The sequence below is a fragment of the Mytilus galloprovincialis genome, chromosome 11 (assembly GCF_965363235.1).
Source record: "Mytilus galloprovincialis chromosome 11, xbMytGall1.hap1.1, whole genome shotgun sequence".
Taxonomy (NCBI): Eukaryota; Metazoa; Mollusca; class Bivalvia; order Mytilida; family Mytilidae; genus Mytilus; species Mytilus galloprovincialis.
In genome coordinates this window covers 78,811,305-78,927,299 of record NC_134848.1, presented here as the reverse complement: position 1 = coordinate 78,927,299, position 115,995 = coordinate 78,811,305, and the positions used below count along the sequence as shown (strand labels likewise).

The 115,995-nt window shown below is 32.2% G+C and overlaps 5 protein-coding genes across 9 annotated transcripts in view; 1 reads left to right on the top strand and 4 right to left on the bottom strand.

Moving 5' to 3' along the window:
* Positions 1-11,579: 11,579 nt before the first annotated feature.
* On the bottom strand, positions 11,580-31,755 carry LOC143052856 (uncharacterized). Of its 3 annotated transcripts, none has more exons than XM_076225993.1 (15): positions 31,668-31,755; positions 30,911-31,093; positions 26,400-26,624; positions 24,564-24,791; positions 23,248-23,355; positions 22,227-22,340; positions 19,846-19,959; positions 19,277-19,390; positions 18,501-18,634; positions 17,234-17,375; positions 15,703-15,836; positions 14,503-14,635; positions 13,419-13,537; positions 12,393-12,549; positions 11,580-11,770 (listed from the first exon to the last, which is right to left on the bottom strand). In XM_076225993.1, the coding sequence occupies exons 1-15, from the start codon at positions 31,723-31,725 to the stop codon at positions 11,751-11,753; spliced, it is 1,983 nt and encodes a 660-aa protein (XP_076082108.1). In that variant the 5' UTR covers positions 31,726-31,755; the 3' UTR covers positions 11,580-11,750. The 3 variants fall into 3 exon arrangements, with proteins under 3 accessions (XP_076082108.1, XP_076082109.1, XP_076082110.1); XM_076225994.1 differs by having other exon boundaries at positions 12,393-12,486; XM_076225995.1 differs by lacking the exons at positions 30,911-31,093; positions 31,668-31,755 and adding an exon at positions 27,696-27,830.
* A 2,672-nt stretch (positions 31,756-34,427) lies between these two features.
* LOC143052858 (uncharacterized) lies at positions 34,428-42,151 on the top strand. 3 transcript variants are annotated; one of them, XM_076225998.1, is made up of 8 exons: positions 34,428-34,542; positions 34,844-35,940; positions 37,849-37,962; positions 39,147-39,283; positions 39,670-39,802; positions 40,073-40,191; positions 40,845-41,007; positions 41,578-42,151. In XM_076225998.1, the coding sequence occupies exons 2-8, from the start codon at positions 34,869-34,871 to the stop codon at positions 41,604-41,606; spliced, it is 1,767 nt and encodes a 588-aa protein (XP_076082113.1). In that variant the 5' UTR covers positions 34,428-34,542; positions 34,844-34,868; the 3' UTR covers positions 41,607-42,151. The 3 variants fall into 3 exon arrangements, with proteins under 3 accessions (XP_076082113.1, XP_076082111.1, XP_076082112.1); XM_076225996.1 differs by having other exon boundaries at positions 40,067-40,191; XM_076225997.1 differs by lacking the exon at positions 34,428-34,542 and adding an exon at positions 34,711-34,727 and having other exon boundaries at positions 40,067-40,191.
* Positions 42,152-43,202: 1,051 nt separating this feature from the next.
* LOC143052865 (contactin-5-like) lies at positions 43,203-57,276 on the bottom strand. The gene is made up of 7 exons (XM_076226005.1): positions 57,149-57,276; positions 56,833-56,974; positions 49,168-49,304; positions 46,666-46,798; positions 44,886-45,004; positions 43,792-43,948; positions 43,203-43,269 (listed from the first exon to the last, which is right to left on the bottom strand). The coding sequence occupies exons 1-7, from the start codon at positions 57,251-57,253 to the stop codon at positions 43,250-43,252; spliced, it is 813 nt and encodes a 270-aa protein (XP_076082120.1). The 5' UTR covers positions 57,254-57,276; the 3' UTR covers positions 43,203-43,249.
* Positions 57,277-67,448: 10,172 nt separating this feature from the next.
* LOC143052860 (uncharacterized) lies at positions 67,449-96,806 on the bottom strand. Its single transcript, XM_076226000.1, has 17 exons — positions 96,712-96,806; positions 96,341-96,394; positions 95,523-95,687; positions 85,538-85,648; positions 83,291-83,404; positions 81,530-81,643; positions 79,736-79,849; positions 75,908-76,021; positions 74,831-74,941; positions 74,208-74,321; positions 72,882-73,015; positions 71,203-71,347; positions 70,657-70,790; positions 69,802-69,934; positions 69,237-69,355; positions 68,221-68,383; positions 67,449-67,531 (listed from the first exon to the last, which is right to left on the bottom strand). The coding sequence occupies exons 1-16, from the start codon at positions 96,728-96,730 to the stop codon at positions 68,348-68,350; spliced, it is 1,731 nt and encodes a 576-aa protein (XP_076082115.1). The 5' UTR covers positions 96,731-96,806; the 3' UTR covers positions 67,449-67,531; positions 68,221-68,347.
* Positions 96,807-106,422: 9,616 nt separating this feature from the next.
* Positions 106,423-115,995, bottom strand: part of LOC143050922 (uncharacterized) — a 16,891-nt gene continuing 7,318 nt past the window's right edge. The window contains exon 3 of the mRNA XM_076224023.1: positions 106,423-106,442. Within this exon, the coding sequence (XP_076080138.1) occupies positions 106,423-106,442 (20 nt within the window). The remainder of the gene's footprint in view (positions 106,443-115,995) is intronic.

Sequence of the window (115,995 nt, the reverse complement as noted above, 5' to 3'; positions counted from 1 at the left end):
TCTCTAGGAAAAGAATAGGTCGATTAAAAATATAAAATCACAACAATACTGAACTCCGAGGAAAATTCAATCGGAAAGTTCATGATCAAATGGCAAAATCAAATGACAAAACACATCAAACGAATGGACAACAAATGTCATATTCCGGAATTGATACAGGCATTTTTAAATGTAGAAAACAGTGGATTGAACCTGTTTTTATATTGCTAAATCTCTCTCTTGTATGACAGTCGCATCAGATTCCAAGAAAGAAAGAAAGAAATTTATTCGAGTGGAAATTGGTTTGATGGTAAAATTGATATATAACATGAGATGCACATTTGATTCGATATTTTTGAAAAAGGGCGTCCGAGCCTCCAAGACTAGGCAAGGTAAGGAGATGAATATTAACCATATATAGATAAACGAGAGAGCGTGTTCATGCTTCCACTTTTCTGCTTCTAAAATTAACAAATTTTATACAATTAACATGATTAAGCTTATTTCTAATTATGACAATTGTTCGAGAATTACAATTTAATTCATTGTGTATCTTCATTAACTGTAATTTTTGTGTAACAAAAGATTAAAAGAAAATTAACTTTATAATATAATACAAAGCTATTTAGATTTTTTTTCAAGAAGATATAAATGAACAAAATATGTTGGGTAAACAACAGTGAATCAATAACTAACAAAAACCCAAAAAAATCCGAGCACACATATATAAAGAGAGCAATCAATCGTCTCAAATTTTAGAAATCATCAAACATTTGCAATCAAGACCTGACTCTGCATAAAAAAATAAATGTTTGCAGTTTTCATTCATTTTTATAATTATATAATAGTTTTTTGAAAAACTGGTCATTATCGTGATATATGGACTGCCCACATGACAGTGATATTGACTAAAATAGTGATAATGACTGAGCTTGATGCGAGGTCATTATCGCTGTCGCATTTAATACCACTGTCCTATTGGCAGTCCCTGTATCACGACAATGACCAGTTGTTCAAGAACTATTATGTTTATTTCATTGAGAAACCATGTTTTGGTAAATTCTCATAAATTCAAAATGCCTAAAGCAAACTCGAGTAGTTATATACCATGTATATGGCAAGAGTGAATACCAGTCGTAGTAATACTGCCATTCTTTTAGTGCTATTTTTCAGTATATAAATACTTAATCAAGTTCTCTATAATTTTACAATTAACGAAAACATATAGTAAACAATTCAACAACTTAAATATAATATTGAAAACAGGAAAATGTTTTATAAAAGGGACATCTCATTTATGGGCAGTCCCTGTATCACGACAATGACCAGTTGTTCAAGAACTATTATGTTTATTTCATTGAGAAACCATGTTTTGGTAAATTCTCATAAATTCAAAATGCCTAAAGCAAACTCGAGTAGTTATATACGATTTGTATGGCAAGAGTGAATACCAGTCGTAGTAATACTGCCATTCTTTTAGTTCTATTTTTCAGTATATAAATACTTAATCAAGTTCTCTATAATTTTACAATTAACGAAAACATATAGTAAACAATTCAACAACTTAAATTTAATATTGAAAACAGGAAAATGTTTTTTAAAAGGGACATCTCCCTAAACAGAGAGGCCATGCCCCTCCGGTCATTAACAGAGAAACCACGCCCCACCGGTCATTAGCATGTCAAAAGTTCGTTAACGACCGGTTTTCTGGTCCGTTTTGTTCTGTTAAAAACAGCGATATTATTTTCCATTATATTGCTTTTTCTGACTTTTGCAAAATAACAAAATAAAGCAGTATATATACTTGTTATAACCAAATTATGATAAGAAAATAAGCTGTTGTGGTTAAAAAAAAAAAGTTCATAAGTTCATTCCAGATTTTTGGTGCGGTAAATGATCATTTATTCATAGCTTTCTGTGTTGTGGTTTGCAGATTCTTGTTTCTTTTGTGTGCGTTTTCTTTTTTGTTTGTCATGGCGTTCTCAGTTTATATTCGCCTAATGCGTTTAAATGTTCTTCTGACGCAGCAAATAACATTAAAGAAGAGAAAAATACATGCCTTCAACAGTTGTATGTATAATAGAGCAAAGAAGTATACCTAAAATTTATAATAATAGTAATTACATATTTGAATCAAAAGCTAAAAATAGCTAAAAATAGATATCATATCATAGACTTCCAACTGGTGGACTCAATTATAAATATTGAATTACATGATGCATTGTTTGATTGTTTTTGTATTGGACATAAGAGATAATAATAATCGACCGAGCATTAAAATTCAATCAAACATACTCATCTTTCATTTAAAATATAATGTAATTCGTTTGTATAGCCTTATGAATATCATACAACATATATTTTGAGGAATCAAAATGTACAGTAATGTTGACATGTCTCATTCCAGAAGTTATTATGATTTTTTTTTAAAATTAACTGGTCATATAATGTTTACCTCGAAATTGTCCTTTCGTAAAAAAATTAATTTGCAAGCTAGCCACTATATCAGAGGTGTATATAACCAATACCAATTATTTAAGATTTGATATGTATGTGGGGGGAAACATATTGTATTTATATGTACGAACAAAATGTTATTGGAATAACGTTACGCTCAAATTTGCAATAAAGATAATATGAAAATTCGTACATTTTAAAATAAATAATGCATTGCAAATGTTGAAGATTCAAGCCAGGATTGTGAAAATTGTGTTCTATTAGTTCTGTTTAATGATATTGTATAGCATTCAATTTTGACAGTTTCTTTTACTTTTCTCTCTTTTTTAATTTATATTGGAGTTCGGTCTTTGTGATTATAATTGTTGCTTATATACTGGTTCTGAAACAGAAAACATGTATTCGTTAAGGTAACACGATACCGAATGTCATATCTCCCGATTTCCAAACTTTTTGACACACGTGTTCTTTAAATCAAGTTACATAGGAATAGGTAATAAAAAAAGGGGTCAGCTTTTTTTGTTGCTGTAATTTTCATTGGAAAACGACAATTTTAGCATATAGGTATATTGGGAAATTGCCTTTCGGCTTACCTTTCTAGATTTTCGAATGGATGGCTATGCTCTTATATATGGAGAAAAAGCAAAACAAAACTAACATATTAGCCAGGATTGCATACTGAATACATACACTATAGAAACTCATATGTCACCATTCTTGTTTATGAGATAAATGGCTACAAAATTGATCGATACGCCTAGAATTTGACCGAAAACGTGTGATGTTATAGTATACCGAATATAACGTTAATCATACTCATAGATAGCGAATGAATGAATGAATGAATGAATGAATGAATGAATGAATGAATGAATGAATGAATGAATGAATGAATAAATGAATGAATGAATGATTCTTTATTTCCTCCATGTATATGTAGATTTTGCATACAAAAAGAAATGAGTAACTATTGACACAAGAAACAAAATATCATACATTTTGAGATAAATACCCAATGAAAAAAAACCATGTTTGAATAAACATACAACACACATATTCTAGTATACACAATAAAAAAAAAGCAATGTTTTTCAATCAAATATAAAAAAGAAAATGTGGTATGATTGCCAATGAGACAACTATCCACAAAAGACAAAAATGACACAGACATTAACAACTATACACAAATAATGTGGCGGGGTTAAACATGTTAGCGGGATCCCAACCCTCCCACTAACCTGTGACAGTGGTATAACAGTACAGCATAAGAACAAACTATAAAAATCAGTTGAAAAAGGCTTAACTCATCAGATGGACAAAATACAAGTCTATTCAAAATTCAAAAATTTAACCTGTTTTCAAATAATACATGTGTGAATTTTTTAAACATAGGGTAAACATGTTTTGCTATGTAATACATCTATGTAGAACAATCTATAGGATCGAGATCGTATACTGTATCATTAACAGCTCCTAATAGTACATCAAGAAGGTCATCGTCGTCTAAATTGAAATAGTCCATGGACTTTTGATTGGGAAGTTCATCTACCATTTTATAAAACATAACATTTCTTTCTGTTAATAGAACATGGCACTCCATAACTAAATGTTTAACGATATCAAAAGAGTTTGTTACATAGAGTACATGTAGCTTTCTTAATGGCTACCGATCATGAGGCCACAAGTTTTAACAGTTGGAGTTTTGCATCGGGATATGAAACTGTCAACCGAATTAATCTATGTTCACAGAGAGTAGGATGAATTTTGGAATACCGTTTGAGTTTATCTCTTTTTTCTGAATTACTTTTCCATCTGTTCTCTTCATACGTTTCAAGGAAAGACAATAGATCGTATTTAACTAGAGTTGTTATAAGATAATGGGTTATAGAGTGTTCGGCATTTTCATTCAGAATAAATTGGCTGATGCACAAGTTGAAATTGTTTTTATGAGTTGTGCAAGATTTACTCCTACATAATCGCCCAACGAATAAGTGCTTGAATTTGTCGATTAAAGCTTCCAATGACCATAAACCAAGAGGTTACTTGTAGTTGAGTTTGTTGGTGAATAATTGACCATGCACTGTATATTTTGCGCAGCATATCGTTTTGTTCGTTTTAAAAGTTCTATTTCATAATTTGAGAGTTGTCCCCATACTTTGCAAGAGTACAATGCTGTAGGAAGAACAAAACGCTTCAATATTAACGTGTTTGTAATCGACGTAAGGTCTTTCGGGTTTACTCCAGCACTATACAATGACTGCAGATTTTTCTTTAATTTCTTTGCCGCATTTTTTGTCCTTTCAAAGTTCCAATCAATGTACCAGCATAAATTGTATCAGTTTTACACGATATATTTGTATTATTATTAAAAGCCAAAACACAACTTTTTGTTCCGTTATATTCAAGTCTCCATTTACAAGCATAAGTTTGTACACAGTACAGAAAACTTGTAGACCTTTTGGCGAAGCACTTTTATTTTCATTTCCACTGTCGGGTTTCGTAAATTTCCTAGTAATGTAATATAAAATTCCTCTGATATAATTTTATTTCGTCCTGCACATGGACATTTCACTCACATGAATTAACATTCATCTCGCCAAACGAGCATATACTTGAACTTTACTTTAACTGGTTGGTTCCACGTTAATCTTATGATTATAGTTCATTAAGAAATCACCGGAATTTTGTACACGTGAAATGCACGTAAATTTTTAAAATAGAATTATTAGAATAATATCTTTATTCTAAAATGTAATAAAAACTCACGTGAAAAGAACGTGATATTCATTCGAATTACTGATTTTTGAACTCCATCATATTAGGCAATGATAGTGTCATCGCTGCATCCATGCAGAAAAAGAGTACGTCAAAATTTGATTCAATTCACTGGTTTTCTTATTGCTCGGTTTCATGGTTGTTTAACGTTCAGGTCCCCGATACAATACTCTTTTAACAGATGTTTATAGTTATCAGGATTATAATTCAATACGCCAGACGCGCGTTTCGTCTACATAAGACTCCGAGATCAAAATAGTTGTAAAGCTAAGAAGTACAAAGTTGAAGAGCATTGAGGACCCAAAAGTCACATTTGATGCACCAGTCAAAAAAATGTTAATCATTCTATTAGTTGTGAAAATCATGTGAGAAAAGATTTTAATTTTGTTATTATCCCTCCCCCTTTAGAAGCAATATACTAACTTCACCTGCATATGTGATATATTTCTTAACTAATTTGGTTTTCAAGAGCATGCGGCTCTGAGGCAGACTTTGTAAAACGTCACAAGCGTCTGAGCAGAAAGTTGATGAACCAGGGCTATATCTAAGAACGTCTCAATCTTTTTCTAAAACAGTTCATCGGAAGGTACCAAGACCTTGTTTGTCCTGTGTAGATCTGGTTTATATGATTACTAAGCTGGTACCTTCAGAGACTGTTTACACTTGGAACACAGGAAAAGTTATTCGGCAAAACAACCAAGTTAAACGACTTTTTTTCTTTCCATTCGAGCAAACTATTTAATGTATGACTTTCAACGTCTGCTTGTATTGTGCTTATTCGGCTAATTCTATCCGTTTTCTCATTTAGATAAATTTACTTTTCCAGTTTTCCCGAGTGGTGTTTTTGACGACTATTTTAAAACGAATTAATAGTTGTACAATTCCCATTTTTGCACACTTCATCCTTAGTTTCTATAAATTAGATTTTTACTTTCAAAACAAAAATTCATGGGGATACGGCGTACATCATGCAACAATAAAACCAAGAATACAAATTAAAAAAAGTGATAAAATTCAGTCTGTTTTGCATAAGAAACTATATAGATGAATCGTGCAAATGCTTAAATATCAAAGAACAAAAAATGATTACATATTTGGATTAATATGTACGTTTCTGCATGGCCAATAATAGCCATAGATTCCCCGACAATACATATCGTGCCCCCGACGTTATCTTCCGGAAACATCATCATTAACTCACTGTATGTGATAGATATTTTTGATATTTTATTCAAATGTTTTTTTTTTTAATTGAAATTATTAAACATAATTTAATATATATGCTTTCTTTTTTTCTCCAGCTGGAAAATATGGGATAAAAATAGATGACAATATGGTATCTTTCATATCAGATTTCTTATCAGCCCAAGAGCCGACAAGTGAGCAGAAGAACTGCGGAAAAACGATAAAGCAATCTATGTCAACTAATTATATAACCGTTACGTATTGCATATAAACTATCGGCACTCTGCATCTAGGGAAAGCTACCATTAAAAATGTCCCATTATTACCTAAATTAAAAGTATTGTTATTATTTAATCACTTTGTGATTGCAGAATTTGCTGCATTGGCCGCCTTGTATATGTGAAAGTTATTCGATAACGTCAAAAACGATAACTCAAGGTGTTACGTCATTCGATATCGTGTTGCTTTGAATTACGTTTAACACTGTTTAAAAGAAATGTTTGAAATTGTACTTACCTACGACAAACATTAGATTTTAACACGAAAAAGTACAGTATATCATGAATCACAAGACGTACATCTAGTTCAAAAATAGGACAAGATAAGGTTAAACTGTATATTCGGACCACGTAGTTATTATCAAAGTTGAAGGTCCAACATGCTATATTGATCCAGTTTGTATAAGACTATGCTTTCAGGAAAAATGACGATTTTTAAACGAATATAATTGTAAATTGTTTTCATTAATAGAAACTTTTGAATTCGTCGAAGTATTTTATGTATGAATGACCAAAATGTCAAAACAAAGTTAGTCATTTTCACTTCTCAAAGTTAGAATGTTTACAAAGAAGGATTGGTTCAAGCATATATCTTGCCTCAAACAACACTATCCATTAATTAACGTAAGTATAAGTCAAACGAATTAATTTACAACCACTGTTAACATTGGCAAACTGAAGATACTCAAATAATCTTGATATCAAAAGTGATCAAAACAGTATCAACAGAAATTAAACACAAGTTACGCTATCGACAATTGATTTACAGTTGGTTACTGAACGTTCAGTGGCAAATATTACATGCATAACTAACATATACAGAGCGTAATAGTATATCTAAAAGAGATATAAGATTTAACGTCTATACATAAGACTACGTACATTCCGCACTTCTAAACGGACTCTTCATTTTGGCAATTAACTTATTATACATTAACTAATGTGAAGATCAGAACTGTCACAAGCAATTATGTCCTGCACATTGGTTATATTATAGAAATGTCTAAGTCTTTGAAGAACAGTTAAAAATGAATCGAATTAAAGAGACCGTTTGTATTTGACTAAGGTGACATTTGAGAATTGTACAAGTGTTGTTCGGTTTATATTTTGTATAGTTTTAAAGTTTGTTATAGTTATAGTTATAAGAATAGACTGATATGATAAGTTAAACACCATATGATATCTGTTAACCGAAATATATATAGATGCTTATATTTCCTTTTTTAAAAAGTGAGGTTTTATACACTTTTAGCCTGATAGATAACGTATCTTTTTTGTACCAGTATCGTTACTATCAAGCGCCTTCGTAAGAATAAATCTTGACTAATATCTAGACATTTCATTTATATTTAACATCGACTCAACCAATGAAGTGCACAATTTATTCCACCCATGTTTCGTCAATAGGTAAATATTGCAACTCCATACACAATTTCACGGATCGGTAATTACAAATAGTACATATCAAAGTAACTTAAGCAGTAAAATAAACATTAAAATTTACTAATAAATTCAAAGTCACTGGCTCATACAGGGTCTCAAAATAGTCGTCAAATAGATATGTAATGATGTTAAGGCAACTTCATACAAAATATCCTTGACCAGTCACAAGTAGTTTATATCAAACTGACTTAAGCATTAACTAACATTAAAGATTCAAGTTATTGTCGTAGTGGTTGTTGTTTATGTTTGATGTAGTGGTTGTTGTTTATGTTTAATATTGAACTATTGGCATTCCCTCATTATTTTTTTTAAATCATTCCATGTTTTTAATCTTTTTTCTGCAGGTCACACCATAGAACCATTGATCAGTCACCGTATAAAGCTTTATTCGGAAGTGACCCTAAATTTTGCTTGTCATAGTCAGCACTTTCAAAAAAATTACTTGACATTCTAGAAACTGAAGAAGATTTAATTGCATTAACAACAGCTACTAGTGATGATAATGTCAGAACAAACATTGAGACAGAAACTGATTTTGACACAAACACTGAAACGGAAACCGATCTGGTCACAAACACTGAAACGGAAACTGATCTGGAGACAAACACTGAAATGGAAACCGATCTGGACACAAACACTGAAACTGAAACCAATTTGGACACAAATACTGAAACCGAAATTAATCTGGACAAAAACACTGAAATTAATGTTTTAACTAGTACGAGCACTGAAACTGATGTTGACACAGACACAAATTTCAAAATAATACGTGCGAGAAAACGAGCCCTGTCAGGCAAACAAATACAGGCCGATGGGATGTTGTCTTCTTCCAAAAAAATATTGAAAGACTTAGAAATTGGAGACAATGTCATAATACCAGTACAAAGAGTAGACCGTGGTCTGATGGACTGTAAAAATATCAAAGGTGTCGTGCTTGATATTGCAGAAAATGGATATAAAACAGGTACAAAAGTTGGAATCATGATCGGTTTCATGAGTCGAAATCAAATTGAAAAGATTCAGAGAAAGGAATTGACAATATTGGACATACCAGAGAACACAAAGGTCAACATCAGAAAAGCAGTACAATTGCTTTCTTTAAGTGGTGGCCAAGGTCATGTTCACTGCAGCTGTTGGGGTGGTTGTAAAACAGGCAAATGTAAATGCAAACAATTGTGTAATTCAAGATGCCATGCTTCCTTGTCTTGTGCAAACAAATAGGTTTTTTAATCCATTAGGCTTGACTGATATTTCCAATGTATGATATTATGTTTGCAATTTTTTGCCATGATGTATGTTTGAAAATAAATGGATGAAGGGTACCAATTTATTTTTGCTTGTAACTATTATGTCACTTTGCACCAGAAGTCTGTATTTACGTGGCATCTAGCTGTTTAGCTAAATGTGCACAAGGTGTCACGTTAGCTTATGTTATTACTTTGCGTCCTTCGTTCATCTGTTAAGTTCTAACATTTCAAAAATAATACTGATAAACACTTGAAGATAATAACAGAAAAACAAACACAATATAAATTTTAAAAAATACGAAAGATAGTGAGTTGTACAAGTTATTATCTTTTTCTCCACAAAATATGTACAGGTTATTACTTGTACAATTATATTTATACAAGTAATAACCTGTATGATGGCATCATACAAGTAATTACTTGTACAAAGTTTTTGTACAAGTAATAACCTGTACAAAATAATAAAATGTACACGACATATATACCTTCAGTACTATGTAGTCAGGGTTTCTTATGGGTCAATTATCTTTTTCCGCACCTCTTCCGCCAAAATTAATTATTCGCCACTTTCTTTTATGCCAACTAACAACTAACATAAACATAGTTTTCTTTAAAATCTTCCTTCTGTCTAACAATTTAAACTAATCAGTTTGCCCCATTGTTGTCTTTGATAACTCAACAAATCTGTTTTAATCTACTTTGAAATGAACATTTAACATTGACTTTTTGAAAACAAATACTAAGAAAGTGAAATATAGATTATGAAACAATATTTGTTTGATACTGGGAACAATAGATTCATCTTCAAGAAGTTTATTTGAGATATATTTTGCCGTCTAGATCAAGGATAAAGACAGCGACTTTTCTTGCAATAGAATTTATTTCTTCGTAGCGATAGTTTTCTTTTCCGGACAATCGTGAAAAGAAAGTTCGAGACGTAAAACTACATGTATACTAGAAACACGGGCATCGGTATTGTATTGGTACCCACTTCAAATAATTTATTTCTATCAAGGTTAAATGAATAAAATTATTAAGATTGTTCTTGCTGTAAAACAGTTTTCGTCATATATAACAACAGTTTTCCTTTACGAACCACATTTAAAATGAAAACAAGTAGATGAAAATTATGCTTCAACCACGTGCGTTACAAAGTTGTGAGTAAATCCTCTACTAGGTGACTCCTCTAGGTGACCTGTGACGCCATTTAACATAATCATTTCGTAAAACAACACAATGAACACCTTAATTAATAGTTCATTGTTGATGCACTCAGCTCATAATTGATTTTTTGTTGTTACGAGTCCATGCTGATTGTCTGTTCAGGTAAAGTACGACAAACATGAAAAAAGTAAACAAGATGAATGAAATCGTGTTTAATATTTCTTTCGGCAAAATCTTTTTCCAAAATGAATTTTAATCGCAATTTTTGTTTCGTGATGTGCGGAAAATGGCGACCGCCAGCGGAACCCTATGTATTGTTTGACCTTTTTGATAACAAAAGTGATTTCTAGCATTTTTTGATTTTAGCGTCACTGATGAGCCTTATGTAGACGAAACGCGCGTCTGGCGTACTGAATTATAATCCTGGTACCTTTGATAACTATAACTACTGTTGCAAGTGAGACATTTAGTTTTATCTTTTAAAACGGTTCTACCTAGTTGTATTTTAATTGACAGTCAATTTGGTAGAATCTTTGTTATATTTTCAGAATTATGTAAAAATTACTTTGAATTCATAACTTAATATGTGTACTTATGGTATGGTGTATTAAATTGAAAAATATAGAGGGCTCAATATAGTATTAACCTAGATGCAAACGTTGCTTTTTTATCAATTGCCATTTTCAGATGAAAACGTTTATAACCATCAACATCAATTGATTTTTGCTAGTACAGATAGTTTCAAACGTAACATGCACGAGGATTGTGGACACGACAGTAATAAAGCAAATGTAATTTTTGTCATTCATCGATATACCATATCCATTCTTCTAAAAAGTTAACACATATACATATCCAAGAAGAAATTCAACTTTGAAGAACATTTTACCGAACGGGTTGTAAGATCATCGTGATATTATAACAACAAGTTTGTATGAAATATTTCAGTTGTCAATTTTTCACATGATATGTAAAAGAATTTTACTACGACTTCCTACTGTTGGATATGTAAAAAGTGAATCATTATGTAACTTTTTATTAAAATACATAATCAATATTAAGTTTTTTATTAAAAATAATAAAGCACATGCATGCGCATAATAATGGATATCTAAACATATGAGCATGTTTTGTGAAGAAGACCAGATCTAAAAAAAAACAAACCACATGTACGATGATAGAATATCTTTGGTATACCATTAGTTGTCAAATAACCGTTATTTCAACCAATGACATCAGTTGCTGAAAAAAAATATATTTTAAAAATTATCCTTTAAATTTGTGTGTTTATTAAATTGTAAATGCTCAAAACTACAAGACAATAGTGAACATTTCATGCAAATTCAACTTGATATTCCCACTTTTAAAGTTCGTGTTTTATGAACAAACAAATAAAAATTACAATAATGAATGATATGAAGTCAAAATGAAAGTAGACTTATATAGTAAGCGTAATGTCTGACCACAATTTACAAAACAGTTGTTTCTTGATTTTGAAAATTAAGAAATATGTCTTATGTAAAGTACTTTATACTTAATTTTCAGTTGCAATTGATAACATGTATTTCTCTGCATATGTATTTGTTTTTTAAAATATGAAGTTTCCTGTCTCGAGTAATCTCTTTTAATGAAGGTAGTCGCAAGAAGATGTGATGCAGGATTTGTGAACACTTCCCACACACCAGCGATCACGCCCACCCTTTTGTTGGGTTTGCACAGTCATTTTTTGTATATTGATTTTGGATACTGTTACTGTTTGATTATTTATCGTTTTTTGCCATTGCATTTCCAACTTATGAGTTTAACTATTGCTTCGGGATATCTTGCATTCTTTTACATTATGATGAAATTAAATAAAACATACATTGCTCAACAATAACATGTGCTGATGCTGATTCTGTACCAAACTCATTAGTAGCTGTACACGACAGTAAACCAGATTCTTGTATGTTGATCAACTGTAAAATTGTACCATTGTCAAACTTAACATGGCGTGGTAAATTCGATGATTGATGAAAAAACTGCAAAAATACATTTTTATATTTTTTAAACTGAATCTATAGTAAAATATAATTATATCATATATAGTGCAAAAGTAGAATATTAACCTTGTACTGATTTGTAATTAGTAGATAAAGTAATAACACAAATTAAGAAAATAAATAACAGTAGATCTTTTAGAACATGTTTTGAGAACGTAAAAAATAAAGGTTATCGTACATTTATTCCAGCTTAAATATAGATAACAAAATAAAGGTAAATTCTGTAAAAAAAATCTCTATTTTAGATTTACCTTCCCTTCAAATAACAATTAAAAAAAACAATAAAAAATGAAGTAAAAATAATTTCCCCTTCTGAAAATTGGTTCTTTTGAATGCGGATTGACATTATTTATCTGCATACCTGCATAAAATTTTCGAATGAAAATGTTGACCTTATGTTCTCTATTATGTACAATCCAAGATTGCGAGATAGCCGTAGTGTAGTGGTTAGTGCACTGGGCTACTAACACAAAGGTTCCTGGTTCGATTCCCGTCTGGGATGAAAATTTCAGGAACTAAATTTTCGGCTCTCCCTTGACACTATTTGCGAGTATGGTCTCGAGGAAATGATGATAGTCCGTCGGAAGGGGACGATAAATGGCTGACTCATGTTAAGAGAGAGCCATATCTCTTGCACGTTAAAGACACCCTTGTAGATTTCGAAAAAGAGCAGGCTAATGCCGCTACAAGGCAGCACTCGCACCCGCAAATTGGAAAGGGATTAATATAAGTTGCAAAACTTGTTTCCGAATCCACTATAAATAAATATGTTTAAACTAAACTAAACAAGATTTCGAAAGACACCCATACTATCGTAACATACTACATGCGTACTGAACAATTCTTACCGAATTGAACTTCCATGTTATAATCGGAAGAGGGTGTCCGGTAGATAGACAGGTATAATTGTGAGATTCACCAGATTGACTAATAGATGGCAAAGGTGGAGATACTATAGTAGGTGCATCTAATAAAAAAAGGAGAAAACTTTTATCAGTTTATCAAAAACTGTTAACAATCGTATTTGAAACAACGGAAAGATTATAAGAAATACAAGAAATACAATGATATTCATGGAGTCAATAGAAACTGTATAATTATAATATAACGCTTTGATGGTTAACTTAAAATCATGATGAGTTAGCATTCAGCAAGGTATTTTTGATATTTTGTGTATAATAACTTCAAAAATTGGATAAAGAATTTAGGGATGCTTTAACCAAAACAAAATGCGTATCACGAGCGGGCCGATTTGTGTGTTTGCGTATTTTTTTCTGATTCAAACAATCAAGTGTTCAACGTTAAGCATATCCACCTGTTTTTTTCTCAATATCTATAACATTCATCGTTGTTTACTTTTACTAGAACACATTATAATAGTAACAGACACTATATACTTTAAGGATACCAGTATTGACTGCTTTCCAGAACAATATGAAATATAATTTTTTGACAGACATCAGTCATTTGTGAAAATAAATAGTCCATTAATTTCGATAAACTTATAACAAATAAAAACAAGAAGTAGTATTATCCTTGCTTTTTTCAAGTATATTGATTAGATATAATTTGAATAGATGAAATTATCACACTGCTTACTTATGTGACTTAAATTGTTGAAATTTGAGAATAGAAATTTAAAGGAATGACTCAATTAAAAACAATGCAATTATGCATGTGACAAATTTTAACTAGAATTGTTATTCGAGCAATACCGGGTGTCAATTACAGTCCACCAAATTATTACCATAACGCACGCACCCATTTTGAAGCGTTTGAACATTGAATGCACTGATATGTATACAAAACATTTCACAGTCAAAAGTTATATCTGCGCATGCAATACGTCATATACGTGTTGCATCATGCTTTAATTTCGAAGATATTAATAATTCATATTAGACTTTACTTCCTTTACACAGACATTCTTACCATAGGTGAATTTAAGTATTATGTTGGCTTGACTTGTCCCTGCATCGTTTGTTGCAATACAAGTGTAAAGTCCGATAGTGGCATTTGTAACTGTCGACATAATTAAGGTGTTCCCAGTAGCATTGTATTCTTCCTGCAATATGTAGCATGTATTAATTCGAAACCAATAATGTATAATAATAAGGTATAGTGTTCTATTATAAAAAAAAACAAAAAAAAAAACAAGAATGTGTCCAATATACACGGATGCCTCACTCGCACTAACATTTTCCATGTTCAATGGGCCGTGTTATTGGGTAACAAATCTAATTTGGCAATTAAATTAGAAAGATCATACCATAAGGAACATGCGTACTAAGTGTCAAGTTGATTGGACTTTAACTTAATTAAAACTACCTTGACCAAAAACTTCAGCCTGAAGCGGGACAGACGGACGGACGAACAGATATATTTTCGCCCTCAATTTATTTTCTTTTGGTTAAGATTTTTGGCTAATACAAATGATGGGATTGCTGTAAGATCAAACGGACAAACAAGACACAAATTAATGATTGCATGTGTATTTACGATTAGAAAAACGAATATGAGTCGAGATCTTGTTAATGATTTGGTGACATACATCATTTTGAACTGATCTTTGATTTTTATGTGTTTTTCATTACCATGCCTTGTCGATGAGGTTATACATACGTGCAAAGAGAGGCTGTACACTTCCTTCATTTATTGAATGTTGGTACAGCAATTGTAAATATGCTTGCTCAATACAAAAATAAGGTGTAATAATGACCTGTAAATCCCATCACCAACGTTATTTGGTATATATAATTGTGTCTTTAACTTAGTCTACATAACTTCAAAGACTACATATGCTACTGCTATTTTCCAATGTCTACTGTGATAGTATAAGATGTGTGATGAAAATAGTAGAATATATTGGTTTTCAGTTATTACTGTTAAACATGTTTAATTTAGTTATTAATATGAAAGAGGGAAAAGAGCACGGTACCCGAACTACATGAACTACTGAATCAGTAAACGATAAATGATACACAAATTTCAATAAATGTATTATGGTACCCTTCCCTTAGGTCACTTCCAATATACAAACTTTCAAATTCTGTCGTGCGATATTCGACTCTCATGTCTTGCATTTTGTTTCTGTCAGATATTCTTCACAACATTAAATCATATTTTACATACATGATTGTATAGCCATTTAACAGCAGGTGTAGGGTATCCGGTAACGTTACAAACTAATTTAGCCTCTGTATAATAAAACACTGTCACCTCAGAAGGAGCTGTTATAACTGGGGCTACATGTAATGTATGTTTTGCTGAAACAAAACAAAAATAGATGAGTAAAGAGACAGTAGGGTGATTCTAACATCTTATGCCGAGGATGGAAATCAGTAGACAAGAGTTTGAAAATAAGCCTAATCACGAATTACTTAGGTCAATAGTTTACTTAAATAAAATTTGCTGGTACATTATGATGGAAATACTTTTTATTAGAATAAAATCGATGTCGAAATAGAAAGAATAATGTTGTTTCAGGGAATTAAACAGTAAATACATATTTATAAGTACTTTTTTTTTGTCTCATAGCTTAACATTTATTTGTTGCAAAATATGCAGTCACATGATTACGGGAAATATAAAGTTTTGTTCGGTTTTGTTCCTAAGAATTTAAACTTTACGATCATTGACCATAACCTTTTGTAAAGAACTGTTATTGCGTTGATCAGTTGGCCTGATGAATCCATGCTTCTCATATTGATTGTTTCTGGCAAACAATATAATTACATTCCTTGAGTAGTAAGTAGTCTCAACATCACACATGAGCTGCCATCTTTTTTGCATATACGTTTGGAGACACATACTCTACTATCGTTTTCGGAAGTCATGTTTTATTTTTAGATTAGTACCACGTGTTCAGATATATTAAATGCATAAATGATGAAATTTTACAAAATGTTCTTACATCTGAAAGTAGTAGATATTTAGCTATTCGTGATCATATGTACTTTTAACCATTTCCTTATTTTTAGCTTCAACCAAGTTGTTAATTTCTTATGTGTTCAATAAACATGTGTTTCACCCCCGAGAACGGCCATTTTAGATCACGCAAAAAGATGATGCAAGGATTCCAAAAATGAAAAGAGTTTGACTACACTTAACTGGTCTTAACTGTGTATGTTTTTACCAAGCACAATATAAATATTGCTGCATTATAAAGGACAGACAGAAGTTTAAAAACCATGATAAGTATCTCACAAATAATATTGATTGATAAGATATTGAACAAATATATCATGATCATGCTTTTGGAAAACTTTAAAAAAAAATTAATTAGTATTACAAGGATTTTGTGTTCTAAATCATACCAAAATTCTTCAAGAATTTTTCATCATTTACCATGCAACTTGAAATGACATTTTTAAGATGTAGCTTTTCCAAAATGTTTGTTTTATAAATATATTCAATACAAATATAAACTTGAAAAATAGTGAATTGAGTTAAAAATTGCTATCAAAATAAAATACACTGCTGAATCAAATATCATGTATGTGTTGCTTTAAAACAAATTCAAAATGAAAACAATAATTACTCAAGATAATTAACGGGGCAGGATATGCGAATATTTGTTTGATCAGGGATATCCTTATACAAAGAAATTATGATAATAAAATCATTCGTATATTATAAAGTTTCGTAAGGCATAATAACACACCAATAACATGTATATGAACAGCTTTTATATCAGTGCCGACTCGGTTTGTTGCTATGCACATATAATATCCACCATCGGCTACCGTCACATTTTGTATTATTAGATAATGAGCTATCTGTTTTGTATTACCCTGTAAATTTGCCTGGAATAAATTATAAAAATCTTAAAACATGAACTAATACTAGAAAGACGTACAGAAAAAAACCCAATAGATTTGTCGACGAAACGGAATCAAGATAATAATCAAGTCAAATATAAACATACTTGATCAAATGTAAAAGATATCAAGTCAAAAACATTAGTCAACAAAGTTTTATTTACAATTGTTTCTATATAGTACATGCATATATATATTAGATTGATAAGTTGAATGTTTGATTTATCAATCTATCGATATAGATATGAGTATCAGCAGATATTTGCAATCGATCGGTACAAAATGGTGAAGGACAGTCAGAGTGACACTAAAACACGTCCCCTTAGTTTAAAAAAATACAATATGTCAAGCTATTCAGCGCTATCCAAATTTTATTGTTTGAATGCTCATTATATACTCGGTGCTTCCGATTCTGGTGAAGACTATGTGAAGGTAAATAAAATTAAAATCAATTCGGATGCAAACAATTTAGTCATTATAGTTTTTTCAATTACGCGTATCGATTAAATGGCACGTGTGTCGTATTGTATTATAAGCCTGGTACCTTTCATACCTATCATCATGTAATGATGTCCTTTTAGTGTTAAATTTTTAACATTGCCATAAAAGCGGGAGGTTTGGCTTGCCACAAAACCAGGTTCAACCCACCATATTTTTCTAAAAATGTCCTGTACCAAGTCAGGAAAATGACATTTGTTATCCTATAGTTCGTTTCTGTGTGTGTTACATTGTCGTTTTGTTTTTGTTGCACTCTGGTGTTTCTGTTGTTTCGTTGTTTTCCTCTTATACTTGATGTGTTTCCCTCGGTTTTTTATTTTGTAACCGGATTTGTTTTCTCTCAATCGATTTATGACTTTCGAATAGCATTATACTTCTGTTGCCTTTTGGGCAAAATTGGGCAAAATTACGGGCAAATTACGACATGTAGGCATACAAATCAACAGTCATTCTCGTTGGTTTCTGGTAATTTTAGATTAAATCTTGCTTAAAATATGAGGTTGCCAGTTATACAACACATACAGAAGTATTCAAATACAAATATCATAGGAGACATATAATACCTTGTATGCATATTAACATCATTTGATGAGTGCTTTTAATTGTACATACATTTACGGCTCGCCATTTTATATCTGGAGGGGGAATTCCTTCTGCAAAACATGATATCTCGGCTAGAGGTGTTCCCTCTTTAAAAGTTCTATCCGTTGGTATGATTATAGTTGGGGGTACAGATACTTCAGATCCTTTAACACAATTGATATGGTATATAGTTCCACAGATATAACGCATAATGTATTAATATATTGAAAATAGCATACTATATAATAAAGTTGCAGTATATATTTTAGGTTGCTGTCATCTTAATTACATGTTTAATATATTCCTAACTATTTGTCTTGCTATATTTTTACACATTTACTGTTTACATGTGTATGTTTCATGTTTTGATAACTAGTATATACGTATGATTGACGTTGATAGGTTCATCCTGCCATTGAGTTTTTATTGCTAAAATCAATTGTGGTCAAACGTTAGACTGTTCACTGCATGTTGATTATTGTTAATATTATTCCACTGAACTAAATGTCGGGCAAAGCCCTCGTGAAATATGAATATTTTTGGGTGAACAAATCTTCATATCTCCCTCGGGCACGGGAAATGAATGTATAATATCACACAGACAACTATAAACGGCTCCCGAATCAAAAATTATTCCATTTCAAACAAGAAACTTATCATGGTTTATATCAACATTTAACGAAAAACCAGTATGATATATATCATATAACAACACACAATACACATGGGTATCATTGAGTATACTCGAAACAACTTGTTTCCAAGATGAGCCTTATACATGTTATATACCACGTATCAAAACTTACTTAATTGACAATTTGGTCCAGAGTCACCTTTTCGACAAATGCATTTGTATCCATTGAATTGGTTAATACATGTGCCTTTATTCTGACAGGGACTACTCAAACATTCATTCAATTCTAAATATAGAAAAATACATTACTACATCATAAGATGAACTCATACTGGCTGACTATATATGTATGTTGCTTTTAAATAATCGTTAGCCATTCATTTAAAATTGACTAATTCTTTGAAATGAAAATGTGTTTGTTAAATTAAATTTGTTTTTACATGACAACTATTCACATGTGGAGCAGGATCTACTTACCCTTTCGGAACACATGAGATCACCCCAGTTTTTGGTGGGGTTCGTGTTGCTCAGTCTTTAGTTTTTTATTTTGTGTATTGTGTAATATTATTTGTCTTTGTGTCTTTTTTTCTTTTTTATCCATGGCGTGGTCAGTTTGTTTCGATCTATGATTGTGAATGTCCCTCTAATATCTATCGCCACTCCTTGATAATTTAAAGATATCAAATATAGATTTAACCTTGATTCCAGTTGTAAAGGAAACTGTAAATATTTAATACTAACCATTCTCACAATTAACTCCAGTAAATCCAGATGGACAAACACAAATGTAGCTGTTTACCTTATCGTGACATACTCCTCCATATCTACACGGATCACTTGCACATCCATCTATATCTAAATTAAAATTGAACAACAAAGAGTTGCACGTAGAACGCGCAATTTTAAAGATGACCCAATATTTGAAAATATAATTATAAATTTCAAAATTGTTCTCGCGTACTGAGAAAGAAAGAATAGTTGTACGTAAACATTGAAAATGTGATTGAAAAATGAGATTACCATTTTTTCTGCCAGAAGCCCGATTTTAACCTGTGCATGTTGAACGTTTTCAGTTGTTGGATATCATAGTAAACATGTTGTAGTAATGCTAATGTTTTATCGCTATCATATGAACTATCCTTTGAGTTTACTGACTGATAATGTTCTTTATCAGCACAGTAGAGTGATAAAAAATTATCGCTGGAAACTAAGGTCGCTCGTGTCGTTGTCAATGAAATTAACAACGTCGTCATAGATGAAATAGCGATAAACTTACCATTGGTAATATCAACTCGATTGAATTTCTCACTTTCGCCGTACGATAATCTATCAATCGTTTATTATTACAGTCTAACAATTTATTACATCTCAGTTAGAATAACCATAAACAACAAAAAAAGGAAGAAGGAAATAAAACTACATAGCAAAGACATACCGGGAAATCAGGCGCATTTTACATGTATTAATCAAAGAAATTCAAAACTAAAATCACAAAAAGAATTCTTTACATTTTGTGAGAAGGAAGTCGAGAAAGCAACTCACCGACACACATACAGTATTACCAAAAGGCTTACAGAGTTCAATATAATGTTTTCAACAACATATATATATACTCTACCAGTGTACCAATAGCACATGCACCAAATAAAAGCTACAGTAGTATACCGCTGTTAACATCCACAAATTGTTGAGAAGAAAACAATCCGGGTTACAAACTAAAACTTAGTCAAATATATCAGGAGAACCATGACACAACAGAAAAACAACACTAAAATGTATCACACACAGAAACGAACTATAATATAACTATGGCCATTTTCCTGAATTGGTACAGGACATTTCAAGAAAAAATGGTTGGCCTCCATGGCAATGTTAAATATAACATCAAAATGACAAGACTACATGACAAGACTACAATACAAACAAATGGGGAAACATCAAATCATACATAAGTTCGAGAAAAATATAAAAAGAATACCATTTTACAGGATCTTATAACAATTTCATAATTAGATCTAATTTACAACAATAAGACATACGATCACGCGAAAATAAGAAAATCACTACTGACAAATTAACCAACTCGGGACAACCACGGACAACGTTCTGACCTTCGCACAATCATAATGAGTTTCCTGATACGGGACAACCACTGACAAAGTTCAAAACTCGAAGAAATCAATGACAATATCCTTCACTCGGGAAAATCAATGACGATATTCTTCAATAATGACAACCACTGAAAAGGTTCCAGGCTTCGGACAACAACTGAAATGGTTACAAACTCGGGACTATCACTTCAAAAGTTCCTAATCCAGGACAATCATGACGAGGTTTCTAACGCGGTACAGAAAGTGACAATGGTCCTTTATCTATACAAAGACTGGTTCAGTTTTTGAATCCGGATAAAACAGTGACGGACAATCATTAACGGGTTTTTAAATGCTACATTCAGTGACGATATTCCTGACTTTTGATCACAATTTATGAGGTTTCTGACTGTCGAAAATCGCATATAAGGTTGCTTACTTAATAACATCAGTGACGAGATAAATAACTCGGGACAATATTTTACAAAGTTCCTGACGCACGACAATCATGGAATAAATTCTTGTTAACATAGGCATATGGACATGCTACGATTTAATATTGTGTTTATCTTAATATTGTCGTTTCATATAACAGATATAAGGAAATTCGAAATACACGTTTAGTACTAGTTTTCACTGCAAAAGAGTTTAATTCCACAATAATGGTGTACTTGATTAAAAATCCAACAAATTTAAAAGTGGAGCACAAATTGATGTACCATGTAAAAGAATATTAAAGCAATCTGGAATGATTACCTGACCTTATATAATGACATTCAGAACTACAGTGTCGATGTTTGTAAACATGTTCTTACCAGCATAGTCCATACATTATCAATTGCGAACTGTTGATCGTTTTTATAGGTTTGTCTTTAAACATAGTAGTATCTGTGTTTTTTGTGTTTTTTTTTAAATTTATTTTGAATTTCCCTATTATTTATCCCTTACTAGTTTTTAATATAGGAACTCATGTACATGTATGACTTTTGGCTTGTTATCCGTCTAGATTAGTTTTTCTATAATAATACATACTTGTTTCACAATTCACACCTGTGTAACCAGCTTTACAGGAACATGTATAACTATTTGCTCTATCATGACATGTTCCATTATTGTGACAGGGGTTACTAGCACACTCGTTCATATCTATAATACACCAACATTTACAAATATTGGGGCATTATGAAATATATTTTAAATCATGTGTCATCTAATATAAAAGAGGGACGAAAGATACTAGAGGGACAGTCAAACTGATAAATCGAAAATAAACTGACAACGCCATGGCTTAAAAAAAGGACAAACAGACAAACAATAGTACACATGACACAACATAGACAACTAAAGAATAAACAACACGAACCCAACCAAAAATTAGGGGTGATCTCAGGTGCTCCGGAAGTTTAAGCAGATCCTGCACCACATGTGGCACCCATCGTGTTGGTATGAGATAAAAGATCAGGTAAATAATCTAATTCGGTAGGTCACATTCATGAAGGGAAATGGGATTGTAGTTACGATGTAGGGAACATATCTGATATCATTTGTGAAACGGTTATTCCATAACGGTCAACCAACTCGTGCACGTGGTGGCGTCCGTAAATTATACGAAGTGATGATTTCAACTTCACCATTTGGAACTCTTGATTTAATAACTTTCTTTGAGCAACAACCCTCTATCAAGAAAATCATGATAAGAAATGCGAGCACGGGAATATAGTATCACTTGGGAGATAATATAAAGCACGCACAACACGATATACCAAAAACAGTTGGTTACGTTATCATTAAAAAAGCATGATGTTTTTGTCAATTCTTTAGTTTTTTTAATACATTAAACAGAGAATTGCACATTTATCAATAACTTAAATACAATTTTGTTTATGTTCGTAATATTTTCATTTTATGTTTAGGACTAAGACATGTGCAACTTATATACTATGACAAATGAATTAATCTATCAAGCAGTTATTCTAAATAAAACAACATGCCATTATAATTAAATGAAACAAGAACGTACACCAACATAACATACTAATGTATTTGTACTTACCAATATTGCACTGTGCACCGAGAAATCCAGGATTACATATACAAGTAAACTTGCCGTGGTCTTCTACACACGTAGACCCATGCTGACAAAGATGTTCAGAACATGTTCCTTCAAGTAAAAGACTATTATGTTAAATCTAGACTTTATATATACTTTGTAATAAACTTGTAATATATATTATTCATTACTTATTTTATCAAATATACTTTTAAGCATAAGATATTTTCTATTTCTTGCACTTGGTACATTTATAACTAATGCATTTTCAATTAGATTCACAGTATTAACGTGATGGAAAAATAAACCAATTGTTTTGCAGTTCTAACATGTTCCTGTCAAGTTTTTGACGAATGTCTTAATGAGACAACAAACAAACGTGTGAGATTTCTTGTCTGGTAAATCAAATAAAGGTCTGGTATGGTATTTTGATGTTTCCTGATATTCATTTTCATAACAATCTACGATCTAGTATATGCACCCTTCGTTAAAAATAATGTTTTAATGCGGTTTTTTTTAATGTTGAACATACTTTTATTGCTTTAATATATTTTTTATTTTGAACAGAAGAACAATACTTTACAATTCATTTATAGGTCAGGTGTGAAAAGTCTGTGGAGGATAAAAGTAAAGGGGAAGGGTTGAGATTTCTACAAATATGTTTAACCCCGCCACATTTTTGCTCCTATCCATAGTCAGGAGCCTTTGGCCTTAGTTGGTCTGGCATGTATAATTTTAGTTCATTTATATTGTTTGTCCTGTACCAAGTCAGGAATATAGCCATTGTTATATTATAGTTCGTTTCTGTGTGTGTTACAATTTAACGTTGCGTCGTTTGTTTTCTCTTATTTTTGAGTGTAAATTGACATTGCGATAAGACGAGTCACGGTACTTGTCTATCCCAAATTCATGTATTTGGTTTTGATGTTATATTTGTTATTCTCGTGGGATTTTGTCTGATGCTTGGTCTGTTTCTGTGTGTGTTAGTTACATTGTAGTGTTGTGTCGTTGTTCTCCTCTTATATTTATGCGTTTCCCTCAGTTTTAGTTTGTTACCCCGATTTTGTTTTTTGTCCATGGATTTATGAGTTTGAACAGCGGTATACTACTGTTGCCTTTATTTTGTAGTTTGTTTGATTTTCAATTTCACTGAACTAGTGCACAATTTTATTTAGGGGCTATCTGAGGACCTACTCCAGGAGCGGTATTTTCTCCGTTTTTGTGGTCATCAGCTGCTGTCTGCTCTTAATCGGGTTGTTGTCTCTTTGACATATTCTCCATTTCCATTCTCCATTTTACTTTGTATTCAAATATCATACCACAAAGAGGAACATTACAAAATTCAAAACGGTATCTATCAGCATCTGTATAACACCATGGCTTCATCAAGAAACTATTGGGATTTCTGCAAAAGTTATGGTTTTCATGAAATGACACTAATGGCGAATTTACAGATTTCCAATTAAGACAGGTTCGTCCACTCATTGTTGTGCTGATTGTTCCATTGTATTTGGATCCACTACTGTTTCTATTGTAGCATCCAGTATCTAAAAGAAATATGCATCTGTTTTTGTTTCTGTAACATTTTGTTTTCATTGCTATAAATGTACATCTTTTTCTTTTGAAGTTGACATAACAAAAGTGACCTACACTAAGTGACAAACGAAAAATCACAAAATATACTGATCTTCGACATGTTCGAGGAAAATTCAAAAAAGTAAGTCTTTAATCAAATGACTAAATCAATAGCTTAAACAATCGATAGATATAACATAGATAACAAAGCCAACCAACGTATAGAAATGTATCCAAATACCGTTTAGCTTTATGTTTTATACTAACAACAATATATACAATCACATTAACTAACACTTTAATAATCAAATGAAATCTTTATATAAACTACAATTAGGGATTTTGTGTCATGACTTAATATTGTTTTTCTAATCAGAAAAGTACTAAAAACAACAGATGAAGCAGAAAATACACACAGACATAATTAATTGTCTTAAAAGTATAGTCAGAAACATACCGAACTCCAAAGAAAATTCGAAACGGAATGTCCCTATCAAATGGCAAAAATCAAAATGTTCAAACACATCAAACAAACGGATAACAACTGACATATTCTTGACTTGGTAATACCCGATTTAAGGGGGCTCCTGGGTATAGATGATTTTTTTTTTCTAATATAGGATTTCGCTATATTTTTTCATAAATGAACTTTATCATATACTTAAAAGAAAAATGAAATAAAAAAATGGGGTCACCGTTCATTTAAGCTAAAATCTGCCTCTAGAAGAAGCATACATTTTTGTTAATGTTTTTTTTTTTCTGTTGAACTAATAGGAGAAAAAGAGGAAATATCGAAATAAAAAAATAACCTAATATAAGAAATCGCTTAAATTTTACAATTATTTAGTTTATGTACAGCTTATTTGAAAACAATAATAAAAAATATAGGTCACCGATGAGTTAAAAAAGATATTTCAAATTTAAGGCCAAAAAATGGCATTTTTGCACCAAAGGGAGATAATTTGGAGCTTTTTCAATTTTTAAAGTCATCTGGGGCCAAACAAAATAATTTTTTTGGGTTGTTTTTTGTACCATATCATAAAGTAACAACTAATAGTGTAATAAATAAAATTTGTAATGAAAAAATAAAGGTTTAATTTTTTGCTAAAATTTTTGTACCCATGAGCCACCTTAATATTGTTTTTCTAATCAGAAAAGTAGTAAAAACAACAGATGAAGCAGAAAATACACACAGACATAATTAATTGTCTTAAAAGTATAGTCAGAAACAAACCGAACTCCAAAGAAAATTCAAAACGGAATGTCCCTATCAAATGGCAAAAATCAAAATACTCAAACACATAAAACAAACGGATAACAACTGAAATATTCTTGACTTGGTACTTACCGATTTAGTAAAATTTTTATCTAAAACCTCACTAACTACATTTGAACAGTGTATGTATATTTTCAACAAAACCTACTCATTTTCAAGAAAAAACACGTATGGTTTATAAGATAAAGGCATTGACCATGCTGACAGTTTGAATTTTAAACAAAATATATTAATTGTACTCAAGTCATAATAAAACGACATACTTGCAAATATACTTACATCATATTTTAGAAAAATAGCTTACCACACACTGGAATATCACAGTAATAAAACTTATAATTGGTAGAATTTGTATAACACCAAGGTTGCGGAAACCCATTTGGATTTCTGCAGAAGTTATGGTTTTCATGGTACGGAATATACGGCGAAGCAACTGTTTTCCAGTTTAAACAAGTGTGCCTCCCTTCTGCGGAGTTAACTGTTCCAGCATATGTAGATCCATTATTATGTCTGTTGTAGCAATAATTATCTAAAAGAAACAGGTTATTGCATTATACCTGGAGCTATTTTTCTGCTTTTAAGTGTTTGTTTTTTGTCTCTTTGAAACTTTGTCCGTTTCATTCTTAATTCTTAGCAATAGGGACATTCCTCGTTTTCAATAAATATAAAAAAGAAGACGTGGTATGATTGCCAATGATACAACTGTCCACAAGAGACCAACATGACACAGACATTAACAACTATAGGTCACCGTACGGCCTTCAACGATGAGCAAAGCCCATACCGCATAGTCAGCTATAAAAGTTCATATTTGAATATTAGTACTGTAAACAACTATGTTAAACAGTTGTGTGATGAATTTCATTATTAAAGCATTCGTTCGTGCCGAAACTCCGGTTGGTTCATCGGGTTTGATAATTTTTTGAGATTGCTGCCATGGATTAAAAAACAGATGTGTAGTTGTTTTTTTTAAAGAAACAACCATTGGAGTTAATTGTAAAATTCCTTTTTAGCGAGTACAAAGATATGATGACATATTGTTATTCATATAAAATTGATAATGAAAGTGGGGATTGTGTCGACGATACAACCACCCGATAACAGAACAACTAACAACCGAATGGGTCTTCAATACAGCGAGAAAATCCCACACCCGGAGGCGTGTATTTCTCTTGAGAAAAAAACAAAATAACGCGTGTTGTATTATCTGTTTTGGTTTATGTGTGTTAGTTGTAATGTTGTAAAGATAACTGAAGAATAATCGAATCTGTCCTTTTTCAGTTATTTATCACTAATACTTCTAAATGAATGAAAACGTATAAGATACTAATTTAATGAAACGATACCTTTCAGGAAAAATTAAAATATGTGTGTCATGTTCTTTTAACCTGTTATTATTGATCATTAAGAGTTAAAGGTACTATTATAATTATGAATAATATTTTAAGATTTAATTTTGATTTTCTTGCTTGCGTCATTCATCTAGATATGAAAACGATCTATGGTACTTTTTTGTGATATGGTACACACAAAGTTAGCTGTCATTTTCACTGTATATTCTGTTAAAGGGAGTTGTAAATAGATGTTTAACCTAACATACCTGTTCTACTTTCCTTTGCATACAAAAATGTTCCCATCAAAGGCGAGCAAAGCAGAATTCTTATTATGAGAAACATGACAGTATACAGATCCACTTATTCTAAATACTTGCATAGTCAAATGAGAGAAAGCCATGTTAAAGGTATAATTTTTATCTTTGTTTGATTAGCTTCACAAATAGGTCAAATATTATTGTGAAATATAACCCCATTTAAGATAACGACATGTAAATATCAGCAAATGGATTGAATTTAAGATTTACATGTACCTTCTATTGACGCAAATTATAAATGTACATTTGTGAGGTATATTTAATATACTGTCGTCTAGATCCATTGAACAAAACACATGATTCGAATCTTTTATGTGTGATTCATCTTAACTAACTGGTGTAACCTTTTTTTTTTTACTGCAAACTCGTGCTCTTTAACCATTGTTTTAAATTTAACCGTATATTACTCATAATTCTCAGTTTAGTCATTTGTTATTCAACATGTTCAATGTGTGATGCCCAAACAAAAAGACGCAGGTTCAATTTAGCAGAAAATTAGTTTGGTTTTAGGTGTTAATTATATGTGCAGTTGCAAAACATTTTATCGGTGTGATCCCTTATAAGTATGTTTTGTGAACAAATGAAAATATAATTTTGTTGATACGCTTTAAAAAAAAAATAACATGAATAAGTTGTCACCTCTTGAAACAGGAAAACATTTCTCTCTAATTACATTATACAAACTTTACGATTTCAGTTATCTCGCTTTAAATGGCTAAGTTGACTATTTGATTCTAAGTTTTACGCTCACCATTACGAGTTGGATACCGATAGCAGTATACAGTGTCACAAATCAATAACGAAATGTTAGCGTTCTTATAACTTAAGATACAAGTACATATATCTTATGTTGTTCTATTCTCGATTGTGACACTTTGGAGTTTAAGTGACACCCTCATATAATATGATATGGTTACCTTGATTTATCTCTGTCGAATCGAGTAACGCCTTCTTAACAAATCTGTATACTACTGGTGCCCTTAGTCATTAATATACTGAAACAAGTGATATTTTTTTTAACACAGCCAATAAATAGTGTTATCTATAAAAAAAAAAAAAACCAAACAAATATGGCATGATTGCCAATGACACAACTCTACATAAGAGACCAATTCACACATATATTATCAACTATAGATCAACGAACGGCCTTCGACAATAGGAAAAGCCCATAACACATAGTCAGCTATAAAAGCCCCCGAAATGACGAATGGAGAATAATTCAAACGAGAAAACTAATGGTCTAATCAATGTACTAAAAAACTAACGAAAAACAAACATTTAACACAGCAACAAATGACAGACCCTGAATTACAGGCTCCTGACTTAAAACATAACCAAATTTTCTTTTTCCCGGCATTGTGTTTCATTATAGTCTAATCCGAACATAACTTTCCAAATCTTTGTCCTAACTGAACTAAACTAAGTTAATCTTTCTTCTCCTAGCAAGGAGTTTCAATACACTCCTAACTTAACTAAACTACTTAAATCCTTGTTCTCCTAGCAGGGAGTTCCAAAACAGTCCTAACTTAACTAAACTATTTCAATCTCTGCTCCCTAGCAGGGAGTTCCAATACAGTCCTAACTTAACTATTTAAATCTTTGCTCTCTTAGCAAGGAGTTCCAATACAGTCCTAACTTAACTAAACTATTTAAACTTTTTATTCTGCTAGCAGGGAGTTCCAAATACAGTCCTAAATGAAATAAATTATTCAAATCTTTGCTTTCTTAGCCGGGAGTTTCAATTCAGTCCTTACTTAACTAAACTATATTTAGATCTTTGATCTCCTAGGAGGGAGTTCCAATACAGTCCTAACTTAACTAAACTATTTAAATCTTTTTTCTCTTAGCAAGAAGTTACAATACACTAGTTGTAACTGAACCAAACTATTTAAATCTTTGTTTTTCTTAACAGGGACTATTAATGCAGGCCTCACTGAACGAAACTGTGTAAATCTTTCTTCTCCTAGCAGGGATTTTCAATACAAACCTAACAAAACTAAACTACTTAATGTTTTGCTCTTCTTACAGGGAGTTCGAAAACAGTCCTAACTTAACTAAACTATTTAAATCTTTTGTTTCCTAGCAGAAAGTTCCAGTGCAGTTCTAATAATTTAAATCTTTCTTCTCCTAGAGGGAAATTTCAGTACAATCCTGACTAAACTAAACTTAGTTTATCTTTGGTCTCCTAGCAGGGAGTTCCAATACAGTCGTAACTTAACTGAACTATGTAAATCTATCTTCTCCTAGCAGGAAGTTCCAATACAGTTCTAACTGAATTTAACTATTTAAATCTTTGTTTTCTTTGCAGGGACTTTCAAAACAGTACTAACTGATCCAAACTACTTAAATCTTTCTTCTCCTAGCAGGGACTTTCAAAACAGTCCTAACTGAACCAAACTATTTAAATTTTTCTTCTCCTAGCAGGGATTTTCAATACAGCCCTTACTTAACTAAACTATTTAAATCTTTGTATTCCTTGCTGGCAGTTTCAATACAGTCCTAGCTGAACTAAATTATTAAATCTTTGTCCTCCTAGTCCAAAATTTCGATACAGTCTTAAATGTACAAAACTATTCAAATCTTTGCACAATCGCAGTTTCTACACGACCAATTTATTATGTATGTCACGCGGTATTTCAAGCATTGTGAGGGTAAAATTTCATCATTTGTCATCATCTCTTAGTCAAGATTTTTCAATCTTTCCGAGCATGGTTTGTCTTTTTCAAAATCTGTCTGCCCCCCGCATGCCATCAACAAATAAAATGGTGTTTATGCTGATCATTTCAATTTAGTTTGATTTATGTCTTTCATTTGATGAGGACAAATAATATATAACAACATAAATTTGAAAATCAATAAAACTTCCATACAAATCGTACGAAATCAAACGCCTAGTCTATATCAATCAACAAAACGACCGGAAAACAACTATCATATTCTGACTGTGCTACAATTAATAACCAGCTGAATCTCCAAAAAGTTAAAATATTAAATATTTGTACACTAGACGTATGTTTCGTCTACTTAAGACTCATCAGTGCAAGATCGAGTAAAAAAATGTTAAAATGCAAAATCAAGTAAGAAGTTAACGAGCATTGAGGACAAACGATTCCAAAAAGGTATTGACAAATACAGCCAATGTAATATTAATCTTTATTTACCTCCGCTACTCGTTTGGTGACTTCCAGGTCCGGTTCCTGTTCCAGTTCCGGTTCCGGTACTTGTAGAACGTAATGGGTAACAACAAAGTTCTAAGAAACCACAGTGACTATAACTCTGAACGTAGCCACTAGGACATGTACTGAATATGTCGATGCAAGCTCCTTTATACGATGTTGAACATACTGTAAAGAAAATAGCAGTTAGACATTACTGATATAAATATTGATACAAGCCTCACAAAAGAAAAGAGAACAGACAAGTTTACCTACATAGAACGTATAAACATAATAATTGTTATCTGAAAAGGTCAAAGCAGTAGAGGCTAACATTAACATATAGATCAATAAGGCAGACGGACGCAAAGACATAGACCAAATAAAGTTCACATTCTACGCACAAGAAAAAAATGAAATCGTGAAATCTAATCACGGGAAATAAGATTAAGTCGAGAAGTACACAACTTTGGCATTACATAATTTAGTATAGAAAAATATAACGACGTTTTCCGACATTCTGTCAAGAAAATATGACGGAGTGTTCTGACATTCTTTCAAACTTAAGAACTATTGTGAATCTAGATGGTGGATGATACGAAATAGTATATGATATTCGTTTTGAACTGTAACATGTGTAAAATTCTTGTTTTTAATTCCGCTGTAAAAAAAAATTACAGCAGAGATACCAAAGAATGAAAGAAAACGCGAAAAGGGAGATAACCTACTAAATCATTATAGAATTGTTTCGTTAAAACTTTACCTGTGCCCTGGGCTATTGCAACTAGACCAGCTAGATATACTCCTAGACAAAAAAACATGGTATCCAGCGCAGTAATGTGAAATCTAAGTGAACGCCTTATATCATAGTAGTCTTATCTTCGAGTATCTTACTTAACATGAATCATGTGAATTATATATGAATATGTGCATATACACAAAACAAAGAGTTTACTTGAACCGACACACTAAGTTACCTAATTTACTTTAGTAGAGGTTATATACTGTTATATTAAAAACAGGAACTGCTTCCGAAAATATACACCAAGAAACATTGTAGTTATGTAATAAAAATACTGTTGTTTAAGAATTTTATTGGAACCATATATATAACGATCATAGAAATTGAAAAGAAACTTCTGAAAATACGGATTATTTTTTCCCCTCATCGTCCAGTTGCAAATATTAGATATGAAAACAAAATATAGGAGAAAACAGCTTTTATTTCAACTGTAAGAAAGCTGGGCTCGTATGCTTAATAACACATAAGTTAAGATATGAAATCGAGGTACTACTTATCGTATGACACGTAGGAAAATTCGTCCGTTCGGAACATATCTTAACTTAAATAGTTTATGCATATCAGTCCTGAATATTAAGTAGTCTGTTCTTCGAAACCGACGTGATTTAAAACAAGCCTTTCCGATCCTAAAAACTACGAATAGAAACTAAGGTCTCAACTCCCTCAAGCGAAGTTGACCATATATGGATTTGGTTCTTATTATTTGGTCCTTTTTGGTCATTAAAGTCTCCAACTGTTTTGGTCCTTACACATAACGTACGTTATTTGGTAACGTATTGACGTCACGCATCGTATTCATTCTCTATTCTATTTCACCGATCACCACTTTCTAACACTTCTTTAAGACAGTTAATTAAGTATTCTTTCATTACGATATTTAAACAAATTGCAATATGTATGATTACAGTTTATTTCTGTATTTTTTTTTATACAAATAAGGCCACTGATGCTTTTTTATTTATTTTATTATACAGTGAATATCAAATTCGCAAAATTTCACAAAATTCATTTTCACCTGTATGTAAATCCTTTGTTATTTTTCTTCTCTTGATTTATCCATCAGCCTGAGAAAGTATGTTCAGTAGATGTATTTTTGTCACAAACGTGTCACTTTCAATGATAAGAAATTAAGTAAACCAAAAAAAAAATGTGGAACTATCCCTTAAAAACTCTTCGAATTTTATATTCGACTATCGAAAAAACAGGACTGATGGATAATTTATATGCAGTTTGTTTGTTTAGAAGTTTTGTTTTTATTTTAACATTATTGTGTCTTTGTCACCACATTTCTTATTCAGATGTCTATGATCAACCTTTTCAGAAAACCATTTACCTTAACTTTTTTTTTGTCCCTTTTGCTTTTTCCCAATAGTATAATTCTTCTAATTTTTGTTAGAAAATAAAACGTATACCTAAATCAAACAACAGAGTACATTTGATGATTTTTACACAACTGAAATTCTATAACTCGCAACAATTTATTTTACATTAAATGGATTGATACAATCATGTGGACACTTTGATACAGTAAAGAGCACATGTATGTAACAGTATTGATCATACGAAACCTTGAACTTTGACCTGAAAACTATCCAATTGTGAGTAAGAAATGTCAAGTTTGAAATAAAATATTTAAAACAACAGAATGTTCCTTTCGGTCCCTACCTGTCTTTCATATCTATTATATATATTAGTTATTCAGATCAATAAGTACAACTTAGGAATTTATGTTATTTTCTATTTTTCTTAATTTCAATAAATAAAGCATATATATCAGACATAAAATATAATAGATATAAGATACCCAATATCATTACTATTATTCTTTGCATTGTTTTGTTACTATGGACTTTTCATAGAGTTTTTTACATGTTATATATTTCATGCGTTCTAAGCGGGTTTCTCAATCTACCTTTACCAGGAACTCCCAAAGACGAATGTTTGAAAGACACAGTTGTATATGAAAAAATACTGTTAAATGATTAAATGACCAAACATATTTATATATAAAGAATATTACCAAATATGGATTAAACTTTTATGTCATTGGGTTTAGACTACAACAACAACAACAACAACAACAACAACAACAACAACAACAATACTTTATTTTGAGAGGTTTACACAGTTAGCTATATAACTAATCTTCCCTGAGGCCCTCATCATGAGAAATCAAACAAAATGCAAAAACTGAAGTAATTCAAGTTCTTCTTTAAAAAACCCAAATATCAGATCGATTAGTAGTCATTATCTAAAAGGGGTTTACTATTTTAAGGAAATTAGCAAGCACACATACTCATTAATAGGATTAGCAGATAATGCAAAGACTAAAGAAGAAGAGAACAACTAAATCACAGCAAAAAGTTTTGGGATTGACAATAAATTGCAAAAAACGTTTGAGTTCTTATCATTTAGTAGCATTTTCGATGTTAAAAAGAAAACAATATCAGATGGTTGTAATGATATAATAGAAATACTGCAAGCAAAATTTTTCATTTATTACGAAATACTCATCAGTGGTGCTCGCTAAAACATAAAAAGTCAAATCAAATACATAATTAAAAAGCAATTAGACCAAGGAAATTTACTAGTATACCAAATCTGTCGTAGGTCAACCATGCACAAAACTGGATAATATTAATAACTCGTAGTCACTGTCGTGATTAAAGTTCACCATGACCTTCAATTTATCTTATATCGTTCAGAATGACAAAATATAATCTTAAGAGCCACTTAAAACATATGAAACTACAACACGTTATCATTCTACATGCTGAGGCAAGACTGTTTTTATCTAACTAAGTTCATGTAACTGCGAAATTCACCAAATCGTCAGGTAAAGATTCTTTATGTTTGTATGCATTTATAAAAAATGAAACGTTATTAATTTCTTCAAAATAACAGAAACTAATTTACTTGAAAAATTGATTAAATTGTCTAACTTCTATTTGTTTAGGTCAGTGTGCATTCAGACTTCTGCTATGAATTTCCTAACAACTTTCGAATTGAACACATAGTCAGGTATAGTTTCCATTGTTTTTCATATGCATTTATAAAATAATGAATATCTTAAAAAAACAGAAACACACTTATAAACGTGGAAAAGTTGTATTAATTATAACATCTATATTTTTTAGGTTGGTGTGAAATCGACCATCTGCTATGCATTTCCTAACAACTGTCGTCACCATCATCTGTGTTTTATCGATTCCTCCATGCGATGCTCAATTTGATCTTAATAGTATTGTCAGCATACTACAAACTATGACCATTCAACAAAAAGCTGGATTTTTGCTCGATTATTTAAACAACCCGGAAATTTTTGATAGACTTGAACATATATTTTTTGAGGCACAAACATTGCTTTATGAAGAATCGACGTTAAGACCCGAGATTACGGATCATCTGGTACCGTGGACGATGGGTGAGTTGCCGAACCTACTTCAAAGTCAAACATTTAAAAACTGTTTTCACATTTTTGCTGTTGAGATAAACAAAGCTAATGTATCGATCGTTAACAGGACAAACGAATTCACTGTCATGTCTGGAATTTTCTCACAGATGGACTGGCTCGATGTAATTGACAAAGTATCAGCTGACATTTTTGAATATTGGATGGTGACACAAGGGTCGGATAAAATTGTAGCTAAGAAAATCGTTACTGCTGTATTTGCAGAAATACAGAGAACCATTAGAACTTATATCCTTCCTGTATTACCGGGTTTACTCGCTGAAATTAGCAAGATTAAACCAAATTCACAATCTATGCTTACACCAGATGAATCTGTTACACCAACGCAAACGTCTTCAAGAACGACAAAAACACAACCAACATCCATCATCACCGAAGTAACGAATGCGAAAGACTTCAACGAGAAACAATTATTGATTTATAATTACCTTGTGAATTCAAATAACAAAGTAATATTTGACAAATTGGAACGCATACTGATATCTGTCATCCCGTTGTTTACTGATCAACCTACCATTCGCGAGGATATTCAGTCTATATTTTTCCTGTGGACACTTGGTACCTTACGAGACTTTTTAACTAGTAAAATGTTCACGAACAGTTTTGACTTTTTCGTCACCAAAATGAACCAGGCTGACTTAACTGGATTAAACATAACGGATGAGTATCAATATATGGCAGGTGTTTTTAAACAGGTAGATTTGGCAGAGATCCTTGAACGGACTATTTTCTATGTCGTAACATCATTGTCTCTCAAAGAAGGTATGTATCATATGTATCGACTAATTACACAGGTAATGTTAAACGGAATAAATGGCTATCAATTTAATGTGCATCGATTTAATTCAATTTCTTATTTTTTTTAATTTTTAATGTTTAAGTGAATCCCCCCCCCCCCAAAATAGAATACTATATAATAAGTACACGAGTAGTGTTAAAAGAAGATAACATAAACCAATTTCAAAAACTTTATCTCGAAAAAAAACTTATTACCTAAAGTTGCACTCCATCTAAATTTCAAAAGTATGTATTTATTTATGCACATACAAAAAAGCAAAGCAAAGCAAATGGGAGTCAACTCCAAGACCCTTTCATATATGCTGCTCTTCTTTTGAGTTTTTTCATATCGGGCTAGATTCGTGTATGAACTGGTACAATGTGTTAAACAGAAATGTTGGTAGTTTAAATAGAACATGATCTCAAACACAACACGTACTACACCATGTACACCAAAAAGACGTCGTCTTTAAAGATAATTGAAATAAAATCGAAATCGACCGAGTATAGAGAGATCTAAAAAAATAAAACATGTAAGATGTAGTATGATTGCCTATGACACAACTATCTACAGATTCCAAATATTATGGTTGTGAGAATTTATAGGCTATTTACCGTACGACCAACAACAATGCACAAACCCCACATATTTTCAAGGGTTCTAAGTGTAATACAAATCATTCAATCAAATGGAAACATCACAGCCTTGTAAATAAGGAACCAAAAAAAAACAAAAAAAAAAAACAACATAAAACAAACAGAATTCAATGATAAGTACTTGATAACATGCTCTTCGGACAGGCGCCTGTTTATTAAACTTGAATTAATGATAGATTAACTATTGTTTAAGTCGAGTATAAAATATGAGATGCCTATTTAAGATAAATGTGTTGATTATTTAGGTGCATTGTATGTTGTAACGAAATATTAAGAATGCATGCCAGCGATTTAAAAGATTGACGAAAGATACCAAAGGGACAGCCAAACTCATAAATCGAAAATAGACTGACAACGCCTGGCCAAAAATGAAAAAGACAAACAAACAATAGAACGCATGACACAACATAGAAAACTAAAGAATAAATGACACGAACCCCACCAAAAACTAGGGATGATCTCAGTTGCTCTGGCAGAGTAAGCGGATCCTGATCCACATGTGACACCCGTCGTGTTGCTTATGTTATAACAAATCCGTTAAATAGTCTAATTCGCTAGGTCACCTTCATGAAAGGGAAGGGAATTGTAGTTACGACGTAAGGAACATATCCGATATCATTTGTGAAATATATTCCATAACGGTTAAACAACTTGTAATGGCGTCCATTAAATTTACGAAGGGATGATCTCAACTTCACCATTTTTAGTAATAGCCAGCGACAAAGTAGTTCATACCATGACAAAGATAAATGTTTTCGATTCTTGCCATTATTCTAGATAAATACTCTAATCACCCCTGCAAAAACCATGGCACATGCCCTTTTAGAGATGATGCATACTTATGTCAGTGTCCAGTTGATTATGGTGGAAGAGATTGTCAAATTGGTAACCACTTATTTCAACCTGTACCAGTGAACAATGAATAAACAAATACAATTATATAATAGTTGCATAATTTTTCTCCCATTGTTATTCAATTTCAACAAAGTATGTATAAGATCTATATATCTCTGAACAGAAACAGAATACAACCATTTCAAAGGGTAATCTTGCTATTCATAAGTTTACTATATATGTGTAAATGAAATGTAAAACATGCAAACACAGCACATACAAAAAAAAACAAAAAACAAAAGTAAACACATGAAAACCAGTCAATTTTCTATAATAATTATATAAAATATATTAGATAATTGAAACGTATATTGAGATTCTAAGAGCGACTTTGATTTTCAGACATTATCAAATGTGACAATTTTCCATGCATGAATGGTGGTCAATGCTTAGATATAACCAACGGATATCACTGCACCTGCCCAAAAGGTTTTACTGGGGAGAATTGTCAACACGGTTTGTCATTCTTATATACCTCATAGCGTTGCTGTGTGTCTGATGACTGGAATTCAAAACAAGCATTTTTTTTAAATCTACGAAATTCATGAATTTGTCATTTTATTTACTTTAAGAAGATGTGTTATATTGATACACATTCTTTAAAGAGCAGGACACTATTAAATGATTTTAAAAGGATTAAACATACCTTGTTTTGTGCGATGCTATTAATATTAAACATCTTCTTGAAGCGAATGAAACAACAACATTATTTAAGAAAAACCTTTGTTGTGCAATTCGAATTTGATATGAGCGTCACAGATGAGTTTTATGTAGACGAAACGCGCGTCTGAAGAACTAAATTATAATCCTGGTAACTTTGATAACTATTCGAATATTTTCAAATCAGACGCGCGTTTCGTCTACGAAAGACTCGGCAGTGATCCTCGAACCAACATATTTTAAAAAAATACATTTCTCTTCTTCTTTTGGTGAACAGTTACATCTTCGGAAAAAATATTTTAATAATATTCATACTCGTTTGTTTATCAAAACTACAGGACAAGGTTGTCGTACAAAATAAACACCAAACTAAATAAGTAACCGTGCGTTTTATAGATATAGGAAGATGTGGTGTGAGTGCCAATGAGACAATTCTCCATCCAAATAACAATTTATAAACGTAAACCATTATAGGTCAATGTACGGCCTTCATCACGGAGCCTTGGCTCACACCGAACAAGAAGCTGTAAAGGGCCCCAAAATTACTAGTGTAAAACCATTCAAACGGGAAAACCAACGGTCTAATCTGTATAAAAAATCGAGAAACGAGAAACACGTTTAAAAGAGGGACGAAATATACCAAAGGGACAGTCAAACTCATAAATCTAAAACAAACTGACAACGCCATGGCTAAAAATGAAAAAGACAAACAGAAAAACTATAGTACACATGACACAACATAGAAAACTAAAGAATAAACAACAAGAACCCCACCAAAAACTCTCGGTGATCTCAGGTGCTCCGGAAGGGTAAGCAGATCCTGCTCCACATGTGGCACCCGTCATGTTGCTTATGTGATTACAAATCCGGTAAATAGTCTAATTCGGTAGGTCACATTCATGAAAGGGAAGGGGATTGTAGTTACGACGTAAGGAACATACAAAACTATTCCTAATTTGTATTCGTTGTATTGTTTATAGTAACGGGAACAATATTGCACACTAGACCTATCATTCATGTATTATCTACTGTGCAAGTAAATTACCATTCTAACGCCAAACTTGTATGCAACGTTGAAGGCTTCCCAGTACCATCAATAACGTGGAAATATAACAATGTAAGCATTATCTAAATTTGTACTATGTAACGTAACGTAACGTATGATAAAGGAAGACACAATGTTTTAGCGTAGTTTACGGTGTTCTTTCATCATTGCTTTGTTATCAATTTTAAATGTCAATGCGCATAACATTTGTTTATTTTCTAAAGCAGAACATTGTTTATTTACAATGCATTTTGGTGTTTTTTATTTTCTGATGTTTTGCTTTTTATACATCAGATCTAAAACACATAAACTTAATCATGTATATCATTCCTCTTCAAAACGATATTTTGTAAGTTTTTATCACTTATATCGTAATTACAGTTTTCTACAGAATCACAATGAAACAATACAATTGTTGTTCCTCGTTCTATATTTTAGACTTTTTTTTATTATTACAGAACGTTTTGTCATATACTGGAAACGTGTTACCTATACAGGATGTAACAAGTGACAAAACAGGACATTACACGTGCATTGCAACGAATGATGTTGGTGTGAGTCAAGCTCAAATACAACTAGAAGCAATCAAAGGTAAACCATTTGTACGAACAGTGATAATGATCCATACAACACATGACATGATAGACTGAACAATAATCCTAACAAAAATTGAAACAGCCATTCAAACTACAAATCACGGACACCGATTTCTACTAGTTTATGGTATATTAGTGTTTGGAGCACACACTGTAATAAAGCTTTGTTCAATGATTTCAAATTCACAAATACTTGCATTACGGAAGTTACCATGTGATCTAATTCTTGATCAATATCTAATAGTTATCGTTTGTAAAGTTTCAGATATTGCCCGGATTATAACACGACCTACTGCAGCTGTTATTATGACTGGTCACTCCCACAATTTCACCTGTATCGTTACTGGACAGCCAACACCTTCAATTGAATGGACGTTCGAGACGGTAAGTTTTGTTTAGTATTGTGTACTTAAGGATATTCCTTAAACAAACCTTTGATTTGTCATTGATTGTCTATGTAGAATATTTAATTTAAAGCGGTCCTGCTTACGTGTTACAAAAAATAAAGTCACGAGGAAAAAAATTCAAACGGAAAGTCCCTAATCAATAGCAAAATCAAACGCTCAAACCCACCAAACATATGGATAACCATTGTCATATTACTAACTTGATACAGGCATTTTCTTAGCTAAACCTCTGAATTGTATGACAGTTGCATCAATTTCCATATTTTAATCAATATAAAAGATATCAGGCTTGACCTTATATGCCTTCTTCACATTAAAAAAGGAATTATACAAACACGTAATGTTCATGACACAGCTTAATTTTACGAAGTTTGTGACTGTATCGCAAAAGTTTAGACACGAAACACAATTCATTTAACAAAAAGCATGGTTTACGTATACAAATAATTAACCCTTCTGTTGGAAACCTGTAACAAGTACATTGAATATTGGTTGCATAGAACTATATTGCTAGTTTCGTTTAAATGGTGCGTTTTTTTATACAGCGCCGATACCCTTAAAACCTTGTTACGAGGTTAGTCCTATGACTTTTGTGTTAGAATTATTCTCTTTCAATCTGATGTATTTTAGTTTACTCATCATTCAACCACAATGCCGCCTCATCAGTTATACCATCATGGAACGATCCTAGCTTTACATGCAATAAAAGCGCAAGAATCAGGGACTCTGACTTGTACAGCACGTAACGATATTGGAGATGAGCAGGTTTCCGTTACAGTTATATTCAACATGCGTAAGTTCAAATCGATTAAGATATCAATATAATCATGTGTAATTTCGGCAGTGATTTTAAACGTTACCAAATCATTCTGAATTTTCAAATCTTAAACTGTGTTTGACTTTTTACATTTTCTATATGTTCTTCGCGTTGTTATGTATGTATGTTTTTTACATCAAAGTCAATAAACCTTGTCAGCAATGTAGTAAAAGCTGCTTATCCGTAACAAGTGTTACAATTTTATCACAAATATTTTTTTTTCATTTTTGCAATAATTTCTGTAAAGATATTTCTCTTCCTATATCATGTATATAAACATGTTTAGTCTCCAGAGCTAGTTATAACCAAGGATATATAATTTATACTAGCAGAATTATATACCCATGGGTATGTGAGGTTTGATATGTGCAATATAAAGAAAAATTACTCTGAAAGCAATCACCAAATTAACATACATGGCTGAAAGTGTTTGAACCATAATGTCGTAACACTTTTCTTGAATCAATGGATAATTTAAAATACTAATAAATGAACGCCATGATATGTTTTCTAGCTAAATATTCAATTAGTGTATTTTACTTTCAGCTTCCGGAAGCAGCGTTGGTTTTGGATAACTGATACAAGACGTTAACATTTTATAAAATAGTGTAATCAAGAAATGTGAACATCTAGCTTTGTCGTTGGTTTCTGTGTTAAATATTTGTTATTCGTTCATTTTTTGTACATACGTAAGGCCGTTAGTTTACCCGTTTGAATTGTTTTACATTGTCATTTCGGGGCCTTTTATAGCTGACTATGTGGAAAGGGCTTTGCTAATTGTTGAAGGCAGTACAGTGACCTGTAGTTGTTAATTTCTGTATCATTTTGGTCTCCTGTGGAGAGTTTTCTCATTGGCAATCATACCACATTTGCTTTTTTATTATATGTAATGACTTGTTTTGAAAACAAAATATTTACTTAATGCAAATTTTAATTGTCCATGTAAATTAATTTTTTCCTAAGAAAGTTTGTCTTGTCAAATGTGGTATAAATCATTATGTAACACTCTGTTTAAAGTCAATACGATGTTACCGATGTAAACATCAGTATCATTACCAAATAAAGAACTAAAGTTAGACATTGTTGACTAGAAAATAATAAAACCAAACGAAACATAGAAGGGAATTTGTTTTTTTCTGAATTAAAACACATTTAACCATACACTTCAGTAAGCTTTAAATATCTCAGAGGAATTAGACAATGATAATAATTAACAGAAACGCTCAGACACGTGTTTTACCTGTCTATCCCAAATTCATGTATTTGGTTTTGATGTTATATTTGTTATTCTCGTGGGATTTTGTCTGATGCTTGGTCCGTTTCTGTGTGTGTTAGTAACATTGTAGTGTTGTGTCGTTGTTCTCCTCTTATATTTATGCGTTTCCCTCAGTTTTAGTTTGTTACCCCGATTTTGTTTTTTGACCATGGATTTATGAGTTTGAACAGCAGTATACTACTGTTGCCTTTATTTAACACATTCAAAACTAGATGTGTTAAAACGAATGGTCCCGTCTCAAAAAGTAAAAAAATCGGAAATTTCAACAGCACATGTGGACACATATATATTGTTGTGTCACATATCAAAAATCAGCTCAAATTCTGAAGGTGTATAGAAAAAAAAAAGTCCGTATAACTGTGAGTTTAAGGTCAAAAACCCTTAATTAATGCAAAAACATCAGAACATAACCTAACTTAAACTTGATCTGTAACTCATCATGGTTAACTCACCTACTAGAAATCAGCCTAATATATAAAGGCGTTAAGAAAAATATAACTGTGATTTTCAACAATTTATCAAAGTCCAAAGCCCTTAATTTAGGTAAAAATTATCAGAGCAGAAGGAAACTTAAATTTGATCAATAAATTATCATGGTTAACTCACTTAGCAAAAAATTAGCCCAATATCCGAAGGCGTTTAGAAAAAAAGTCTGAAAAACAAATGTGTCAATCACATCACAATCGAAACAGTCTGCGTAGACATAGGAAACGCCCCATATGCATGATTTTTTTTCAATTTGATTAGTTTACAAATAAAAAAAGAGGTGGTATAATTGTCAAAGAGACGGCTCTCCACAAGCGACCAAATGATACAGAAATTAACTCTTACAGATCTATCTCTTCTAACTCGAAAGACACCAGTTTCTGCATTGCAGTTAGAAAAAATATATCCATTCTATATAACAGTAATTTAATTTCTAAGGAATGATTTTGTCTTGATTTATCCAATCACTGCAGTTGCTGTAAAATAAAAAGAACAAAATATGAGTATTTCGCTTTCATTTCATGATCTTTTCATATTTGGTTACATGACAATGTAATTTTTTGTTTTATTATTCTTATAATTTTTATTATCCGTCGTCCTGAAAATGTATGAAGTTTTCGCTACTTGAAGTTAAACAACAATCAATCATTTATTATTATTTCAAGTATAACAAATATTATTATTCAAATTATTGTAACCCCTTTCGACCATCTACTAATGTAACATTTTTAATCTTATATTTATCGAAGCAGTTCCTTAAACACCAAAAAAGTATGGAATGTTAATTCTCTCAGTCAATCATTTGTCTCTAATTTTAGTACTTTATAATCCAAATTTACTGTGTCGCATATAAGATAGTAACATTATCAGTTATATTCCAATGAAAAACACAAATAGACATACATACTTAAATGACTCGTTTAAGTTAAATTCTTACCGTTCAAACTACTGACCAACGATTTCGGATATTTGTTTTTATCTACTCAACCAAAACTTACAATGTTTAACAATAACATTGGTTGACTTTGTGTCTGATCCAAACTCATTTTCTGCCGTGCATGTCAATTGACCAGAATCCTGCATATTAACTAGTTTTAATACAGCTCCATTATCAAAGGTTACATGTCTTGGTAAGCCAGTGGGGATACGAGTGAACTTTAAATACATGAAGAGTAAAATGAAGAGTTTTACCTTATTTTAAGATAACTTATATAATATGGTATTCCCGTGTTTGCATTTCCTATCATGATTTTCTTGATAGAGGGTTGCTGCTCACAAGGAAGCTTTTAAACCAAAAGTTCCAAATGGTGAAGTTGAAATCATTACTTCGTTAATTTTACGGACGCCATCACAAGTCGGATATCGGATATGTCCTTACGTCGTAACTACAATCTCCTTCCCTTTCATGAATGTGACCTACCGAAATTACACTATTTACCGGATTTGTTATCACATAAGCAACACCACGGGTGCCACATATGGAGCAGGATCTGCTTACCCTTCCGGAGCATCCGAGATCACCCCTAGTTTTTGGTGGGGTTCGTGTTGCTTATTTTTTAGTTTTCTATGTTGTGTCATGTTACCTTTTTTTTTGTCTTTTTCATTTTAAGCTATGGCGTTGTCAGTTTATTTTCGATTTATGAGTTTGACTGTCACTCTGGTATCTTCCGTCCCCCTTTTATATAACTTTCGGTGTATTTATGGGACAAACTTTTTATAAATATGTCTACAACTTTAACAATTTGCAATGACAAAAGTTTTTTTTTAATTATCATTTTTGGTGTTATCTGATCGAAAGGCATTTAAATATAAATAATATATAAATATAAATAATGTATGTAGTCACAATGGTTGCACATACCACACAGCAGTAACTGAATCGACTTTAAGTACATGTAAACTCCAAAGCTATGATTATATAAATAACTTTTCATGTATAATCTATTGATATATACGTTATGAAATCTAAACCCATAGATTTAATTTAATAGAAAATCGGCACTGAGTATCGTGTATTTTAAAATATTATTCATGTAAAAGTGGCCCTCTAAAGTTGCAATTAATTCCAATAGCGTGTATGTATACATAATACCGAATCGAATGTCCACGAAATAACTGGAACAGGATGTCCAGTAGCTCTGCATGTAAAATTGTGAGATTCTCCACCTGTACTTATTGCTGGTAAAGGAGGACTTAATATCTTAGGAGGATCTAAAAAATGAAATTGAGATAACTGTTTGAAATTGTATACAAACTTTGATTTTCACGACATTCACTAAAAAAATACAAATCAAGTACTTTTAAATACATGTTGCACGGTCTTTACATGTTAACCCCCATAAACATGAGGTATGCGTATACGGACACGCAGCTTGTTAACTAAACACTATTATGTCGCTGTTTAAGTATTCCTTTCTTGACATTATGCTTTTTTCATTTATTAGGTCTTTCCACCTTTCCGTGGAAAGACCTATTGAATTTATTCTGATTATTATTATTATTATTTTTTTTTTCTTCCGCCTAATTTTTTTTCTTGCGTAATATTGATGTTTCCAAAGATGTCGCTTAGGTATTTGAATTATGGTATCGTATAGTTTATACGCTTTAAAAATTTACAACTGCGTAACAAAATACTTTACGTTGTAAGAGTTATCTCCCCGAACACTGTTTTTCTTGTGGCCACTACTTCTTTGCAACCGTAAAAGATTACGACAAATTTATTTTACCAAATTGCTCGTTACATTTTCAGGATTAGGATATTCATTTGGACCGAAGCTTTACGGAGACTCCATATGAGAGTTATTCCCCCTTTTCCATTTAATTAAGTGATATGCATTTCTAAATGGTAAACCATAAGTGATAAAGACATAGGGTCTTTAGATTTGAGGTCCTTGGTCCAAAAAAATAAAAATGAGGTCAAGGTCAAAGGTCAAGGTCGTATTCTAAATTTTGATTTTGGCTTATTTTCATTTATTTTCAAATACCTTATGACATATCAACAAATAATTTTTCATAAATTGTTAGTTGCGAAATGTCCTTACTTGTATATTTTGGTTGAAAGGGTGCGCAGACAATAAATTGGAGTTTTTGCCCATCTTACATTTAGAATTACGTGTAAAGTGATATTACTAATAAACCAAACATATTAAAGACCTAGGGTCTTTTGATTTAAGGTCCTTGGTTTGTGAACTTGAAATTGAGGTCAAGGTCATAGGTTAATAGGACGTTCTAGATTTTGACCTTTGCTTTAAATTCATATAAATACATCATAAAGCCATAGGAACTAACATTTTAAACTTATTTTTCATATTTCAATATCAAAATAGATCTTTACTAGTGGAAAGACCTACAATTGTTCTCTGAACAATTGGTTTTTAATTTTGTTTGTATTTCAAGTCATTATAAGAAGAAAGAGTTATTTTTATGTGATATGGGTTGTTCTGTCACCATTTTCTACATTTGAAAATGCCTGTACCAAGTCAGGAATATGACAGTTTTTGTCCATTCGTTTTTGATGCGTTTTGTTATTTGATTTTGCCATGTGATTATGGACTTTCCCAATTGATCTTCCTCTAAGTTCAGTATTTTTGTGATTTTACTTTTTCAAGTAAAATTTATTACCTGTTTGCAAAATTATGAATTTGTCAAAATACTATGGATTTTCATATCCCAGACATAGATTATCTTAGTCGTATTTGGCATATTTGTTTTTGGAATTTTGGGTCCTCCTTGCTCTTTAACTTTGTACATTTGATCTGAGCGTCACTGATGTAGACGAAACGCGCGTCTGGCGTATTATATAATAAGCCTGGTTACTTTGATAACAGTTAAATGTATGTGTTGATGTAGCAAAATCAACAGTGAATTATTACCATAAGTAACTTTCAAAATAATGTTGGCCTGGCTGGTTCCAGCATCATTTGTCGCAATACAAGAATACACCCCGGTGGTAGAGTTTGTTACTCTGGAAACGGTTAAATTTGTACCAGTTGTAGCTTGAGGAATCTATAACATCATATTAATCTGGTTAGCTTTGAGAACAAATATCAAAAATACGTATTTACAATTATGTTGCCGAGTAGTAAGATATATAAAGTAATATAGTGTTGAACAAAATATGTTGGATGGGTACATGAAACTACATTTTACCTTTTTGAAACTGATACATTTATACTGTCCTATATCCCCTTATCCAAAGGGTGACTCAAAATAAAAATATGATCAGATTTGTTCTTATTTTAAAAGACAGTAAAGAGACGTACAAAATAATGTCTTGTTGATTATGCAGGATTTATGAATACGCAACCACTTTCTTGTCCGAATGGGGTCGATCAATTCGATGCATTTAGTCTAAAGAGTTTCATGATTTCTGCACTTTAATAATTTATTCTCATCTTGTGTACCTAATTTCCTAGTTGCATCAAATATCTTCAAATCTTCAACCACGATGATCCCTAATATATGACCTTTGTATTGTGGTAAATAGGCTGTTTTCGTTCTAAATAGGCAAACATGTTTAGCGTTTTGACGTAATGCAAACATTAATTTACAATCAATTATAAACCACAAGATGGGATTTTGGGAGAACGTCAAAACATGAAATAAAGTGTATACCAGATAAAATTAGGAATATGGCAGTTGTTGTCCTTCGTTTGATGTGTTTTAGCCTTTGATTTTGCTAATTCAGTAGGGACTTTCCGTTTTGAATTTTCCTCTGAGTTCAGTATTTTTGTGATTTCACTTTTGAGTTACGCAATAAAATGCAATGGTTACATGAATGTCAAAATACAGTGGTACATGTATTAACTATTTTCGATGTGGGGTAAAACTATCATGGATGATACATTACCAGTCCACTAAGTCACTCATTTACTCATCTTATAAGGTATTGCCACTAAATAAATTTGAGAAAATAAATTGAGCATTGAAGTCAACTTGAAAATGGAATGTTTAGATTAGAAAATAAATCCGCTATTGCATGATGTCCGATGATTCAGGGATTAAAAAAATTCAAGATATTCTGTACCAGATTACTGAACCCAACCATTAATGTTGAGATGATCTTATAGTTCAAATGTATTGCGACCTCTGCATGAACTGTCAATATCAATACGCCATCCTCAGAGTTTAATAACATTGAGAATGGAAATGGGGAATGTGCCAAAGAGACAACAACCCGACTAAACAACAGCAGAAGGTCACCAACAGGCCCTCAATGTAGCGAGAAATTCCCGCACCCGGAGGCGTCCTTCAACTGGCCCCTAAACAAATATATACTAGTTCAGTGATAATGAACGCCATACTAATTTCCAAATTGTACACAAGAAACTAAAATTAAAATAATACAAGACTAACAAAGGCCAGAGGCTCCTGACTTGCGACAGGCGCAAAAATGCGGCGGGGTTAAACATGTTTGTGAGATCTCAACCCTCCCCCTATACATTTGTACCATTAGCCAATGTAGAAAAGTAAACGCATAACAATACGCACATTAAAATTCAGTTCAAGAGAAGTCCGAGTCTGATGTCAGAAGATGTAACCAAAGAAAATAAACAAAATGACAATAATACATAAATAACAACAGACTACTAGCAGTTAACTGACATGCCACCTCCAGACTTCAATTAAACTGACTGAAAGATTATGATTTTATCATATGAACATCAGGCACAATCCTTTTCGTTAGGGGTTTAGTATCATAGCATCATAACATATATGAGAAGAACATAACCCGTGTCATGCCAACAACTGGTTTTTGAATAAATGTGTTTAGTTCCGATGCAAAGACCCTATAAGTGAATCAATATTAACGCCAAAATATGCAATCTTTAATGACCTGACAACAGTATCGTAACTATATCCCTTCTTAATAAGTCTATTCAAACGTTTTGTTAGTTTTTGAGGTGAATACTGACACCTTTGTGCTTTATAAAGAATACTTCCATAAAAAATTGGATGTGAAATACCTGAACGTATAAGAAGTCTGCATGTTGAGCTATCTTTACGAATGATGTCCTTATACCGATGATAAAATTTAGTAAATGTTTTGACTAGTTTGTGATATCGAGAACCCTGGTGTAATAATTTTTCAGTAATACACAAATTTCTCTCGTTAAAATCTAAAACCTTTATCAATATATGATTTTGTTAGTAATCGTTATATTAAATCGTTCTTCTTCTGTACTTACTGTATGAAGTTTGTATCTTATTAGTTTTTTCTTTGTGATTCTTATTTTTTGACACATACATGTAAACAGTAAAATCTAGGAAATTTCAATCGGAAAGTCCATAATCACATGGCAAAATCAAATGACAAAACATATCAAACGAATGGACAACAACTGTCACATTCCAGATTATGCTATTAGTTATACCTGATTGAATTGCCATTTTACAATAGGTGTTGGATAACCGGTAACGTTGCAGACCAGGATTGCGTCTGTGTAATAATACACCTGTACCATGGACGGGGTAGAAATTAACGGCGCAATATGTTGCCTTTCAGGTTTTGCTTGGAAAATAAAATTCAAAAACAAACGTCATTAAAATAAATCTTCAAAAGTATCTGAATCGTCTCAAATTTTTAACTTTGCAAATGCGGAAATGGATAAACATTGTTAAAACATTATCTGATCGAGCTATTTGGTGAACATTATAACGCTTCGGTAACACAACGAAAACAAGAGTAAAGAGTATGCAGATATTTTTATAAAGAAATAACAGGCAGTCTCATCATATATCATGTTATTATACTGGTTTATCATATATTTAGTTCAAAATACAGCAATTTTGTTTATCTAATAAAGGTTCTTTTTTCCACTCTGTATCACCTACCCTGTATAGCATACCCCGTATAGTATAGCTAAACCCGTATCGCATACCCCGAATCCCATACCTGGCATGACGTCATAATAGGAATGACTTCAACGTTTGATCTATGACGTTCAGTCGTATTTCCTGGCAGAGGAAACAAAATGAAGTCCCGCTAAAAAAAGTCCTATCATTTGAACTAAAATCGATATTTTAATTTGGTTAGGTTAGTCTAAAAGAATAGTATATATAGCAAACTTTTCAAGAAACCTTTTTCTTGGTGTTCACTTCGTCAGAAAATGAAAATGATCATGAATAATATCATCGTCATATAAACAATAAAACTTGAAACATTTCTACATGTAATGATAATTTTTTTATAAATATTAATTTTAGTTGAAATAAAAGGACAGTATCGTTATGGATGCATTTAAATACATGGTCTTTAGCGTATATTGAGAATATAATAAGGTTATAGGGGACATTACGATGTGGATATTAAGCAAATAAGGAAGTCTATAAAAAAAACCAGTCAGCTGGAAAATACAGGAAATTCATAATGTTCTGTTCTAGCTTATAATTTCCGACGATTAAAATAAAATGGATATCCGATGGATACAATTCTAGTAAAATATATGATAAACAGAATAATACATGGCAAAATCCGTTTCGCATGCTGCACCACCACTAGACCAATATCAGCCCTCGGGACCTTCGGCCCTCGTGACTGATATTGAATTCTCGTGTTGATACAGCATGCGATACGGATTTTGCCATGTATTATTCTCTATATATCGTAGCATCAAAGAAGACGATCCATTGAATCTGACTGATCAAATATAACCATTATATTTTCGACGGATTTTTTTTACCTTGATGTTTTTTGAATTCTCGAAAAAATATTCCTTTGTATATGACAGTTTTAGAAAATTAATCCTACATTTCATTGTAGAACAATACAATTTGGGCATAAACATGCAACTTCGTAGTTCTAACGCATCATTATCATGATTATTTTTCTTTTATGTGATGTTCCTTTAGAATATTTTCAAAAACATGTGACACGAAGCTTGTGCATAGATATACAGACCAGGTTAACATTAAATTGGTTAACTTTTTGTGATAATCATTTTTTTTTTATATGCAATGAAATGTTATGTTATAGTTTGACAAATTTTAATCCACCATTTTCTTCAAACGAAAATGCTTGTACCAAGTCACAAAAATGACAATTTTTGTTTGATTGGTGTGTTTTCGCTTTTACCAGGGGTATGTCAAAGAACGTTTCGTCTTTTTTCTAAAAGTTCATCAAAAGGTACCAAGACCTTGTTGATAAATATTCCGTATCAACTTCACAAATACTAAATGATGGTCTTGATGTTTATATTCTGCGTACTGATGTGGTTTATTAACTTAACAACGTGTTTTATAGTTCTTTCATATACCGGTGTTCTTTTATTAATATAACTTTTACTATTGGATTGTTTTACGTGATATCCATTTAACGTGGCTCGGTACTTAATCATCCCGTCAATGTTTTTGTGTTATCTTTCTTTTTCGTTGCTGTTGTGTTTTGTATATGCGACTTTCTGTGTGTTTCTGTGGTTCTTATAACGTGACTTTGTACTTAAAAAGATCCTGTCAGTATGTTATTGTTCTATAATACGTCTTAAAGTTTATGATATATTTCTATTATAAATTACAAAATACGTTAAATCACCAACGTCAAAATTATTCAATCGCGGATTGGAAAGAACTATTTGTGGGATCTTATAGATTCTATAAAACTTTTCGACTATTTTAAATCTCGAACTATTTCTGAAATAAATTATTACATACTTTTGATTTTTTAACCCTTTATGCTATATTGCCCATGTTAAATCTTTAAATTGTTTGTATGCACATTGAACGACAAAAACATGTGCAGTATACAATTTTCTAACGTCAGACACGCGAAGCAATGAATGTGTTTGTAGATAGATGTTTTTGTGTTCTGTTAAATTGTTCCTGTTAAAATTGTTACACGATGATGGCTGCTGTAACCATATTTTGACTATTTGTTTATTATGTCTGTTTAGTTCACGCATAATTGTAAATATAACGGAATTTGATGAGACTGCCAACAAAGTGAGAGATTTAGCGCTATAACACCAGGTTTAATCCACAATTTTCTACATTTGAAAATGCCTGTACCAAGTCAAGAATATGACAGATCTTATACATTCGATTTTAATGTGTTTTGTCATTTGATTTAGCCAGGTGACTAGGTACTTTTCGATTTGATTTTCCTCTGAGCTAAGTAATTTTGTGATGTTACTTTTTGTTTTGTTTGATTTTGCCATTTAATAAGGGACTTTGCGATTAAAATGTTCCCTTTGTTATTATCTTTCCAACACTATGTCGATACCTTTGAACGAGGATATAGTTAAGGTATATTATATATTTCATTCATAATAAGAAGATTCCAAAATGTCTGTTTATTAGTTAATAATCTGACAGTTTGTGTAAACTATACGGTCAGGTTTCTTACGTTTCACAAATTAAAAACTATCAGAAGCGGGAAGGAATTTTCAAAAACAATTTGAAATTAATATATTGAGTCTTGTAGACCGTTCGAACAGAGAAGATAATGCAAATAGTTTAGGATTATAATGTTATGCAATGCAATCCGTCATCGTATGTGTTCATTGAGGTCATATATTAAAGGAGACGGACTCCGTTTGTGTTTGTTTTATCTAAATGGAAATTGATAGTTTTGCTATTTCAAGATTAGCTTAACTTTTTTTTGTAATTATTTTATTTTTCAAGATGAAACATGTGAAATTACATAATACAGTATTAGACACAAGGTATAAAAAGTTAATTAGTACTTGTCAGATCGATTAAATCATAATGGTATAACAAGATATAAATATTACAATTGATTTTGTTAATTAAATGCTGCTTCTAACAATTGCCACTTCTGATCCATTTTTATTTTTTGTGTAGGGGTTAAGAAACATACAGAGTATTTTTCTATTGTAATCCAATACTTTAAATATTCTATCCCACCATATTTTGTGGGCAATACACTCTTACATCTACATTTGTATATATAGTATTTAAATAACAACAAAATATTATTAACTGTTTTACTGTTGACAGAATCCTCAGACACACCTAAAATCACCTCTTTTGCACTAAAAGGCAAGAAGATTTCATAATTTCTAATCCAATCTATAATGGATAACCATAAGTTTTGTGTTACATTACATTCCCAAAAAATGTGAAAAATATTTTCTTTAACTTCCGAACAAAATGTACATAGTTCAGTTTCTTTTAATTTACATTTATATAAAAAGGAATTACATGGTAAAATCCTATGAACAATCTTAAATTGAAAATTTTGTAAAAACGAATTTTTGGTTATAATGAAGGGCATGGAATAAATAGCATTCCAATCTTCAATCTGTAAATTTAAGTCTATTTCCCATTTGTTACGGGAAGAAAGAGATAATACTTTATTATCCTCCAGAAATAAATTATAGAAAAATTTACAAGACTTAGGTTCTTTTTTAACTTTATCTACTAATTTATTTTCAATATTATCAAGTTTAGAACTACCTACTATCCTACTTTTCCATATATTTGGAATAGCACTTAAAATACCATAAAACTCTACAAAATTAGTATTGAAATTATACTTTTTCGCAAATTCTTCATATGAGAATAATGTATTATTATCTGACACCAGATCATTGATGAAAAATATGCAATTTTCAATATATCTACCCTTCAAAATCATCTTGCCATCCATTTTGATGTTTGGATTTAGCCATATGGACTGGGACAGAATATCGGTGTTGTTTTCAACTTTCAGTTTATTTTTCAATTTTGAAAAATTAACCAGGATATCATGCCAAAAGGGATTGACTTTTTTTGCTAAATAAAGCAATCCTTCCTTACTTAAATGTAAAATTTTGTCCCCCCCAAATTTTTGTATATAACTAAGCAGCAACACTTTCCAAGGAGAGTAATTTTGGGGGTCTAGTAATTTATACAGCCAAGACATTTTAACGCTATAACAAAAATAGTAAATATTAGGCATCTTAAGACCGCCATCACAGTGTTCGGACATAACCACTGTTCTTTTCACTTTATCTGGTTTTCCTTTCCATAAAAAATTGAAAAATATATTTTGAATCTCCTTCAAAACCCCATCTGGGGGGTTAGGGAGGACAGTCAGAACTTGAACCAGAATGGGAAGTGCTAAAGTTTTAATCACAACCACCCTCCCAATATATGTTAGTTCTCTATAAGCCCAAGTATTAAGAAGTGACTTGATACTGTTTATCTTGGCTGTAAAATTACATAGAGTCTTATCCCTTTTAGCAAGCTCAAACCATATACCTAATAGTTTGAACCTCCCAGAAAGGTTCCAAACAAGATTTACCCTCCTTTGGTATACAAGTAATGAGTCCCTGTCTTTGTGTGATTGAGAACTTTCCATATTCTAAAGCCTCATTTAAACATCTTACCAGTGGTATCTTAATATCATTCCAAAAAAATTTATAGAATTCAACAGTAAATCCATCTATACCAGGTGATTTGGAATTCTTCATAAGTTTAAGAGAGGACAGACATTCCTGCATTGTTAAAAGTCCCTCACAGGAACCCACCTCTTCCTCATTCGGTTTTGTAATAAAAGGATTATCATGTTGAAGAAATGTGTCCCTGTGAGTTTCAAGTAACAATGGTTTACAACTAGTATATAATTTTTTATAAAACTGTTTTTGCTCATTTCTAATAGAACTAGGATCTGTTATCTCAGTCTCGTCCTCCAAAATAAGTTTGGGAATAATTTTTTCTGTGTAATGTTTTTTTTCCAAATTACAAAAATAGTTACTTCCCTTTTCCCCCTCTACTTGCCATCTTGCCTTAGCTCTTGTAATTATCCCTTTTACATTTTTTTCCCTCAATATTTTTAATTCTAGTTCCATCCCTTCCCTTTCTTGGTATACTGATGGCAAGTTATTCTCCAAAAGTTTTTCATCTAATAATGATATCTTATATAGTAAATCTTTTTCTTTTTTATTTCCTTCTTTTTTCTGGAAAGACGAAAAAGAGATAGCAGACCCACGGACTTTCATCTTAATCATATCCCATAAAAGCTGATAGCTTATATTAAACTGTTTATCCTCTGTCTCAATATCTATAGATGGATCAGACTCATATTCTTCAATGACAGTTTTGATATCCCCTTTTACTTTCTCAATAAATTCAGTTTCCCTTAAAAGACTGTTATTAAATTTCCATGTACCCTTCCCTCTTATCTGACTAGAAAACTTTAAATTAATCAATACAGGAGAATGATCCGATCTATAACTTATTCCTATATCTGATGAAACCACAAATGCTTCTATATCTGATGTAATCATGAAGTAATCCAAACGACTTTGTTTGTGATTTGGACCCCGCCATGAGTACCTATTATCAAAAGGGTGCTGCTGGCGCCATATATCTAATAGATCTAGTTCATGCATTACCTCATGAATCTTGGCTTTGGACTGGGGGTTGTTTTCACTTCTATAATGTAATGTGTCCATGTCATAGTCTTGAACAACATTCCAATCTCCCGCTACTACAATTGACGAATTGCTGTAGCGGGATATTTTGTGTTTTATGTTCTCAAAAAAGACTGGGTCATCATTATTCGGTCCATATATAGCTGCCAAAGTTATACGGTAGTCCTGAATGGTGATATCTAATATAATAAAATTACCCATCAGGTCTATAGTTTCATCATGAATCTTGAATTCGAAAGTATTTTTGAAAAGAATAGCTACCCCTCTACTTTTACTAGAATAAGAACTAAATTTCCCCACATATCCCCATTCATGAAGCCATTGTTTTTCTTTTTCAGATGTGCTATGGGTGTCTACTAATATAGTTATATCATATAAGTCCTTATATTTTGTAAATATATCAATTCTTTTAACTGTTTCTGATAAACCCCTACAGTTTACGCTACCAATAGTTATAGTCGACATAATATAATAAAGTGGTTAAAAATGAGTAGCATAAATAATATAAATACGTGTATCTACAAGCACAATATATCAAAGCAGCATTAACAAAACATACACACATGCGTCTATAATACGTAAAAGTTGTTTCACAATGTTTCAATTTTTTACTTAAAGTTACCCCCACCCCCCAAAGACTTTTTGTCGAAAGCACCATGCTATGAATAGAATGAGCATTACTTTTGTGCTAAAGTAGAAACAAAAAAATATATCATAAAAGTTCTGTAAATTTCCAATTTTTTTTTCTCAATTTGCATGTTTTAAATTTTAAATTTGTGTATTGTTTGTCTAAAGGACAAACAAATAAAAATGAATTAATAATATTAACATCGTGAAAAGAAATAACTGAAGAAAAAAGTAAATAACGAAAAAGAAACAACACAGAATATTTAACAACACATAAACATGATAAACTTGTATTCACACAATGTAAACAAAACACATATAAATATATATACACACATGCGCCCCCACATGCATTTACTGATACAAGAACATACATCTATAATTTTTCCTGTCTGAATTTTTATACAGCACAGATTCACTACCTTTACATGTACATTCTCTTTATTTTGCATAAATATTGTAAGAAGAGTGCCAATTCTTAAGTATGAACATACCCAGATTTGACGAATCTATTTATAGAAGATTATTTTTGCATACATATCAAAGTTGGATCCGTAATTTTAATAATGAACTATCTAAAAGTACATGTGAACCTATGACCTGTTTTATACCATGTTGTAGTTGTAGCTACATGTATTTGTTGTTAAGATTAGCTTAACTTGTGGTTTTACATGAAACGGCAAATAGAAAAGTTTTAATTGATGAACATGATATTATGATTATAAATAATTATGCAAGAATAGTTTTGGTTCATAAAACATTTGAAGTAAGGTTCATATCAAAATTAAGATATACGTGTAATCGTTATGATGATGATACAAAATTAATTTTCTGTGAAAATTGCAAAATGTTTAATACTAGAAAACAACTTATTCAATCGAATTTGCACATTTTTATCTAGGATGTCTGACAAAATCAGCCAGTAAGCGACATATTCGGTGTAAGAACAATATTTTATTAATTTTATCACGAAAGACATTTGATATACTATATATTAATTTATGTGCGTTTGTCTTTAAATACCAATACAACACTTACGAATAACTTGAATATGTATAACCTTAATATCTAAACCTGCTCTGTTTGTCGCGGAACACATATAAAAACCAGCATCTCCCTTTGTAACGTTTTCAATAACTAAGAAATGACCAACTTGTCTAATATTAGCCTGCAACTTTCCCTGAAATGTAACGAATTAATATGACTTTTAAATTCAATATTTATTCCATGAACGTGTTGCTTTTGACCATTTTAATACAAAACTTTTAATTATTATCATATACTGAAAAAAATAATCTATAAATAACAGTATTATTCCTCAAACTTGTATATAATTGATATGTTTATTACTTACATCAACTGTATCCCATTTCACAAATGGATATGGTACCCCCTCTGCGTAACAAGGTATTTCTACAAGACTCGTTTCTTCGTCAACAACTTTTGTATTGATTAGCATAACACTTGGTCGAACAGAAAATTGCGAACCTTTGTACAATATGAAACAATCAATTATTTAATACACATGTCATGATATCAATGGCTTTTTAAAATTAAGGATATGTTGGGTAAATAAAACATGTTTGCCATAAAACACATATAAAGTCCTTACACTAAATCTGTTCGTGTCATTGACTATTTTATTTTACTGTTTTTAATTAAAAAAGAAGTCATTCAAGGTGTTATGTGATGGCTTTCAATCAGTATTGTAAAAGTTTGTTCTTTTTTTTTAATTCTTGCAAGAGACAATTTCGAATATACATTCTCCAAAATGTTGTTACATTTGAACAGTGGCTGGATTTTATAAAGATATTATTAGTGACATTGTGAGCCAGTCACCTAAAGCGATATTAGTGGGGTTAGTAAAGTGCATGTGGTGTGAAAGCGAAACTCCAAACTCCATATTAAATGTATTGAACCCATATACATTGTTTTGGATCAAAACTGTATAACGAATTTATCCGACTATCTTAATATGTGATATTTTGACTTGCGATAGAGTGATAACAAATTCTATACTAAGTATTAAGTTCTTACTTCAATCCGTCTAAAACAAAAACAAATACCAACAATAATAAAAAAAAATGTTAGATTATATGTGTTTTTTTTTGTAAGTGAATTTTCACATGTTTTTCTTAATATAAAAAAAAGAAGATATGGTATGATTGCCAATGAGACAACTCTCCACAAGAAACTAAAATGACACAGAAATTATCAACAATATGTCACCATACGGCCTGATGATTGTATTTAGCCATCTTAATGATGCTATTTTACACCATTGTTTTAGGTGAGGGTGAGGGTTTTCAAACGTCAGGCTCTGTTTTGAATACCGTACTTTGACCTATAATGGTTTACTTTTACAAATTGTGACTTGGATAGAGAGTTGTCTCCTTGGCACCTATATCACATCTTTTTATGTCTATTTATGGATGTATTTCAATCGTTCATCATCAATTTAATGATCGGTTGAAACCTTTCATATTTTTATCAATACCATGGGTTTACAAAGAGACGTAATACCACTGCCATCCGCGTATTGCAACAAATAAGGCCTATCAACCCTATATGAAAAATGCATAGTCTCCAAGCGGTTGCTTGTAATTCATCATCAATTTAATGATCGGTTGAAACCTTTCATATTTTTATCAAAAAAAGAAAAACCAATAGCTTATGCTTATTGATGAGACAAAACATAGATAAATGTCCTAGAACAGAGAAAAGTGATAAAAATAAAACAACTGAAAAGATGTCTATTTATAGTCTCGTACTCTGTTAAGGTCAACTTCAGTGTGACCTAAGTGTATCAATCAACGAGACTTTACCTATGTTAACTTTTAAAATACACATAACACCGTGAAGAGATTATAAATAAAATTAACTACTCACCAACCATGGTATTTAACAAACATCTTCATATCTGTACAGTTAATTGTAAAGGTCTGCAACAATCTGATGAAAGAAAAAGATTGATTGAATGGTCAAAATCCCCAAAATGTGACATTCTTCTAATGCAAGAAACACACTTTACAAATAATTTAATAAACAATTTAAATACTGAATTTGAAGGTAAACTTTTACTGAGTAATGGTTCTAGCAATTCAAGAGGTATTACCATATGGCTGAATAAAAATTTAAACTTTAAAATAATTGATGACTATAAAGATAAAGAAGGAAGACTTTTTTCAAAACTGTCCATACATTAAAAGAAGAAAAAAGTTTAGGTCAAATTATTCTAGGAGGAGATTATAATGAAATTTTATCTCAAATTGATTCAAAAAGTAAAACTAAACAACATAAAAAATAGGAAAAACGTTCACAACTTAAATAAACTTATAAAGTCCCTAAAACTCAATGATGTTTAGAGAACCAAAAATCCAAATAAAGTTCAATTTACATGGAGCAGAAAAGAAAGGTCAAAGTCAACACGAATAGATTATTTTTTAATAGCTCCAGAAGTATTCAAAACTGTGTTTCATGTGACATTAGACCAATAGTATTACAATACACAGACCACAACTGTGTTTCTTTAAAAATAAATCTAAACAGAGGCAAAAAAGGAAAAAGGTACTGGAAATTGAACTGCAGTGTACTTCAAAATGCTGAAATAATTAGGAAAGTAATTAAAAATTTAAAAAACAAAGCTAAAACAAGAACAGATCTTGCCATACTGTGGGACAATTTCAAAATAGAAGTTATGGACCAGACAATAAGCTATTGCAAAACAAAAGCTAAGAACAAAAAAAAACTTAATCATCAAATTGGAAAAACATTTAACAGAATTAAATAATATTATTGACACATGCAATAATAAAAACAATAATGACATATTAAAAGAAATAGATAATATAGAAAATGAAATAGGAAAACTCTATAACGAAAAAATAAAAGGGAATCAAATAAGAGCAAGGGTAAAATGGGTTGAAGAAGGAGAGAAAAATTCCGCATATTTTCTAGGGATGAAAAAATCAAGACAGAGTAGAAAAACAATAACCCAATTATATTATGATAAAGGTCAAATTACAAGAGATCAAGACAAAATATTAAAACTAGAAGCAAATTATTATAAAAATTTATATTCTACAAAAAACCCTGTAATAGAAGCAACTAAAAAGTATTTAGATTATCTCAAGGAATATAAGAAATTAATTTACTACGAAAGTAATTCCTGCGAAGGAGAAATAACTGTTGATAAATGTACTGAAGCAATTTTTAAAATGAAAATTAATAAAGCGCCCGGTCTTGACGGACTAAATATAGAATTTTACAGAACATTCTTGGATGAACTTAAATCCTTTATAGTCTCCACTTTTAATTACTGCTATGAAAAAAGAGAACTATCTAACACTCAGAAAATTGGCTTAATATCTCTAATTTATAAAAAGAATGATCCCTTTTCTCTAGATAATTATAGACCTTTTACTCTTTTAAACTATGATGCTAAATTACTTGCTTATGCCTGTGCACAAAGATTAAAACCACTGCTACCAAAGATTATAGATACTGATCAAAACGGATATGTCAAACATAGGTATATTGGTTTCAACATTAAACAAATACATGATGTCATTCTGATACTTTCAAAATTGATGGGGCAATTTTATTACTTGATTTTACAAAACCATTTGACCCATTAGAATGGGACTTCATGTTTGAGACTTTAAACAAATTTGGATTTACAGATAATTTTATAAGGTGGGTTCAGACAATGTACTCTGATATTAAAGGATGCATTATTAATAATGGATGGGTTTCCTCCCGTTTTAGGGCATCTCGCGGAATCCGACAAGGATGTCCGTTATCATCGTCACTATTTGTTCTAGCTGTAGAAGTTATGGCAATAAAGATAAGGGAAAATAAAAACTTAAAAGGACTAGAAATAAAATTAGACAGTAAGAGTAATACCCTGAAAATCTGCCAATTATCTGACGACACTACTCTATTTCTTCAATCAAAAAAAGATGTATCTTTAGCAATTAATTTAATAGAAATATTTAGTACTCTCTCAGGTTTGAAATTGAATAAAACAAAAACTGAAGGAATATGGCTTGGTCGATTAAAACACAGTCGGGAAAAATTTGAAAATATAAATTGGTGTACTGCACCAATCAAAAGCCTCGGAATTTACTTTGGTTACAATAAACAAGAATGTCAAAAACTTAATTTTGAAAAACAACAGTTAAAAAGTAAAAAAATAATATCTGATTGGAGTAAAAGAAATCTTACTATCATAGGGAAAATAGTTGTCATCAAATTTTTAGTTTTGCCGAACGTAACATATGTTGCATCAAACACTATTATTCCGAAGGAAATGTTTCAAGATTTTAAAACTTTAATATACAATTTTATTTGAAAAGGCAAAAGAGATAGAATAAAAAGATCAACACTTTCAAATGATGTTCTGAAAGGTGGACTTAAGATGACAGACATTGATGCTTATATAAAATCACTGCATATCAACTGGATTCTTAAATTAAGTGAAAATAAAAATGACAACTAGACAATTATTCCCAAATTTTATTTCAACAAATTAGGAAAAAATCTTCTTGTATTTAAAATGAATTTAAAGAATATAAACGACATTGGTAAAAGTAAGTTACAATATTTACCGGACTTCTATAAACAACTTATTAAAGATTGGATAAGTGTAAAGGGAGGTAATACAAAATATCCCAAAAATTTTCTTGAAATTAGAAAACAAGTATTGTGGGGAAATGATAATATCCGGTTTAATGGAAAATGTTTAAACTTTGAAGATTGGATAAAAAGTGACATTATCAATATAAATGATGAAAAAGATGAACAGGGCAATATCTCTGAAACTATCAATTTAACTAAATTAAAATATGAACAAAATTGGATAAGGCAAATATATATGCCAATTGATTGGGAAACAATTATTTGCACTGAAGATTCATTCAAAACTAAAGTTAAAGTTATAAATGACTTAAAAAATATGCACAGGACAATTACTCCCTTGAAGAGTACAAAAGAACTCTATAAAATATGCACACTGAAAGATAGTTGTGATAAACCAAATGGTTTTCTTATGTGGGAAAAAATATTTGAGAAACACTTAAATTCTAAATTGAAAAATACTTTTGTTTTTATTTTTCAATATCTCACTGATAATAGATTGAAAATATTTAGGTGGAAACTTATTCACTACATACTGCCAAGTAATGAACTTTTAAAAAAGTGGAAAATTACTGAAGACAACTTATGTAAGCATTGTAAAAAAAAGGAAGACTATGAACATATTTTGTCAATTGCTGTTATAATAATGACTTTCTAAAAATAGTAATGAAATTAATTAAATCCCTAGGTATTGAAAAAAAAATAATAAGCCTTGAAAATTTAGAAACAGGGTACAAAATTGAAGATTTAGCATACTTTGATATTAATTACATATTAACAATAATATCCTTTTCAATATACAAATCACATTTTGTCTCAGAAAAGAAGACACAAAAAATAAACATTTTAAAAAATTTCCAGAAAGAAATTTCAGAAATTATTGAAATAAACAAGTTTAATAACAAAAAAAACAATCAGATAATTCTAAAAACAAATAGATTCATTGCAAAGATTTAATCGAATCGGAACTAATCCGTGTACGAAGCACAACACATTGTGTACAAAATTGTTTATTGTACACAAGCCAAACATGGTTATGTGTATGATCAAGTTCAACCATGCATGTTCAATGTTTGTAACCATGTTCAGCCATGGATGGGTTACCGCATGTAAATTATACTGCAATTTTTATATTTTAAAATGAGTATTTACAAAAGATAAAAAGAATGGTTATGGTATAAATGTATCCGTAGGTTTATTAATTAATGTAGAAAAATAATGTATCATTTCGGATGAGTGCTCCAACTTGTTAAACTTTAATTATTTTTTACATTTGAAACTTAAATTGTTTATTTTATAGTTTATACAATTTTTACTATTGACAATGTCATACTTGTCATGATTGTTATCTTTGTAAATAATGTTTATAAACAGGGTTAATTTTTTACCTGTATTTGTATTTACAATCTTTTTGCAAAAAGGATGAAATGCGTATTTCGTTTGAATGTTTTTACATGTATTCACAAGTAAAGTGTTAGCACAATTTGTTTTTATTAAAAACATACAATAACAAGTTACATATACATTCTTAGATAAATAAAATCTATTGTTTTCTTTTACATATACCCCATGGGTCATTATTTGGGTCATCCATGTGACGGCAAAAACAGACATTGACATGTGCCTCTTAATTTTAGCACACTTAATGTTTGTTAAACAAATAAATATATAGGGGGAGGGTTGAAATCTCACAAACATGTTTAACCCCGCCGCATTTTTGCGCCTGTCCCAAGTCAGGAGCCTCTGGCCTTTGTTAGTCTTGTATTATTTTAATTTTAGTTTCTTGTGTACAATTTGGAAATTAGTATGGCGTTTATTGTCACTGGACTAGTATATATTTGTTTAGGGGCCAGCTGAAAGACGCCTCCGGGTGCGGGAATTTTTCGCTACATTGAAGACCTGTTGGTGACCCTCTGCTGTTGTTTTTTATTTGGTCGGGTTGTTGTCTCTTTGACACATTCCCCATTTCCATTCTCAATTTTATTTACAAGTACAATTATTTATGTGTTTTATATTGAAATACATATGCAAATCAATTTTTTTTAAAAGAACAATAGTTATACATGGTAAACGATATTTATTTTTATTTTTAGGATAAGAAGACCTCTCTGACTGTCCTGACTGGTTTTGAATGAAGGAATATGAACAGATTAATACAAATTGGATTTTTCCCAATGTAGCTTTACTAGAAACATTTGACAGTTTGCTTGATAATGATTGTAAAAAATACCCTGTTTGGTTTTTACAGTTTCTTTACTTTTTAATCCGTGATAGGTATCACTTGCCAAAATCAGAAAAATTAAAATACAGCGGACTACATTCTAAATATATACCAGCAATGAGAAAAGAAAAAGTGAAAAGTGTTATATACAGTGACATTTGTTTTTTTTTTGTTTTTTTTTATATGATAAAAAATAATATCAACTAAGTTTTAATAGTTTAGTGTTAATTTCAATGTTCAATATATATGATATCTACAAAACTTAAGTTAGATTTTTGTTGTTTTTGATTTTTTACTTGTGTTGTTACTGGCACCGTCATGTAGTGTCTCTGTAGGCGTCACTGGAGACTCTAAACCACTTTTATTTGAAGTTTTGACTGGAGTATCTTGATGTTGGTTTCTACGTGTAGACTGATTTGGACCGTGAATGATACTGGTGATTTGTGATTGACCACGGGAATTTCTGTTGTTAGCCTCACTGGGTGTATGCGAGGATTTGTTCGTTACCCTTCGACCTGGTTTTATTTTCGGTCTTGCTGCTGGAGGTTGATTTTGTTGTTCACATAGAGGGCTCGAGCTCTGGTCCTCAGTTACTGACACTCTTTGTGTTTTTCAATTGTGAAGGTTTGTGCGTTCCTTGTAGAAGTACATCCTAGATGTCAATGAACTTTTTTTTTGTACATAGATACACATACGTGCTGCAACAAACGCTCTCATAATCTGCAACGTTGGTGTTACGATGATAGAACATACAATTTCTGGAATACCGTATCATCTGGGGGATGCATATTCCGTGTGCCGGTGCTTATGGACTGATGTTTTATATACATGTTAAGTTCACACTTGTGTGAATTTGGAAGCTTAAGTAACTTCTTAGTCGTTAAGTTTTGTTTTCAACCGACCTTCGTTGTCAATTTCTCGATGCAAGACAAAATAAGGGGCAGATTAAAAAGTTGCTGGTGTATCCTATATCTAAAGTCGACATATTTCTAAATATTTAGCGAGAGAACGCAATTCATATAGCGGGAAGTTATATTTAAATTATACTGCTAACTTTCTCAGAAGTTCCCATATGAAGTCAGTAAGAAGAGGGAAACATTTTGTTTCTAATAGCATGTTGATTGTGTTTTTAAAAGAAATTCCTCCAAACTTAAAATATACTAGAACACACCCGCGAAATCGCGAGCAGATACAGCTTGTAAACTGTTGTAAGATGAATGTTTGTAAAAGATATTATGTCTGGAGAATTTCATATATATAAGGTATCAAAAGCCCTCTCCCTTTTTTCTAAAGTCCGTTTTTTGTTTCCTTTCTGCTAAATTCAATTTTTTTCGTATTTCTGGCCTTATAACACAATTATTCTTCCCCTTTGCTTCAATGCATTTTTTGGTAAAATTCAAATTAAATTAAAAACTTGCACCGCTTCAAACATGAAATAAATGAAACTGCTTATAGACCATTATTATTCTAATAAAATATGCTTCTAGGACAATCCATCAGTGCTTTTGAGAGCCCTTTTAACATGCCAATGGTAGGATTTGAATCTTGTATAAATGACTAAGGCTAATTTAAGGGGTGGTCGGAAGAGCCCTGACCCCGAAATCCTGGTCATAAAAACATTAAATCCCAAGGTACGTATTTTAACGAAATTCATATCCCGACATCCCGAAATTTGAAAAAAAATATTCCTGGATCCCGCAAGGATCAATCTCGAAATCCCGAGCTTAAAAACACCCGATCCCGATGTCCCGAAAATTCCGGCCTCCCTCTAATCTCTATTCCATTTTCATTTTGGCCAAATCACCACTTTCACTTTCAACAATAAATGGGTATGCCCCGTTTATGGGCATTATGTTTGCTAGTCTGTGCGTCCGTTCGTTCGTTCGTCCGTCCGTCTGTCCAGCTTCAGGTTAACGTTTTTGTCGAGGTAGTTTTTGATGAAGTTGAAGTCCAATCAACTCGGAACTTAGTAAATATGTTCCTTATGATATGATCTTTCTAACTTAGTGATGTTACCCCATTTCACGGTCCACTGAACATAGAAAATAAAAGTGCTGATGTGGCATCCGTATACTAAGGACACATTTTTGATTCCACATGTTTTACATATTTCAATGTAATATGCAACTGGTACGACCCCTTAGATAGTAAATATTTCAAAGAAAACAGTAGCAGAATACAGAGAGTCTCTATATATTATAATAGTATAATCGTAGTTAACATGTGGATAAACGCTAAAAATAATTGTCTCTAAGGAGGTATAATAGTTGTGGTTCTTGCGATCTAAAAACCATGATATGGAGAATGCTCTGATTGGCTTATTTATTTTTCATTTTTGTAATCTATCATACGATTGGTTGTTCTTGTGCAAGTTTAAAACCGGAAGTCCTATCTATGACTGAAGGTCAGTCTGATGACGGAAACAATATCCGGACACCTATTTTGTCGTTTTTCTCCCAAAATAACTCAATCTAAATAATCATAAGAATGGATGACAAATGCGACTATGCATGTTACCTATAGGACACAGAGGCATGGTGATTAAGTTATTGTGAAAGGAAGAGAAGCGACACACAAAATGAGGTCTTCTCGTTTAATAGTATAGATGTTGTCAGTTCAAGATATTTGTTTGGTTGAATCAAAGAGATCTTTTACAAAGAAGGATTTTGTAACATGCTAATTGTATTTACTTTGGCCATTTCTTTTTTATGAAACACAACAGGACTAGCTCTTTCTAGTTTGGACTGGTGAACACTGGTGTAAATTGAAGAACAGGTTAATGTTTTAATACTATTGTGTGATGTAACATTCAGTGACATCAAACACACGACTCTCTACTAGAGTTGATGTGTACCTCGCCGTGCAGTCATTTTGGTTGATTTTCAATACATATACAAGTAGCAATGCATGTGGTTGTTAAATAATATATTTCCCTTTTTTGTGTATCTTTGTTATATCTTTGTGTGTTTTTGTTCTGATTGATATTGTGACACGGTCATGATGACTGTATCCCTATTTTGAAAATTTTACCTACTATTTCTGTTTTGTTCAGGCATCGTTATAAATATAATGGAATTTGATGCGACTGTCATACAAGTGAGAGGTTTAGCGCTATGAAACTAGGTTTCATCCACCATTTTCTACATTGGAGAATGTCTGCACCAAGTCAGGAATATCACAGTTGTTGTCATTTCGTTTGATCTGATTTGTCATTTGATTTTGCCATTTGATTAGGGAATTTCCGTTTTGAATTTTCCTCGAAGTTCAGGTTTTTTGTTATTTTACTTTTTGCAATAAAAAAAGAGTCTTAAATTGTATGTACTCTAAAACATCCTCGTGATGTTTTGGTATCCACATTTGATTTTCGTCACCTAGAATAGGTTGTTTTACAATCCTGCTTTTGATTGCTGATAACATTGATGTAAATAATTTAGAAACATAATTATTTCTGTTTTTTTTTTAACTAATCGACTTAATACATTTCGTAAATTTTCATGGATTTTAGAATTTCGAAACACAGTTGAAGATGTAAAAATCATTGATGAGGGTTTCTTTCTTCGATGAATATAATGCAATGAGCTGACCTGGGTATATGAATATGGATGAGACAACTAAAACAAAAACTCTTGCTACAGTTGCACATCTGTTGGGTTTGTTGAAAGGGTCAAATACCCTACCATATACGGTTGTATTGGGCAAGTTAATCCCACGGTGATATATGTTTGGCGCAGGACATGTTCTTTTGTTCTTTAAAGCATGAAATGTCGGTATTTATAAATAATAAATCTGGCAAAACTTGATGTTTTGGTAGATTTTATTGAATAATAATATCAGTAATGGTACGTCTAACCGTAGCTCATCCGAAACCTGAGGTGCTAGCTGAAAAGAATCGAAAAGAAACAGTAATTCATAAATGTATTGAAGAAGTTTTTTCATCCATGTGATTTACAGACAGAGATTACATGTTTAGTACATGATTAGATCAACGTCTTTGCCGTTAATAGATAGTGGCAAAAGACTGTCCACAAATGGTAACCTGTAAGTCAGAACATGAAAAACTAAAAGGACATAGACGTCATTGAAAGTAATTAAATGTTTGGTATATCATATACAGATTTGTAAAACACGTCATTCAGTATTTACACATTGTCGCTGAAAGATCTCAACCTAGTTTATGGCATACTATAATTTTGCATTGACAAAACTGTCTTCTTGTAAATTATGTACACCTATTTAGTCTAACGCACTCAAAGGTGTTGCTAAAAATACTGCTTCTTTACTTGAATCAAACGACATTTTAGTCTCAATTGAATACAAAAAAACCATGCGAGTTAATGTGACGAAATGATAGATAAAGTAGCCTCCAAAAACATGTTTCGAGGAAAATTCGTGAAACAGAATTGTAGATAATCATTTGTTCATTTCATTACAAATATTGATTACCTTTTGAATCATCAAGTGAAGAAAACATTTCAGAAAATATTTCAAATGCAGTACCGTTCGACTGTTTTTCAAATATATCTTACTTCTAACATTTGAAAAAAAAACATCTACAATTATATACTAACGATGTCTAAACACCACTGCTACCGATGCTTTGTCATTTCCAAATTCATTTAGCGCTGTACAAGTGAGAGTTCCAGATTCATGTGTCTTGATAGCAAAAAGCGTCAGTAGATTACCATGTTGGTGAAGCTAATGGGACGGCATCGTTGTTGACTGCTGTGTAAACTATAGGTATGAATTAGAAAATATAGCATTTCAAGGCAATTAGTAGTTCAATCAAGCAATCTTTTGTCTTTTCCGAGACAGATGCACTCAGATCAACGTGACCGTCAACATCGCAAATCATGGAACCCGCGATATGATATATATACAAGAGAGTGATTTCCCTGTGTTATAGTTAATCTATTTATTCGTTCAAAACTGATTACTGAGAGAAGTTGTATAACGGGTTCTTGTTTTTTTGGGTTGAATATACTTGTAAAATATGCACGTGAAATACTTTGGCAGTTTAACAGGTGATGTTCCGTTATATTATATACAGTAACGACGACAGTCAGTTTGCAGTGTATTGCCACATAATAATGTATGATTTCAATATCAAGTTTGACTTCAGTCCATTTAAATGTTTTATACAATATTTTTATACTTTGAATGTTTTTGTTATAATATGTGGTTTAAAACGTTATTAAACATTGCTTGCTAAAAAAGAGAAAAGTTACTGTGAGCAACTCAACCTTTACCGAGATTTTTGTTAAGTTTATATACAAAGGATTTTAGTTAAGAAATGTTTGAAATGCATACATGCATGGCGAGGGAGAGTTTTAACAATTCTTAATAAATTATGATACTTAAGACAACACTTGTATATCAATCAAATAAAATAAAACCGTAAAATTGGAATGATTATGGACATTAATATAAAAATTATATGATTTCCAACATACACAAATTTGGGGGAATATATCGCTTTCAATAATGAGTCAATAACAGAACACAAATATGTCAGACTCTTAAATGCATTTTCAATTGGAATAGAAAAGTGCAAAGTGCACAATTCATCAAAAAGACATATACTTACAGACTTAAATGACCATTTGATCGAGGGAGTTGGATGTCCAGTTGCGACACATGTAAAGTTGTGTGAATGTCCGGTCATTATGACAGTCGTTGTAGGAGGTGTTATAATTCGGGGGACATCTTAAAATGAAATAAAAATGTCATAATTGTATTCTTAACAACTCATAAATTTTTATAGTATATCAGAAATAAAGACACAACATTTCGCGGTATTCGTGGCTTTACTTTTTTTAAATTCTCTTCGAAAAGTATATGACATGGTTTCAACTTATGAGGTTAATTAATATAGCTTTGGCTTGTATTTACTAACTGCTTGCATTTTTTGTTGTTTTATCAGAAATAAAATCGTGTTCCTTATCCAGTTTGACTTATTAGTTTCTTTAATGACATTTAATTATTTCACTGATCGGAATAAAAAAAAATACGGAATGGTCAGGTATCGAAACCTTGTTTACCGTTGACAAATTCGAGTGCATGTCATAACTAACACTATCTATAAAAAACTGCCTTTCCTTTCAATAAGGCATGTTCATATTAATATTTGGAGAGCTTGTACAAATATATACCATAAGTGGCTTTAAGTAAAACATTTGCCTGACTGGTTCCAGCGTCGTTTGTTGCAATGCAAGTATAGTATCCAGTAGTTGTGTTAGTCACGTTATGCACAACTAAGATGTTTCCAGATGAATGTAATAACTTCTGCGATAGTAAATACAAGATGAATAAGAACACATTAATAAGTGATCTTGGCTATCGTATTCGTGTTAATCTAAATATTGAATTATTTCAATAACAGAATCGCATGTTAGTGAAAGTGGGTAATACAAAAGGCTTATGCAAATTTTAAATTGTCTGACCTCTAGAATACAGTTTTAGATTTCGAGCAGATTGGTTTGATACATGTGTATAAGAAGGATAAGTATTTGTTTTGATGTACTTCATGACCGAGTGGTACCTTACATCTCTATTTATATACATACATGGAAAGGAACTGTTTTAGATTTATACATTAGATGATTGTTGGCTAAATTACACATTCAAATATTAAACACATTTACTGTTTTTGATTTGACGTAGTGTAAGTAGAATAGTTACATTACATAAACAAATAATCTAAATTTTGTCCATGAATGCTTTTTAACCATCAGATATTGTCGGAAAATACTTTCATTAATTCATTACTTTGACAGTTGGTAATTCCCCCAGGTAAGGAGATTTTTTAAATCGTTTTTTTTGCCAATCAGCATTTTTATAGCAAAATAATGTGTAAATTAAGTGATACGTATTAGAATAAATACAGTACGAAAGTTGTTTTTTTCCGGTTTTCTTTTAAAATATGTCAACACAACGGAAAATGTTGGATATGAAACACTTCAAGTTAATTTTCGTGCATGCATCTTTATATTTCATAATATATTTACCCAATTAAATTTCCATGTAATTGACAGTGGTGGGTGACTAGTGACGTTACATACAATGTTTGCATCTCCGTGGTAATTTACTTGTACCAAAGGTACCATGTGAATGACAGGTGGAACATTATACTCTGGCTTTGCTTAAATTGAAACGAAGGAATGTTTAGAAAACTGTATATAAATAATTGGTTTAGCATTAGTTAATTAATTTTGATAATACATAACACATATCAATACACAATTATCTGTATCCTTTTTTTTTTTAAATTAATCCATTTCATTTTTATGTTTGGTTCCTTAATTATGTCCGAAAGCGCAATTTCAGAAAGAAGATACTTCATGTTCTTTAATTTTTTGTTGTTGATAAAAAGCCTTGTGGTATAGTTAACTTTGTATGCTTTACGTTATTATTTTGGGTCTTTTTGGTTATAAAAGATAAAAAATATCAAATACAACAAATTTTCGTTTTTTATGGCCGGGCTTCCACGATAAAAACAAACAAAGAAAACCTATTTGGGAGCACGAAATGTTTTAATTATAAGCTTAACTTACCTTTTACAATTACATGCACGACTTTTCTATCAATGCCTATTTCGTTCTTGGCCGTACACATGTAAAGCCCAGTGTCAAGAATGGTAACGTTTTTGAAAATTAAAAAGTGGTCAATCTGCCTACAGTTGGCGGGTAATGATGGTTTCTATGAAAGAATAACAAAATGAAAAACGAATATAGACCATAATCATGATGCTTACAAGAGAGAATCAAGGATCTGGTACTTCAAGAAGGACTTTTCACTAGAACTCTGGGCTTATGGCGTGTTTTGTTTACAACAACAGAGCAATACGGTGTTAAATAAAAAAAATCTGCATTCTACTATTATCTATACGGCTTATGAAAATGACACACTTATTGTTGTTCTTACACTTTCACGAGTTGACCGTTATAGAATAATCGTTCCACATGATAATTTCGGATATGTTCATTATTTCGTTACAAAAATACCATCCCCTTTTTACGAATCTGACATACTAAAGTAGCCTTAATACCGGATTTGTAATACTATGACTAGCATGAAGGTACCCAGATGTGAAGTGGCTTATGACACGTTCTAATAAGAACATGCATACATAAAGTATTTGGATTTCTGACGATAATCATACAAATGATTGGATTGACTGCTTTATGAACGAAACATTTTTTTTTATCAAGAACGTCTATCAAAGCTACCTTAAAACACTGACTGTGTACAGACTTATTCATACCAGTTATTATTCGCAAATGAATTTTAATCGGTTATTCAATATAACTCCTCTGCTTTTCAGTGGTTGATAAGCAAGGGACTCAATCATATTTTGGCTTGATTTTGGTTATCGTGACTTAGTCTATTGAATTGATTTTATTTAAAGAAACTCTATAATGATGCCAATGAGGTTAAGTGACATTTTTAGCCTGTGTATATCTTTCTGTTCGGTTTGGTGTAAGCTAATTCTCCATATTGAAAGACGGACTATGGCTTATAATGGTTTAACTTTTTCAAATTGAGACCTGGATGGAGAGATTTTCTCATCGGCACTCTTACTACATCTTAAATCTTTAAAGCTTGATTTGAACGTGAATGCATATTTATAAATCCCGGACATTCAAACGAACGAAAACAAAAGTTTCCGAGACATCCGTGTGGACAAGAATGTACTCGCGATTATCCAATAATCCAATAACATATACATTTCAAGTTTCATTATTTTTTTCTATAAAAGACAGGAACGAAATATATCAGAGAGACAGTAAACGCATAGAGCATAAATAAACTGACAACACCATACCTAAAAAGAAAAAAAAAACAGACGAATAATAGTACACAAGACACAACTTAGACAACTACAGACTAAGCAACACGAACCCCACTAAAAACTGAGGTGATCGCATGTGCTCTCAGTGTTATGATGTAACTTTGGGAAACTGTCCTTTTTGTAAAATAAGGATACTAGTTCTTTGTATCGATATTGACCATAATGACCTACCATAACTATATGATATTTTAAAATTTGTTTTCACAAAGAATATTCGACATTCAATTAAACTTTATTTTACATACTATTAACCAATCCTTATCATTTACCGATTGATGCTTTGACTAAAGTATGTCAATCTGTAACAAGTGAAATAAAAGATCAAACTTGTCAATTATAACTTCACAACCTTAACAATACCAACTATACATTTAAACGTACGTCTATCGACTCCCACTTAATATAAGGCACAGGAATCGCTTCCGCAAAACATGTGATATGTAATACATCTGTACCTTCATCTATTGTTTTCACTTCATCCAACAGTATCTTAGGAGCTATATTTATGGATGGAGCTATAACGAAATGAAAAACAAATTTAAATTACAGACGGTTGCTACATTTGGTGCAGGATCTGCTTTCCCTTAAAGAGCACGTAAATAATCCTACGTTTTGGTTGGTTTCGTGTGGGTAAGTCTTTAGTTACCTCCAAGTGCATTGTATGTTGTGATTTGTATACTGTTGTTTGTATTTTGTCTGTTCTCTGGTGTTGTCAGTATGTTTTCGACTAATAAGTTCGAATATCATTCGGAAACCGTTAAACACGTTACAGTGAAGCTCGCATGGTTTTCTAATTTTTGTTTAACAATATACAACTCGTCTAAACATCAACCCAACAATGTTAGATCTGTAAATTTGCTTTCGCAAATTTTTGGTTCTTCCCTCGCCGGGATTCGAACCCATGCTACTGTGATATCGTGACACCAAATCGCCTGCACTGTAGCCGTCCCGCTAGACTACACGACCACCTGGGCTTATAAATATAATTATTTTCTGTGACTGTATATTACATTAATTTGTAGGATCCTTTACTATAGATAATTTAGCTGATCTGTAACAATAACATCTTCATGCCTTATCATGTACTGTAGTACGCCGCTAGATTAAAACTGACGAGGAAAGGTAACATATATATATATGTATAATCGTCAATGGCAGTCAGCAGGGTTTTAGATCATCACTTGTTCGACCTGGTAGATAAATGCGTTTTGTTAAAATATATTTTTTCACCCTTTGGTTTGTTCTGTATTTAGATCCCTCTACAAAGAAATTTGTTACATGCACACGTATAAAAATGGCGGTTTTTATCCAACGCAATTATAAGTTTGAACGTTGTTTTCAATCGACACTTGTTTATAACATATACATTATATAGCAATAACGTCATAAAGAACATAACACGTCTGATAATTGGCTGAAAGTTTTTTTGTTTATCATGTAATAGACGTCATATGACCTTGACGTAAGCAATGTATTTGCATGTTTACTCTTGCTTAAAAAGGAATTAAGAAATAAATCATAAGGAATGACTAATATTTTTTGCTATCTGTTCGTGATAACTTTAAAAAAAACTGTTGCATACTTTCAAAAAGCAGCTACGCGAATTAATCAGTGTGCACCACTTGCAGAAAAAAAAACATTTCACTCATTCCCTACATGCCTCTAATATGTAAATCGGATAATGCAATAAATGTTTCATTTACTAACCATTTTGGCAGTGCCTTCCAGTGTATCCACTTGGACAACTACAGTTATATCCATTGATCATATCAACACATATTCCTCCATTTACACAGGGCGAACTGTGACATTCACTGATTTCTACAAAGTATTTTTTATCCTGTTTCAATTAAAATCAAGTCTGTCTGGAGTGTCTTGTATGAAAACAAATCGATATATATATAAACTAATGTGTGAAATATTTATACAGTTTATATCTTTGTCAGATCCAAAAAGAAAGGCAATTGTGATTCAAGCAGTTAACTGAATTTAAATAATTATGGTACCAAAGACAATGAAAGATAAGCTAAACTAATTCAAACAAAGGCGTACTAAACACATTTAAATAGTAATTGATTATTGTTCTATCATTTGCATCCATTTACAGGTTGCATTTCTGTAAATATTTCGCATAGAAACTACTTTTACGGCTTAAACTGTACCACTTTTACTACGAAGCTTTGAAAACAATCTTATTCTAGAATTTTCTATGAATATTCTAGATCTCACAAAAAGAGACGGGGGTTGAGCAATAGCTGTATTTACAAAGTGCAACCTACAAGTATATTTTCATGTAGTCTTTTTTTCTTTTTTATGTATAATGATCTTACCATATTGACAATTTATTCCAGCATATCCATTGGAACAATTACACGTGTATCCATTCATCCCATCAAAGCACACACCTTTATTTAGACAAGGACTGCTTGTGCAATACTTCACTGAAAATTGTAAGATAGGTTTTATAGGTTTTATCAATAAAAAAAACCCACTGAATTAAATATTTTTTTAAATGTGTTCTGGTATAACTTAAAAGGGATACTCTAGAGGACTCAGTTAACGTCAAACGTTATATAATATGCAAATTATATGTAATGATTTTAGTCAAAAGGCAACAATTCGCTCACTTGCAATAAACTTAGTCTGTCTGTTTATTGTAATGAAAGTTTATCATGTATATATTACCAATTAAAATAGGTGTACAAAAAATTCTGTTTTAACCTTAATCTATGTACAAACAAACAAAGAAATTATCAAAGTGCAAGGAAATAGACATGTAGACAAAGCATATAGGCGAAAATCGAAGACTTCAATACACGAAATCTTCCGATCAACTTTAAAAATAAAGACTAGACATTTTTAGAAATAACCCTATTATCAACTCTCTGCTCATACACAGGTGGCTATGACCAGGTTTAATCCAGCATTTTCTACATAAAATAATGCCTGTACCGAGTTTGAAATTATAACAGTTGTTATTCAATTGTTTATTAATGTGTTTACGCGTATTATGTTGCCATTATTTTACGATCTTTTCGTTTTAAATTCTCCTCGCAGCTCGGTATGTCTGTAATTGTACTTATTGAGAGTGTCTAAGAAGCAATTGCAAGCTCTTGCATACCGAATAAATTGTAAAAAGGTAATCCACATGCAGGTGTAGTTAGATACTGCTATTGAGGTTTGTTTTCCATTCAAGCGATTTGTTTCCGTTAATGATTAAGCCGTTTAATCGGGGACTCTCTGTTTTGTATTTTTCGCGGAGTTCAGTATTTTGCTATTTCTTTACTTTTTTTCAAAAAAGATTAGGAATGTTTTTATTCTTTATTTCGTTAGTTTTGTAAAATACTCCTCTTTTATTGATGAAGAATCTGAGCATTGTTTGCTAATAGATTTAGAAAAATCAATACCTGTTTCACAATATAAACCATTGTATCCTGTTGTACAAGTGCACGTGAAGAAATTAACTGCATCATGGCACACACCACCATGCTGGCATGGACTACTACTACACTCATTGGTATCTACAAGATACAAATTTAAATCTTAAATTGTATTTAAATAGTTGTTTACCACATTTTGCAAGAAGACAGTAAAAATGATGAAGTTGACACGATGGGTACCAAATGTGTTGTAGAATCTTCTAACCCTTGGTGTTTTTTTTACTTGAGGCACTAACACAACCAATAATATGATGACCATAGAACCTCAGAAATCAGGATAAAACTATTTCTTCCTTAAGTCTGTTATAACAGTTTTGTATGTACATAGAACGACTCAGAGGAAAATCCAATTGGAAAGTCAATAATCACATGATAAAATCAAATGACAAAACACATCCTGTAACGTTGTTAACATAGTCTGCATATTATGCCGATTCACGTACTAAACCTTTAATGAAATACGACGGTTTTGATAATACGTTACTACTGAATAGTTGGACATTAACAATTGAAAAGTTGAAATTACTGCGAGTGACATATATTTTTGTTTTAAGTCGCCCATTTGTGTTACTATTGAGGGGAAAATATGAAGTCGAATCATAAATGGTAAGTCATATGAAAACATTATTTTCATATCTTTTATACAAGAAATTAGTAAATAAGAAATAAATTTGAATTATATAAATGAATCGTAATGTGGTTTTATACGTCCCATCACAAAATATTTAAATAACAATGAAACATTCTTTGAAACAAGATAAAACATTTGCTAAATTTAATCATCGGTACAAGGACATCATTCGTAAATATAACTCTACATGCTAACTGCTTATACGTTGAGGTATTCCACATCCAATCTTTAATGGTAATATTCTTTATAAAGCACAAAAATGTCAATGTCAGTATTCACCTCAGTATATGATGGTATGCCACTAAACCCATTAGGGGGGGGGGGAGGGGAGGAGGGGGGGGATAGTGTCTGATATTAATATGATGAAGACATATTCTTTCAATCAGTGTATTTGAAGTCTGGAACTGGTTAACTGCTAGTTGTCTGTTGTTATTGATGCATTAATGACATTTTGTTTAGTTTCTTTTGTTACATCTTCTGACATCCGACTCGGACTTCGTTTGAACTCAATTTAACGTGCGTATTGTAATGCGTTTACTTTTCTACCTTGGCTAGAGGTATAAAGGGAAGGGTTGATATCTCATTTACATGTTAAACCCACCGCATTTTTGCGCCTGTTCCAAATTCTGGCATTTGTTAGTCTTCTATTATTTATAAATTTAGTTTCTGGTGTATAATTTAGTATGGCGATCATTATCACTGAACTAGTTTATATATATTTATTTAGGGGCCAACTGAAGGAAGTATCCGGGTGTGGAAATTTCTCGCTGCATTGAAGACCTGTTGGTGACCTTCAGCTGTTGTCTGTTATATGGTCGGGTTGTTTTCTCTTTGACACATTCCCCATTTCCATTCTCAATTTTATTTGAATAGTTTTTTTAACCAGATGTTGTAGCACCTAATTGTTTGACAATATAGGCAACTGTATCCAGCAGAACATATGCAAAGTGAACTTTTTAACTGTATCATGACACACACCTCCATGATGACATGGATTACTAGCACAGTCAGTAATATCTACAATGATACAGTTGATACATGTTAAGCCCTGGTCACAACGAACCAACGACACATCTATGCAGCGCCACGACATTAAATTTGTACAAATCGCGGGTCATCTTTGATCGCTGTATGACATCATCCTGGCGCTGTCGGGTTTCATGGGACGAAAATTGAACATGCACCTTTTTTGCCTAACGATTCTTCTGTCTTGTGGCTGTCGTGATAGTGTCTTACCACAGTCGTGTGACAAACACATTGTCGTGGGTGGGTACCAACATAAATATTTTAATAAAAACAATCGTACGATTGTAGTACGACTGTCATACGGCACTCTCACGACTGTCGCACGTTTGTCTCAAGATGATCAAAATTCGTACGATGCTGGCGATGCTGGCAGAACAATAATTGTTTGTCGTACGATAGTGATACGTTCATCGTGCAACATATTTTCGTTTTATTTAGAAAAATACTATTCGGCGGGATTGTCCATTAACTTCTCCCTGCCCCCCGTGATAATGACGATTGATTGATTGTTGTTGCGTAATGTTCAGTTGCAAAAAGTTCAGGCATGTTAAGGACGAGAACAAGTTAACAATAGATACAATAGATAGGTGTTTTAATGATACAGGCCATCCGGGATGATGCTCGGGAAAAATTTGTACCTCTACTGGAAAATGGTTGTATATTGGATAGGGACAGAAATCTTGCCTTGCAACAGATAACCTACGGACCCCAAAAAGAGTTGTTGCAAATGTTGTTAACGTGCAAAGAACCTGGCGCTCTCTTTACATTAGAGTTTGATGTTACAGTGACGACATTATCAGCGTGGTCGTCTCCAGCAGTTTCCGAATCGTTTAAGGCTGTTGTAGGATGGTCCTTTGTCTGGTCTACATCACCCACGTTTACTGCTACCACCTATCTTTTGTTAATTTTTTCTTTTCGGGTGCACCCTATTTTAAGTTCGCTGAACAATTATAAACTTATACGAACAACGTCGTTTATTTATACACTGAACAATATTGAGAGCAAATGGCAAATGGCACGAAATAAATCGAGTCTTCGTCATGACAAGAAGTTCGGAGTCAAATGCGCAAGTGACCCATTAAAGTCGTGTGACCGTCGTTCGACAGCAACACGCGCATCCCATGACTTGAAACCCTGAAATATAGCATCAAACAACTCACGATTATCGTACGACTGTCGCATAACTTTCGCACGACTCACTTGCAACAAACCCACGACAGTACAATTACAATTTTTGTTCTGTATTGTATCCATTGTGAAACCATCGTGGATATGTCGTAGCTGATGTGACTACTGAAAATATTATTTTGATATTTTCCACGATAGAGCCACGACAACTATTTTATAGATCTTCCACGACAAAAAATCTTGCGATCTGTTGTGATCGGGGTTTTAGTTGAATTACTAAAGCTGTATTTGGCAAAACTTTAAGACGTTTTGGTTCACAATGCCTTTCAACTTATCATTTTATTTGGCGTTTTCAACTTTTTTAAAGGGTCTCTGGTCTAGTCTTTTGTAGTTGAACTGGTGTCTGGTGAAAACACATAATATCAATCCTGTTATCTATGATGAGTTCATTTTACAATACATAGTGCTAGTGCACAAAAACATACCCTTGCCAATATAATATAATACATCAATTTACTGATACATATATAACTATATTTGGTTTTTTTAACAAGAACAAATGTATAATTTGTTGTAATGCATGGTTTGGTGATGTTTCGATACCATTAAATAAACTCATCATAGATACCAGAACTAATTTTTGTAAAACCGTGTTTTATTGGCAGACGCAATTTGACAGATATATGTCTTGGAATTTTTTTTTCTCTAGAAAGCACATTTTCTAGATATCATATCACTGCATGTACTTTCGATCATAAAAAAATTATTATAAAGTAGTTGTTAAAAAGCTGTTTTCTTATTCTCAAAAACTTCTACTTAAGTTGTTTTTATATTTAAAAAATCCGTTACTGCATATTAGTACAAACATATAAACGAAAAATATGGTTGACATAATCTAAGAAATGCAGAAAGAAATTTTTTTTCACCACAACACTTTTTACATAAAATATTTATTGCCCATTTTTTAAATGACTTTATATTAATAGAAAAAGATTACGTTAAAAAATTACCTGATTCACATTGTGCTCCAGTGTATCCTGCAGTACACGTGCATGTGAATTTGTTTACTCCGTCCTGACAAACACTCCCATGCTGACATGGATTACTGGCACACTCATTTATTTCTGAATCAAACTGGTCCATATTAATAAAGAACAACGATAGTCATGTACTTTTTTTAATATTAAACGTGTTTAATGACAGACAATCATAATTTTATACTAATTGTGATATTTTTATTCATAAATTAATGCGTAGAATTGAAAGCAGGAACATTACAAACATATAACTTGATAAACAATGAACAACATGTTCAAATTGTATGATTACAATGTATCATGGTGACAGAAGAAATTAACTTTGATATTTGCCATGCATTTTCATGTTGTGTATTTGTGGACAATGAAATTAAACCAAGAAGTCCAAATGGTGCAGTTGTAATCATACAATCGTAAATCTTACGGACGCAATCACGACTTTTTTGACCGTTATGGAATAACCGTTTCACAGATGATATCGGATATGTTTTTTTTTTAAATCCCCTGGCCTTTTCCTGAATGTGACTTACCGATTTAGATTTTTTAATAACATGAGCCGTGACAGGTGCCACATGTGGGGCAGGATCTGCTTACCCTTCCCGAGCAACTTAAATTACCCCTAGTATTTGTAAGGTTCTTGTTGCTCAGTCTTTAGTTTTTTATTTTGTTTCTTGTGTACTATAATTTTTCTGTTTGTCTTTTTCATTTTTATCCATGGCGTTGTCAGTTTGATTGTTCGTCTGGTATCTTTCGCTCCTATTTTAGTATAGCTACAATTAGCGACCGCTATATTAAAGTTTAACACATCTTTTTAATAACAAATAGCTTGAAATTAACAGAAAGACCAGCAATAGATACACAAGTTTCAACAACATAGTACATGAATTCGTATTTCAAGAGTATTCATTGAAAAATAAAGTATGTCAGCAATTTAAAGATGTGTAAAAAACATAATTGTGTCGATTCCATAAAATTAAAAACGAACTTCAAGGATAATTCTGAATTGAATATTCGTAAAATCTTAAGCTAAAAACGTCAAACTATAAAAACACGTCTGTGATATTTCTATCTGCATGATCTTGGTACAAGCATTTTTTATATAGAAAATGGCAGTATAAGTCTGGTTTAAAAGCTATATAAACACTTCACCTGTATGACAGTCATTTATAATTTCATAATATTGACAACAATGTGTGAGCAAAAACAAATAGAAATGATTTGTCAAATTGTAAGAAAATGTGCTTATTACAAAATAAATATGAAACATTTTTTACAAAGACATAACGAAAGGGCATATAGAAACTCTATAGACAAGTATATAAGCAAAAATGATAGACAGGAATACAGAATTTAAGACAGTTGTTTCGATACTATTAATAACCGTGTTTTATTGGTAAACGCAACTTGACAGATATATGTATTGGGATAGATTTTTTTGTCCAGAAAGCACAGTTTCTGGATATCATATCATTGCATTTACCTTCGATCATAGGAGAAATAATAAAGTAGTTATTGAAAAGCAGTATTTAATTCTCAAAAACTTCTACTCAAGTTGTTTTTACATTAAAAAAAATATATAATGACTTTTCTGCATATTAGTACAAACTTATAAACGAAAAATATGGCAAAACATAATCTGAAGACTAAGAAATGCAGAAAGACAATTTAGTTTGCACCACAACACTCATTTACAGACATAATACATCAATTGCCTTTTTTTTAAAAAAAACTTTATATTATTAGAAAAAGATAACGCTAAAAAATTACCTGATTCACATTGTGCTCCAGTAAATCCTGCAGTACACGTGCATGTGAATTTGTTTACTCCGTCCTGACAAACACTCCCATGCTGACATGGATTACTGGCACACTCATTTATTTCTAAAACAAACTGGTCCATATTAATAAAGAACAACAATAGTCATGTACTTTTTTTTATATTAAAGGTTTTTAATGACAGACACTCATAATTTTATTCTAATTTTGATGTTTTTATTCACAAATTGATGCGCAAAATTGAAAGCAGGCTTGCAACATTACAAATATATAACTTGATAAACAATGAAAAACATGTTCAAATTGTATGATTACAATGTATCATGGTGAAAGAAGAGTTCAACGTTGCTATTTGCAATGCATTTATATATTGTTCATTTGTGGACAATGCAATTAAACCAAGAAGTCCAAAAGGTGCAGTTAAAATCACCCCTTTGTTGAATTTACGGACGTCATCACGAGTTTGTTGACCGTTATGGAATAACCATTTCACAGATGATATCGGATATGTTTTATAAAATCTCCTTGCCTTTTTCTGAATGTTACTGACCGAATTAGACTATTTACCGTATTTGTAATGACATGAGCCGCAACGGGTGCAACATGTGGAGTAGGATCTGCTTACCCTTCCAGAGCACCTGAGATCACACTTAGTTTTTAATGGGGTTCGTGTTGCTCAATCTTTATTGTTTCTTGTGTACTATTATTTGTCTGTTTGTCTGGTATCTTTCGCTCCTCTTAGCGACCGCTATATTAAAGCTTAACACATCTATTTAATAACAAATAGTTTGAAATTAACAGATAAACTAGCAATTGATACAAAAGTTTCAGCAACATACATGAATTCGTATTTCAATAGTCTTCATTGAAAAATAAAGTATGTCAGAAATTCAAAGATGTGCTTAAATAATAATTGTGTCGATTACATAAAATTAAAAACGAACTTCAAGGATAATTCTGAATTGAATGTTTGTAAAATCTAAGGCTAAAAGACATCAAACTAAGGATAAATAACTGTCATATTCCTATCTTCACGATCTTGGTACAGGCTTTTTTATGTAGAAAATGACAGTATACATGTAAGTCAAGTTTAAAAGCTATATCAACACTTCACCTGTATGACAGGCATTCATAATTTCATAATATTGACAACAATGTGTGAGCAAAATCAAAAAGAAATAATTTGTCAAATTGTAAAACAAATGTGCTATAATCCTTATTACAAAATAAAGATATAAAATGTTCTGAAAAGAAAAAACAAAAGGGCTTATATAAACTATACAGACAAGTTAATAAGCAAAACTGAAAGACAGGAATACAAAAATTAACACAGACAAAAATTAAAATTCTGGGATGTATAACTACCTATCCATGTCAAAATATATTACAAAACTTGGACTGAACAGTACAGTTTTAAATTTAGAAAGAAAAAGAAGAAGAACATGATAAAACATAATGAGTTTTACATTTAGATACTTATGTTTGGGAGTATCTTATATAATTTATGGTTTGTTGGTACTTAAGTGATTCAGATTTTGATAACTTCTTTAATTGCTAGTCTGTTAATCTCAATTGTAAGATAGAAGGTAGATGTTTTTAGATTATAAGAAACACTAACATGTTATAATGATAACTATATATACATTTCAAAGATATGGATGAAGGTAAATGAGGGGTTTTCATATACTAAAACGCAAGTCAAACAAATGTACCATTATTTTATAACTAATTGCTATAGAATTAAATGTTAACCTGTTTCACAAAGTATACCAGTATATCCACCAGAACAAGCGCATATGAACTTATTTACTCCATCTACGCATACACCACCATGCTGACATGGATTACTAGCACACTCATTTATATCTATGAGGATATATACACATTTTTAGGATCAAATAGTTGAATATAACGTACACATCTTGTTAATCTAATTAAAAACAAATAGATAAAACGAATTTCATGGAATCCAACAGAAACGAAGCCCGATGCTGATGTAGCAGAGTCATTTTTTTATGCTCCATAAACTATGTAATTTGTACGTTGAAAATCATTGATTTATATTAAAATCTACTTATTAAATTCATTTTGAGTCTCAGTTAATTATTTCACTCTTGCAAAGTATTTTTACTAAAGAATATTTATCCTTTAATATTTGATTTAGTATATAATTTGCGTATTGAGTAACGTTACTCATACATATTCATGGGAGTTGATATTGAACTCTTGTTTTGATTAGTTCTTATTTGTTGGCGGTTAAGTTGAGTTTTTCCTGTGTGCACCTTAGGTAGAATTTACCTGGACACTGGTCAGTGAAAGATTTCCATTGTTGACTCGAATTATATTATACCAGAAACCCATATTTACAGACTGTATAGTTACTAGATTCAGCATTATAGTTTTCAAGACATGACTAGACTCTGATGTAAATTATTTACTTTGTGCCAAGTTCCTTATTTACTGGCGAACTCACTCCACAAGTGGTAAACGAATAAGTTGTAGATTTTGTACTATTTTATACTATAGAAATAATAGTAAGTCATGGATTATTTCCTTTGGTGATTTGCACGTTTTAGCAAATTGTGGTATAGAATTTATATGTTGGTATTCAGACATAGTAAATACTTTTTGAATGTTGTAATATTTGTGAAGTTCAATTGTAAACTTTCATGTACTTACAAGAAGTAATTTTAAAATACATTTAATTATATTTGGTTGTCAACACGATAGAAATGATTACCGTCGGTAACCGAAACGGTTTATTAAAGTACATGTGACATGTGATGTACATTTCACTCCACGATTGAATGAATGAACATTCCATAGAAAATGTGTATCTACTGTTCATAGTAACACTATTATTTTAGAAATTGTTTAAACTGTATTAAAATTGTCTGTGATATAATATGTGTATAATATATTCCAGGTTACATGAATTATCGTTAATGTTTATAATTTTGTTATTTCAGAGATTTTATTCTCTGGTAATAAAGTATCCGAACCTTAGAAAGTCTTTTGGTTATTTCATTTATACCAGAAGAGACCCCTTTCCACACTAAAAATAATTGAGTGTATTCTTGCTTGCATCATTGGCCAAGCGAATCTCCCGGTAATCGGATAAAGATCATACGAGTTTACATATAGACCGCGAATACATGTTAATAGTAAGATGCAAAACTGACGCATCGTATCTGCCAATAACTTGTTTGACATCTTTACTGGTGCAACGTTATATTGATAATCGATCAAGAAGATTAATGGACATTCTGGTTTAGTTTTCCATTCAAATAATTTGCCCTGTAACAATGAACGTTTTTGGCTGTATTTGTTCATTAAATGCATGGTTAAGGTACATTGTAACTGTACGTATGACTGACAATTATGTGAAACGTATTTTAAGCCAGACGTCAAACTATTTCTTGTTATAATATTATTTGCTTTTTATCGCACATCTCCTTTTATATATAGATAGAATTATTCTTCAGAAGACATTATTGCCTACTGTATCATGGCGCACACCACCGTAATTGCATGGGCTACTGGCACACACATTGATATCTGTCATAATGTTTTGGTATCAGACAATGAATATTTTGTCCGAAAATATTACGTTATTCAGTACAATACTAGTAGAACTCCTAATGTGTATTCGCTTGTCCCGGAGCTTGTAATTCAGTAGTTGTCGTTTGTTTGTGTGTTACATATTTTTGTTCATTTTTTATATAAATAAGGCCGTTAGTTTTCTCGCTTGATTTTTTTTACATTGTCATTTCGTGGCCTTATATTGCTGACTATGAAGTATGGGCTTTGCTCATTGTTGAAGGCCGTTTTGTTACCTATATTTGTTAATTTCTGGTCTCTTGTGGAGAGTTGCCTCGTTGGCAATCATACCACATCTTCTTTTTTATTTAGACCCGTATTTGTTTATAATGTCAATTCATAAAAAAAATAATGTACCTTTATTTTTTTAAAGAACAAAATATCTTAAAACTAGCTTACTGATTTCACAGTGTCTTCCAGTGTAGCCATCACTACATAAACATACTGATGAACTTATGCACGTTCCACCATTTTGACAGTGATTTCGTGGATCGCTGCATGCTCTAGAATCTACATTTTCCAACAAAAGTATAGTGTATAAGTTATGGTGTAATACCACTAATCATAGTACGTCCCATCTTATTGCATACGAAAATGGACAAAAAATGAAGCTTAGACATATTTTTAAATGTTTTTGATAGTCGATTGGAAAAGAAATCATTACAACCTACATTTATTCCGTTCCACTCTGCGGGGGAGCAATTTGCTGCCTTGTAGCGGCAGTGTCTAAAAGTACAGTCATTTCTATGTAGAATATGATGGATTGAACATTGTTTATATCATTCACTCTCCTCTCACTTGTACAGCAGTCTCATAAAATTTCGTTATATTTACAACGATGAGCGAACAAACAGACATGATAAATAAATAGTCAAAATATGGTTACAGCAGTCATCACTGTGTTACAATTTTACAAAAAAACACAAAAACGTCTATCAAATTGAAAACATATTTATTGCTTTGTCATTCATGCCTGACGCGGAAACTGTATACATCACATAGTAAGAAATGTTTTCGTTCAATGACTATACAAAACAGTTTCATAATTTCACATGGGGGATGTTGGCAAACAGGGTTAGAAAATTAAAAATATGTAAGAATTAATTTCAGAAATAGACCGATATTCAAAATTGTCTTGAAGTTTTGTAAAATTTCTAAGAATCCAAATATGTTTAATACCACTACGCGATTAAAAAAGTTTTGTTGTTTGTCGTTCAACGTATTTTCAAATTTATAATAGAACTATAATATAATGACATTTAATAGAACAATAACATAATGGCGGGATCTTTTAAAGTACAGAGTCACGTCAAAAGAACTAAAGTAACAAAACACAGCAGCAAAAATGAAAGATAATACAAACACATTGTACCGAGCCACGTCAAATGGATATCACAGAAAACAATCCAAACAGTAAAAATAATATAAATAATAGAACAATCAAAGAACAATATAACACGTTGTTAAGATGATGAACAACGTCAGTACGTAGAATTAATACATCAAGACCGTTATGTATTATTTGTGAGGTCGATTATGTTGATACGGAATGTTTATCAACAAGGTCTTGGTACCTTCCGATAAACTTTTATTTTAGAAAAATACCAGAGGTTCTTCGACATACCCCTGGTTCATAAACTTTCTGCTCAGACACTGGCGACGTTTTACAAAGTCTGAGTAGGAGCTGCAAGCTCTTCAATATTTAATAAGTTGGGAAATGTATATCCCATATGCAGGTAAAGTTGGTATAGTGCTACTAAGGTGGTAGAAATACATAATTTCAAAACTAAAATCGTCTCGTTTTCATACATTCTGGTACTGAGATGATGCATGTCAAATTCGAGACATAAGTCTAAAAATGAGGTAGAGGAAGCCGTGTATGTTGTTTCTTTAATTTCTAGTTCTAAGGGATATATTAATTGAACCCAATCAGAACAGTTTTGTTGTTTATGGATATATTGATTGATTGATTGTCGGTTGATTTACGCATTAGCACAACAAGGCTATATCGCGGCGAGAGCTAATTCGAATATTTTTACAATTTAAAGCATATTTTTAAAATAAGACAAAAAGTCCTTCAATATACTAAAATTCTAGACTAAAGCAAATTGATTATTTACAAATAAAAATCAACAGTAAGATAACGCGATAAAAATTAAAAACGACTTAAATATAATAACATTTATATAACATTTTTATATTCTATAATAAATTCCAATTTCTTTTAAAAATGCAACAATATTTGTAAATGGAACATTATTAAATAAATAATACATATTATTGACATTAAAATGATTCTAACGAATATCAGCAAAGTCATTACAATTAATTAAAACATGTTTAATAGTATACTTGCAGTTGCAAGGTACACATTGTGGTTCATCTTCATTTTTAAAAGATACTCGTGTGTTATTCTAGTATGACCAATACGACATCTATAAAGAACACACTGATCTTTTCTGTACATAAAATTATTAAAAGGTTTGCCTAAATAAGTTTAATTTTATGTAATTTATTATCATCTTTTTTACTCCATTCATTTTTCAATATATTATAAACATATTCTATAATTATATTAGATTTAAAATCAGTATATGGTATATCACAGTTAGATAAAGGGTCACCCAGGGCATTCTATGCCTTACAGCTGTGTTTCCAAGGATTTATACATGACTCGGAACCCATAGATATATTATTTCTTTCAAAAGAATTTTTGAATTCCTCATTACATATAAAATTTTGAAAATTGTTGAGTTTTTAATTTTAGTATTTTGTATAGCTTGTAAGCATGAAAGTGAATCAGAACATATAATAAATTTGGATTTATCTGAAGAAGCATTAAATTTCAAAGCCAAAATTATTACTTCTGCTTCAGCAGTAAAGATGGATGCATCAGATGGCAAACGGAGAGTTGCAGCTCTGTCCCTGAAGACAGCAGCAGATGCAACTCTGTCACCATCTTTTGATCCATCAGTATAGACAGTTGAAAAACCTAGATAATCGGCTTTAATTTCAGCATAGTGTTGCTGAATTAAAAGAGGATTTGTTTTAATTTTATTGTGTTCACGGAGATCAAATATCATTTTTGGTTAGGGAAGTTCCCATGGAGAACATTTGCAAGTTTTAACTTGAGCAACATATTTTAAATCAAAAGAAGCTAAATGTGGTTTTAAACGTATACCTAACGGCGGAATTTTATTTTCATGTTTTGCAAAAATATTTTCATAAATCGGATTAAAAACACAGCTGTAGGCAGGATTATCTGAATAGGCTTTTAGTTTGACAGTATATTGAAGTCCAAGCTTCAAACGTCTGCTAGAGAGTGAGTGCTCATCAGCCTTTACATACAGACTCTCAACTGGTGAGGTTTTAAATGCGCCAAGACAGAGACGCAAACCCTGGTGATGCACATCATCGAGAATCTGTATGTAGGACTTCCTTGCAGAGCCATACACTACAGAGCCATAATCTAGTTTAGATCTAACAAGAGATCTATATAAATGAAGTAAAATGTTGCGATCAGCACCCCAGTCAGTACTGCCGACAAGTTTTAAATATCTAACGCTTTTAAACATCTCGATTTTAACATTTTGATATGGGATAGAAAGGTTAACTTTTTATCGAAAATTAACCCAAGAAATTTGGTTTCATCAACCATTTTAATGGGGTTGCCGTACAAAGTGAGTTCTGGATCAAGATCCAATTTCCTTTTGTTACAAAAATGCATCCCGACCGTTTTTGACGTGGAAAATTTAAAACCATTTTCCGAGGCCCATTTTTCAATTCTTCCAAGACATAATTGTAATTGTCTTTCTATGTTATTCATATTTTTGCCTCTGTAACATATTAAAAAAATCATCAACGTACAGTGAACCTTCAATATTACTTTTCAAAACTTGATTTTAAGACTAAATAATGTAACAGATAAAATACTGCCCTGAGGGACACCCATCTCTTGATCATACAGATCAGACATGGTCGAATTCACTCTAACATTACATTGTCTGTTAGAGAGAAAATTATAAATACAATTTGGCATATTGCCTTTCAACCCCATATCAAATAGATCTTTTAAAATACCATATTCCCATGCAGTATCATAGGCCTTCTCAAGGTCGAAAAAGACCGACACCACATGTTCATTTTTCACAAAACCATTACGGACAAATGATTCGAATCGAACAAGATGATCAAGAGTACTGCGGCCCTGTCGGAATCCACACTGGATATTGGCTATTAGCCCATTTGATTACAAGAACCAAACAAGGCGATCATTGACCATACGTTCGAGTGTTTTACAGACACAACTGGTAAGAGCAATTGGTCGATAGTTAATACTTGGTTTTGGAATAGGCACGACGGTTGCAAGCTTCCAGATTGATGGTAAATCACCAGATTCCCAGATGTTATTCATGAGCTGCAAGAGAGTTTCCAGCGAGGAATCTGACAAGTGTTTTACGAGTTGGTAGTGAATATTATCAAATCAACAAGCTGTATCATGGGCTTTTGACAGAGAGGTTTTAAGTTCTTCAAGAGAAAATAGTTTATTATAATTTTCACCATTTTTTTATTTTAAGTTTAATTTAATTTTTTCTTTTTGTTTTTTAGTTTGTTTTTTAAGTCTTCCCTGTAATTGTTACAAGAAGAAGATTTCGCAAAAGTTTCACCAAGCTTGTTGACAATATCCTTTTCAGATGTTAATAAATCATTGCCGTCTTCTAAATGTTTTACAGTGGCTTTAGAATGTTTACCTTTTATTTTTTGTACCATATTCCAAACTTTTGTTATCGGAGTGCGAGATGTTATCACCGAGACACATTTTTTCCAGTATGTTCGTCGGGCTTGCCTACAAGTCCGCCGTGCCTTAGCGCGAAAAATACGGATATTACCCAAGTTTTCCGTCGTTGGTTGTTGATTGAACCGAACCGTCTTTCAGATCTTTTACGGTCACCTATTGGCTTGATCACAATAGTCATCAAACCATGGTTTGCTGGGATGTTTCGGATTTGCCGAGGTCTTAGGAATAGTTCTGTTAGCAATTGACGTTAAAACTGTATTAAAATTTAAAATTGGATCTGGTACAGTCTCAAACATCTTTGACTAAAGTTCCGCTTGACAGAGATTCTCAAACAAGGACCAGTCCGCCTTGTCAAGTTTCCAACGTGGTACTCTCTGTTGGGCAGAAGTAAAACGATGTTCAAGTACTATTGGAAAGTGATCACTCCCACATAGATCATCATGAACACGCCATGAATAATCCAGAAGAAGAGAGTGGTCGCAAATAGTGATATCAATAGAAGAATAAGACCCGTTTCCAGGATGAAGATAAGTATTAGATCCACCATTAAAAATGCATAATCCTTCTTTAAAGACAAAGTCCTCAATGATCTTACCTTTGGCATTATGAGTCTTGCTACCCCATAATGGATTGTGGGCATTGATGTCGCCCATAAGTATAAATGGTGAGGGTAATTGATCAGTGAGGTTTTTGAGTTTTGCTTTATCTGTAATTGAATTGGGTGGAATATATATCGAACATAATGTAATTGTTTTGTCTAATGATAAACGAATTGCAACTGCCTGCAGATCCGTGGTGAGTTGGACTGTGCTATGAATGACGTTGTCTTTCACAAAAATGGACAATCCGCCTGCAGCACGTTCCTTTACCTTAGAAAATGTGCGATACATGTTGTATCCTTTTAAAGATACATTGTCACTTTCTTTTAAATGAGTTTCTTGAAGACAAAATGCAATAGATAAAAATGTCTGAACTAGAAGTGTTAACTCGAGAAGATTTATTTTAAGACCTCAGCAATTCCATTGGATGATATTAGTCGTTATTTGATAATAGAAGGGCGAATGCTGTCGAGTTTGCCAGCGTTCTTATTTCGGTCACCCTGAGATTGTGATCTTTCAGGTGGCGGAACACTTTCGATTTCCATTTCTGTTTCGTCCATAAGTGTTGAAAATCTGTTGTGTGAGGAGAGTCGTCGATCTCCAGGACCACACGCAGCTGGTTTTACTCCGCCTCGACCCCTACCCCGCGACCTCGAATCAGAAGACCTCTGAGAGGATGTGTTTACTGGCTTCTTTTAGACATCGTTCTTTTCTGGAGAACGAAGAGGAGATGGAGCTCTAATAGACTTTGTACTGGATGAAGACAACTTCTTAGATGCAGATGAAGGAAGACTATTTGAGGTGGGAGAATCATCTATGTCACTGGGAAGATCCCAGATGGATTCACCGCCCCAACTGTCTGATTTAACTGTTTCTTTTTGATTTGATTTCTTTTTTTCATTTTTTTTGTGACGATAGTCAGTTCTGTAGGGAAGATTGAGTGGACTGAGTACTGGTTTTGGAAGATTTTGGTTTTCTTGGAATTATTATTTTATCGTTAGGTTCTGTTTCAACAGGCAGCATTGTAAATGTGTCCGCATCAATTGGCCAAGTCATGTGAGTTTGCGTATTCTCGTGACTGATTGAGCGAACAACTTTGCTGGCGTACGATGGTCTGTTTGAAACAAGGAGATCATTCGAAACAGAAGCTATCTGTTTAGCTTCTGGGTAACTGATGTTTCTTTCTGTTTTAATTTTAATAATATTTTTTTCTTTAAGGTAAACAGGGAAGTCCATAGACGAAAAATGAGATTCACCACAGTTTACGCATTTAGAAGATTCAGAGTTACAGTTTGTTCCCTTGTGTCCTTCGTCAGAACACTTGAATCATCTCTGCGTACCACGACATTGTTTGCCTCCATGACCAAACTTTAGACAAGTAAAGCATCGAATTAGGTTAGGGATAAACATGTCAACTCTGATTCCGAAGCAACCTAAAGTAATAGATGGAGGAGGAATTGGAGTTCTAAAGGTCAAAAGATATGTATTTAATTTGATTATATTTCCATTCTTTTTTATTTGAAATCTAACAACATCAGTAACACCTTGGCTTGAAAGTTCCTCACCGATGTCTTCCAGGGTAAGGTCACCAAGGTATTGACTTCTGTCTCGAATGATCCCCTTACAGCTGTTCAAACTGTTGTGAGGAGAGGCAGAAACAGGAAAGTTTGTAATTGTAGTCATTGTAAGCAAATTTGTTGATTGACTTTTGTTGGAACATTCAACCAACAAACTGCCAGATCTCATTTTTGAAACTTTTTTTACAGTACCAGCAACGCTTTGAATTTGTTTGTGAATTGCGAAGGGTGATATTTTTTAAATTGGGTTTTCATTTGTTCCTTTTATTACAATAAATCTGGGCCAACTGTCATCTTCCCGACAGGGCATTGAATCATCACATTTTCTTTTCTTATGTATTAAAGCTGATTTATAGGGTTGGTTTTGTTGTGCCATACGAAAGGAGAAAGATTCACCATTCTTGTCATCCACCCACCTCGGAGTTCCTACAATAGTTATCAAAGATACCAGGATTATAATTTTGTACGCCAGACGCGCGTTTCGTCTACATAAGACTCATCAGTAAACGCTCATATCAAAATATTTAAAAAGCCAAACAAGTACAAAGTTGAAGAGCATTGAGGATCCAAAATTCCAAAAAGTTGTGCCAAATACGGCTAAGGTAATCTGTGCCTGGGATAAGAAAATCCTTAGTTTTTTTCAAAAATTCAAAGTTTGGGAAACAGGAAATTTATAAAAATGAGCGATGCTGTGTTTCCGTGGCGAACCGGGATCAAGTGTTAATGTTGAAAACGAGCTCCAAATATAACGTAGCTTGTTCACAAAATCAGCACCTAAGATCCACTGCGTTTATATGATATCGCAGCCAAAGCAGCTTATTAAACTAAAGTCTCGTCCGTCCGGGTATTTTCTGACCGTAAGGAGTCTGGCTATAGCCCACAAGGATCTTGTCAACCACCGACACGGGTAGCAACCCAAGGCAACGGGTTGGATAACCTATTTTATACAAAACATCGGGCATCTCACGATGTTCGGATCACTTTAGTCTGGTCTCTAGCCTTCGACTTGTCCAGCATGGGTAACCCTACGTAGCTCCACCTGGCCTAGCTCTTGGGGTCACTGGGACACGCAAGCCCCCCGACCACAGCAAGGACAGCGATCCACCGGAGGGCTTTATGGATATATAATATATTAATTTATTAATTAACTACACTGTTATTGGACTTAATATGATGAAAACTGCCTATGCAATATAAGGTGTAAACTCGGCCAATCCAGAATTCTGTATTGGCCGAGTTGACACAAGTGCAGGATTTCGGAAAGTCTTTAGTTTTTACATCGAAAGTCACGATATACACGAAATGAAAGTAAACAGTTGTTTTGAAGACGCAGTTGTCATTCAGTCATCTTAAACATGCTGAAAATGTTAGTATGGCATACATTTAAGGCTAAAGATGATCACATATATTTAAAAAGTATTTTGAAAGTAGACTATCACAAAGTTCATTTCTTGACGACCTCATAATTTCACGATCATGACGATGGTACACATCGATTTTATAATTAGTTTCTGCATAACACATGCAATGTCAGTACCTTTCAAATTACTATTTATGTGTTGCGTCTAAATTTAAGTTGTAACACTTTATAGTGACTGAAAAGGGTAGAAATTCATCAGATGAGCAAATGCTGAAGACACCTGGAAACAGCACCAGATCATTATTTATTGCATCTTATCAAAAAAGAAAGAAACTGAGATTTGGATAGTTCAACTTTAAGGAAAATATTTATTATCTCTTGAAATGAAATTAAAAAAATATTGTAACACTGTAGTTAATTAATATTATATATAATACTATTACGGGTATTTTTGTATTGGCCTTGTTATTGGTCCTCATGCCAAAACAGCAAGCATTGGACCAATAACAAGACCAATACAGAAATACTTACGTAATAATATCATAATATCTGATAGCGAAATCAAATAATCTGGCTTCTTTGAACGTCTTGTTTTCTACAAGTGTCTGACGGAACTTTGAGTCATATGACAATAAGGCGAGGTCAGCAAAGAGGGTCGCACAGTTCGTTCACATAGGAATGGCGACAACTTGTTGCAAAGGAAAATTTAAGAAAGGATTTAATCAGTGGATCTTAAACAGCAGTTGAACACAGAATGTCAATTTGAAATGGGCAACGAAAAAGCTTCGTGCGAATGTGGTGAATACCTTATGATGAAGATTAAATCATCCCTTTGTAAATCTTATGGACTCCGTCACGAGTTGGTTTACCGCTACGGAAAATCCGTTGCACAGATGATATCGGATATGTTTCACATGTCGTAAATACAAATTCGATCCCTTTTCACGAATATGAACTACCGAATTAAGCTTTTTATCGGGTTTGTAATAATACAAGCAACACGACAGGTGCCACATTTGGAGCAGGATCTGCTAAACCTTTTAATTGCAAAAGACATGGCAATTTCGTTACACGGGTCAGTCTTTTATATTACCCTTCCGACGGACGATCATTGCTTTCCGAAGACCATTCTCTCAAATGATGTCACGAGAGAGCCGAAAACTCAGTCCCTGCAATTTTCTCCCCGCAGCGGGTATGGAACCAGGAACCTTTGTCTAAGTGGTCCGATGCACTTACCACTACAACACTGCTGTCTTTGTTTTGTCTTGTGTATTACTTTTTGTTGTTATGTCTTTGACTTTCAGTCATGTTGTTTATTTTAAATCTATGAGTCTCTCTGGTACAGTATAGCGGGTTATTTTTTTGCGAAAATTAAATTTCGTGATTTTCATTGAATAAGGTATACGAAATAATTTGGCTGTTTTTTAACGGATTCAAAACTATAACCAATATCTTTTAATTGGCCGAATTTATTTTAATAGTTTTGTTCTATCCGCAAAAACAAGTGAAAAATTTCAATACTGCGACAATAATCCACTATACAATATCTTTCTCCCCGTCTGTATCAATGGAAACAGTAGTGTTTTTAGACATAAAGAGGTACACATTTTTGTTACTGGGGCTATTAGAAGGATTGCCCCACTCTCTGCACAAGGCATCATAATTACGTTTCCATTCTAAACGAATGACGTTGTTGTATACATTGTACTTTGGTAATTGCTTTACTGCCAGTCGGAAGAAAACTTGAAGTCACATTAAGGAGAATTGTTATAATGACATCGAATGTATGCTTTGACTGCATGTTCTATCCATGACAGTGTTAAAAACATATTAGTTCAAATTCAAACAGAGAAATGATAGGGTTGAGGCAAACAAATAATTAATGTAATTTAATTAGTGTTTTTTTTTTAATACACGTAATTTAACAGGGTATCATATGAAGCGCTTTAACGATTTTATACCCTAATTAATTTATAAAAGAGTAACATCAACTTCTGTTGTTTCCCTGGAATAGTCTTTATATACATTAACTAATAGCTTCAAAACGTACCAACTGAAGTCCGACAACAATCGCCCGTATATCCAACATTGCAGGTATATGGACATGCTCCACTAATGTGGCGATTATCGCACACTCCATTTTGGAAAGTATAATCATTCCTCCTGTCAGGATCAAATTCAAACACACATTCACAAAAACACCTAGGGTAACTATCTGCAAAAAGATTTATAAAAGGGAAAAACATCGGTATTAGTTTTTTTTTTTCATTTATGGTTTTCAGTCATTATATAATTTTAAAATACAAGTAAAAACTTGCCAATATAAACGTAAAGCACACTCATGCTTTTGTCTAATATAATTGCAAATTTGTGACTTAGCTACTTCATACTCTATCACAAGCTTATCAAACGAAAACGTTTGACTGAACGTATTCGACAGAAACATACTTTGCAAGCAGTTGAAATCAATATAACACTGTCATGACTATCTGTTATATTAAAACGGACCAGCAAAGATTTATAGCAGCACTTCACATAAAATTGTCCGAAAAGACTTAACATCAGCCGTGTTTATATAGATAAGACCGTTGGGTTTTCCCGTTTAAATGATTTTACACAGTTAAATTTAAGGCCTTCATAGCTTGCCGTTCGGTGTGAGCAAATGCCCCGTGTTTAAGACCGTACTTTGACCTATTATGGTTTTTCTTGTACAAAATGTTTCTTGAATGAGTTTTCCAATTGGCACTCATACAACATTTTATCATATTTGTGTATATTTGTCCAGCTGCCATACAATTTACTATCATCACGAACTGCGCCGATTGCGGACAGTCCTTTTACCCAATATGGTATAAACATTATGCTTACCGACCAGCGTTAATGTTTCTAACACGAAAATAAGTATCATGTACATGTCTCCGCCTGCAAACAAATAACACGATCTATTTATATAATAATGAAAGAACTAAATAACACAATAATGTCAATAACTGTTGTGACGGAATAGTCCAAGCATTGTGGTTTTTAGTACTCACGTATAAATAATATAAGAGTCTAGTTCCAAGACGTTATTAAAATATGTTTGACAAATGTTGGTCAAAGGTGAAAATACAGTTTGAGTAAATGTTTCAAAACGTTATTGAACTATTAACATCGTTCTTCTACATCGTGATGGTTAGCTGTCTTCTTTGCAATGTAATTTTTACCTTTTATAAATAACATTGGTAATATACACATACCTTTATTGATAGATGACATGGTTAGAATCACTAAGGAGTGTAAATACAGTTATTGATAACGTGTCAATCCTTATCTTTGTATTTCTCCTTAATTCATATTTCAGATAAATGTTTACTTGATCATGTGCAGATATTTTAACCTTCTAAGTTATTTCATTTCATTTTCTGTTTCTATGCCCACAAAATACACATTGATATAGCTATGACAGTATCTAGTCTTAAATAAAAGTACGTTATTGATAAAAATCATAATCATGTAAATACATTTGAGTGATTGGAATCAGAACAAAGGAGTCAGTCTTTAAATTGAAGACTTGTATGCCTTTGTAGTCTAGGTGTCAAAAAGGTTATCACGTTACCAAAAACGGTGTACTTCTGACGGTTATCATTCGTTTAAACAAATATGCGGCCATATGTGGTCAAGCAAGCGTTGATTTTATTGTTATACTTTAAAGTTGCTAGTTTTCTAACGAGGTTCTAAAAAGTGTTTTGTTTTCTTTAATGAAAGGACCATTTTGATCACATTCAGAGTCTTTTTGTTTAAGAATACTAGTTATCTAGTTCTATACGAAATCAATCGGATATTTACCTGAGATCTTCGATCCTTCGTTAGCTGACCTATGACATGGGATCTTCCAATGTCTCGAATACCACTATCGAGTTCGAGTTTGTTATTGCAGATATCCGAATAAAGCTATCAGTATTGACTTGATAAACAAGCTTACTTCTGTTAATTCTACCTGCTGGAAAAAGAACATTGTTGAACGTTAGCCTGTCTTTCTATAGTACTGTTCCTGAATTGCAAGTCTGTTTTCAACTAGAGCGAGTCTCTTGAAGAGGAAATTGACTCCGTTGTCACGGTCTTTGTTTGGTGTGTTCTTGTCTTGAGTGGTGCTTTGCAATGCCGTAAGGTCAATAAATTACTTAATAATTTGTTGTTTTTGTGTTTTTGTATTAAAGCAACCTTTTTTTAATTGTCTGCCTTGCCTCCGTAGTTGTCTAGTCTTCTGTTTAAGTATTGGCAGGAGTATCGATGCTGTCTTGTTGGGATCCCTTTTTGTCAATAGATTTTTGTGAAGTGATCGTGGAAGCTGGGTGAATTTAACCTGAAGAGTCATTTCTACTTTCATGGGGAAGTCATATTCTTTTCACTCATTATGAAATGTATACTGAACTAATCTCACTTGGAATATAAAGTCTTCATCAAATTTTGTCCAAACACTTGCAATTCTGGTACTGCATACAAGCTACCTTTTAATTTTTAACCGGATTTTTGTGACAAAAATGTCGGTTATTGATTTGGGGATGTACGGAGGGCGGGCGGGCGGCAATCAAATGTTGTCCGTGCATGAACTCATGAACCGTTCAACCAAAGTTTTAAAATTTTAATATGTTATTACTGACAACTATACGAGGGTCAAGTTCAATAATGACGATTTTGACTTTTACCGTTCAGGAGTTATGGTTCTTGAAAGATTGAAAAATGGAGTTTCCAGTCGTGTCCGTGCATTTACGCATGAACTGTTCTACCAAAGCTTCCCAAATTTGAATATGTTGTTACTGATGACAGAATGGAGGTCAAGTTCAATAATGACGATTTTGACTTTTACCGTTCAGGAGTTATGGTTCTTGAAAGATTGAAAAATGGAGTTTCCAGTCGTGTCCGTGCATTTACGCATGAACTGTTCTACCAAAGCTTTCCAAATTTGAATATGTTGTTACTGGTGACAGAATGGAGGTCAAGTTCAATAATGACGATTTCGACTTTTACCGTTCAGGAGTTATGGTTCTTGAAAGATTGAAAAATGGAGTTTCCAGTCGTGTCCGTGCATTTATGCATGAACTGTTCTACCAAAGCTTCCGAAATTTTAATATGCTGTTACTGATGACAAAATGGAGGTCAAGTTCAATAATGACGATTTTGACTTTTACCGTTCAGGAGTTATGGTTCTTGAAAGATTGAAAAATGGTTTCCAGTCGTGTCCGTGCATTTATGCATGAACTGTTCTACCAAAGCTTCCTAAATTTTAATATGCTGTTACTGATGACAAAATGGAGGTCAATTTCAATAATGACGATTTTGACTTTTACCGTTCAGGAGTTATGGTTCTTGAAAGATTGAAAAATGGTGTTTCCGGTCGTGTCCGTGCATTTTCTCATGAACCATGCAACCAAAGCTTTTGAAATTTAAATATGTTGTTACTGATGACAAAATAGAGGTCAAGTTCAATAATGACGATTTTGACATTTACCGTTCAGGAGTTATGGTTCTTGAAAGATCGTAAAATGGCGTTTCCATTCACGTTGTTGCATTTACTCATGAACCATTCAATCTAAGCTTTTCAAATTTTAATATGTTGATACTGATGACAAAATGGAGGTCAAATTTGATATTGACGATTTTCACTTTCACCATTCATCAGTAATGGTTCTTGTGACATTGCCAGGACACAAATAAATGTTAATAAATCCGGTTTGCTGTCGTTGTGACAGCCTCTTGTTTATTGGTTGAAATCAATTTAATATGGATGCTTGAAATATGGAAAAAATCAAATATTTTTTTCTTTTTTTTTAAATACTCATATTTGTATGTATTTACCCAGTGAACTGATTCAAGATAAGTTATGTCAAACATTGCACGACTACAACATGTAGAATTGCTCTTAATATTTACCCAGTGAAATTATCCAAGATTGGTTATTTCAAACATTGCACGACTACAACATACACAATTGCTCTTGTTTAATTGTATAAATTTCAAGAGTATCGCATATTGAATGTTTCATTGTTCGACGATATAATATGATTTATGTTAATACCTCCGGACATTTTATTACAACTTGTATCGGTGTAATTAATAAACACATATAATATATTATAACAGACAAGTTATAATCAATACATACGTTTATGTCATAAATAATCGACTTAACATGCATGCATAACATATTTGCTACTGAACATCAAACAACCAAGTACCAAAACATTTACATGTATGCATTACATACACTTGTTTTTATCTGAAACAAGTTAAAGGCTAAATGAAAGTTCAAAAGCAAACTCAAACCACATGTAATAATACTTCCCAAAGCATATTTGTATGGTTTCTTTTATCGTTTTAGAGTGTTTTTTGATGATGCAGTTGCAATAGACAACACATACATAGACAAAAAGAAAGATGACTTACATAGGGTTGCATGATAGTTCTATTACTGTGTAAAAATTCCAGTGACTTCGTACAATTATAAAAAAAATAATGACATCTATGAGCATGTGCAAATAATGCTGGTCAATTGCCTGTTAAAATAAAGACTGCATTCACAATTGATATTTGCAAGGAACACGTCAACTAATAAATTTACAATAGATGTAATCATTAAAACAACAAACATGTATATATCGTTTGTTGTCGTTCTTTCAAAAAGGGACGCAAGATAACAGAGGGACAGTCAAACTCATAAATCGAAAATGAACTGACAACGCCTGGCTAAAAATGAAAAAGACAACCATACAAATAATACTGCACACTAGGCCAATTAAAATTAAGTGCTAGATTTTCATCCCCGCCCGCCCCTCTGAAATTGTCCCGCCCCGATTTTTTTTATTTAACAAAAATACGAATCCGGATTTTATCATGTCCGTTACCGGGAACCATCGATAATTTCGTTTCATTCAACACTTCCTGTTTCGTTTTTGTATTTCTCCGCGTAATCTTATAACGATATGATTGAGACGACATTTACCGAGAATAGAGATTGATAACGAGAAGGGCATGAAATATTCGAGTAACGAGTAAAACGCCTTGTCATTTAACGCAAATTGCGGTAGTAACAAGTGAATCGAAAACCGTGTTTTTTCTTTATTTATACGATGACTTTGTGTCAGGAAATTTGGACTGTAAATGATATCCAAAGCGCAAGAATCGTAGAACAAATTGGTACAAAAAACATGACTGGATTAAAGAAATTGACACAAGCACGAATTTGTTTGATTTATGACCGTATATTGAGAAAAAAAAGTCGACAAACACGCATTTTAATTCCCTTATATTTACCCATGGCTGTTGTTTTTGTTGACAAACAGCAAACACCCTCTGTAACTGTCCCAATACCCTCAATTTAGTCATTAAAAAACTACTTTTTGGTTAGGTTCATGTTTTACATCACATAATTACTTTCCACACTGAGTTTACATTTTATTTTGTACTCATAATACTTGTGTTGCATACAATTGTACCAATACATTTTATTGATTTTATGTGGACTACAAACCATTGCTTAGAAAGCAAAATAAATTTGGTGTAGGTCTAGTCCAACTGATGAGAGCATTTCTCTTCCCTTTGATGTATACTATAAATAGGTTTCTAAAGCGGCAATTACATGTATAACAGTGGTTGACAATCAGGGATTTTTTTAAGAGTGTAAAAAATAGTGTCAGATTCCTTATACAACATGTATATACATTATACAAGCTTGTTTTCCACTAGCACATACCCCGCGGTATGAAGAACTTGTGACAAGGGTTTCATATGAAATAAAATTTAAAAAATAAAATCCTTCCACCCGCCCCATGTTTTTCGAAAATATCTACTAATTAATTTTAGTTGGCCCTTCATAGAAAACTAGAGAATATGCAACACGAACCCAAGCAAAAACTAGGGTTGATCTCAACTTTGATAAACATTTCATCTTATTCATTTATTGAGTGTTTAAATTTTGTTAATAAAAAGGCATATCAATTGCATACAAAGAAACCAATACTGTATAGATTTTCAAAATGTATTTAAAAACAAAATCATTAAAAATATGAATGATTGAAGCATAGAAACGATCAAAAAATTCATTCATAGGGTTTTTAACAGTAAAGTTATTCGAGATTGTTCACTCCATATAAGGTAAAACTGAAATACTCTTGATAACTTATATGAAGTTTCACAAATGATATCGGATATGTTCCTTACGTCGTAACTACAATCCCCTTCCCTTTCATGAATGTGACCTACCGAATTAGACTATTTACCGGATTTGTTATCACATAAGCAACAGGACGGGTGCCACATGTGATGTAGGATCTGCTTACCCTTTCAGAGCACCTGATATTACCCCTAGTTTTTGGTGGGGTTCGTGTTGTGTATTCTTTAGTTTTCTATGTTGTGTCATGTGTACTATTGTTTGTCTGTTTGTCTTTTTCCATTTTTAGCCATAGCGGAGTAAGTTTATTTTCGATTTATGAGTTTGACTGTCCCTTTGGTATCTTTCGTCCCTCTTTGGTAACTTATATGAAAGTCAGGAGTATTGCATAGAGAATTTTGTATCGCCGGAAGATATAGTATAACTCATGCTAATGACTCCTGTCTGTTCACCTTATTGTTTAATCGGTGTAATTATTTACAAAACATGCAGTAGACAAGTTTTAAACATCTAACTTATACTATCTTTATAACAGAATCTATATATTGCGTTTATTGATAACATGTTTTCGTCTCGGCCATTGATAAAAAAATGTGCTATGTGATGCTAATCAATCAACAATCAACAACTATATGCATAGCATACACGTTTGAAACAATTTAAATAAAATTGAGAATGGAAATGGGGAATGTGTCAAAGAGACAACAACCCGACCATAGAAAAAACAACAGCAGAAGGTCACCAACAGGTCTTCAATGTAGCGAAAAATTCCCGCACCTGGAGGCGTCCTTCAGCTGGCCCCTAAACAAATATATACTAGTTCAGTGATAATGAACGCCATACTAATTTCCGAATTGTACACAAGAAACTAAAATTAAAAAAAATACAAGACTTAAAAAGGTCAGAAGTCTGTTGTACAAATAAAAACTGCAATGAGTGTACGTGTCGTAGGTAGTAATTTTTATTATCGATATTTAACATGATAGTGATAAACACATAATCAAATGTCATCTCAACTCGATTGCTTTTTTACCGGCTCAAGCGAGAAAACCAATCTCGTTGAGATGATCAACGATAATCTATAAATATATCATGTTAAATACAACTTCCCATGACACGTACATTTAACGAAAATGAACAAACTGTACGTTTTTCAAAAAAATTTAAAATAAAATTTGTATATTTATGCATTTTTAAAAAAAATATAAATATATTACAACAACAAGGACACTTTTAAATATGTTGTGATGATAATTAAACAATGTAACTGCATACTGTTGTACCAATTACGAACATATATTCAACATTCACATATGAAGACTAAAAATTGTTACTCTTGTTTTGATATAATCTTTAACGTCAAAATACTTCAAAACAAGGTTAGATAGACAACAAGATAATATGATTGAAATACTGTTATTCTGTCCAAGCTATTCCACGGATTAGAAAACGTTGTGTTATACTAAATGTTAAGTTATTTTTGTATGTAAAATAATCATCAAAACAACAAAAACAACAAAAACGCGATTCAAGTAAGAATCATATTTTATTCATCAATAATATAAAAAGAAACAGGATTTTGTAATTTCGATGATAAACGAATTTGGAAATACCAAATTATTGGTTATGCACATGGTCAATATCTATTTTGTTTAACAGTAACATTATGAAGTTAGATTAGTCAAAAAATGGCATGACTAAAATGACTCTTGGTAATTTGTATGAAATTCAGGAGTATTGCATAGTGAATTTTATATTGCCGGCAGATTTCATGTTAATGCCTCTGGTCGTTTCACTGCATTGTTTTACCGGTGTGATTATCAACACTCTTGTCCTTCATAAGTCAAGTAATAACTAATACATATATATACGACATATCAAGTCGAACTAACATCAAATTGTGTTTGTCTTAACAACAGATCAATCTATTGTGTTTATTGTCGATTTGTTCTATGATATATTTGCTATTCGAAGTTTAACAATCAACGATCAACTAAAGTATCCATACCAGACATATTTGTTCCTTGAAAATAAAACTAACAGTCTTTTTTAAACAAATGATAAAACAAATCATGTTAAACATGTTAAATACAACTTGCCGAGTCATTTAATGATAATAAAAAACTGTATGTCAATGCATATTTATGCTTTTGTCATTGTTTGTTAGATATATTAAATATTACAAAAACAAGAACAGTGTAGATACTACTGTGATGATGATTAAACAAATTAGTTTAAATAAATACCTTAATACCAATTACAAAATGGATTACTGTATCAACAATTTACAAATGAATAATAAAACGTATTAATTTTGTTCTAATATAATCTTAAACATCTAAATACTTCAACACAATGTTATATATACAGCTAGATAACTTGATTGAAATACTGATCTTTTGTAAAACTTATTAAATGCTGAGTATACTTTTTAAATTTGCCCTTTTATGTTTAGTTACATTCTTTAAGTAAAATAATTATCAAAACGAAAAAGGGATTTATAAATGCACCAATGGTCATCAATAAAGATGCTGCCACTAAACACAGTGTTGTTGGTTTTTTTTTATTTAAAAAAAAAAATGACTTATGCACGCGATTTGTATACGAATCATATTGTATATCTTTACTAATTTCAAGTAAACAGGACTTGTAATTTTGATGATAAACATATTTCGCAAAAACTATGGTCAATATCAATTTGTGTGTACAGTAACATCATTCAGGTTTGATTAATCAAAATAAGACGCGACTAAAATTGCTCTTGATAACTTGTATGAAGTTCAAGAGTATTGCATAGTGAATTGTTTATTGCCGGAAGATACATGTATAATAAAAGTCATGTTTTGGCCTCAGGTCGTTTCATTACATTGTTATTCCGATGTAATTATCAACACACTCACATAAGACAAGTGTCGGTTAGTGTATAGAAAGGTATATACTATGAAAATAAGAGCGCGGGGCTTGAATGAAAGTTGAACCATTCAAACCAAAGAGGATAGTAACAAAGTAAATCATAGTCAGTCTTTTCATTCGTGGCCTGCAAGGAAATAAAGTAATAACTGTGTTCTAAGATTATTTTTCCATTGGTTAGTTATATATAATCTGATTTTATTTATCCCAAGGGTGACTGGGGTATAGAAATATGGTCACTTGGTCTTCTCCCGACCGGCAGTAAAACGCTTGCTGAAGTGGGGCGTCCGTCTGGCTGTGCGTGATGTATCAAGTTCGCAGTCACGTCCGTCAGAAGAGGACGTTAAATCCGATGCCTCGTGTAAAGAGAGTGCCACGCTCTTTGCACGTTAAGAACCCTTGCAACAACTCTTTGAGGGGTCCGTAGGTGGCCTGTTGCAAGGCAAAATTTCTGTCCCTATCCATATACCCTCCTTTCCCGGTGGCAGTCCACATTTCCCCGACCATCATCCTAGATGGCCTCTTTTACAACAACCTACCTATTGTATTTATTGTGAACTTGTTCTCGTCCTGAATAAGCATGAAATATTTGCCACTGGACGTTAAGCAACCAACAATCAATCAATCAATCTGATTTTATTTTGTTATTATTTGTTTCTTAATAGTAAATGAAACACAAACTAGTTAGTTAAGTTATTTGTATATTGATATAATTTATAACAAACAGTTAAAATGAAGAGTTAAAATCACAATTGACAATGATGATCTGGTAAGCCTGTTGCGAGATGGTTTACAATTTTTTTTATTCGACTGGGCTTCAAGTTTGTATTGTTTCCCTGAAGATCCCAGTCATTATTCATTGAAAATTTAATAATTTCGGACAACTCCTCCTTCATAGCTAACTTGTCCACAATTCTCTCCATCCGCAAATCCGCCGTACCCTACCTTCTATGGATTGACACGAACCTTAACATGACGGAGGGTATGTTGAATCATAGTCATTTTTTTCATTCTTGGCCTGCAAGGAAAGAAAAAAATAACTGAGTTTTCAAAGATTATTTTCCATTGGTTAGTTATATAAAATTTTATTTTATTTTGTTATTATTTGTTTATAGTAAATGAAACAGAAACTACAGTTAGTTAAGTTATTTGTATATTGATATAATTAATAACAAACAGTTAAAACTAACAGTTAATAATACAATTGATAATGATGATCTGGTAAGCCTGTTGCAAGATGGTTTACAATTTTTTTTATTCGACTGGGCTTCAAGTTTGTATTGTGTCCCTGAAGATCCAAGTCATTATTCATTGAAAATTTAATAATTTCGGAGAACTCCTCCTTCATAGCCAACTTGTCCACAATTCTCTCCATCCGCAAATCCGCAGGACCCCACCTTCTATGGATTGACATGAACCTTAACATGACGGAGAGTATGTTGAATCATAGTCATTCTTTTCATTCTTGGCCTGCAAGGAAAGAAAATAATAACTGAGTTTTCTAAGATTAATTTCCATTGGTTAGTTATATAAAATTTTATTTTATTTTGTTGTTATTTGTTTTTAGTAAATGAAACAGAAACTACAGTTAGTTAAGTTATTTGTATATTGATATAATTTATAACAAACAGTTAAAATGAAGAGTTAAAATCACAATTGATAATGATGATCTGGTAAGCCTGTTGCGAGATGGTTTACAATTTTTTTTATTCGACTGGGCTTCAAGTTTGTATTGTGTCCCTGAAGATCCCAGTCATTATTCATTGAAAATTTAATAATTTCGGACAACTCCTCCTTCATAGCCAACTTGTCCACAATTCTCTCCATCCAGACATCCGCAGGACCCCACCTTCTATGGATTGACATGAACCTAAACATGACGGAGAGTATGTTAAGGAGTTGTATATTCATCTAAAAATAGATTAATCAAAAATTAAATTAAAGTCTGAAAAGTTGTCTTGTCATATTTTTTCGTGATTCATTGTTGCATTCTTAGAACATGGTACTAAGTAGATGTTCAAACATTGCTAATTCAAAAAGATATTGATCGCCTGATTCTATTGCATTTAGTTCAATGACCTTCGCCCATTCATTAATTAAGTGTGGTCCACTTCTTAACATTTACAAGGTGATAAGACCTGTAATTGACTGGGTCATATTTTTCAGCATAAAAATATATGAATAGGTGTTAACAACTATCAGAAGTATAATACATGTATGACAAGGCTGATAATTAATAGATGTTTATTGTTGTAGTACTCAGTAATAGTAGTCTCAGACTCTCAGGTTACTGATGTACTGATCAAATATGTCAAGTTAATATCCCTACCTACAGATGGATTAAAAGTTTCTATACACTGCCAAAAAATCCTTGTTAAAACAGTAATTTCTGCCTTTATACAAACTTTCGAATACATAGTTTTATAAACCTTTTTTTACAAGAGATGGGCTTATCCCAGTTTTGTTAATTGATGTTTTTGAACCATGATGAATGATGTTAGTAACTAATCTAATTGAATATGCTACTTCCTAAATAATCAATTGAGTTTCCGTTTACGTATTGAAGATTAACATTCTGTTTAGATAATTTTAGTAAATTGTTTAAAGTTTTGTGAATTTTATAATGTTATAAACACAATTGTGCTCCGGAATCAACAAGTGCCCTTAGTTTTCTAGTTTTCATATTTAATATACAACTGTTTGGATTTCCTGCCAAATTGATAGTAAACAGCTTGTGTTTCTGGTTCTGGTTTTCTCTCTTTGTCGGCTTCATAACAACGAGAGTTTCTAAGTTTACCTGCAATCTTTTTTTCTTGATTTTCGAAAGTCCTTACCCTACAAAATATTTTAATGTGACCTTTTCTTCCACATTTCTTGCATTCTATTTCTTTATTAAAATTTTGAGTTTGATCAAAAACATTTACTTGTTTTATTGTTATACAATCGTTAGATCTATGTCCTATTTTATCACACTTAAAAATAAAGGCAACAGTAGTATACCGCTGTTCAAAACTCATAAAGCCAGGGACAAAAACATCGTTTAGCATTTCTATAATGGTATACATCCGCACCTGGCCTTTCCAAATGGCTATTACTTGATCTTTCTGGGGTTCCCCTCCTCAATTAAAACCTCTTTCTCATATTATGTTCGGTCATCACTACCGCAACAGCGCCTTGAAAGGTATCTGGGTTTGACCTCATGGTTTTCATTTTAAGGTGATTAAAGAAAGGTCATTTATAAAAACCAATAGTTTCTGAATAATGGGTAAATTTACATTTAAGTCCTTACCAAATTCTTCTGCCAGCTGTCAGTAGTGGAAAATAGATGTCTGGCTCATGTCATGTGATTTCCCCCAATCGTTTTACCCTGTTTACAAACATCTTTGGCTATATTTGATAAATCTAAATCTAGTGATTTCATCCAGGAGTACAGAAGATAAGCTCACTATTATATCTCGAGTTAAGGGGATGTCGGCTCCAAACATATGATTTGGCCTATACTTTCTATGCAGTTTTGTTTTAGACAGAACACTCTCAAATTTTTCACACCATTCTGGGGTTTTTCTCCGATCTGAGCCTCTGTGGCACTATAAAACCAATGGCTAAAGAGGAACTAATGTTTATTCAGTGCCTAGTTACAATCTGAACTGTCTTGTTAGGGACAGTTCTTTTATACAACTACGAACGTGACTTTAATTTAGAATAAAATTTGTTTATGATAGGTACTTACTTTTAAAAAGCCCAAAGCCACAAATAAAATGGTTCTACATAGTGACCATTACTTTTGGTCTCATATACTTAACGTTAGGTCAATTAAAACCAAACTATTAAAGTCTAATTAAATACGATGACCACATGTTGCTGAATGAAAAAGCAATTGTCATCAACTTGAACATCCCTTAAGCCAAAACATGTACATATAGAAAGTCACGTTTGTAGTTTAACAATAATACATACATTTATAAACTTTAGAAATTATGTTTAATAATATCAATACTTTCGATCACTGCATAGTGTTACATACCCCCCAATGTTCTAGAAATATAGCATAAATTTCTATGCTACAAATATAACACTACAGGATCGAAAGATACCTAAAATAAAGAATCAATACACAAAACCTGAAACAAAACATAAATATATATATTGTATAAAACAATCAATTGATAAATTTTACATAATTGTTCAATTTATTGTCAAAAGTTATATGCTATCATTCTCCATCTACTATTCTCGTCTACCATTCTCGTCTACCATTTCTCCGTCCACCATTCTCCGTCCACCATTTCTCTGTCCACCATTTCTCCGTCCACAATTTGTCCGTCCACCATACCTCCAACATCCATTACTCCGATATCCATATTCCGACATCCGTTACTCCGATATCCATACTCCGACATCCTTAACTCCGACATCCTTATTCCGATATCCATACTCCGATATCCATACTCCTACATCCTTATTCCCATATCCATACTCCGACATCCATTACTCCGATATTCATACTCCGACATCCTTTACTCCGACATCATTACTCCATCATCCGTAACTTCGACATCATTACTCCATCATCCATAACTCCGTCATTTGTATATACAATGTACAGTTAATTGTCATGTTTGTATATATATGAATGAATAAAAAGTCAGTATTTGTGATCGTATAGTGTTTTAAAACATTGTTCGTTATAATCGAATAGTACTTCAGTATTTACACGTTGTGTATTATGCTGTTACTTCAATTTATATTCGCACTATTTGTTCTGCTAATTTTAGCAGTGGATATAAATTATTAGCCACTTCTACCCTCGGTTTTAGCCGACACCAGTTTACTCACTCTGTCATACTTAGGAGCGACATTCTGCATCTTGCAACCACTTCCTCGTTTGACTGAACAAGGTAACTTTTTCTATATTTACATAATATAAAAATGACAATACCTAATAAAAGAGAAATTACTAGATAAATTACGTTATACACCCAATTTGAAAAACTTGAATCTTCTTGTATGGTTTGTAAATTTTTCAATTGGTAAATCAGATTATCCATTGGGATTTCTTTGATATTTTTTAACTCTTTTGGTAGCTCAGTCAAGTTAAACTTCGGTAAGGAGTCCTGGAATGGCTTCCAAAGTTTTCGCATTGTTAAATTAATATTTTGAATGACTTTCGTAAATGGATCATCCTCAAGAGTATATGAAGATATAAAACGGCAAAAGCGTAAGATAGTCATTAGTCGCGGTACATGTCTGATTTAACGATAAAATATTCAAAGGAGGGTTAATTATTTTAGTAAACGTTGTCTTTTGCTTATATTTTTCACAAACAATGGCAAAGCGTTAGGGTGTGTTAGTGGTAACTAACCACGAATCTGACGATATATAACTTGCCATCGGAAAAACTGAGTTTGGTTCAATTACAACACGACAATATTTATCAATATCATTTCGTTTCTTCAGGAACAAAGAAGTTAATATGCAATTTTTTACTTAAATTAATAGGATAAACAGGACTTATAATTTTACAAAATTTCGTAAAGGTGTTTGTGCATGATTGATTTCTTGCTGTTTAAGCAATACATATTTTGACCTTTCTGCATTAACTGCAAAGTATTCTACATCCAAATCGTATTTTGCAACCAAACCTATACTTGTATGATTCATTTGCATGGGCATTGGTAAATTAAATGCCTGATAAATTTCAAATTTATTATTTGAATCGTCGAGAAGAGGTATTGAAATGACAACTAATATTCTACTGTCATACAGGATAGTGGAACATGTCAAGAACCTATAAAAGAACCACAGGTTTTCTTTTGGATCGTTAGTCAATTCTAAATATTTTGGAAGTTTATCTTTTATTTCAATAAGAAGACCTTGTAAGTGGACGGAGAATGGCGGACGGAGAAATGGTAGACGAGAATGGTAGACGAGGATGGTAGATGGAGAATGATAGCATAGAACTTTGACAATAAATTGAACAATTATGTAAAATGTATCAATTGATTGTTTTATACAATATATATATTTATGTTTTATTTCAGGTTTTGTCAGCAATACCAAGTCAGGAATATGGCCATTGTTTTATTATAGTTCGTTTCTGTATGTGTTACATTTTAACGTTGCGGCGTTTGTTTGCTCTTATTTTTGAGTGTAAATTCACATTGCGATAAGACGTGTCACGGTACTTGTCTATCCCAAATTCATGTATTTGGTTTTGATGTTATATTTGTTATTCTCGTGGGATTTTGTCTGTTGCTTGGTCCGTTTCTGTGTGTGTTACATTGTAGTGTTGTGTCGTTGTTCTCTTATATTTAATGCGTTTCCCTCAGTTTTAGTTTGTTACCCCGATTTTGTTTTTTGTCCATGGATTTATGAGTTTGAACATCGGTATACATTGTTGCCTTTATTTGTGTATTGATTCTTTATTTTAGGTATCTTTCGATCCTATAGTGTTATATTTGTAGCAAAGAAATTTATGCTATATTTCTAGAACATTGAGGGGGGGGGGGGCGGTATGTAATACTATGCAGTGATCGAAAGTATTGAAATTATTAAACATTATTAAACATAATTTCTAAAGTTTTTAAATGTATGTATTATTGTTAAACTACAAACGTGACTTTCTATATGTACATGATTTGGCTTAAGGGATGTTCAAGTTGATGACAATTGCTTTTTCATTCAGCAACATGTGGTCATCGTATTTAATTAGACTTTAATAGTTTGGCTTTAATTGACCTAACGTTAAGTATATGAGACCAAAAGTAATGGTCACTATTTAGAACCATTTTATTTGTGGCTTTGGGCTTTTTAAAAGTAAGTACCTATCATAAACAAAATTCTTTCTAAATTAAAGTCACGTTCGTAGTTGTATAAAAGAACTGTCCCTAACAAGACAGTTCAGATTGTAACTAGGCACTGAATAAAAATTAGTTGATGTACACGTTAACGCTCACGGTACAACCACAAAAGATCATTCCGTATATCTCCCCCAATTTCGGCCATGAACTCAGGGCAGAATACAATCGCCCTGTTATACCTTATTTGGTTTTCCCTTTGTAATCTAAGAGTATGTAAATAAAAGAAACCCTTGTTTCTGGCTCTTTCTACCACAATTTCTACTACCTCTTTAACTAAAGAAGGAATTAATAACCGGTCATGGTGGGAACTGTCGAAAAAGGTTTTATAAGAATCCCTAAAAAATAGTCCCCATCATTCTATTTTCGTGGAACAATCTGGCCTTTTGGGACCAGGTTTTATAAATTTGTTTAACAATAGAAGGAAGAATCCCCTTTTCAGCCAACCATTCGTGGCAACCCGAGTAAGCTATAAAAGCGAATTCTGTTAAAATCAAATTAAATTTCTGTTTTTTTCCACAGCCTCCATGTCCTTCCCTTCCAAGTCTATTCCTCTGAACTGCATCTAATATAGTAATATAAATATATTAGTATTTTATAGATATAAAATGCCTAGACATACATTTATATATATATAGAGAGAACAAGCTACTGTTCGATGCCTAGACATACATTTATATATATAGAGAGAGAGAGAACAAGCTACTGTTCGAGAGTATCTTTTAAACATTTTGACATATCAGAAAATATATTCAAAATTTTGACATTTTTGTCATCCCGCTTACTCGCAGGTTTTTCAATAAAATGATTTACTGACATTGCCTCGTCTTCCGACGAGTTAGCTTCTAAACTGATAGATCTTGTTTCAGAAGTCATTGCTCGAGATTTCAAATTATTCTTGATCTCAAGTAAAGGAATATTGTCTTCTTCGTCCGTCGTATTTTCATATTGAGCCTTTATCCGTCTCTTTCGGTATTTTACCCTTTTCGTAAGTTCCATTAAAGGAATATCATCTTCACCAGAGGAAGATTCGCGTTCGTTTTTATACCTTCGTATCAATTTGTCACGAGTTTGCTCTACTCCTTCGATAGAAGAATTTTCGCTATCAGTTTCATTTTCTGACTCTTTATCAGATGATTGGAAGGGGGGGGGGGGGCAAAAGACAAAAGATTTATGTTGCTGCTCTTATAAAATTTTATGGGGATCGTCATCCGCGTACTTCCGTCTTGGACGCAAAATATTATCAACGGGAAGTACAGGATCTCTGTTGTATAAAAGAAAGAAAGGAGAGAAATCAGACGACTCCTTTTTGTTAAATCTAATTGCGGCTAACGTTTGATTTAGATACACGTCCCATGTTGAGGCATCGTCTTGTATTTTTTTTGCTTGAATGTCATGCAAAAATCGATGTAACCTTTCAACTTTGCCATTGAACCCTGGTGAATAAAATGATGTAGTCAGATGGCTTATATTAAGTTCTTGTAAAGTTTCGCGAACCATATAACTTGTGTTTTCACCCCCATTATCTGTCAATATTTGTAAAGGAAAACAATGTTTTGGGATGATTTCTTCTAATAATAAATGAACTACATTTCAGCGCACTTATCAGGAACAGCAAAACATTCTGGGTATCCGCTATAAAGGTCAATAAAACTTATGATATATCTATTTCCCGACAATGACCTTGGGTACGGACCGGACAAGTCAATTGCAATTTTTGCAAATGGAAATGGTGGTATATCAGTTTCCTGGAGCTTTGGTGTCGCTTGCTAGGAGCTCCGTTTTTGACACGTTATACAAGAGTTTACATATTCATGGAGTTCTTTGTATAATTTTGGCCAAAAATATTTACCTTTAATAGCGTCATACGTTTTATCAACACCCAAATGATCTTTGACATGATATTGTTTCACTACTTCGTCTCTTAATTGTAAAGGGACATACAACCTTAACAGAGGTTCAGTATCTGCTTGAGAAATATAATACATTATTTCATCTATCAGTATATACTTATTTTCACCTGATTTCGAGGCTTTGCCATTTTTCAATTGGCTAATTATCAAAGCTAATTCTTTGACGAGTGATTGCTTATATTTCATGTCGTAACCCGAAACCACATAATCTTTAAGTGTCAAAGTATCTGACTCTTTGTAACTACAACTTGCAAATTTCTTTGGGTCAATTTCGTTAGAATTAATGGTGTTAATTTCGTAAGCCTTGTCACTAATGTATATTTCAATGTCTTCGTCGTCTGTCTTTTTATTGTCTGATTTATTAACTTCTACCCGGTTAGGTCTTCTAGAGAGATAGTCCGCGATAGTGTTTTCTGTCCCAGCCAACCATTCAATTTTACAGTTATACCCTGTTATGCCTAATGCCCATAGTCGAATCTTTTTCATTCTGCATAGGGGATTCTAAAATATACTTTAATGGTTTGTGATCGGTCTTAATCGTAAATTCTGCGTTATGCAGATACTGGTCTAATTTTTGAAGTGTATAATGAATGCTAAATGCTTCTTTTTCAATAGTTGACCAACGCGTCTGTGTGTCACTTTATTTGTGTGAGAAGAAATAGGTTGGTTTTTCATTTTTAACCCCATACAAAACTTCCTCAGTATCATTACACGGCTGAGTCAAACAAGCACCGACTGTGTCGTCTGAGGCGTCCGTGTAAAGCGTGTACCGCTTTGTCAAATCTGGGTATGCTAATAATGGAATAACTGTCAAACTATCTTTAAGATATTCAAAAGCTCTTTGACATTCGTCTGTCCAGTTAAACTTTGCATATTTTTTCGTCAGTTCAACCAAAGGGATCGATATTTTCGAGAAGTTTGGGACGAATCGACGATAATAACTGAGCATACCGATAAAACCTCTGACCTCTTTGACATTAATTGGTGCAGGCAATGATCTGATCGTTTCCACCTTTTCCGTATCCGGTTTAATTCCATTTCCGGTTATTTTGAAACCTAAATAATTTGTTTCATTTTTCAAAAATTGGCATTTCTTTAATTTTTAACTTAAGCCCGTGTTTTCTCAAGCGATCAAATACTTGTTGAATGTGGGAAAGGTGTTCGTCTAAAGTACTTGAATATATTAAAATGTCATCAATGTACGCTACCGCGAAAGGTAACCCTTCGAGAACGATTTCCATTAATCGCGAAAAAACTGCTGGAGAATTTTGAAGACCAAATGGCATTACATTATACTCGTGAAGGCCTCTAAAGCAACCGAATGCCGTTTTCTCACGGTCCTTATCAGACATCAACACCTGCCAAAATCCCGATTTCATATCGAGCGATGTCATGTATTTGGCTTTATCTAATAAAGCAAGAATGTCATCGATTACTGGTAGAGGATAGCTCATACTTTTTGTAATATTGTTCAATTTTCTAAAGTCTGTGCAAAAGCGATTAGAGTTATCTTTCTTTTTTACTATGACTATCGGTGAGCACCAACTACTTTTTGACCTTCTAATTATACCGGCTTCCAACATTTCATCAATTGCCTTATTAACAATGGACCTTTTATGCAACGGTGTACGATAAGGTTTTAATTTAATTGGCTCATGGTTTCCTGTTTCTATTTCCATTTTAACTGTTTCAGTATGCCCCAATTCAGAATCTTTCAAAGCAAACACATGCCTATTTTTACTTTTTACATTTACTTCTGTTTCCACTTCCTTTTCTAGATTAGCATTTTTAATCTCTTTTTCAAAACTGACTAAATTTTCCTGAAGAATTGAACCTATCCTAGCAATTACTGTTCTTCGTTTAAATTTAAAAGTTTTGTTGGTACTATTTACCAAATGAACTGGTATTTTGTATAAAGATTGAATTTTCGCTACCGCATTTCCGACCATTAAACCTGGTTCTGAACTTAAACTTCCCTTATCCAAAGAGGAAATTTCATTATAATCTTGAAGTTGATAATTCCGTTCCCTTTTTCAATTTCGTCAAACATATATTTGAAGTTTGAGGTTTCAAAACAATTTTCTTTGATAATCTCAAAATAGTGAAAATATGAATATCTTCTTCTAAGTTAGCATATATATTTCCTACCCTTAACATTCCTAAATCGTAATAAAGCCTGACCCCATTTTTAACAAGCCAGTCACGACCAAGTATTAAATTTCTGTTCATGTCCGAAACCACATAAAATGATTGTGACATTTTTGTACTCTTTATATAAAAGTCTATTTCTATGCATCTTAAAACGTTAAGTGAATTTCCGTTTACAGATTGGAGTTGAACTGTCTTTTTTGTTTAATTTTGGTAAATCAGCCAAAGATTTACAAACATTTAAATGCATTAAAGACACTTCCACTCCAGAATCAACTAATGATCTAAATTATTTTCTATTAATATTAATGATGCAACTATTTGGATTTCCTGCCAAATTTATTGTATAAATTTTTGTCGTTACTGGTTTATTAATTCTCTATTTGTCGGCTCCGAAACAAAGAGAGTGTCCTAGTTTCCCTGATAGTGTTATTGGTTGGGTCGAGAATAACAGTTTCTTTGAATATGTCCGGACTTCCCACAATTCCAACAAACTATTTCTTTTCTTGGTCTGTATGTTTGATAAACAGGCCTACTCTTATCTTT

Coding starts and splice junctions, on each gene's coding strand:
- LOC143052856 (XM_076225993.1), bottom strand. CDS start 31,725: ATGTTTTTTTGTCTAGGAGTATATCTAGCTGGTCTAGTTGCAATAGCC. Junction 23,356..24,563: donor TTGTAATGTTCCTCTTTGTG/GTATGATATTTG, acceptor TTTTACTTGAAG/GAACATGTTCTGAACATCTT. Junction 12,550..13,418: donor TAACATGGAAGTTCAATTCG/GTAAGAATTGTT, acceptor GTATTTTTGCAG/TTTTTTCATCAATCATCGAA.
- LOC143052858 (XM_076225996.1), top strand. CDS start 34,869: ATGCATTTCCTAACAACTGTCGTCACCATCATCTGTGTTTTATCGATT. Junction 39,284..39,669: donor TAACGTGGAAATATAACAAT/GTAAGCATTATC, acceptor TTATTATTACAG/AACGTTTTGTCATATACTGG. Junction 41,008..41,577: donor TACAGTTATATTCAACATGC/GTAAGTTCAAAT, acceptor TTTTACTTTCAG/CTTCCGGAAGCAGCGTTGGT.
- LOC143052865 (XM_076226005.1), bottom strand. CDS start 57,253: ATGCTAATCAATACAAAAGTTGTTGACGAAGAAACGAGTCTTGTAGAA. Junction 49,305..56,832: donor TATACATATTCAAGTTATTC/GTAAGTGTTGTA, acceptor TTATTTTCCAAG/CAAAACCTGAAAGGCAACAT. Junction 43,949..44,885: donor TTTCGTGGACATTCGATTCG/GTATTATGTATA, acceptor ATGTATTTAAAG/TTCACTCGTATCCCCACTGG.
- LOC143052860 (XM_076226000.1), bottom strand. Junction 71,348..72,881: donor TTAAGTGGGAGTCGATAGAC/GTACGTTTAAAT, acceptor ATTCTTTCATAG/AAACCATCATTACCCGCCAA. Junction 68,384..69,236: donor TCAAATGGTCATTTAAGTCT/GTAAGTATATGT, acceptor TCATACCTATAG/TTTACACAGCAGTCAACAAC.